The following is a 144,179-nucleotide window of genomic DNA, read 5'->3' on the forward strand; positions in this document are numbered from 1 at the left end:
ACTTTCGCATTTTTCGCATACTTGTTGGCCTATCCTGGGCGTTTTCTTGTTTGGATCACGTAGTAATGTGGTACCACACTGAAACAGTGAGTTAAACCTGGATTCAATCTATGCTTTAGAGGATAACACCGGTTAGGTCAGGGTTAGGTGTGGTATTTGCCATCATCTGGCTCATGCTTTCGCAATTTTCGCATACTTGTTAGCCAGATCCTGGGCGTTTTCTGGTTTGGATCACGTAGTAATGTGGTACCACACCGAAACATTGAGTTAAACCTGTATTCGATATACATTTTAGAGGATAACACCGGTTAGGTCAGGGTTAGCTCTGGTATTTGCCATCATCTGGCTCATACTTTCTCATTTTTCGGGTACTTGATGGCTGGATCCTGGGTTTTTTCTGGTTTAGATCATGTAGTAATGTGGTACAACACTGAACCAGTGAGTTAAACCTGCATTCGATCTACATTTTATAGGATAATACCGGTTAGGTCAGGGTTAGGTCTGGTATTTGCCATCATCTGGCACCTCCTTTCTCATTTTTCGGGTACTTGTTGGCCAGATCCTGGGCGTTTTCTGCTTTCGAGCAAGTTGTAATTTGGTACCACACTGAAACAGTGAATTAAACCGGGATTCGATCTATATTTTTGAGGATAACGCCTGTTAGGTCGGGGTTATGTCTGGTATTTGCCAACATCCAGCTCATACTTTCGCATATTTCGGATACTTGTTGGCCAGATACTGGGTTTCTTCTGGTATGGATCACGTTGTAATGTGGTACCACACCGAAACAGTGTGTTAAACCTGCATTCGATCTACATTTTAGAGGATAACACCGGTTAGGTCAGGGTTAGTTCTGGTATATGCCATCATCTGGCTCATACTTTCGCATTTTTCGCATACTTGTTGGCCTATCCTGGGCGTTTTCTTGTTTGGATCACGTAGTAATGTGGTACCACACTGAAACATTGAGTTAAACCTGTATTCGATATACATTTTAGAGGATAACACCGGTTAGGTCAGGGTTAGCTCTGGTATTTGCCATCATCTGGCTCATACTTTCTCATTTTTCGGGTACTTGATGGCTTGATCCTGGGTTTTTTCTGGTTTAGATCATGTAGTAATGTGGTACAACACTGAACCAGTGAGTTAAACCTGCATTCGATCTACATTTTATAGGATAACACCGGTTAGGTCAGGGTTAGGTCTGGTATTTGCCATCATCTGGCACCTCCTTTCTCATTTTTCGGGTACTTGTTGGCTTGATCCCGGGTTTTTTTCTGGTTTAGATCATGTAGTAATGTGGTACCACACTGAAACAGAGAGTTAAACCTGGATACGACCAATTTTTTAGAGGACAACTCCGTTTAGGTCAGGGTCAGGTCTGATCTTTGCCATCATCTGGCTCATACTTTCGCAATTTTCACGTACATGTTGGCCAGATCCTTGGCTTTTTCTGCCTTCGAGCACATTGTAATGTGGTACCACCCTGAAACAGTGAATTAAACCATGATTCGATCTACATTTTAGAGGATAACACCTGTAAGATCTGTGTTAGGTCTGGTATTTGCCATCATCTGGCTCATACATTCGCATTTTTCGAATACTTGTTGGTCAGATCCTGGGCTTCTTCTGGTTTGGATCACGTAGTAATGTGTACCACACTGAAACAGTGAGTTATGCCTGGTCCGATCAATATTTTAGAGGATAACACCGGTTAGGTCAGGGTTAGGCCTGGTATTTGCCATCATCTGGCTCATACTTTCGCATTTATCGCATACTTGTTGGCCAGATCCTGGGCGTTTTCTGGTTTGTATCACGTAGTAGTGTGGTACCAAACTGAAACAGTGAATTAAACCTGTATTCGACCTATATTTTAGAGGATAACACCTGTTAGGTCAGGGTTAGGTCTGGTATTTGCCATCATCTGGCTCATACTTTCACATTTTTCGCATACTTGATTGCAAGATCCTGGGCTTTTTCTGCTTTCGAGCACGTTGTAATTTGGTACCACACTGAAACAGTGGATTAAACTGGGATTCGATCTATATTTTAGAGGACAACGCCTGTTAGGTCTGGGTTAGGTCTGGTACTTGCCATCATCTGGCTCATACTTTCGCATTTATCGCATACTTGTTGGCCAGATCCTGGGCGTTTTCTGGTTTGTATCACGTAGTAGTGTGGTACCACACCGAAACAGTGAGTTAAACCTGCATTCGATCTACATTTTAGAGGATAACACCGGTTAGGTCAGGGTTAGGTCTGGTATTTGCCATCATCTGGCTCATACCTTCTCATTTTTCGGGTACATGTTGGCTTGATCCTGGGTTTTTTTCTGGTTTAGATCATGTAGTAATGTGGTACCACACTGAAACAGTGAGTTATGCCTGGGTCCGATCAATACTTTAGAGGATAACACCGGTTAGATCAGGGATAGGTCTGGTATTTGCCATCATCTGGCTCATACTTTCACATTTTTCGCATACTTGTTGGCCAGTTCCTGGGCGTTTTCTGGTTTGTATCACGTAGTAGTGTGGTACCAAACTGAAACAGTGAATTAAACCTGTATTCGATATACATTTTAGAGGATAACACCGGTTAGGTCAGGGTTAGCTCTGGTATTTGCCATCATCTGGCTCATAGTTTCTCATTTTTCGGGTACTTGATGGCTTGATCCTGGGTTTTTTCTGGTTAGGTCATGTAGTAATGTGGTAGAACACTGAAACAGTGAGTTAAACTTGCATTCGATCTACATTTTATAGGATAACACCGGTTAGGTCAGGGTTAGGTCTGGTATTTGCCATCATCTGGCTCATACTTTCGCATTTATCGCATACTTGTTGGGCAGATCCTGGGCGTTTTCTGGTTTGTATCACGTAGTAGTGTCGTACCACACCGAAACAGTGAGTTAAACCTGCATTCGATCTACATTTTAGAGGATAACACCGGTTAGGTCAGGGTTAGGTCTGGTATGTTCCATCATCTGGTTCATACTTTCACATTTTTCGCATACTTGATCGCAAGATCCTGGGCTTTTTCTGCTTTCGAGCACGTTGTAATTTGGTACCCCACTGATACAGTGGATTAAACGGGATTCGATCTATATTTTAGAGGACAACGCCTGTTAGGTCAGGGTTAGGTCTGGTATTTGCCATCATCTGGCTCATACTTTCGCAATTTTCACATACATGTTGGCCAGATGCTGGGCTTTTTCTGCTTTGAAGCACGTTGTAATATGGTACCACACTGAAACAGTGAGTTAATCCGGGGTCCAATCAATACTTTAGAGGATAACACCGGTTAGGTAAGGGTAAGATCTGGTATTGGCCATCATCTGGCTCATACTTTCGCATTCTTCGCATACTTGTTAGCCAGATCCTGGTCTTTTCCTGGTTTGGATCACGTAGTAATGTGGTACCACACCGAAACAGGCAATTAAACCTGCATTCGATCTACATTTTAGAGGATAACACCGGTTAGGTCATGGTTAGGTCTGGTATTTTCCGTCATCTGGCTCTTACTGTCGCATTTGTCGCAATACATGTTGGCTTGATCCTGGGCTTTTTCTGGTTTAGATCATGTAGTAATGTGGTACCACACTGAAACAGAGAGTTAAACCTGGATACGACCAATGTTTTAGAGGATAACACTGTTAAGGTCAGAGTCAGGTCTGGTCTTTGCCATCATCTGGCTCATACTTCCGCAATTTTCACATACTTGTTGGGCAGATCCTCGGCGTTTTCTGGTTTGTATCACGTAGTAGTGTGGTACCACACCGAAACAGTGAGTTAAACCTGCATTCCATCTACATTTTAGAGGATAACACCGGTTAGGTCAGGATTAGGTCTGGTATTTTCCATCATCTGGTTCAAACTTTCTCATTTTTCGCGTACTTGTTTGCTTGATCCTGGGTTTTTTCTGGTTTAGATCACGTAGTAATGTGGTACCACACTGAAACAGTGAATTAAACCTGTATTCGACCTATAGTTTAGAGGATAACACCGGTCAGGTCAGGGTTAGGTCTGGTATTTGCCATCATCTGGCTCATACCTTCACATTTTTCGCATGCTTGATCGCAAGATCCTGGGCTTTTTCTGCTTTCGAGCACGTTGTAATTTGGTACCACACTGATACAGTGGATTAAACCGGGATTCGATCTATATTTTAGAGGACAACGCCTGTTAGGTCCGGGTTAGGTCTGGTATTTGCCATCATCTGGGTCATACTTTCGCATTTTTCGCATACTTGTTGGCCAGATCCTGGGCGTTTTCTGCTTTCGAGCAAGTTGTAATTTGGTACCACTCTGAAACAGTGAATTAAACCGGGATTCGATCTATATTTTTGAGGATAACGCCTGTTAGGTCTGGGTTATGTCTGGTATTTGCCATCATCCAGCTCATACTTTCGCATATTTCGGATACTTGTTGGCCAGATACTGGGTTTCTTCTGGTATGGATCACGTTGTAATGTGGTACCACATTGAAACAGTGAGTTAAACCTGGATTCGATCTATATTTTGGAGGATAACACCGGTTAGATCAGGGTTAGGTCTGGTATTTGCCATCATCTGGGTCATACTTTCGCATTTTTCGCATACTTGTTGGCCAGATCCGGGGCGTTTTCTGGTTTGGATCACGTTGTAATGTGGTACCACACTGAAACAGTGAGTTATGCCTGGGTCCGCTCAATATTTTAGAGGATAACACCGGTCAGGTCAGGGTTAGGTCTGGTATTTGCCATCATCTGGCTCATACCTTCACATTTTTCGCATACTTGATCGCAAGATCCTGGGCTTTTTCTGCTTTCGAGCACGTTGTAATTTGGTACCACACTGATACAGTGGATTAAACCGGGATTCGATCTATATTTTAGAGGACAACGCCTGTTAGGTCTGGGTTAGGTCTGGAATTTGCCATCATCTGGGTCATACTTTCGCATTTTTCGCATACTTGTTGGCCAGATCCTGGGCGTTTTCTGCTTTCGAGCAAGTTGTAATTTGGTACCACACTGAAACAGTGAATTAAACCGGGATTCGATCTATATTTTTGAGGATAACGCCTGTTAGGTCGGGGTTATGTCTGGTATTTGCCAACATCCAGCTCATACTTTCGCATATTTCGGATACTTGTTGGCCAGATACTGGGTTTCTTCTGGTATGGATCACGTTGTAATGTGGTACCACACCGAAACAGTGTGTTAAACCTGCATTCGATCTACATTTTAGAGGATAACACCGGTTAGGTCAGGGTTAGTTCTGGTATATGCCATCATCTGGCTCATACTTTCGCATTTTTCGCATACTTGTTGGCCTATCCTGGGCGTTTTCTTGTTTGGATCACGTAGTAATGTGGTACCACACTGAAACAGTGAGTTAAACCTGGATTCAATCTATGCTTTAGAGGATAACACCGGTTAGGTCAGGGTTAGGTGTGGTATTTGCCATCATCTGGCTCATGCTTTCGCAATTTTCGCATACTTGTTAGCCAGATCCTGGGCGTTTTCTGGTTTGGATCACGTAGTAATGTGGTACCACACCGAAACATTGAGTTAAACCTGTATTCGATATACATTTTAGAGGATAACACCGGTTAGGTCAGGGTTAGCTCTGGTATTTGCCATCATCTGGCTCATACTTTCTCATTTTTCGGGTACTTGATGGCTGGATCCTGGGTTTTTTCTGGTTTAGATCATGTAGTAATGTGGTACAACACTGAACCAGTGAGTTAAACCTGCATTCGATCTACATTTTATAGGATAATACCGGTTAGGTCAGGGTTAGGTCTGGTATTTGCCATCATCTGGCACCTCCTTTCTCATTTTTCGGGTACTTGTTGGCTTGATCCCGGGTTTTTTTCTGGTTTAGATCATGTAGTAATGTGTTACCACACTGAAACAGAGAGTTAAACCTGGATACGACCAATTTTTTAGAGGACAACTCCGTTTAGGTCAGGGTCAGGTCTGATCTTTGCCATCATCTGGCTCATACTTTCGCAATTTTCACGTACATGTTGGCCAGATCCTTGGCTTTTTCTGCCTTCGAGCACATTGTAATGTGGTACCACCCTGAAACAGTGAATTAAACCATGATTCGATCTACATTTTAGAGGATAACACCTCTAAGATCTGGGTTAGGTCTGGTATTTGCCATCATCTGGCTCATACATTCGCATTTTTCGAATACTTGTTGGTCAGATCCTGGGCTTCTTCTGGTTTGGCTCACGTAGTAATGTGTACCACACTGAAACAGTGAGTTATGCCTGGTCCGATCAATATTTTAGAGGATAACACCGGTTAGGTCAGGGTTAGGTCTGGTATTTGCCATCATCTGGCTCATACTTTCGCATTTATCGCATACTTGTTGGCCAGATCCTGGGCGTTTTCTGGTTTGTATCACGTAGTAGTGTGGTACCAAACTGAAACAGTGAATTAAACCTGTATTCGACCTATATTTTAGAGGATAACACCTGTTAGGTCAGGGTTAGGTCTGGTATTTGCCATCATCTGGCTCATACTTTCACATTTTTCGCATACTTGATTGCAAGATCCTGGGCTTTTTCTGCTTTCGAGCACGTTGTAATTTGGTACCACACTGAAACAGTGGATTAAACTGGGATTCGATCTATATTTTAGAGGACAACGCCTGTTAGGTCTGGGTTAGGTCTGGTACTTGCCATCATCTGGCTCATACTTTCGCATTTATCGCATACTTGTTGGCCAGATCCTGGGCGTTTTCTGGTTTGTATCACAAAGTAGTGTGGTACCACACCGAAACAGTGAGTTAAACCTGCATTCGATCTACATTTTAGAGGATAACACCGGTTAGGTCAGGGTTAGGTCTGGTATTTGCCATCATCTGGCTCATACCTTCTCATTTTTCGGGTACATGTTGGCTTGATCCTGGGTTTTTTTCTGGTTTAGATCATGTAGTAATGTGGTACCACACTGAAACAGTGAGTTATGCCTGGGTCCGATCAATACTTTAGAGGATAACACCGGTTAGATCAGGGATAGGTCTGGTATTTGCCATCATCTGGCTCATACTTTCACATTTTTCGCATACTTGATTGCAAGATCCTGGGCTTTTTCTGCTTTCGAGCACGTTGTAATTTGGTACCACACTGAAACAGTGGATTAAACCGGGATTCGATCTATATTTTAGAGGACAACGCCTGTTAGGTCTGGGTTATGTCTGGTATTTGCCACCATCCAGCTCATACTTTCGCATATTTGGGATACTTGTTGGCCAGGTACTGGGTTTCTCCTGGTATGGATCACGTTGTAATGTGGTACCACATTGATACAGTGAGTTAAACCTGGATTCGATCTATATTTTGGAGGATAACACCGGTTAGATCAGGGTTAGGTCTGGTATTTGCCATCATCTGGGTCATACTTTCGCATTTTTCGCATACTTGTTGGCAGATCCTGGGCGTTTTCTGGTTTGGATCACGTAGTCATGTGGTACCACACCGAAACAGAGAGTTAAACCTGCATTCGATCTACATTTTAGAGGATAACACCGGTTAGGTCAGGGTTAGTTCTGGTATTTGCCATCATCTGGCTCATACTGTCGCATTTCTCGCAATACTTGTTGGTTTGATCCTGGGCTTTTTCTGCTTTCGAGCACGTTGTAATGTGGTACCACATTGAAACAGTGAGTTAAACCTGGATTCGATCTATATTTGGGAGGATAACACCGGTTAGATCAGGGTTAGGTCTGGTATTTGCCATCATGTGGCTCATACTTTCGCATTTTTCGCATACTTGTTGGCCAGATCCTGGGCGTTTTCTTGTTTGGATCACGTAGTAATGTGGTACCACACTGAAACAGTGAGTTAAACCTGGATTCAATCTATGCTTTAGAGGATAACTCCGTTTAGGTCAGGGTCAGGTCTGATCTTTGCCATCATCTGGCTCATACTTTCGCAATCTTCACGTACATGTTGGCCAGATCCTTGGCTTTTTCTGCCTTCGAGCACATTGTAATGTGGTACCACCCTGAAACGGTGAATTAAACCTTGATTTGCTCTACATTTTAGAGGATAACACCAGTTAGATCAGGGTTAGGTCTGGTATTTGCCATCATCTGGCTCATACTTTCACATTTTTTGCATTCTTCATTGCAGGATCCTGGGCGTTTTCTTGTTTGGATCACGTAGTAATGTGGTACCACACTGAAACAGTGAGTTATGCCTGGATTCAATCTATATTTTAGAGGATAACACCGGTTAGGTCTGGGTTAGGTCTGGTATTTGCCATCATGTGGCTCATACTTTCGCATTTTTCGCATACTTGTTGGCCAGATCCTGGGCGTTTTCTTGCTTGGATCACGTAGTAATGTGGTACCACACTGAAACAGTGAGTTAAACCTGGATTCAATCTATATTTTAGAGGATAACACCGGTTAGGTCTGGGTTAGGTCTGGTATTTGCCATCGTGTGGCTCATACTTTCGCATTTTTCGCATACTTGTTGGCCAGATCCTGGGCGTTTTCTTGCTTGGATCACGTAGTAATGTGGTACCACACTGAAACAGTGAGTTAAACCTGGATTCAATCTATGCTTTAGAGGATAACACCGGTTAGGTCAGGGTTAGGTGTGGTATTTGCCATCATTTGGCTCATGCTTTCGCATTTTTCGCATACTTGTTAGCCAGATCCTGGGCGTTTTCTGGTTTGGATCACGTAGTAATGTGGTACCACACCGAAACATTGAGTTAAACCTGTATTCGATATACATTTTAGAGGATAACACCGGTTAGGTCAGGGTTAGCTCTGGTATTTGCCATCATCTGGCGCATAGTTTCTCATTTTTTGGGTACTTGTTGGCTTGATCCTGGGTTTTTTCTGGTTAGGTCATGTAGTAATGTGGTACAACACTGAAACAGTGAGTTAAACCTGCATTCGATCTACATTTTATAGGATAACACCGGTTAGGTCAGGGTTAGGTCTGGTATTTGCCATCACCTGGCTCATACTTTCGCATTTATCGCATACTTGTTGGGCAGATCCTGGGTGTTTTCTGGTTTGTATCACGTAGTAGTGTCGTACCACACCGAAACAGTGAGTTAAACCTGCATTCGATCTACATTTTAGAGGATAACACCGGTTAGGTCAGGGTTAGGTCTGGTATGTTCCATCATCTGGTTCATACTTTCACATTTTTCGCATACTTGATCGCAAGATCCTGGGCTTTTTCTGCTTTCGAGCACGTTGTAATTTGGTACCACACTGATACAGTGGATTAAACCGGGATTCGATCTATATTTTAGAGGACAACGCCTGTTAGGTCAGGGTTAGGTCTGGTATTTGCCATCATCTGGCTCATACTTTCGCAATTTTCGCATACTTGTTAGCCAGATCCTGGTCTTGTCCTGGTTTGGATCACGTAGTAATGTGGTACCACACCGAAACAGGCAATTAAACCTGCACTCGATCTACATTTTAGAGGATAACACCGGTTAGGTCAGGGTTAGGTCTGGTATTTTCCGTCATCTGGCTCTTACTGTCGCATTTGTCGCAATACATGTTGGCTTGATCCTGGGCTTTTTCTGGTTTAGATCATGTAGTAATGTGGTACCACACTGAAACAGGGAGTTAAACCTGGATACGACCAATGTTTTAGAGGATAACACTGTTAAGGTCAGAGTCAGGTCTGGTCTTTGCCATCATCTGGCTCATACTTCCGCAATTTTCACATACATGTTGGCCAGATCCTGGGATTTTTCTGCTTTGGAGAACTTGGTAATGTGGTACCACACTGAAACAGTGAATTAAACCTGGATTCGATCTATATTTTAGAGGATAACACCGGTAAGATCAGGGATAGGTCTGGTATTTGCCATCATCTGGCTCATACTTTCGCATTTTTCGCATACTTGTTGGGCAGATCCTGGGCGTTTTCCGGGTTGGATCACCTAGTAGTATGGTACCAAACTGAAACAGTGAATTAATCCTGGATTCGATCTATATTTTAGAGAATAACACCTGTAAGATCTGGGTTAGGTCTGGTATTTGCCATCATCTGGCTCATACTTTCGCATTTTTCGAATACTTGTTGGCCAGATCCTGGGCTTCTTCTGGTTTTGATCACGTAGTAATATGGTACCACACTGAAACAGTGCGTTAAACCTGGATACGATCAATATTTTAAAGGATAACAACGGTTAGGTCAGGGTTAGGTCTGGTATTTGCCATCATCTGGCTCATACTTTCGCATTTATCGCATACTTGTTGGGCAGATCCTGGGCGTTTTCTGGTTTGTATCACGTAGTAGTGTGGTACCACACCGAAACAGTGAGTTAAACCTGCATTCGATCTAGATTTTAGAGGATAACACCGGTTAGGTCAGGGTTAGGTCTGGTATTTTCCATCATCTGGTTCAAACTTTCTCATTTTTCGCGTACTTGTTTGCTTGATCCTGGGTTTTTTCTGGTTTAGATCACGTAGTAATGTGGTACCACACTGAAACAGTGAATTAAACCTGTATTCGACCTATAGTTTAGAGGATAACACCGGTCAGGTCAGGGTTAGGTCTGGTATTTGCCATCATCTGGCTCATACCTTCACATTTTTCGCATGCTTGATCGCAAGATCCTGGGCTTTTTCTGCTTTCGAGCACGTTGTAATTTGGTACCACACTGATACAGTGGATTAAACCGGGATTCGATCTATATTTTAGAGGACAACGCCTGTTAGGTCCGGGTTAGGTCTGGTATTTGCCATCATCTGGGTCATACTTTCGCATTTTTCGCATACTTGTTGGCCAGATCCTGGGCGTTTTCTGCTTCCGAGCAAGTTGTAATTTGGTACCACTCTGAAACAGTGAATTAAACCGGGATTCGATCTATATTTTTGAGGATAACGCCTGTTAGGTCTGGGTTATGTCTGGTATTTGCCATCATCCAGCTCATACTTTCGCATATTTCGGATACTTGTTGGCCAGATACTGGGTTTCTTCTGGTATGGATCACGTTGTAATGTGGTACCACATTGAAACAGTGAGTTAAACCTGGATTCGATCTATATTTTGGAGGATAACACCGGTTAGATCAGGGTTAGGTCTGGTATTTGCCATCATCTGGGTCATACTTTCGCATTTTTCGCATACTTGTTGGCCAGATCCTGGGCGTTTTCTGGTTTGGATCACGTTGTAATGTGGTACCACACTGAAACAGTGAGTTATGCCTGGGTCCGCTCAATATTTTAGAGGATAACACCGGTCAGGTCAGGGTTAGGTCTGGTATTTGCCATCATCTGGCTCATACCTTCACATTTTTCGCATACTTGATCGCAAGATCCTGGGCTTTTTCTGCTTTCGAGCACGTTGTAATTTGGTACCACACTGATACAGTGAGTTAAACCTGGATTCAATCTATGCTTTAGAGGATAACACCGGTTAGGTCAGGGTTAGGTGTGGTATTTGCCATCATCTGGCTCATGCTTTCGCAATTTTCGCATACTTGTTAGCCAGATCCTGGGCGTTTTCTGGTTTGGATCACGTAGTAATGTGGTACCACACCGAAACATTGAGTTAAACCTGTATTCGATATACATTTTAGAGGATAACACCGGTCAGGTCAGGGTTAGCTCTGGTATTTGCCATCATCTGGCTCATACTTTCTCATTTTTCGGGTACTTGATGGCTTGATCCTGGGTTTTTTCTGGTTTAGATCATGTAGTAATGTGGTACAACACTGAACCAGTGAGTTAAACCTGCATTCGATCTACATTTTATAGGATAATACCGGTTAGGTCAGGGTTAGGTCTGGTATTTGCCATCATCTGGCACCTCCTTTCTCATTTTTCGGGTACTTGTTGGCTTGATCCCGGGTTTTTTTCTGGTTTAGATCATGTAGTAATGTGGTACCACACTGAAACAGAGAGTTAAACCTGGATACGACCAATTTTTTAGAGGACAACTTCGTTTAGGTCAGGGTCAGGTCTGATCTTTGCCATCATCTGGCTCATACTTTCGCAATTTTCACGTACATGTTGGCCAGATCCTTGGCTTTTTCTGCCTTCGAGCACATTGTAATGTGGTACCACCCTGAAACAGTGAATTAAACCATGATTCGATCTACATTTTAGAGGATAACACCTGTAAGATCTGGGTTAGGTCTGGTATTTGCCATCATCTGGCTCATACATTCGCATTTTTCGAATACTTGTTGGTCAGATCCTGGGCTTCTTCTGGTTTGGATCACGTAGTAATGTGTACCACACTGAAACAGTGAGTTATGCCTGGTCCGATCAATATTTTAGAGGATAACACCGGTTAGGTCAGGGTTAGGTCTGGTATTTGCCATCATCTGGCTCATACTTTCGCAATTATCGCATACTTGTTGGGCAGATCCTGGGCGTTTTCTGGTTTGTATCACGTAGTAGTGTCGTACCACACCGAAACAGTGAGTTAAACCTGCATTCGATCTACATTTTAGAGGATAACACCGCTTAGGTCAGGGTTAGGTCTGATATGTTCCATCATCTGGTTCATACTTTCACATTTTTCGCATACTTGATCGCAAGATCCTGGGCTTTTTCTGCTTTCGAGCACGTTGTAATTTGGTACCACACTGATACAGTGGATTAAACCGGGATTCGATCTATATTTTAGAGGACAACGCCTGTTAGGTCAGGGTTAGGTCTGGTATTTGCCATCATCTGGCTCATACTTTCGCAATTTTCACATACATGTTGGCCAGATGCTGGGCTTTTTCTGCTTTGAAGCACGTTGTAATATGGTACCACACTGAAACAGTGAGTTAATCCGGGGTCCAATCAATACTTTAGAGGATAACACCGGTTAGGTAAGGGTAAGATCTGGTATTGGCCATCATCTGGCTCATACTTTCGCATTCTTCGCATACTTGTTAGCCAGATCCTGGTCTTTTCCTGGTTTGGATCACGTAGTAATGTGGTACCACACCGAAACAGGCAATTAAACCTGCATTCGATCTACATTTTAGAGGATAACACCGGTTAGGTCAGGGTTAGGTCTGGTATTTTCCGTCATCTGGCTCTTACTGTCGCATTTGTCGCAATACTTGTTGGCTTGATCCTGGGCTTTTTCTGGTTTAGATCATGTAGTAATGTGGTACCACACTGAAACAGAGAGTTAAACCTGGATACGACCAATGTTTTAGAGGATAACACTGTTAAGGTCAGAGTCAGGTCTGGTCTTTGCCATCATCTGGCTCATACTTCCGCAATTTTCACATACATGTTGGCCAGATCCTGGGATTTTTCTGCTTTGGAGAACTTGGTAATGTGGTACCACACTGAAACAGTGAATTAAACCTGGATTCGATCTATATTTTAGAGGATAACACCGGTAAGATCAGGGATAGGTCTGGTATTTGCCATCATCTGGCTCATACTTTCGCATTTTTCGCATACTTGTTGGGCAGATCCTGGGCGTTTTCCGGGTTGGATCACCTAGTAGTATGGTACCAAACTGAAACAGTGAATTAATCCTGGATTCGATCTATATTTTAGAGAATAACATCTGTAAGATCTGGGTTAGGTCTGGTATTTGCCATCATCTGGCTCATACTTTCGCATTTTTCGAATACTTGTTGGCCAGATCCTGGGCTTCTTCTGGTTTGGATCACGTAGTAATATGGTACCACACTGAAACAGTGCGTTAAACCTGGATACGATCAATATTTTAAAGGATAACAACGGTTAGGTCAGGGTTAGGTCTGGTATTTGCCATCATCTGGCTCATACTTTCGCATTTATCGCATACTTGTTGGGCAGATCCTGGGCGTTTTCTGGTTTGTATCACGTAGTAGTGTGGTACCACACCGAAACAGTGAGTTAAACCTGCATTCGATCTACATTTTAGAGGATAACACCGGTTAGGTCAGGGTTAGGTCTGGTATTTTCCATCATCTGGTTCAAACTTTCTCATTTTTCGCGTACTTGTTTGCTTGATCCTGGGTTTTTTCTGGTTTAGATCACGTAGTAATGTGGTACCACACTGAAACAGTGAATTAAACCTGTAGTCGACCTATAGTTTAGAGGATAACACCGGTCAGGTCAGGGTTAGGTCTGGTATTTGCCATCATCTGGCTCATACCTTCACATTTTTCGCATGCTTGATCGCAAGATCCTGGGCTTTTTCTGCTTTCGAGCACGTTGTAATTTGGTACCACACTGATACAGTGGATTAAACCGGGATTCGATCTATATTTTAGAGGACAACGCCTGTTAGGTCCGGGTTAGGTCTGGTATTTGCCATCATCTGGGTCATACTTTCGCATTTTTCGCATACTTGTTGGCCAGATCCTGGGCGTTTTCTGCTTTCGAGCAAGTTGTAATTTGGTCCCACTCTGAAACAGTGAATTAAACCGGGATTCGATCTATATTTTTGAGGATAACGCCTGTTAGGTCTGGGTTCTGTCTGGTATTTGCCATCATCCAGCTCATACTTTCGCATATTTCGGATACTTGTTGGCCAGATACTGGGTTTCTTCTGGTATGGATCACGTTGTAATGTGGTACCACATTAAAACAGTGAGTTAAACCTGCATTCGATCTACATTTTAGAGGATAACACCGGTTAGGTCAGGGTTAGGTCTGGTATTTTCCATCATCTGGTTCAAACTTTCTCATTTTTCGCGTAGTTGTTTGCTTGATCCTGGGTTTTTTCTGGTTTAGATCACGTAGTAATGTGGTACCACACTGAAACAGTGAATTAAACCTGTAGTCGACCTATAGTTTAGAGGATAACACCGGTCAGGTCAGGGTTAGGTCTGGTATTTGCCATCATCTGGCTCATACCTTCACATTTTTCGCATGCTTGATCGCAAGATCCTGGGCTTTTTCTGCTTTCGAGCACGTTGTAATTTGGTACCACACTGATACAGTGGATTAAACCGGGATTCGATCTATATTTTAGAGGACAACGCCTGTTAGGTCCGGGTTAGGTCTGGTATTTGCCATCATCTGGGTCATACTTTCGCATTTTTCGCATACTTGTTGGCCAGATCCTGGGCGTTTTCTGCTTTCGAGCAAGTTGTAATTTGGTCCCACTCTGAAACAGTGAATTAAACCGGGATTCGATCTATATTTTTGAGGATAACGCCTGTTAGGTCTGGGTTATGTCTGGTATTTGCCATCATCCAGCTCATACTTTCGCATATTTCGGATACTTGTTGGCCAGATACTGGGTTTCTTCTGGTATGGATCACGTTGTAATGTGGTACCACATTAAAACAGTGAGTTAAACCTGCATTCGATCTACATTTTAGAGGATAACACCGGTTAGGTCAGGGTTAGGTCTGGTATTTTCCATCATCTGGTTCAAACTTTCTCATTTTTCGCGTAATTGTTTGCTTGATCCTGGGTTTTTTCTGGTTTAGATCACGTAGTAATGTGGTACCACACTGAAACAGTGAATTAAACCTGTAGTCGACCTATAGTTTAGAGGATAACACCGGTCAGGTCAGGGTTAGGTCTGGTATTTGCCATCATCTGGGTCATACTTTCGCATTTTTCGCATACTTGTTGGCCAGATCCTGGGCGTTTTCTGGTTTGGATCACGTTGTAATGTGGTACCACACTGAAACAGTGAGTTATGCCTGGGTCCGCTCAATATTTTAGAGGATAACACCGGTCATGTCAGGGTTAGGTCTTTTATTTGCCATCATCTGGCTCATACCTTCACATTTTTCGCATACTTGATCGCAAGATCCTGGGCTTTTTCTGCTTTCGAGCACGTTGTAATTTGGTACCACACTGATACAGTGGATTAAACCGGGATTCGATCTATATTTTAGAGGACAACGCCTGTTAGGTCCGGGTTAGGTCTGGTATTTGCCATCATCTGGGTCATACTTTCGCATTTTTCGCATACTTGTTGGCCAGATCCTGGGCGTTTTCTGCTTTCGAGCAAGTTGTAATTTGGTCCCACTCTGAAACAGTGAATTAAACCGGGATTCGATCGTTATTTTTGAGGATAACGCCTGTTAGGTCTGGGTTATGTCTGGTATTTGCCATCATCCAGCTCATACTTTCGCATATTTCGGATACTTGTTGGCCAGATACTGGGTTTCTTCTGGTATGGATCACGTTGTAATGTGGTACCACATTAAAACAGTGAGTTAAACCTGCATTCGATCTACATTTTAGAGGATAACACCGGTTAGGTCAGGGTTAGGTCTGGTATTTTCCATCATCTGGTTCAAACTTTCTCATTTTTCGCGTAGTTGTTTGCTTGATCCTGGGTTTTTTCTGGTTTAGATCACGTAGTAATGTGGTACCACACTGAAACAGTGAATTAAACCTGTAGTCGACCTATAGTTTAGAGGATAACACCGGTCAGGTCAGGGTTAGGTCTGGTATTTGCCATCATCTGGGTCATACTTTCGCATTTTTCGCATACTTGTTGGCCAGATCCTGGGCGTTTTCTGGTTTGGATCACGTTGTAATGTGGTACCACACTGAAACAGTGAGTTATGCCTGGGTCCGCTCAATATTTTAGAGGATAACACCGGTCATGTCAGGGTTAGGTCTTTTATTTGCCATCATCTGGCTCATACCTTCACATTTTTCGCATACTTGATCGCAAGATCCTGGGCTTTTTCTGCTTTCGAGCACGTTGTAATTTGGTACCACACTGATACAGTGGATTAAACCGGGATTCGATCTATATTTTAGAGGACAACGCCTGTTAGGTCTGGGTTAGGTCTGGAATTTGCCATCATCTGTGTCATACTTTCGCATTTTTCGCATACTTGTTGGCCAGATCCTGGGCGTTTTCTGCTTTCGAGCAAGTTGTAATTTGGTACCACACTGAAACAGTGAATTAAACCGGGATTCGATCCATATTTTTGAGGATAACGCCTGTTAGGTCTGGGTTATGTCTGGTATTTGCCAACATCCAGCTCATACTTTCGCATATTTCGGATACTTGTTGGCCAGATACTGGGTTTCTTTTGGTATGGATCACGTTGTAATGTGGTACCACACCGAAACAGTGAGTTAAACCTGCATTCGATCTACATTTTAGAGGATAACACCGGTTAGGTCAGGGTTAGTTCTGGTATATGCCATCATCTGGCTCATATTGTCGCATTTCTCGCAATACTTGTTGGTTTGATCCTGGGCTTTATCTGCTTTCGAGCACTTGGTAATGTGGTACCACACTGAAACAGTGAATTAAACCTTGATTCGATCTACATTTTAGAGGATAGCACCGGTTAGATCAGGGTTAGGTCTGGTATTTGCCATCATCTGGCTCATACTTTCACATTTTTTGCATTCTTCATTGCAGGATCCTGGGCGTTTTCTTGTTTGGATCACGTAGTAATGTGGTACCACACTGAAACAGTGAATTAATCCTGGATTCGATCTATATTTTAGAGGATAACACCGGTAAGATCTGGGTTAGGTCCGGTATTTGCCATCATCTGGCTCATACTTTCGCATATTTGGGATACTTGTTGGCCAGATACTGGGTTTCTCCTGGTATGGATCACGTTGTAATGTGGTACCACATTGATACAGTGAGTTAAACCTGGATTCGATCTATATTTTGGAGGATAACACCGGTTAGATCAGGGTTAGGTCTGGTATTTGCCATCATCTGGGTCATACTTTCGCATTTTTCGCATACTTGTTGGCAGATCCTGGGCGTTTTCTGGTTTGGATCACGTAGTCATGTGGTACCACACCGAAACAGAGAGTTAAACCTGCATTCGATCTACATTTTAGAGGATAACACCGGTTAGGTCAGGGTTAGTTCTGGTATTTGCCATCATCTGGCTCATACTGTCGCATTTCTCGCAATACTTGTTGGTTTGATCCTGGGCTTTTTCTGCTTTCGAGCACGTTGTAATGTGGTACCACATTGAAACAGTGAGTTAAACCTGGATTCGATCTATATTTTGGAGGATAACACCGGTTAGATCAGGGTTAGGTCTGGTATTTGCCATCATGTGGCTCATACTTTCGCATTTTTCGCATACTTGTTGGCCAGATCCTGGGCGTTTTCTTGTTTGGATCACGTAGTAATGTGGTACCACACTGAAACAGTGAGTTAAACCTGGATTCAATCTATGCTTTAGAGGATAACTCCGTTTAGGTCAGGGTGAGGTCTGATCTTTGCCATCATCTGGCTCATACTTTCGCAATTTTCACGTACATGTTGGCCAGATCCTTGGCTTTTTCTGCCTTCGAGCACATTGTAATGTGGTACCACCCTGAAACAGTGAATTAAACCTTGATTTGCTCTACATTTTAGAGGATAACACCAGTTAGATCAGGGTTAGGTCTGGTATTTGCCATCATCTGGCTCATACTTTCACATTTTTTGCATTCTTCATTGCAGGATCCTGGGCGTTTTCTTGTTTGGATCACGTAGTAATGTGGTACCACACTGAAACAGTGAGTTATGCCTGGATTCAATCTATATTTTAGAGGATAACACCGGTTAGGTCTGGGTTAGGTCTGGTATTTGCCATCATGTGGCTCATACTTTCGCATTTTTCGCATACTTGTTGGCCAGATCCTGGGCGTTTTCTTGCTTGGATCACGTAGTAATGTGGTACCACACTGAAACAGTGAGTTAAACCTGGATTCAATCTATATTTTAGAGGATAACACCGGTTAGGTCTGGGTTAGGTCTGGTATTTGCCATCATGTGGCTCATACTGTCGCATTTGTCGCAATACATGTTGGCTTGATCCTGGGCTTTTTCTGGTTTAGATCATGTAGTAATGTGGTACCACACTGAAACAGAGAGTTAAACCTGGATACGACCAATGTTTTAGAGGATAACACTGTTAAGGTCAGAGTCAGGTCTGGTCTTTGCCATCATCTGGCTCATACTTCCGCAATTTTCACATACTTGTTGGGCAGATCCTCGGCGTTTTCTGGTTTGTATCACGTAGTAGTGTGGTACCACACCGAAACAGTGAGTTAAACCTGCATTCGATCTACATTTTAGAGGATAACACCGGTTAGGTCAGGATTAGGTCTGGTATTTTCCATCATCTGGTTCAAACTTTCTCATTTTTCGCGTACTTGTTTGCTTGATCCTGGGTTTTTTCTGGTTTAGATCACGTAGTAATGTGGTACCACACTGAAACAGTGAATTAAACCTGTATTCGACCTATAGTTTAGAGGATAACACCGGTCAGGTCAGGGTTAGGTCTGGTATTTGCCATCATCTGGCTCATACCTTCACATTTTTCGCATGCTTGATCGCAAGATCCTGGGCTTTTTCTGCTTTCGAGCACGTTGTAATTTGGTACCACACTGATACAGTGGATTAAACCGGGATTCGATCTATATTTTAGAGGACAACGCCTGTTAGGTCCGGGTTAGGTCTGGTATTTGCCATCATCTGGGTCATACTTTCGCATTTTTCGCATACTTGTTGGCCAGATCCTGGGCGTTTTCTGTTTTCGAGCAAGTTGTAATTTGGTACCACTCTGAAACAGTGAATTAAACCGGGATTCGATCTATATTTTTGAGGATAACGCCTGTTAGGTCTGGGTTATGTCTGGTATTTGCCATCATCCAGCTCATACTTTCGCATATTTCGGATACTTGTTGGCCAGATACTGGGTTTCTTCTGGTATGGATCACGTTGTAATGTGGTACCACATTGAAACAGTGAGTTAAACCTGGATTCGATCTATATTTTGGAGGATAACACCGGTTAGATCAGGGTTAGGACTGGTATTTGCCATCATCTGGGTCATACTTTCGCATTTTTCGCATACTTGTTGGCCAGATCCTGGGCGTTTTCTGGTTTGGATCACGTTGTAATGTGGTACCACACTGAAACAGTGAGTTATGCCTGGGTCCGCTCAATATTTTAGAGGATAACACCGGTCAGGTCAGGGTTAGGTCTGGTATTTGCCATCATCTGGCTCATACCTTCACATTTTTCGCATACTTGATCGCAAGATCCTGGGCTTTTTCTGCTTTCGAGCACGTTGTAATTTGGTACCACACTGATACAGTGGATTAAACCGGGATTCGATCTATATTTTAGAGGACAACGCCTGTTAGGTCTGGGTTAGGTCTGGAATTTGCCATCATCTGGGTCATACTTTCGCATTTTTCGCATACTTGTTGGCCAGATCCTGGGCGTTTTCTGCTTTCGAGCAAGTTGTAATTTGGTACCACACTGAAACAGTGAATTAAACCGGGATTCGATCTATATTTTTGAGGATAACGCCTGTTAGGTCGGGGTTATGTCTGGTATTTGCCAACATCCAGCTCATACTTTCGCATATTTCGGATACTTGTTGGCCAGATACTGGGTTTCTTCTGGTATGGATCACGTTGTAATGTGGTACCACACCGAAACAGTGTGTTAAACCTGCATTCGATCTACATTTTAGAGGATAACACCGGTTAGGTCAGGGTTAGTTCTGGTATATGCCATCATCTGGCTCATACTTTCGCATTTTTCGCATACTTGTTGGCCTATCCTGGGCGTTTTCTTGTTTGGATCACGTAGTAATGTGGTACCACACTGAAACATTGAGTTAAACCTGTATTCGATATACATTTTAGAGGATAACACCGGTTAGGTCAGGGTTACCTCTGGTATTTGCCATCATCTGGCTCATACTTTCTCATTTTTCGGGTACTTGATGGCTTGATCCTGGGTTTTTTCTGGTTTAGATCATGTAGTAATGTGGTACAACACTGAACCAGTGAGTTAAACCTGCATTCGATCTACATTTTATAGGATAATACCGGTTAGGTCAGGGTTAGGTCTGGTATTTGCCATCATCTGGCACCTCCTTTCTCATTTTTCGGGTACTTGTTGGCTTGATCCCGGGTTTTTTTCTGGTTTAGATCATGTAGTAATGTGGTACCACACTGAAACAGAGAGTTAAACCTGGATACGACCAATTTTTTAGAGGACAACTCCGTTTAGGTCAGGGTCAGGTCTGATCTTTGCCATCATCTGGCTCATACTTTCGCAATTTTCACGTACATGTTGGCCAGATCCTTGGCTTTTTCTGCCTTCGAGCACATTGTAATGTGGTACCACCCTGAAACAGTGAATTAAACCATGATTCGATCTACATTTTAGAGGATAACACCTGTAAGATCTGTGTTAGGTCTGGTATTTGCCATCATCTGGCTCATACATTCGCATTTTTCGAATACTTGTTGGTCAGATCCTGGGCTTCTTCTGGTTTGGATCACGTAGTAATGTGTACCACACTGAAACAGTGAGTTATGCCTGGTCCGATCAATATTTTAGAGGATAACACCGGTTAGGTCAGGGTTAGGCCTGGTATTTGCCATCATCTGGCTCATACTTTCGCATTTATCGCATACTTGTTGGCCAGATCCTGGGCGTTTTCTGGTTTGTATCACGTAGTAGTGTGGTACCAAACTGAAACAGTGAATTAAACCTGTATTCGACCTATATTTTAGAGGATAACACCTGTTAGGTCAGGGTTAGGTCTGGTATTTGCCATCATCTGGCTCATACTTTCACATTTTTCGCATACTTGATTGCAAGATCCTGGGCTTTTTCTGCTTTCGAGCACGTTGTAATTTGGTACCACACTGAAACAGTGGATTAAACTGGGATTCGATCTATATTTTAGAGGACAACGCCTGTTAGGTCTGGGTTAGGTCTGGTACTTGCCATCATCTGGCTCATACTTTCGCATTTATCGCATACTTGTTGGCCAGATCCTGGGCGTTTTCTGGTTTGTATCACGTAGTAGTGTGGTACCACACCGAAACAGTGAGTTAAACCTGCATTCGATCTACATTTTAGAGGATAACACCGGTTAGGTCAGGGTTAGGTCTGGTATTTGCCATCATCTGGCTCATACCTTCTCATTTTTCGGGTACATGTTGGCTTGATCCTGGGTTTTTTTCTGGTTTGTATCACGTAGTAGTGTGGTACCAAACTGAAACAGTGAATTAAACCTGTATTCGATATACATTTTAGAGGATAACACCGGTTAGGTCAGGGTTAGCTCTGGTATTTGCCATCATCTGGCTCATAGTTTCTCATTTTTCGGGTACTTGATTGCAAGATCCTGGGCTTTTTCTGCTTTCGAGCACGTTGTAATTTGGTACCACACTGAAACAGTGGATTAAACCGGGATTCGATCTATATTTTAGAGGACAACGCCTGTTAGGTCTGGGTTATGTCTGGTATTTGCCACCATCCAGCTCATACTTTCGCATATTTGGGATACTTGTTGGGCAGATCCTGGGCGTTTTCTGGTTTGTATCACGTAGTAGTGTCGTACCACACCGAAACAGTGAGTTAAACCTGCATTCGATCTACATTTTAGAGGATAACACCGGTTAGGTCAGGTTTAGGTCTGGTATGTTCCATCATCTGGTTCATACTTTCACATTTTTCGCATACTTGATCGCAAGATCCTGGGCTTTTTCTGCTTTCGAGCACGTTGTAATTTGGTACCCCACTGATACAGTGGATTAAACGGGATTCGATCTATATTTTAGAGGACAACGCCTGTTAGGTCAGGGTTAGGTCTGGTATTTGCCATCATCTGGCTCATACTTTCGCAATTTTCACATACATGTTGGCCAGATGCTGGGCTTTTTCTGCTTTGAAGCACGTTGTAATATGGTACCACACTGAAACAGTGAGTTAATCCGGGGTCCAATCAATACTTTAGAGGATAACACCGGTTAGGTAAGGGTAAGATCTGGTATTGGCCATCATCTGGCTCATACTTTCGCATTCTTCGCATACTTGTTAGCCAGATCCTGGTCTTTTCCTGGTTTGGATCACGTAGTAATGTGGTACCACACCGAAACAGGCAATTAAACCTGCATTCGATCTACATTTTAGAGGATAACACCGGTTAGGTCAGGGTTAGGTCTGGTATTTTCCGTCATCTGGCTCTTACTGTCGCATTTGTCGCAATACATGTTGGCTTGATCCTGGGCTTTTTCTGGTTTAGATCATGTAGTAATGTGGTACCACACTGAAACAGAGAGTTAAACCTTGGTACGACCAATGTTTTAGAGGATAACACTGTTAAGGTCAGAGTCAGGTCTGGTCTTTGCCATCATCTGGCTCATACTTCCGCAATTTTCACATACTTGTTGGGCAGATCATCGGCGTTTTCTGGTTTGTATCACGTAGTAGTGTGGTACCACACCGAAACAGTGAGTTAAACCTGCATTCGATCTACATTTTAGAGGATAACACCGGTTAGGTCAGGATTAGGTCTGGTATTTTCCATCATCTGGTTCAAACTTTCTCATTTTTCGCGTACTTGTTTGCTTGATCCTGGGTTTTTTCTGGTTTAGATCACGTAGTAATGTGGTACCACACTGAAACAGTGAATTAAACCTGTATTCGACCTATAGTTTAGAGGATAACACCGGTCAGGTCAGGGTTAGGTCTGGTATTTGCCATCATCTGGCTCATACCTTCACATTTTTCGCATGCTTCATCGCAAGATCCTGGGCTTTTTCTGCTTTCGAGCACGTTGTAATTTGGTACCACACTGATACAGTGGATTAAACCGGGATTCGATCTATATTTTAGAGGACAACGCCTGTTAGGTCCGGGTTAGGTCTGGTATTTGCCATCATCTGGGTCATACTTTCGCATTTTTCGCATACTTGTTGGCCAGATCCTGGGCGTTTTCTGCTTTCGAGCAAGTTGTAATTTGGTACCACTCTGAAACAGTGAATTAAACCGGGATTCGATCTATATTTTTGAGGATAACGCCTGTTAGGTCTGGGTTATGTCTGGTATTTGCCATCATCCAGCTCATACTTTCGCATATTTCGGATACTTGTTGGCCAGATACTGGGTTTCTTCTGGTATGGATCACGTTGTAATGTGGTACCACATTGAAACAGTGAGTTAAACCTGGATTCGATCTATATTTTGGAGGATAACACCGGTTAGATCAGGGTTAGGTCTGGTATTTGCCATCATCTGGGTCATACTTTCGCATTTTTCGCATACTTGTTGGCCAGATCCTGGGCGTTTTCTGGTTTGGATCACGTTGTAATGTGGTACCACACTGAAACAGTGAGTTATGCCTGGGTCCGCTCAATATTTTAGAGGATAACACCGGTCAGGTCAGGGTTAGGTCTGGTATTTGCCATCATCTGGCTCATACCTTCACATTTTTCGCATACTTGATCGCAAGATCCTGGGCTTTTTCTGCTTTCGAGCACGTTGTAATTTGGTACCACACTGATACAGTGGATTAAACCGGGATTCGATCTATATTTTAGAGGACAACGCCTGTTAGGTCTGGGTTAGGTCTGGAATTTGCCATCATCTGGGTCATACTTTCGCATTTTTCGCATACTTGTTGGCCAGATCCTGGGCGTTTTCTGCTTTCGAGCAAGTTGTAATTTGGTACCACACTGAAACAGTGAATTAAACCGGGATTCGATCTATATTTTTGAGGATAACGCCTGTTAGGTCGGGGTTATGTCTGGTATTTGCCAACATCCAGCTCATACTTTCGCATATTTCGGATACTTGTTGGCCAGATACTGGGTTTCTTCTGGTATGGATCACGTTGTAATGTGGCACCACACCGAAACAGTGTGTTAAACCTGCATTCGATCTACATTTTAGAGGATAACACCGGTTAGGTCAGGGTTAGTTCTGGTATATGCCATCATCTGGCTCATACTTTCGCATTTTTCGCATACTTGTTGGCCTATCCTGGGCGTTTTCTTGTTTGGATCACGTAGTAATGTGGTACCACACTGAAACAGAGAGTTAAACCTGGATACGACCAATTTTTTAGAGGACAACTCCGTTTAGGTCAGGGTCAGGTCTGATCTTTGCCATCATCTGGCTCATACTTTCGCAATTTTCACGTACATGTTGGCCAGATCCTTGGCTTTTTCTGCCTTCGAGCACATTGTAATGTGGTACCACCCTGAAACAGTGAATTAAACCATGATTCGATCTACATTTTAGAGGATAACACCTGTAAGATCTGGGTTAGGTCTGGTATTTGCCATCATCTGGCTCATACATTCGCATTTTTCGAATACTTGTTGGTCAGATCCTGGGCTTCTTCTGGTTTGGATCACGTAGTAATGTGTACCACACTGAAACAGTGAGTTATGCCTGGTCCGATCAATATTTTAGAGGATAACACCGGTTAGGTCAGGGTTAGGTCTGGTATTTGCCATCATCTGGCTCATACTTTCGCATTTATCGCATACTTGTTGGCCAGATCCTGGGCGTTTTCTGGTTTGTATCACGTAGTAGTGTGGTACCAAACTGAAACAGTGAATTAAACCTGTATTCGACCTATATTTTAGAGGATAACACCTGTTAGGTCAGGGTTAGGTCTGGTATTTGCCATCATCTGGCTCATACTTTCACATTTTTCGCATACTTGATTGCAAGATCCTGGGCTTTTTCTGCTTTCGAGCACGTTGTAATTTGGTACCACACTGAAACAGTGGATTAAACTGGGATTCGATCTATATTTTAGAGGACAACGCCTGTTAGGTCTGGGTTAGGTCTGGTACTTGCCATCATCTGGCTCATACTTTCGCATTTATCGCATACTTGTTGGCCAGATCCTGGGCGTTTTCTGGTTTGTATCACGTAGTAGTGTGGTACCACACCGAAACAGTGAGTTAAACCTGCATTCGATCTACATTTTAGAGGATAACACCGGTTAGGTCAGGGTTAGGTCTGGTATTTGCCATCATCTGGCTCATACCTTCTCATTTTTCGGGTACATGTTGGCTTGATCCTGGGTTTTTTTCTGGTTTAGATCATGTAGTAATGTGGTACCACACTGAAACAGTGAGTTATGCCTGGGTCCGATCAATACTTTAGAGGATAACACCGGTTAGATCAGGGATAGGTCTGGTATTTGCCATCATCTGGCTCATACTTTCACATTTTTCGCATACTTGATTGCAAGATCCTGGGCTTTTTCTGCTTTCGAGCACGTTGTAATTTGGTACCACACTGAAACAGTGGATTAAACCGGGATTCGATCTATATTTTAGAGGACAACGCCTGTTAGGTCTGGGTTATGTCTGGTATTTGCCACCATCCAGCTCATACTTTCGCATATTTGGGATACTTGTTGGCCAGATACTGGGTTTCTCCTGGTATGGATCACGTTGTAATGTGGTACCACATTGATACAGTGAGTTAAACCTGGATTCGATCTATATTTTGGAGGATAACACCGGTTAGATCAGGGTTAGGTCTGGTATTTGCCATCATCTGGGTCATACTTTCGCATTTTTCGCATACTTGTTGGCAGATCCTGGGCGTTTTCTGGTTTGGATCACGTAGTCATGTGGTACCACACCGAAACAGAGAGTTAAACCTGCATTCGATCTACATTTTAGAGGATAACACCGGTTAGGTCAGGGTTAGTTCTGGTATTTGCCATCATCTGGCTCATACTGTCGCATTTCTCGCAATACTTGTTGGTTTGATCCTGGGCTTTTTCTGCTTTCGAGCACGTTGTAATGTGGTACCACATTGAAACAGTGAGTTATACCTGGATTCGATCTATATTTGGGAGGATAACACCGGTTAGATCAGGGTTAGGTCTGGTATTTGCCATCATGTGGCTCATACTTTCGCATTTTTCGCATACTTGTTGGCCAGATCCTGGGCGTTTTCTTGTTTGGATCACGTAGTAATGTGGTACCACACTGAAACAGTGAGTTAAACCTGGATTCAATCTATGTTTTAGAGGATAACTCCGTTTAGGTCAGGGTCAGGTCTGATCTTTGCCATCATCTGGCTCATACTTTCGCAATTTTCACGTACATGTTGGCCAGATCCTTGGCTTTTTCTGCCTTCGAGCACATTGTAATGTGGTACCACCCTGAAACGGTGAATTAAACCTTGATTTGCTCTACATTTTAGAGGATAACACCAGTTAGATCAGGGTTAGGTCTGGTATTTGCCATCATCTGGCTCATACTTTCACATTTTTTGCATTCTTCATTGCAGGATCCTGGGCGTTTTCTTGTTTGGATCACGTAGTAATGTGGTACCACACTGAAACAGTGAGTTATGCCTGGATTCAATCTATATTTTAGAGGATAACACCGGTTAGGTCTGGGTTAGGTCTGGTATTTGCCATCATGTGGCTCATACTTTCGCATTTTTCGCATACTTGTTGGCCAGATCCTGGGCGTTTTCTTGCTTGGATCACGTAGTAATGTGGTACCACACTGAAACAGTGAGTTAAACCTGGATTCAATCTATATTTTAGAGGATAACACCGGTTAGGTCTGGGTTAGGTCTGGTATTTGCCATCATGTGGCTCATACTTTCGCATTTTTCGCATACTTGTTGGCCAGATCCTGGGCGTTTTCTTGCTTGGATCACGTAGTAATGTGGTACCACACTGAAACAGTGAGTTAAACCTGGATTCAATCTATGCTTTAGAGGATAACACCGGTTAGGTCAGGGTTAGGTGTGGTATTTGCCATCATTTGGCTCATGCTTTCGCATTTTTCGCATACTTGTTAGCCAGATCCTGGGCGTTTTCTGGTTTGGATCACGTAGCAATGTGGTACCACACCGAAACATTGAGTTAAACCTGTATTCGATATACATTTTAGAGGATAACACCGGTTAGGTCAGGGTTAGCTCTGGTATTTGCCATCATCTGGCGCATAGTTTCTCATTTTTTGGGTACTTGTTGGCTTGATCCTGGGTTTTTTCTGGTTAGGTCATGTAGTAATGTGGTACAACACTGAAACAGTGAGTTAAACCTGCATTCGATCTACATTTTATAGGATAACACCGGTTAGGTCAGGGTTAGGTCTGGTATTTGCCATCACCTGGCTCATACTTTCGCATTTATCGCATACTTGTTGGGCAGATCCTGGGCGTTTTCTGGTTTGTATCACGTAGTAGTGTCGTACCACACCGAAACAGTGAGTTAAACCTGCATTCGATCTACATTTTAGAGGATAACACCGGTTAGGTCAGGGTTAGGTCTGGTATGTTCCATCATCTGGTTCATACTTTCACATTTTTCGCATACTTGATCGCAAGATCCTGGGCTTTTTCTGCTTTCGAGCACGTTGTAATTTGGTACCACACTGATACAGTGGATTAAACCGGGATTCGATCTATATTTTAGAGGACAACGCCTGTTAGGTCAGGGTTAGGTCTGGTATTTGCCATCATCTGGCTCATACTTTCGCAATTTTCGCATACTTGTTAGCCAGATCCTGGTCTTGTCCTGGTTTGGATCACGTAGTAATGTGGTACCACACCGAAACAGGCAATTAAACCTGCACTCGATCTACATTTTAGAGGATAACACCGGTTAGGTCAGGGTTAGGTCTGGTATTTTCCGTCATCTGGCTCTTACTGTCGCATTTGTCGCAATACATGTTGGCTTGATCCTGGGCTTTTTCTGGTTTAGATCATGTAGTAATGTGGTACCACACTGAAACAGGGAGTTAAACCTGGATACGACCAATGTTTTAGAGGATAACACTGTTAAGGTCAGAGTCAGGTCTGGTCTTTGCCATCATCTGGCTCATACTTCCGCAATTTTCACATACATGTTGGCCAGATCCTGGGCTTTTTCTGCTTTGGAGAACTTGGTAATGTGGTACCACACTGAAACAGTGAATTAAACCTGGATTCGATCTATATTTTAGAGGATAACACCGGTAAGATCAGGGATAGGTCTGGTATTTGCCATCATCTGGCTCATACTTTCGCATTTTTCGCATACTTGTTGGGCAGATCCTGGGCGTTTTCCGGGTTGGATCACCTAGTAGTATGGTACCAAACTGAAACAGTGAATTAATCCTGGATTCGATCTATATTTTAGAGAATAACACCTGTAAGATCTGGGTTAGGTCTGGTATTTGCCATCATCTGGCTCATACTTTCGCATTTTTCGAATACTTGTTGGCCAGATCCTGGGCTTCTTCTGGTTTGGATCACGTAGTAATATGGTACCACACTGAAACAGTGCGTTAAACCTGGATACGATCAATATTTTAAAGGATAACAACGGTTAGGTCAGGGTTAGGTCTGGTATTTGCCATCATCTGGCTCATACTTTCGCATTTATCGCATACTTGTTGGGCAGATCCTGGGCGTTTTCTGGTTTGTATCACGTAGTAGTGTGGTACCACACCGAAACAGTGAGTTAAACCTGCATTCGATCTAGATTTTAGAGGATAACACCGGTTAGGTCAGGGTTAGGTCTGGTATTTTCCATCATCTGGTTCAAACTTTCTCATTTTTCGCGTACTTGTTTGCTTGATCCTGGGTTTTTTCTGGTTTAGATCACGTAGTAATGTGGTACCACACTGAAACAGTGAATTAAACCTGTATTCGACCTATAGTTTAGAGGATAACACCGGTCACGTCAGGGTTAGGTCTGGTATTTGCCATCATCTGGCTCATACCTTCACATTTTTCGCATGCTTGATCGCAAGATCCTGGGCTTTTTCTGCTTTCGTGCACGTTGTAATTTGGTACCACACTGATACAGTGGATTAAACCGGGATTCGATCCATATTTTAGAGGACAACGCCTGTTAGGTCCGGGTTAGGTCTGGTACTTGCCATCATCTGGCTCATACTTTCGCATTTATCGCATACTTGTTGGCCAGATCCTGGGCGTTTTCTGGTTTGTATCACGTAGTAGTGTGGTACCACACCGAAACAGTGAGTTAAACCTGCATTCGATCTACATTTTAGAGGATAACACCGGTTAGGTCAGGGTTAGGTCTGGTATTTGCCATCATCTGGCTCATACCTTCTCATTTTTCGGGTACATGTTGGCTTGATCCTGGGTTTTTTTCTGGTTTGTATCACGTAGTAGTGTGGTACCAAACTGAAACAGTGAATTAAACCTGTATTCGATATACATTTTAGAGGATAACACCGGTTAGGTCAGGGTTAGCTCTGGTATTTGCCATCATCTGGCTCATAGTTTCTCATTTTTCGGGTACTTGATTGCAAGATCCTGGGCTTTTTCTGCTTTCGAGCACGTTGTAATTTGGTACCACACTGAAACAGTGGATTAAACCGGGATTCGATCTATATTTTAGAGGACAACGCCTGTTAGGTCTGGGTTATGTCTGGTATTTGCCACCATCCAGCTCATACTTTCGCATATTTGGGATACTTGTTGGGCAGATCCTGGGCGTTTTCTGGTTTGTATCACGTAGTAGTGTCGTACCACACCGAAACAGTGAGTTAAACCTGCATTCGATCTACATTTTAGAGGATAACACCGGTTAGGTCAGGTTTAGGTCTGGTATGTTCCATCATCTGGTTCATACTTTCACATTTTTCGCATACTTGATCGCAAGATCCTGGGCTTTTTCTGCTTTCGAGCACGTTGTAATTTGGTACCCCACTGATACAGTGGATTAAACGGGATTCGATCTATATTTTAGAGGACAACGCCTGTTAGGTCAGGGTTAGGTCTGGTATTTGCCATCATCTGGCTCATACTTTCGCAATTTTCACATACATGTTGGCCAGATGCTGGGCTTTTTCTGCTTTGAAGCACGTTGTAATATGGTACCACACTGAAACAGTGAGTTAATCCGGGGTCCAATCAATACTTTAGAGGATAACACCGGTTAGGTAAGGGTAAGATCTGGTATTGGCCATCATCTGGCTCATACTTTCGCATTCTTCGCATACTTGTTAGCCAGATCCTGGTCTTTTCCTGGTTTGGATCACGTAGTAATGTGGTACCACACCGAAACAGGCAATTAAACCTGCATTCGATCTACATTTTAGAGGATAACACCGGTTAGGTCAGGGTTAGGTCTGGTATTTTCCGTCATCTGGCTCTTACTGTCGCATTTGTCGCAATACATGTTGGCTTGATCCTGGGCTTTTTCTGGTTTAGATCATGTAGTAATGTGGTACCACACTGAAACAGAGAGTTAAACCTTGGTACGACCAATGTTTTAGAGGATAACACTGTTAAGGTCAGAGTCAGGTCTGGTCTTTGCCATCATCTGGCTCATACTTCCGCAATTTTCACATACTTGTTGGGCAGATCATCGGCGTTTTCTGGTTTGTATCACGTAGTAGTGTGGTACCACACCGAAACAGTGAGTTAAACCTGCATTCGATCTACATTTTAGAGGATAACACCGGTTAGGTCAGGATTAGGTCTGGTATTTTCCATCATCTGGTTCAAACTTTCTCATTTTTCGCGTACTTGTTTGCTTGATCCTGGGTTTTTTCTGGTTTAGATCACGTAGTAATGTGGTACCACACTGAAACAGTGAATTAAACCTGTATTCGACCTATAGTTTAGAGGATAACACCGGTCAGGTCAGGGTTAGGTCTGGTATTTGCCATCATCTGGCTCATACCTTCACATTTTTCGCATGCTTCATCGCAAGATCCTGGGCTTTTTCTGCTTTCGAGCACGTTGTAATTTGGTACCACACTGATACAGTGGATTAAACCGGGATTCGATCTATATTTTAGAGGACAACGCCTGTTAGGTCCGGGTTAGGTCTGGTATTTGCCATCATCTGGGTCATACTTTCGCATTTTTCGCATACTTGTTGGCCAGATCCTGGGCGTTTTCTGCTTTCGAGCAAGTTGTAATTTGGTACCACTCTGAAACAGTGAATTAAACCGGGATTCGATCTATATTTTTGAGGATAACGCCTGTTAGGTCTGGGTTATGTCTGGTATTTGCCATCATCCAGCTCATACTTTCGCATATTTCGGATACTTGTTGGCCAGATACTGGGTTTCTTCTGGTATGGATCACGTTGTAATGTGGTACCACATTGAAACAGTGAGTTAAACCTGGATTCGATCTATATTTTGGAGGATAACACCGGTTAGATCAGGGTTAGGTCTGGTATTTGCCATCATCTGGGTCATACTTTCGCATTTTTCGCATACTTGTTGGCCAGATCCTGGGCGTTTTCTGGTTTGGATCACGTTGTAATGTGGTACCACACTGAAACAGTGAGTTATGCCTGGGTCCGCTCAATATTTTAGAGGATAACACCGGTCAGGTCAGGGTTAGGTCTGGTATTTGCCATCATCTGGCTCATACCTTCACATTTTTCGCATACTTGATCGCAAGATCCTGGGCTTTTTCTGCTTTCGAGCACGTTGTAATTTGGTACCACACTGATACAGTGGATTAAACCGGGATTCGATCTATATTTTAGAGGACAACGCCTGTTAGGTCTGGGTTAGGTCTGGAATTTGCCATCATCTGGGTCATACTTTCGCATTTTTCGCATACTTGTTGGCCAGATCCTGGGCGTTTTCTGCTTTCGAGCAAGTTGTAATTTGGTACCACACTGAAACAGTGAATTAAACCGGGATTCGATCTATATTTTTGAGGATAACGCCTGTTAGGTCGGGGTTATGTCTGGTATTTGCCAACATCCAGCTCATACTTTCGCATATTTCGGATACTTGTTGGCCAGATACTGGGTTTCTTCTGGTATGGATCACGTTGTAATGTGGCACCACACCGAAACAGTGTGTTAAACCTGCATTCGATCTACATTTTAGAGGATAACACCGGTTAGGTCAGGGTTAGTTCTGGTATATGCCATCATCTGGCTCATACTTTCGCATTTTTCGCATACTTGTTGGCCTATCCTGGGCGTTTTCTTGTTTGGATCACGTAGTAATGTGGTACCACACTGAAACAGAGAGTTAAACCTGGATACGACCAATTTTTTAGAGGACAACTCCGTTTAGGTCAGGGTCAGGTCTGATCTTTGCCATCATCTGGCTCATACTTTCGCAATTTTCACGTACATGTTGGCCAGATCCTTGGCTTTTTCTGCCTTCGAGCACATTGTAATGTGGTACCACCCTGAAACAGTGAATTAAACCATGATTCGATCTACATTTTAGAGGATAACACCTGTAAGATCTGGGTTAGGTCTGGTATTTGCCATCATCTGGCTCATACATTCGCATTTTTCGAATACTTGTTGGTCAGATCCTGGGCTTCTTCTGGTTTGGATCACGTAGTAATGTGTACCACACTGAAACAGTGAGTTATGCCTGGTCCGATCAATATTTTAGAGGATAACACCGGTTAGGTCAGGGTTAGGTCTGGTATTTGCCATCATCTGGCTCATACTTTCGCATTTATCGCATACTTGTTGGCCAGATCCTGGGCGTTTTCTGGTTTGTATCACGTAGTAGTGTGGTACCAAACTGAAACAGTGAATTAAACCTGTATTCGACCTATATTTTAGAGGATAACACCTGTTAGGTCAGGGTTAGGTCTGGTATTTGCCATCATCTGGCTCATACTTTCACATTTTTCGCATACTTGATTGCAAGATCCTGGGCTTTTTCTGCTTTCGAGCACGTTGTAATTTGGTACCACACTGAAACAGTGGATTAAACTGGGATTCGATCTATATTTTAGAGGACAACGCCTGTTAGGTCTGGGTTAGGTCTGGTACTTGCCATCATCTGGCTCATACTTTCGCATTTATCGCATACTTGTTGGCCAGATCCTGGGCGTTTTCTGGTTTGTATCACGTAGTAGTGTGGTACCACACCGAAACAGTGAGTTAAACCTGCATTCGATCTACATTTTAGAGGATAACACCGGTTAGGTCAGGGTTAGGTCTGGTATTTGCCATCATCTGGCTCATACCTTCTCATTTTTCGGGTACATGTTGGCTTGATCCTGGGTTTTTTTCTGGTTTAGATCATGTAGTAATGTGGTACCACACTGAAACAGTGAGTTATGCCTGGGTCCGATCAATACTTTAGAGGATAACACCGGTTAGATCAGGGATAGGTCTGGTATTTGCCATCATCTGGCTCATACTTTCACATTTTTCGCATACTTGATTGCAAGATCCTGGGCTTTTTCTGCTTTCGAGCACGTTGTAATTTGGTACCACACTGAAACAGTGGATTAAACCGGGATTCGATCTATATTTTAGAGGACAACGCCTGTTAGGTCTGGGTTATGTCTGGTATTTGCCACCATCCAGCTCATACTTTCGCATATTTGGGATACTTGTTGGCCAGATACTGGGTTTCTCCTGGTATGGATCACGTTGTAATGTGGTACCACATTGATACAGTGAGTTAAACCTGGATTCGATCTATATTTTGGAGGATAACACCGGTTAGATCAGGGTTAGGTCTGGTATTTGCCATCATCTGGGTCATACTTTCGCATTTTTCGCATACTTGTTGGCAGATCCTGGGCGTTTTCTGGTTTGGATCACGTAGTCATGTGGTACCACACCGAAACAGAGAGTTAAACCTGCATTCGATCTACATTTTAGAGGATAACACCGGTTAGGTCAGGGTTAGTTCTGGTATTTGCCATCATCTGGCTCATACTGTCGCATTTCTCGCAATACTTGTTGGTTTGATCCTGGGCTTTTTCTGCTTTCGAGCACGTTGTAATGTGGTACCACATTGAAACAGTGAGTTATACCTGGATTCGATCTATATTTGGGAGGATAACACCGGTTAGATCAGGGTTAGGTCTGGTATTTGCCATCATGTGGCTCATACTTTCGCATTTTTCGCATACTTGTTGGCCAGATCCTGGGCGTTTTCTTGTTTGGATCACGTAGTAATGTGGTACCACACTGAAACAGTGAGTTAAACCTGGATTCAATCTATGTTTTAGAGGATAACTCCGTTTAGGTCAGGGTCAGGTCTGATCTTTGCCATCATCTGGCTCATACTTTCGCAATTTTCACGTACATGTTGGCCAGATCCTTGGCTTTTTCTGCCTTCGAGCACATTGTAATGTGGTACCACCCTGAAACGGTGAATTAAACCTTGATTTGCTCTACATTTTAGAGGATAACACCAGTTAGATCAGGGTTAGGTCTGGTATTTGCCATCATCTGGCTCATACTTTCACATTTTTTGCATTCTTCATTGCAGGATCCTGGGCGTTTTCTTGTTTGGATCACGTAGTAATGTGGTACCACACTGAAACAGTGAGTTATGCCTGGATTCAATCTATATTTTAGAGGATAACACCGGTTAGGTCTGGGTTAGGTCTGGTATTTGCCATCATGTGGCTCATACTTTCGCATTTTTCGCATACTTGTTGGCCAGATCCTGGGCGTTTTCTTGCTTGGATCACGTAGTAATGTGGTACCACACTGAAACAGTGAGTTAAACCTGGATTCAATCTATATTTTAGAGGATAACACCGGTTAGGTCTGGGTTAGGTCTGGTATTTGCCATCATGTGGCTCATACTTTCGCATTTTTCGCATACTTGTTGGCCAGATCCTGGGCGTTTTCTTGCTTGGATCACGTAGTAATGTGGTACCACACTGAAACAGTGAGTTAAACCTGGATTCAATCTATGCTTTAGAGGATAACACCGGTTAGGTCAGGGTTAGGTGTGGTATTTGCCATCATTTGGCTCATGCTTTCGCATTTTTCGCATACTTGTTAGCCAGATCCTGGGCGTTTTCTGGTTTGGATCACGTAGCAATGTGGTACCACACCGAAACATTGAGTTAAACCTGTATTCGATATACATTTTAGAGGATAACACCGGTTAGGTCAGGGTTAGCTCTGGTATTTGCCATCATCTGGCGCATAGTTTCTCATTTTTTGGGTACTTGTTGGCTTGATCCTGGGTTTTTTCTGGTTAGGTCATGTAGTAATGTGGTACAACACTGAAACAGTGAGTTAAACCTGCATTCGATCTACATTTTATAGGATAACACCGGTTAGGTCAGGGTTAGGTCTGGTATTTGCCATCACCTGGCTCATACTTTCGCATTTATCGCATACTTGTTGGGCAGATCCTGGGCGTTTTCTGGTTTGTATCACGTAGTAGTGTCGTACCACACCGAAACAGTGAGTTAAACCTGCATTCGATCTACATTTTAGAGGATAACACCGGTTAGGTCAGGGTTAGGTCTGGTATGTTCCATCATCTGGTTCATACTTTCACATTTTTCGCATACTTGATCGCAAGATCCTGGGCTTTTTCTGCTTTCGAGCACGTTGTAATTTGGTACCACACTGATACAGTGGATTAAACCGGGATTCGATCTATATTTTAGAGGACAACGCCTGTTAGGTCAGGGTTAGGTCTGGTATTTGCCATCATCTGGCTCATACTTTCGCAATTTTCGCATACTTGTTAGCCAGATCCTGGTCTTGTCCTGGTTTGGATCACGTAGTAATGTGGTACCACACCGAAACAGGCAATTAAACCTGCACTCGATCTACATTTTAGAGGATAACACCGGTTAGGTCAGGGTTAGGTCTGGTATTTTCCGTCATCTGGCTCTTACTGTCGCATTTGTCGCAATACATGTTGGCTTGATCCTGGGCTTTTTCTGGTTTAGATCATGTAGTAATGTGGTACCACACTGAAACAGGGAGTTAAACCTGGATACGACCAATGTTTTAGAGGATAACACTGTTAAGGTCAGAGTCAGGTCTGGTCTTTGCCATCATCTGGCTCATACTTCCGCAATTTTCACATACATGTTGGCCAGATCCTGGGCTTTTTCTGCTTTGGAGAACTTGGTAATGTGGTACCACACTGAAACAGTGAATTAAACCTGGATTCGATCTATATTTTAGAGGATAACACCGGTAAGATCAGGGATAGGTCTGGTATTTGCCATCATCTGGCTCATACTTTCGCATTTTTCGCATACTTGTTGGGCAGATCCTGGGCGTTTTCCGGGTTGGATCACCTAGTAGTATGGTACCAAACTGAAACAGTGAATTAATCCTGGATTCGATCTATATTTTAGAGAATAACACCTGTAAGATCTGGGTTAGGTCTGGTATTTGCCATCATCTGGCTCATACTTTCGCATTTTTCGAATACTTGTTGGCCAGATCCTGGGCTTCTTCTGGTTTGGATCACGTAGTAATATGGTACCACACTGAAACAGTGCGTTAAACCTGGATACGATCAATATTTTAAAGGATAACAACGGTTAGGTCAGGGTTAGGTCTGGTATTTGCCATCATCTGGCTCATACTTTCGCATTTATCGCATACTTGTTGGGCAGATCCTGGGCGTTTTCTGGTTTGTATCACGTAGTAGTGTGGTACCACACCGAAACAGTGAGTTAAACCTGCATTCGATCTAGATTTTAGAGGATAACACCGGTTAGGTCAGGGTTAGGTCTGGTATTTTCCATCATCTGGTTCAAACTTTCTCATTTTTCGCGTACTTGTTTGCTTGATCCTGGGTTTTTTCTGGTTTAGATCACGTAGTAATGTGGTACCACACTGAAACAGTGAATTAAACCTGTATTCGACCTATAGTTTAGAGGATAACACCGGTCACGTCAGGGTTAGGTCTGGTATTTGCCATCATCTGGCTCATACCTTCACATTTTTCGCATGCTTGATCGCAAGATCCTGGGCTTTTTCTGCTTTCGTGCACGTTGTAATTTGGTACCACACTGATACAGTGGATTAAACCGGGATTCGATCCATATTTTAGAGGACAACGCCTGTTAGGTCCGGGTTAGGTCTGGTATTTGCCATCATCTGGGTCATACTTTCGCATTTTTCGCATACTTGTTGGCCAGATCCTGGGCGTTTTCTGCTTCCGAGCAAGTTGTAATTTGGTACCACTCTGAAACAGTGAATTAAACCGGGATTCGATCTATATTTTTGAGGATAACGCCTGTTAGGTCTGGGTTATGTCTGGTATTTGCCATCATCCAGCTCATACTTTCGCATATTTCGGATACTTGTTGGCCAGATACTGGGTTTCTTCTGGTATGGATCACGTTGTAATGTGGTACCACATTGAAACAGTGAGTTAAACCTGGATTCGATCTATATTTAGGAGGATAACACCGGTTAGATCAGGGTTAGGTCTGGTATTTGCCATCATCTGGGTCATACTTTCGCATTTTTCGCATACTTGTTGGCCAGATCCTGGGCGTTTTCTGGTTTGGATCACGTTGTAATGTGGTACCACACTGAAACAGTGAGTTATGCCTGGGTCCGCTCAATATTTTAGAGGATAACACCGGTCAGGTCAGGGTTAGGTCTGGTATTTGCCATCATCTGGCTCATACCTTCACATTTTTCGCATACTTGATCGCAAGATCCTGGGCTTTTTCTGCTTTCGAGCACGTTGTAATTTGGTACCACACTGATACAGTGAGTTAAACCTGGATTCAATCTATGCTTTAGAGGATAACACCGGTTAGGTCAGGGTTAGGTGTGGTATTTGCCATCATCTGGCTCATGCTTTCGCAATTTTCGCATACTTGTTAGCCAGATCCTGGGCGTTTTCTGGTTTGGATCACGTAGTAATGTGGTACCACACCGAAACATTGAGTTAAACCTGTATTCGATATACATTTTAGAGGATAACACCGGTCAGGTCAGGGTTAGCTCTGGTATTTGCCATCATCTGGCTCATACTTTCTCATTTTTCGGGTACTTGATGGCTTGATCCTGGGTTTTTTCTGGTTTAGATCATGTAGTAATGTGGTACAACACCGAACCAGTGAGTTAAACCTGCATTCGATCTACATTTTATAGGATAATACCGGTTAGGTCAGGGTTAGGTCTGGTATTTGCCATCATCTGGCACCTCCTTTCTCATTTTTCGGGTACTTGTTGGCTTGATCCCGGGTTTTTTTCTGGTTTAGATCATGTAGTAATGTGGTACCACACTGAAACAGAGAGTTAAACCTGGATACGACCAATTTTTTAGAGGACAACTTCGTTTAGGTCAGGGTCAGGTCTGATCTTTGCCATCATCTGGCTCATACTTTCGCAATTTTCACGTACATGTTGGCCAGATCCTTGGCTTTTTCTGCCTTCGAGCACATTGTAATGTGGTACCACCCTGAAACAGTGAATTAAACCATGATTCGATCTACATTTTAGAGGATAACACCTGTAAGATCTGGGTTAGGTCTGGTATTTGCCATCATCTGGCTCATACATTCGCATTCTTCGCATACTTGTTAGCCAGATCCTGGTCTTTTCCTGGTTTGGATCACGTAGTAATGTGGTACCACACCGAAACAGGCAATTAAACCTGCATTCGATCTACATTTTAGAGGATAACACCGGTTAGGTCAGGGTTAGGTCTGGTATTTTCCGTCATCTGGCTCTTACTGTCGCATTTGTCGCAATACTTGTTGGCTTGATCCTGGGCTTTTTCTGGTTTAGATCATGTAGTAATGTGGTACCACACTGAAACAGAGAGTTAAACCTGGATACGACCAATGTTTTAGAGGATAACACTGTTAAGGTCAGAGTCAGGTCTGGTCTTTGCCATCATCTGGCTCATACTTCCGCAATTTTCACATACATGTTGGCAAGATCCTGGGATTTTTCTGCTTTGGAGAACTTGGTAATGTGGTACCACACTGAAACAGTGAATTAAACCTGGATTCGATCTATATTTTAGAGGATAACACCGGTAAGATCAGGGATAGGTCTGGTATTTGCCATCATCTGGCTCATACTTTCGCATTTTTCGCATACTTGTTGGGCAGATCCTGGGCGTTTTCCGGGTTGGATCACCTAGTAGTATGGTACCAAACTGAAACAGTGAATTAATCCTGGATTCGATCTATATTTTAGAGAATAACATCTGTAAGATCTGGGTTAGGTCTGGTATTTGCCATCATCTGGCTCATACTTTCGCATTTTTCGAATACTTGTTGGCCAGATCCTGGGCTTCTTCTGGTTTGGATCACGTAGTAATATGGTACCACACTGAAACAGTGCGTTAAACCTGGATACGATCAATATTTTAAAGGATAACAACGGTTAGGTCAGGGTTAGGTCTGGTATTTGCCATCATCTGGCTCATACTTTCGCATATTTCGGATACTTGTTGGCCAGATACTGGGTTTCTTTTGGTATGGATCACGTTGTAATGTGGTACCACATTAAAACAGTGAGTTAAACCTGCATTCGATCTACATTTTAGAGGATAACACCGGTTAGGTCAGGGTTAGGTCTGGTATTTTCCATCATCTGGTTCAAACTTTCTCATTTTTCGCGTAGTTGTTTGCTTGATCCTGGGTTTTTTCTGGTTTAGATCACGTAGTAATGTGGTACCACACTGAAACAGTGAATTAAACCTGTAGTCGACCTATAGTTTAGAGGATAACACCGGTCAGGTCAGGGTTAGGTCTGGTATTTGCCATCATCTGGCTCATACCTTCACATTTTTCGCATGCTTGATCGCAAGATCCTGGGCTTTTTCTGCTTTCGAGCACGTTGTAATTTGGTACCACACTGATACAGTGGATTAAACCGGGATTCGATCTATATTTTAGAGGACAACGCCTGTTAGGTCCGGGTTAGGTCTGGTATTTGCCATCATCTGGGTCATACTTTCGCATTTTTCGCATACTTGTTGGCCAGATCCTGGGCGTTTTCTGCTTTCGAGCAAGTTGTAATTTGGTCCCACTCTGAAACAGTGAATTAAACCGGGATTCGATCTATATTTTTGAGGATAACGCCTGTTAGGTCTGGGTTATGTCTGGTATTTGCCATCATCCAGCTCATACTTTCGCATATTTCGGATACTTGTTGGCCAGATACTGGGTTTCTTCTGGTATGGATCACGTTGTAATGTGGTACCACATTAAAACAATGAGTTAAACCTGCATTCGATCTACATTTTAGAGGATAACACCGGTTAGGTCAGGGTTAGGTCTGGTATTTTCCATCATCTGGTTCAAACTTTCTCATTTTTCGCGTAGTTGTTTGCTTGATCCTGGGTTTTTTCTGGTTTAGATCACGTAGTAATGTGGTACCATACTGAAACAGTGAATTAAACCTGTAGTCGACCTATAGTTTAGAGGATAACACCGGTCAGGTCAGGGTTAGGTCTGGTATTTGCCATCATCTGGGTCATACTTTCGCATTTTTCGCATACTTGTTGGCCAGATCCTGGGCGTTTTCTGGTTTGGATCACGTTGTAATGTGGTACCACACTGAAACAGTGAGTTATGCCTGGGTCCGCTCAATATTTTAGAGGATAACACCGGTCATGTCAGGGTTAGGTGTTTTATTTGCCATCATCTGGCTCATACCTTCACATTTTTCGCATACTTGATCGCAAGATCCTGGGCTTTTTCTGCTTTCGAGCACGTTGTAATTTGGTACCACACTGATACAGTGGATTAAACCGGGATTCGATCTATATTTTAGAGGACAACGCCTGTTAGGTCTGGGTTAGGTCTGGAATTTGCCATCATCTGTGTCATACTTTCGCATTTTTCGCATACTTGTTGGCCAGATCCTGGGCGTTTTCTGCTTTCGAGCAAGTTGTAATTTGGTACCACACTGAAACAGTGAATTAAACCGGGATTCGATCCATATTTTTGAGGATAACGCCTGTTAGGTCTGGGTTATGTCTGGTATTTGCCAACATCCAGCTCATACTTTCGCATATTTCGGATACTTGTTGGCCAGATACTGGGTTTCTTTTGGTATGGATCACGTTGTAATGTGGTACCACACCGAAACAGTGAGTTAAACCTGCATTCGATCTACATTTTAGAGGATAACACCGGTTAGGTCAGGGTTAGTTCTGGTATATGCCATCATCTGGCTCATATTGTCGCATTTCTCGCAATACTTGTTGGTTTGATCCTGGGCTTTATCTGCTTTCGAGCACTTGGTAATGTGGTACCACACTGAAACAGTGAGTTATGCCTGGGTCCGCTCAATATTTTAGAGGATAACACCGGTTAGATCAGGGTTAGGTCTGGTATTTGTCATCATCTGGCCCATACTTTCACATTTTTCGCATACCTGATTGCAAGATCCTGGGCGTTTTCTTGTTTGGATCACGTAGTAAAGTGGTACCACACTGAAACAGTGAACTAAAACTGGATTCGATCTACATTTTAGAGGATAACACCGGTTAGGTCAGGGTTAGGTGTGGTATTTGCCATCATCTGGCTCATGCTTTCGCAATTTTCGCATACTTGTTAGCCAGATCCTGGGCGTTTTCTGGTTTGGATCACGTAGTAATGTGGTACCACACCGAAACATTGAGTTAAACCTGTATTCGATATACATTTTAGAGGATAACACCGGTTAGGTCAGGGTTAGCTCTGGTATTTGCCATCATCTGGCTCATACTTTCTCATTTTTCGGGTACTTGTTGGCTTGATCCTGGGTTTTTTCTGGTTTAGATCATGTAGTAATGTGGTACAGCACTGAAACAGTGAGTTAAACCTGCATTCGATCTACATTTTATAGGATAATACCGGTTAGGTCAGGGTTAGGTCTGGTATTTGCCATCATCTGCCACCTCCTTTCTCATTTTTCGGGTACTTGTTGGCTTGATCCCGGGTTTTTTTCTGGTTTAGATCATGTAGTAATGTGGTACCACACTGAAACAGAGAGTTAAACCTGGATACGACCAATTTTTTAGAGGACAATTCCGTTTAGGTCAGGGTCAGGTCTGATCTTTGCCATCATCTGGCTCATACTTTCGCAATTTTCACGTACATGTTGGCCAGATCCTTGGCTTTTTCTGCCTTCGAGCACATTGTAATGTGATACCACCCTGAAACAGTGAATTAAACCTTGATTCGATCTACATTTTAGAGGATAACACCGGTTAGATCAGGGTTAGGTCTGGTATTTGCCATCATCTGGCTCATACTTTCACATTTTTTGCATTCTTCATTGCAGGATCCTGGGCGTTTTCTTGTTTGGATCACGTAGTAATGTGGTACCACACTGAAACAGTGAATTAATCCTGGATTCGATCTATATTTTAGAGGATAACACCGGTTAGGTCAGGGTTAGGTCTGGTATTTGCCATCATCTGGCTCATACTTTCGCATTTATCGCATACTTGTTGGGCAGATCCTGGGCGTTTTCTGGTTTGTATCACGTAGTAGTGTGGTACCACACCGAAACAGTGAGTTAAACCTGCATTCGATCTACATTTTAGAGGATAACACCGGTTAGGTCAGGGTTAGGTCTGGTATTTTCCATCATCTGGCTCATACTGTCGCATTTTTCGCATACTTGTTGGCTTGATCCTGGGCTTTTTCTGGTTTAGATCATATAGTAATGTGGTACCACACTGAAACAGAGAGTTAAACCTGGATACGACCAATGTTTTAGAGGATAACACTGTTAAGGTCAGAGTCAGGTCTGGTCTTTGCCATCATCTGGCTCATACTTTCGCAATTTTCACATACATGTTGGCCAGATCCTGGGATTTTTCTGCTTTGGAGCACTTTGTAATGTGGTACCACACTGAAACAGTGAATTAAACCTGGATTCGATCTATACTTTAGAGGACAACACCGGTAAGATCAGGGATAGGTCTGGTATTTGCCATCATCTGGCTCATACTTTCGCATTTTTCGCATACTTGTTGGCCAGATCCTGGGCCTCTTCTGGTTTGGATAACGTAGTAATGTGGTACCACACTGAAACAGTGCGTTAAACCTGGATACGATCAATATTTTAAAGGATAACAACGGTTAGGTCAGGGTTAGGTCTGGTATTAGCCATCATCTGGCTCATAGTTTCGCATTTATCGCATACTTGTTGGCCAGATCCTGGGCGTTTTCTGGTTTAGATCAAGTAGTAATGTGGTACCACACTGAAACAGTGAATTAAACCTGTATTCGACCTATATTTTAGAGGATAACACCGGTCAGGTCAGGGTTAGGTCTGGTATTTGCCATCATCTGCCTCATACCTTCACATTTTTCGCATACTTGATCGCAAGATCCTGGGCTTTTTCTGCTTTCGAGCACGTTGTAATTTGGTACCACACTGATACAGTGGATTAAACCGGGATTCGATCTATATTTTAGAGGACAACGCCTGTTAGGTCTGGGTTAGTTCTGGTATTTGCCATCATCTGGGTCATACTTTCGCATTTTTCGCATACTTGTTGGCCAGATACTGGGTTTCTTCTGGTATGGATCACGTTGTAATATGGTACCACATTGAAACAGTGAGTTAAACCTGGATTCGATCTATACTTTGGAGGATAACACCGGTTAGATCAGGGTTAGGTCTGGTATTTGCCATCATCTGGGTCATACTTTCGCATTTTTCGCATACTTGTTGGCCAGATCCTGGGCGTTTTCTGGTTTGGAACACGTTGTAATGTGGTACCACACTGAAACAGTGAGTTATGCCTGGGTCCGCTCAATATTTTAGAGGATAACACCGGTCAGGTCAGGGTTAGGTCTGGTATTTGCCATCATCTGGCTCATACCTTCACATTTTTCGCAAACTTGATTGCAAGATCCTGGGCTTTTTCTGCTTTCGAGCATGTTGTAATTTGGTACCACACTGATACAGTGGTTTAAACCGGGATTCGATCTATATTTTAGAGGACAACGCTTGTTAGGTCTGGGTTTGGTCTGGTATTTGCCATCATCTGGGTCATACTTTCGCATTTTTCGCATACTTGTTGGCCAGATCCTGGGCGTTTTCTGCTTTCGAGCAAGTTGTAATTTGGTACCACACTGAAACAGTGAATTAACCCGGGATTCAATCTATATTTTAGAGGATAACACCGGTTAGGTCTGGGTTAGGTCTGGTATTTGCCATCATGTGGCTCACACTTTCGCATTTTTCGCATACTTGTTGGCCAGATCCTGGGCGTTTTCTTGTTTGGATCACGTAGTAATGTGGTACCACACTGAAACAGTGAGTTAAACCTGGAGTCAATCTATGCTTTAGAGGATAACACCGGTTAGGTCAGGGTTAGGTGTGGTACTTGCCATCATCTGGCACATGCTTTCGCATTTTTCGCATATTTGTTAGCCAGATCCTGGGCGTTTTCTGGTTTGGATCACGTAGTAATGTGGTAACACACTGAAACAGTGAGTTATGCCTGGTCCGATCAATATTTTAGAGGATAACACCGGTTAGATCAGGAATAGGTCTGGTATTTGCCATCATCTGGCTCATACTTTCACATTTTTGGCATACTTCAGTGCAAGGTCCTGGGCGTTTTCTTGTTTGGATCACGTTGTAATGTGGTACCACACTGAAACTGTGAGTTAATCCTGGATTCGATCTATATTTTAGAGGATAACACCGGTTAGGTCAGGGTTAGGTCTGGTATTTGCCATCATCTGGCTCATACTTTCGCATTTATCGCATACTTGTTGGGCAGATCCTGGGCGTTTTCTGGTTTGTATCACGTAGTAGTGTGGTACCACACCGAAACAGTGAGTTAAACCTGCATTCGATCTACATTTTAGAGGATAACACCGGTTAGGTCAGGGTTAGGTCTGGTATTTTCCATCATCTGGCTCATACTGTCGCATTTTTCGCATACTTGTTGGCTTGATCCTGGGCTTGTTCTGGTTTAGATCATGTAGTAATGTGGTACCACACTGAAACAGAGAGTTAAACCTGTATTCGATCAATGTTTTAGAGCATAACTCCGTTTAAGTCAGGGTCAGGTGTGGTCTTTGCCACCATCTGGCTCATACTTTCTCATTTTTCGGGTACTTGTTGGCATGATCCTGGTTTTTTTCTGGTTTAGATCACGTAGTAATGTGGTACCACACTGAAACAGTGAGTTAAACCCGGATTCGATGAATGTTTTAGAGGATAACTCCGTTTAAGTCAGGGTCAGGTCTGGTCTTTGCCATCATCTGGCTCATACTTTCACATTTTTCGCATACTTGATTGCAGGATACTGGGCGTTTTCTTGTTTGGATCACGTAGTAATGTGGTACCACACTGAAGCAGTGAGATAAACCTGGATTCAATCTATATTTTAGAGGATAACACCGGTTAGGTCAGGGTTAGGTCTGGTATTTGCCATCATCTGGCTCATACTGTCGCATTTTTCGCATACTTGATTGGAAGATCCTGGGCGTTTTCTTGTTTGGATCACGTAGTAATGTGGTACCACACTGAAACAGTGAGTTAAACCTGGATTCGATCTATATTTTAGAGGACAACATTGGTTAGGTCAGGGTTAGGTCTGGAATTTGCCATCATCTGGCTCATACTTTCGCATTCTTCGCGTACTTGTTCGCCAGATCCTGGGCTTTTTCTGGTTTGGATCACGTAGTAATGTTGTACCACACTGAAACAGTGAGTTATGCCTGGGTCCGATCAATATTTTAGAGGATAACACCGGTTAGATCAGGGATAGGTCTGGTATTTGCCATCATCTGGCTCATACTTTCACATTTTTCGCATACTTCAGTGCAAGGTCCTGGGCGTTTTCATGTTTGGATCACGTTGTAATGTGGTACCACACTGAAACAGTGAGTTAATCCTGGATTCGATCTATATTTTAGAGGATAACACCGTTTAAGTCAGGGTCAGGTCTGGTCTTTGCCACCATCTGGCTCATACTTTCGCATTTCTCGCAATACTTGTTGGCTTGATCCTGGGCTTTTTCTGGTTTAGATCATGTAGTAATGTGGTACCACACTGAAACAGAGAGTTAAACCTGTATTCGATCAATGTTTTAGAGCATAACTCCGTTTAAGTCAGGGTCAGGTGTGGTCTTTGCCACCATCTGGCTCATACTTTCTCATTTTTCGGGTACTTGTTGGCATGATCCTGGTTTTTTTCTGGTTTAGATCACGTAGTAATGTGGTACCACACTGAAACAGTGAGTTAAACCCGGATTCGATCAATGTTTTAGAGGATAACTCCGTTTAAGTCAGGGTCAGGTCTGGTCTTTGCCATCATCTGGCTCATACTTTCACATTTTTCGCATACTTGATTGCAGGATCCTGGGCGTTTTCTTGTTTGGATCACGTAGTAATGTGGTACCACACTGAAGCAGCGAGATAAACCTGGATTCAATCTATATTTTAGAGTATAACACCGGTTAGGTCAGGGTTAGGTCTGGCATTTGCCATCATCTGGCTCATACTGTCGCATTTTTCGCATATTTGATTGCAAGATCCTGGGCGTTTTCTTGTTTGGATCACGTAGTAATGTGGTACCACACTGAAACAGTGAGTTAAACCTGGATTCGATCTATATTTTAGAGGACAACATTGGTTAGGTCAGCGTTAGGTGTGGTATTTGCCATCATCTGGCTCATACTTTCGCATTTTTCGGGTATTCGTTGGCTTGATCCTGAGTTTTTTCTGGTTTAGGTCATGTAGTAATGTGGTACAACACTGAAACAGTGAGTTATGCCTGGGTCCGATCAATATTTTAGAGGATAACACCGGTTAGGTCTGGGTTAGTTCTGGTATTTGCCATCATCTGGCTCATACTTTCGCATTTTTGGCATACTTGTTGGCCAGATCCTGGGCGTTTTCTTGTTTGGATCACGTAGTAATGTGGTACCACACTGAAACAGTGAGTTAAACCTGGATTCAATCTATGTTTTAGAGGATAACACCGGTTAGGTCAGCGTTAGGTGTGGTATTTGCCATCATCTGGCTCATACTTTCGCATTTTTCGGGTATTCGTTGGCTTGATCCTGAGTTTTTTCTGGTTTAGGTCATGTAGTAATGTGGTACAACACTGAAACAGTGAGTGAAACCTGCATTCGATCTACATTTTATAGGATAACACCGGTTAGGTCAGGGTTAGGTCTGGTATTTGCCATCATCTGGCTCATACTTTCGCATTCTTCGCGTACTTGTTCGCCAGATCCTGGGCTTTTTCTGGTTTGGATCACGTAGTAATGTGGTACCACACTGAAGCAGTGAGTTAAATCTGGATATGACCAACATTTTAAAGGATAACTCCGGTTAGGTCAGGGTTAGGTCTGGAATTTGCCATCATCTGGCTCATACCTTCTCATTTTTCGGGTACATGTTGGCTTGATCCTAGGTTTTTTTCTGGTTTAGATCATGTAGTAATGTGGTACCACACTGAAACAGTGAGTTAAACCTGGATTTGATCTATATTTTAGAGGATAACGCCTGTTAGATCTGGGTTAGGTCTGGTATTTGCCATCATCTGGCTCATACTTTCGCATTTTTCGCATACTTGATTGCAAGATCCTGGGCTTTTTCTGGTTTGGATCACGTAGTAATGTTGTACCACCCTGAAACAGTGAGTTATGCCTGGGTCCGATCAATATTTTAGAGGATAACACCGGTTAGATCAGGGATAGGTCTGGTATTTGCCATCATCTGGCTCATACTTTCAGATTTTTCACATACTTCAGTGCAAGGTCCTGGGCGTTTTCATGTTTGGATCACGTTGTAATGTGGTACCACACTGAAACAGTGAGTTAATCCTGGATTCGATCTATATTTTCGAGGATAACACCGTTTAAGCCAGGGTCAGGTGTGGTCTCTGCCATCACCTGGCTCATACTTTCGTAATTTTCACATACATGTGGGCCAGATCCTGGGTTCTTTCAGCTTTGGAGCACTTTGCAATGTGGTACCACATTGAAACAGTGAATTAATCCAGGATTCGTTCTATACTTTAGAGGATAACAGCGGTTAGGTCAGGGTTAGGTCTGGTATTTGCCATCATCTGGCTCATGCATTCACATTTTTCGCATACTTGTTGGCTTGATCCTGGGTTTTTTCTGGTTTAGATCTTGTAGTAATGTGGTACCACAACGAAACAGTGTGTTAAACCTGGATTCGGACTATATTTTAGAGGATAACATCGTTGAGGTTTGGGTTAGGTCTGGTATTTGCCATCATCTGGCTCATAATTTCGCATTCTTCGCGTACTTGTTCGCCAGATCCTGGGCTTTTTCTGGTTTGGATCACGTAGTAATGTTGTACCACACTGAAACAGTGAGTTATGCCTGGGTCCGATCAATATTTTAGAGGATAACACCGGTTAGATCAGGGATAGGTCTGGTATTTGCCATCATCTGGCTCATACTTTCACATTTTTCGCATACTTCAGTGCAAGGTCCTGGGCGTTTTCATGTTTGGATCACGTTGTAATGTGGTACCACACTGAAACAGTGAGTTAATCCTGGATTCGATCTATATTTTAGAGGATAACACCGTTTAAGTTAGGGTCAGGTCTGGTCTTTGCCACCATCTGGCTCATACTTTCGCATTTCTCGCAATACTTGTTGGCTTGATCCTGGGCTTTTTCTGGTTTAGATCATGTAGTAATGTGGTACCACACTGAAACAGAGAGTTAAACCTGTATTCGATCAATGTTTTAGAGGATAACACCGGTTAGGTCTGGGTTAGGTCTGGTATTTGCCATCATGTGGCTCACACTTTCGCATTTTTCGCATACTTGTTGGCCAGATCCTGGGCGTTTTCTTGTTTGGATCACGTAGTAATGTGGTACCACACTGAAACAGTGAGTTAAACCTGGAGTCAATCTATGCTTTAGAGGATAACACCGGTTAGGTCAGGGTTAGGTGTGGTACTTGCCATCATCTGGCACATGCTTTCGCATTTTTCGCATATTTGTTAGCCAGATCCTGGGCGTTTTCTGGTTTGGATCACGTAGTAATGTGGTAACACACTGAAACAGTGAGTTATGCCTGGTCCGATCAATATTTTAGAGGATAACACCGGTTAGATCAGGAATAGGTCTGGTATTTGCCATCATCTGGCTCATACTTTCACATTTTTGGCATACTTCAGTGCAAGGTCCTGGGCGTTTTCTTGTTTGGATCACGTTGTAATGTGGTACCACACTGAAACTGTGAGTTAATCCTGGATTCGATCTATATTTTAGAGGATAACACCGGTTAGGTCAGGGTTAGGTCTGGTATTTGCCATCATCTGGCTCATACTTTCGCATTTATCGCATACTTGTTGGGCAGATCCTGGGCGTTTTCTGGTTTGTATCACGTAGTAGTGTGGTACCACACCGAAACAGTGAGTTAAACCTGCATTCGATCTACATTTTAGAGGATAACACCGGTTAGGTCAGGGTTAGGTCTGGTATTTTCCATCATCTGGCTCATACTGTCGCATTTTTCGCATACTTGTTGGCTTGATCCTGGGCTTGTTCTGGTTTAGATCATGTAGTAATGTGGTACCACACTGAAACAGAGAGTTAAACCTGTATTCGATCAATGTTTTAGAGCATAACTCCGTTTAAGTCAGGGTCAGGTGTGGTCTTTGCCACCATCTGGCTCATACTTTCTCATTTTTCGGGTACTTGTTGGCATGATCCTGGTTTTTTTCTGGTTTAGATCACGTAGTAATGTGGTACCACACTGAAACAGTGAGTTAAACCCGGATTCGATGAATGTTTTAGAGGATAACTCCGTTTAAGTCAGGGTCAGGTCTGGTCTTTGCCATCATCTGGCTCATACTTTCACATTTTTCGCATACTTGATTGCAGGATCCTGGGCGTTTTCTTGTTTGGATCACGTAGTAATGTGGTACCACACTGAAGCAGTGAGATAAACCTGGATTCAATCTATATTTTAGAGGATAACACCGGTTAGGTCAGGGTTAGGTCTGGTATTTGCCATCATCTGGCTCATACTGTCGCATTTTTCGCATACTTGATTGGAAGATCCTGGGCGTTTTCTTGTTTGGATCACGTAGTAATGTGGTACCACACTGAAACAGTGAGTTAAACCTGGATTCGATCTATATTTTAGAGGACAACATTGGTTAGGTCAGGGTTAGGTCTGGAATTTGCCATCATCTGGCTCATACTTTCGCATTCTTCGCGTACTTGTTCGCCAGATCCTGGGCTTTTTCTGGTTTGGATCACGTAGTAATGTTGTACCACACTGAAACAGTGAGTTATGCCTGGGTCCGATCAATATTTTAGAGGATAACACCGGTTAGATCAGGGATAGGTCTGGTATTTGCCATCATCTGGCTCATACTTTCACATTTTTCGCATACTTCAGTGCAAGGTCCTGGGCGTTTTCATGTTTGGATCACGTTGTAATGTGGTACCACACTGAAACAGTGAGTTAATCCTGGATTCGATCTATATTTTAGAGGATAACACCGTTTAAGTCAGGGTCAGGTCTGGTCTTTGCCACCATCTGGCTCATACTTTCGCATTTCTCGCAATACTTGTTGGCTTGATCCTGGGCTTTTTCTGGTTTAGATCATGTAGTAATGTGGTACCACACTGAAACAGAGAGTTAAACCTGTATTCGATCAATGTTTTAGAGCATAACTCCGTTTAAGTCAGGGTCAGGTGTGGTCTTTGCCACCATCTGGCTCATACTTTCTCATTTTTCGGGTACTTGTTGGCATGATCCTGGTTTTTTTCTGGTTTAGATCACGTAGTAATGTGGTACCACACTGAAACAGTGAGTTAAACCCGGATTCGATCAATGTTTTAGAGGATAACTCCGTTTAAGTCAGGGTCAGGTCTGGTCTTTGCCATCATCTGGCTCATACTTTCACATTTTTCGCATACTTGATTGCAGGATCCTGGGCGTTTTCTTGTTTGGATCACGTAGTAATGTGGTACCACACTGAAGCAGCGAGATAAACCTGGATTCAATCTATATTTTAGAGTATAACACCGGTTAGGTCAGGGTTAGGTCTGGCATTTGCCATCATCTGGCTCATACTGTCGCATTTTTCGCATATTTGATTGCAAGATCCTGGGCGTTTTCTTGTTTGGATCACGTAGTAATGTGGTACCACACTGAAACAGTGAGTTAAACCTGGATTCGATCTATATTTTAGAGGACAACATTGGTTAGGTCAGCGTTAGGTGTGGTATTTGCCATCATCTGGCTCATACTTTCGCATTTTTCGGGTATTCGTTGGCTTGATCCTGAGTTTTTTCTGGTTTAGGTCATGTAGTAATGTGGTACAACACTGAAACAGTGAGTTATGCCTGGGTCCGATCAATATTTTAGAGGATAACACCGGTTAGGTCTGGGTTAGTTCTGGTATTTGCCATCATCTGGCTCATACTTTCGCATTTTTGGCATACTTGTTGGCCAGATCCTGGGCGTTTTCTTGTTTGGATCACGTAGTAATGTGGTACCACACTGAAACAGTGAGTTAAACCTGGATTCAATCTATGTTTTAGAGGATAACACCGGTTAGGTCAGCGTTAGGTGTGGTATTTGCCATCATCTGGCTCATACTTTCGCATTTTTCGGGTATTCGTTGGCTTGATCCTGAGTTTTTTCTGGTTTAGGTCATGTAGTAATGTGGTACAACACTGAAACAGTGAGTGAAACCTGCATTCGATCTACATTTTATAGGATAACACCGGTTAGGTCAGGGTTAGGTCTGGTATTTGCCATCATCTGGCTCATACTTTCGCATTCTTCGCGTACTTGTTCGCCAGATCCTGGGCTTTTTCTGGTTTGGATCACGTAGTAATGTGGTACCACACTGAAGCAGTGAGTTAAATCTGGATATGACCAACATTTTAAAGGATAACTCCGGTTAGGTCAGGGTTAGGTCTGGAATTTGCCATCATCTGGCTCATACCTTCTCATTTTTCGGGTACATGTTGGCTTGATCCTAGGTTTTTTTCTGGTTTAGATCATGTAGTAATGTGGTACCACACTGAAACAGTGAGTTAAACCTGGATTTGATCTATATTTTAGAGGATAACGCCTGTTAGATCTGGGTTAGGTCTGGTATTTGCCATCATCTGGCTCATACTTTCGCATTTTTCGCATACTTGATTGCAAGATCCTGGGCTTTTTCTGGTTTGGATCACGTAGTAATGTTGTACCACCCTGAAACAGTGAGTTATGCCTGGGTCCGATCAATATTTTAGAGGATAACACCGGTTAGATCAGGGATAGGTCTGGTATTTGCCATCATCTGGCTCATACTTTCAGATTTTTCACATACTTCAGTGCAAGGTCCTGGGCGTTTTCATGTTTGGATCACGTTGTAATGTGGTACCACACTGAAACAGTGAGTTAATCCTGGATTCGATCTATATTTTCGAGGATAACACCGTTTAAGCCAGGGTCAGGTGTGGTCTCTGCCATCACCTGGCTCATACTTTCGTAATTTTCACATACATGTGGGCCAGATCCTGGGTTCTTTCAGCTTTGGAGCACTTTGCAATGTGGTACCACATTGAAACAGTGAATTAATCCAGGATTCGTTCTATACTTTAGAGGATAACAGCGGTTAGGTCAGGGTTAGGTCTGGTATTTGCCATCATCTGGCTCATGCATTCACATTTTTCGCATACTTGTTGGCTTGATCCTGGGTTTTTTCTGGTTTAGATCTTGTAGTAATGTGGTACCACAACGAAACAGTGTGTTAAACCTGGATTCGGACTATATTTTAGAGGATAACATCGTTGAGGTTTGGGTTAGGTCTGGTATTTGCCATCATCTGGCTCATAATTTCGCATTCTTCGCGTACTTGTTCGCCAGATCCTGGGCTTTTTCTGGTTTGGATCACGTAGTAATGTTGTACCACACTGAAACAGTGAGTTATGCCTGGGTCCGATCAATATTTTAGAGGATAACACCGGTTAGATCAGGGATAGGTCTGGTATTTGCCATCATCTGGCTCATACTTTCACATTTTTCGCATACTTCAGTGCAAGGTCCTGGGCGTTTTCATGTTTGGATCACGTTGTAATGTGGTACCACACTGAAACAGTGAGTTAATCCTGGATTCGATCTATATTTTAGAGGATAACACCGTTTAAGTTAGGGTCAGGTCTGGTCTTTGCCACCATCTGGCTCATACTTTCGCATTTCTCGCAATACTTGTTGGCTTGATCCTGGGCTTTTTCTGGTTTAGATCATGTAGTAATGTGGTACCACACTGAAACAGAGAGTTAAACCTGTATTCGATCAATGTTTTAGAGGATAACACCGGTTAGGTCTGGGTTAGGTCTGGTATTTGCCATCATGTGGCTCACACTTTCGCATTTTTCGCATACTTGTTGGCCAGATCCTGGGCGTTTTCTTGTTTGGATCACGTAGTAATGTGGTACCACACTGAAACAGTGAGTTAAACCTGGAGTCAATCTATGCTTTAGAGGATAACACCGGTTAGGTCAGGGTTAGGTGTGGTACTTGCCATCATCTGGCACATGCTTTCGCATTTTTCGCATATTTGTTAGCCAGATCCTGGGCGTTTTCTGGTTTGGATCACGTAGTAATGTGGTAACACACTGAAACAGTGAGTTATGCCTGGTCCGATCAATATTTTAGAGGATAACACCGGTTAGATCAGGAATAGGTCTGGTATTTGCCATCATCTGGCTCATACTTTCACATTTTTGGCATACTTCAGTGCAAGGTCCTGGGCGTTTTCTTGTTTGGATCACGTTGTAATGTGGTACCACACTGAAACTGTGAGTTAATCCTGGATTCGATCTATATTTTAGAGGATAACACCGGTTAGGTCAGGGTTAGGTCTGGTATTTGCCATCATCTGGCTCATACTTTCGCATTTATCGCATACTTGTTGGGCAGATCCTGGGCGTTTTCTGGTTTGTATCACGTAGTAGTGTGGTACCACACCGAAACAGTGAGTTAAACCTGCATTCGATCTACATTTTAGAGGATAACACCGGTTAGGTCAGGGTTAGGTCTGGTATTTTCCATCATCTGGCTCATACTGTCGCATTTTTCGCATACTTGTTGGCTTGATCCTGGGCTTGTTCTGGTTTAGATCATGTAGTAATGTGGTACCACACTGAAACAGAGAGTTAAACCTGTATTCGATCAATGTTTTAGAGCATAACTCCGTTTAAGTCAGGGTCAGGTGTGGTCTTTGCCACCATCTGGCTCATACTTTCTCATTTTTCGGGTACTTGTTGGCATGATCCTGGTTTTTTTCTGGTTTAGATCACGTAGTAATGTGGTACCACACTGAAACAGTGAGTTAAACCCGGATTCGATGAATGTTTTAGAGGATAACTCCGTTTAAGTCAGGGTCAGGTCTGGTCTTTGCCATCATCTGGCTCATACTTTCACATTTTTCGCATACTTGATTGCAGGATCCTGGGCGTTTTCTTGTTTGGATCACGTAGTAATGTGGTACCACACTGAAGCAGTGAGATAAACCTGGATTCAATCTATATTTTAGAGGATAACACCGGTTAGGTCAGGGTTAGGTCTGGTATTTGCCATCATCTGGCTCATACTGTCGCATTTTTCGCATACTTGATTGGAAGATCCTGGGCGTTTTCTTGTTTGGATCACGTAGTAATGTGGTACCACACTGAAACAGTGAGTTAAACCTGGATTCGATCTATATTTTAGAGGACAACATTGGTTAGGTCAGGGTTAGGTCTGGAATTTGCCATCATCTGGCTCATACTTTCGCATTCTTCGCGTACTTGTTCGCCAGATCCTGGGCTTTTTCTGGTTTGGATCACGTAGTAATGTTGTACCACACTGAAACAGTGAGTTATGCCTGGGTCCGATCAATATTTTAGAGGATAACACCGGTTAGATCAGGGATAGGTCTGGTATTTGCCATCAACTGGCTCATACTTTCACATTTTTCGCATACTTCAGTGCAAGGTCCTGGGCGTTTTCATGTTTGGATCACGTTGTAATGTGGTACCACACTGAAACAGTGAGTTAATCCTGGATTCGATCTATATTTTAGAGGATAACACCGTTTAAGTCAGGGTCAGGTCTGGTCTTTGCCACCATCTGGCTCATACTTTCGCATTTCTCGCAATACTTGTTGGCTTGATCCTGGGCTTTTTCTGGTTTAGATCATGTAGTAATGTGGTACCACACTGAAACAGAGAGTTAAACCTGTATTCGATCAATGTTTTAGAGCATAACTCCGTTTAAGTCAGGGTGAGGTGTGGTCTTTGCCACCATCTGGCTCATACTTTCTCATTTTTCGGGTACTTGTTGGCATGATCCTGGTTTTTTTCTGGTTTAGATCACGTAGTAATGTGGTACCACACTGAAGCAGCGAGATAAACCTGGATTCAATCTATATTTTAGAGTATAACACCGGTTAGGTCAGGGTTAGGTCTCGTATTTGCCATCATCTGGCTCATACTGTCGCATTTTTCGCATATTTGATTGCAAGATCCTGGGCGTTTTCTTGTTTGGATCACGTAGTAATGTGGTACCACACTGAAACAGTGAGTTAAACCTGTATTCGATCAATGTTTTAGAGCATAACTCCGTTTAAGTCAGGGTCAGGTCTGGTCTTTGCCATCATCTGGCTCATACTTTCACATTTTTCGCATACTTGATTGCAGGATCCTGGGCGTTTTCTTGTTTGGATCACGTAGTAATGTGGTACCACACTGAAGCAGCGAGATAAACCTGGATTCAATCTATATTTTAGAGTATAACACCGGTTAGGTCAGGGTTAGGTCTGGTATTTGCCATCATCTGGCTCATACTGTCGCATTTTTCGCATATTTGATTGCAAGATCCTGGGCGTTTTCTTGTTTGGATCACGTAGTAATGTGGTACCACACTGAAACAGTGAGTTAAACCTGGATTCGATCTATATTTTAGAGGACAACATTGGTTAGGTCAGGGTTAGTTCTGGTATTTGCCATCATCTGGCTCTTACTGTCGCATTTGTCGCAATACTTGTTGGCTTGATCCTGGGCTTTTTCTGGTTTAGATCATGTAGTAATGTGGTACCACACTGAAACAGAGTGTTAAACCTGGATACGACCAATGTTTTAGAGGATAACACTGTTAAGGTCAGAGTCAGGTCTGGTATTTGCCATCATCTGGGTCATACTTTCGCATTTTTCGCATACTTGTTGGCCAGATCCTGGGCGTTTTCTTGTTTGGATCACGTAGTAATGCCGTACCACACTGAAGCAGTGAGATAAACCTGGATTCAATCTATATTTTAGAGGATAACACCGGTTAGGTCAGGGTTAGGTCTGGAATTTGCCATCATCTGGCTCATACCTTCTCATTTTTCGGGTACATGTTGGCTTGATCGTGGGGTTTTTTCTGGTTTAGATCATGTAGTAATGTGGTACCACACTGAAACAGTGAGTTATGCCTGGGTCCGATCAATATTTTAGAGGATAACACCGGTTAGGTCTGGGTTAGTTCTGGTATTTGCCATCATCTGGCTCATACTTTCGCATTTTTGGCATACTTGTTGGCCAGATCCTGGGCGTTTTCTTGTTTGGATCACGTAGTAATGTGGTACCACACTGAAACAGTGAGTTAAACCTGGATTCAATGTATGTTTTAGAGGATAACACCGGTTAGGTCAGCGTTAGGTGTGGTATTTGCCATCATCTGGCTCATACTTTCGCATTTTTCGGGTATTCGTTGGCTTGATCCTGAGTTTTTTCTGGTTTAGGTCATGTAGTAATGTGGTACAACACTGAAACAGTGAGTGAAACCTGCATTCGATCTACATTTTATAGGATAACACCGGTTAGGTCAGGGTTAGGTCTGGTATTTGCCATCATCTGGCTCATACTTTCGCATTCTTCGCGTACTTGTTCGCCAGATCCTGGGCTTTTTCTGGTTTGGATCACGTAGTAATGTGGTACCACACTGAAGCAGTGAGTTAAATCTGGATATGACCAACATTTTAAAGGATAACTCCGGTTAGGTCAGGGTTAGGTCTGGAATTTGCCATCATCTGGCTCATACCTTCTCATTTTTCGGGTACATGTTGGCTTGATCCTAGGTTTTTTTCTGGTTTAGATCATGTAGTAATGTGGTACCACACTGAAACAGTGAGTTAAACCTGGATTTGATCTATATTTTAGAGGATAACGCCTGTTAGATCTGGGTTAGGTCTGGTATTTGCCATCATCTGGCTCATACTTTCGCATTTTTCGCATACTTGATTGCAAGATCCTGAGCTTTTTCTGGTTTGGATCACGTAGTAATGTTGTACCACCCTGAAACAGTGAGTTATGCCTGGGTCCGATCAATATTTTAGAGGATAACACCGGTTAGATCAGGGATAGGTCTGGTATTTGCCATCATCTGGCTCATACTTTCAGATTTTTCACATACTTCAGTGCAAGGTCCTGGGCGTTTTCATGTTTGGATCACGTTGTAATGTGGTACCACACTGAAACAGTGAGTTAATCCTGGATTCGATCTATATTTTCGAGGATAACACCGTTTAAGCCAGGGTCAGGTGTGGTCTCTGCCATCACCTGGCTCATACTTTCGTAATTTTCACATACATGTGGGCCAGATCCTGGGTTCTTTCAGCTTTGGAGCACTTTGCAATGTGGTACCACATTGAAACAGTGAATTAATCCAGGATTCGTTCTATACTTTAGAGGATAACAGCGGTTAGGTCAGGGTTAGGTCTGGTATTTGCCATCATCTGGCTCATGCATTCACATTTTTCGCATACTTGTTGGCTTGATCCTGGGTTTTTTCTGGTTTAGATCTTGTAGTAATGTGGTACCACAACGAAACAGTGTGTTAAACCTGGATTCGGACTATATTTTAGAGGATAACATCGTTGAGGTTTGGGTTAGGTCTGGTATTTGCCATCATCTGGCTCATAATTTCGCATTCTTCGCGTACTTGTTCGCCAGATCCTGGGCTTTTTCTGGTTTGGATCACGTAGTAATGTTGTACCACACTGAAACAGTGAGTTATGCCTGGGTCCGATCAATATTTTAGAGGATAACACCGGTTAGATCAGGGATAGGTCTGGTATTTGCCATCATCTGGCTCATACTTTCACATTTTTCGCATACTTCAGTGCAAGGTCCTGGGCGTTTTCATGTTTGGATCACGTTGTAATGTGGTACCACACTGAAACAGTGAGTTAATCCTGGATTCGATCTATATTTTAGAGGATAACACCGTTTAAGTTAGGGTCAGGTCTGGTCTTTGCCACCATCTGGCTCATACTTTCGCATTTCTCGCAATACTTGTTGGCTTGATCCTGGGCTTTTTCTGGTTTAGATCATGTAGTAATGTGGTACCACACTGAAACAGAGAGTTAAACCTGTATTCGATCAATGTTTTAGAGCATAACTCCGTTTAAGTCAGGGTCAGGTGTGGTCTTTGCCACCATCTGGCTCATACTTTCTCATTTTTCGGGTACTTGTTGGCATGATCCTGGTTTTTTTCTGGTTTAGATCACGTAGTAATGTGGTACCACACTGAAACAGTGAGTTAAACCCGGATTCGATCAATGTTTTAGAGGATAACTCCGTTTAAGTCAGGGTCAGGTCTGGTCTTTGCCATCATCTGGCTCATACTTTCACATTTTTCGCATACTTGATTGCAGGATCCTGGGCGTTTTCTTGTTTGGATCACGTAGTAATGTGGTACCACACTGAAGCAGCGAGATAAACCTGGATTCAATCTATATTTTAGAGTATAACACCGGTTAGGTCAGGGTTAGGTCTGGAATTTGCCATCATCTGGCTCATACCTTCTCATTTTTCGGGTACATGTTGGCTTGATCGTGGGGTTTTTTCTGGTTTAGGTCATGTAGTAATGTGGTACAACACTGAAACAGTGAGTGAAACCTGCATTCGATCTACATTTTATAGGATAACACCGGTTAGGTCAGGGTTAGGTCTGGTATTTGCCATCATCTGGCTCATACTTTCGCATTCTTCGCGTACTTGTTCGCCAGATCCTGGGCTTTTTCTGGTTTGGATCACGTAGTAATGTGGTACCACACTGAAGCAGTGAGTTAAATCTGGATATGACCAACATTTTAAAGGATAACTCCGGTTAGGTCAGGGTTAGGTCTGGAATTTGCCATCATCTGGCTCATACCTTCTCATTTTTCGGGTACATGTTGGCTTGATCCTAGGTTTTTTTCTGGTTTAGATCATGTAGTAATGTGGTACCACACTGAAACAGTGAGTTAAACCTGGATTTGATCTATATTTTAGAGGATAACGCCTGTTAGATCTGGGTTAGGTCTGGTATTTGCCATCATCTGGCTCATACTTTCGCATTTTTCGCATACTTGATTGCAAGATCCTGGGCTTTTTCTGGTTTGGATCACGTAGTAATGTTGTACCACCCTGAAACAGTGAGTTATGCCTGGGTCCGATCAATATTTTAGAGGATAACACCGGTTAGATCAGGGATAGGTCTGGTATTTGCCATCATCTGGCTCATACTTTCAGATTTTTCACATACTTCAGTGCAAGGTCCTGGGCGTTTTCATGTTTGGATCACGTTGTAATGTGGTACCACACTGAAACAGTGAGTTAATCCTGAATTCGATCTATATTTTCGAGGATAACACCGTTTAAGCCAGGGTCAGGTGTGGTCTCTGCCATCACCTGGCTCATACTTTCGTAATTTTCACATACATGTGGGCCAGATCCTGGGTTCTTTCTGCTTTGGAGCACTTTGCAATGTGGTACCACATTGAAACAGTGAATTAATCCAGGATTCGTTCTATACTTTAGAGGATAACAGCGGTTAGGTCAGGGTTAGGTCTGGTATTTGCCATCATCTGGCTCATGCATTCACATTTTTCGCATACTTGTTGGCTTGATCCTGGGTTTTTTCTGGTTTAGATCTTGTAGTAATGTGGTACCACAAAGAAACAGTGTGTTAAACCTGGATTCGGACTATATTTTAGAGGATAACATCGTTGAGGTTTGGGTTAGGTCTGGTATTTGCCATCATCTGGCTCATAATTTCGCATTCTTCGCGTACTTGTTCGCCAGATCCTGGGCTTTTTCTGGTTTGGATCACGTAGTAATGTTGTACCACACTGAAACAGTGAGTTATGCCTGGGTCCGATCAATATTTTAGAGGATAACACCGGTTAGATCAGGGATAGGTCTGGTATTTGCCATCATCTGGCTCATACTTTCACATTTTTCGCATACTTCAGTGCAAGGTCCTGGGCGTTTTCATGTTTGGATCACGTTGTAATGTGGTACCACACTGAAACAGTGTGTTAAACCTGGATTCGATCCATATTTTAGACGATAACAGCGGTTAGCTTTGGGTTAGGTCTGGTTTTTGCCATCACCTGGCTCATACTTTCGCATTTTTTGCATACTTGTTGGCCAGATCCTGGGCGTTTTCTAGTTTGGATCACGTAGTAATGTGGTACCACACAGAAACAGTGAATAAATCCTGGATTCGATCTATATTTTAGAGGATAACACCGGTTAGGTCAGGGTTAGGTCTGGTATTTGCGATCATCTGGCTCATACTTTCGCATTTCTCGCAATACTAGTTGTCTTGATCCTAGGCTTTTTCTGATTTAGATCATGTAGTAATGTGGTAACACACTGAAACAGAGAGTTAAACCTGGATACGACCAATGTTTTAGAGGATAACACCGTTTAGGTCAGGGACCGGTCTGGTCTTTGCCATCATCTGGCTCATACTTTCGTAATTTTCACATACTTGATTGCAAGGTCCATGGCTTTTTCTGCTTTCGAGCACGTAGTAATGTGGTACCACACAGAAACAGTGAATTAATCCTGGATTCGATCTATATTTTAGAGGCTAACACCGGTTAGGTCTGGTATTTGCGATCATCTGGCTCATACTTTCGCATTTTTCGCATACTTGTTGGCTCGATCCTGGGCTTTTTCTGGTTTAGATCATGTAGTAATGTGGTGCCACACTGAAACAGTGAGTTAATACTGGATTCGATCTATACTTTAGAGGATAACACCGGTTAGGTCAGGGTTAGGTCTGGTATTTGCCATCATCTGGCTCATACTTTCGCATTTTTCGCATACATGTTGGCCAGATCCTTGGCGTTTTCTGGGTTGGATCACGTAGTAATGTGGTACCACACTGAAACAGTGAACTAAACCTGGATTCGATCTACATTTTAGAGGATAACACCGGTTAGATCAGGGTTAGGTGTGGTATTTGCCATCATCTGGCTCATACTTTCACATTTTTCGCATACTTCATAGCAGGATCCTGGGCGTTTTCTTGTTTGGATCAAGTAGTAATGTGGTACCACACTGAAACAGTGAATTAATCCTGGATTCGATATATATTTTAGAGGATAACACCGGTTAGGTCAGGGTTAGGTCTGATATTTGCCATCATCTGGCTCATACTTTCGCATTTTTCGCATACATGTTGGCCAGATCCTGGGCGTTTTCTTGTTTGGATCACGTAGTAATGTAGTACCACACAGAAACAGTGAGTTAAACCTGGATTCAATCTATGTTTTAGAGGATAACACCAGTTAGGTCAGGGTTAGGTGTGGTATTTGCCATCATCTGGCTCTTACTTTCGCATTTTTCGCATGCTTGTTGGCCAGATCCTGGGCGTTTCCTGGTTTGGATCACGTTGTAATGTGGTACCACACTGAAACAGTGAGTTATGCCTGGGTCCGATCAATATTTTAGAGGATAACACCGGTTAGGTCAGGGTTAGGTCTGGTATTTGCCATCATCTGGCTCATAATTTCGCATTTTTCGCCTACTTGTTGGCCAGATCCTGGGCGTTTTCTGGGTTGGATCACGTAGTAATGTGGTACCACACTGAAACAGTGAATTAATCCTGGATTCGATATATATTTTTGAGGATAACACCGGTTAGGTCAGGGTTAGGTCTGGTATTTGCCATCATCTGGCTCATAGTTTCGCATTTTTCGCATACATGTTGGCCAGATCCTGGGCGTTTTCTTGTTTGGATCACGTAGTAATGTGGTACCACACAGAAACAGTGAGTTAAACCAGGATTCAATCTATGTTTTAGAGGATAACACCGGTTAGATCAGGGTTAGGTGTGGTATTTGACATCATCTGGCTCATACTTTCACATTTTTCGCATACTTGAATGCAAGGTCCTGGGCGTTTTCTTGTTTGGATCACGTAGTAATGTGGTACCGCACTGAAACAGTGAATTAATCCTGGATTCGATCTATATTTTAGAGGATAACACCGGTTAGGTCAGGGTTAGGTCTGGTATTTGCGATCATCTGGCTCATACTTTCGCATTTCTCGCAATACTTGTTGTCTTGATCCTGGGCTTTTTCTGGTTTAGATCATGTAGTAATGCGGTAACACGCTGAAACATAGAGTTAAACCTGGATACGACCAATGTTTTAGAGGATAGCACCGTTTAGGTCAGGGTCCGGTCTGGTCTTTGCCAACATCTGGCTCATACTTTCGCATTTATCACATACATGTTGGCCAGGTCCATGGCTTTTCCTGCTTTCGTGCACGTAGTAATGTGGTACCACGCAGAAACAGTGAATTAATCCTGGATTCGATCTATATTTTAGAGGATAACACCGGTTAGGTCAGGGTTAGGTCTGGTATTTGCGATCATCTGGCTCATACTTTCGCATTTCTCGCAATACTTGTTGGCTCGATCCTGGGCTTTTTCTGGTTTAGATCATGTAGTAATGTGGTGCCACACTGAAACAGTGAGTTAAACCTGGATAGGACCAATCTTTTAGGGGCATAACACCGTTTAGGTCTGGGTTAGGTCTGGTATTTGGCATCATGTGGCTCATACTTTCACATTTTTCGCATACTTGATTGCAAGATCCTGGGCTTTTTCTGCTTACGAGCACGTTGTAGTTTGGCACCACTCTGAAACAGTGGATTAAACCGGGATGCGATCAACATTTTAGAGGATAACACCGGTTAGATCAGGGTTAGGTCTGGTATTTGCCATCATCTCGCTCATACTTTCACATTTTACGCATACTTCATTGCAGGATCCCGGGCGTTTTCTTGTTTGGATCACGTAGTAATGTGGTACCACACTGAAACAGTGAGTTAAACCTGGATTCAATCTATATATTAGAGGATAACACCGGTTAGGTCTGGGTTAGGTCTGGCATTTGCCATAGTCTAGCTCCTACTTTCGCATATTTCAGATACTTGTTGGCCAGATGCTGGGCTTTTTCTGGTATGGATCACGTAGTAATGTCGTACCGCACTGAAACAGTGTGTTAAACCTGGATTCGATCTATATTTTAGAGGATAACAGCGGTTAGGTTTGGGTTAGGTCTGGTATTTGCCATCATCTGGCTCATAATTTCGCATTTTTCGCCTACTTGTTGGCCATATCCTTGGCGTTTTCTAGGTTGGATCGCGTCGTAATGTGGTACCACACTGAAACAGTGAAATAAACCTGGTTTCGATCTACATTTTAGATGACAACACCGGTTAGATCAGAGTTTGGTCTGGTATTTCCCATCATCTGGCTCATACTTTCACATTTTACGCATACTTCATTGCAGGATCCTGGGCGTTTTCTTGTTTGGATCACGTAGTAATGTGGTACCACACTGAAACAGTGAGTTAAACCTGGATTCAATCTATATTTTAGAGGATAACACCGGTTAGGTCAGTGTTAGGTCTGATATTTGCCATCATCTGGCTCATACTGTCGCATTTCTCGAAATACTTGTTCGCATGATCCTGGTTTTTTTCTGGTTTAGACCTCCTAGTAATGTGGTACCACACTGAAACAGTGTGTTAAACCTGGATTCGATCTATATTTTAGACGATAACAGCGGTTAGCTTTGGGTTAGGTCTGGTTTTTGCCATCACCTGGCTCATACTTTCGCATTTTTCGCATACTTGTTGGCCAGATCCTGGGCGTTTTCTTGTTTGGATCACGTAGTAATATGGTACCACACTGAATCAGTGAGTTCAACCTGGGTTCGATTAATATTTTAGAGGATAACAGCGTTGAGGTTTGGGTTAGGTCTGGTATTTGCCATCATCTGGCTCATACTTTCACATTTTTCGCATACATGTTGGCCAGATCCTGGGCGTTTTCTTGTTTGGATCACGTAGTAATGTGGTACCACACTGAAACAGTGAACTAAACCTGGATTCGATCTACATTTTAGAGGATAACACCGGTTAGATCAGGGTTAGGTGTGGTATTTGCCATCATCTGGCTCATACTTTCACATTTTTCGCATACTTCATTGCAGGATCCTGGGCGTTTTCTTGTTTGGATCACGTAGTAATGTGGTACCACATTGAAACTGTGAATTAATCCAGGATTCGATCTATACTTTAGACGATAACAGCGGTTAGGTCAGGGTTAGGTCTGGTATTTGCCATCATCTGGCTCATACTTTCACATTTTTCGCATACATGTTGGCCAGATCCTGGGCGTTTTCTTGTTTGGATCACGTAGTAATGTGGTACCACACTGAAACAGTGAACTAAACCTGGATTCGATCTACATTTTAGAGGATAACACCGGTTAGATCAGGGTTAGGTGTGGTATTTGCCATCATCTGGCTCATACTTTCACATTTTTCGCATACTTCATTGCAGGATCCTGGGCGTTTTCTTGTTTGGATCACGTAGTAATGTGGTACCACATTGAAACTGTGAATTAATCCAGGATTCGATCTATACTTTAGACGATAACAGCGGTTAGGTCAGGGTTAGGTCTGGTATTTGCCATCATCTGGCTCATACTTTCTCATTTTTCGCATACATGTTGGCCAGATCCTGGGCGTTTTCTTGTTTGGATCACGTAGTAATGTGGTACCACACTGAAACAGTGAACTAAACCTGGATTCGATCTACATTTTAGAGGATAACACCGGTTAGATCAGGGTTAGGTCTGGTATTTGCCATCATCTGGCTCATACTTTCACATTTTACGCATACTTCATTGCAGGATCCTTGGCGTCTTCTTGCTTGGATCACGTAGTAATGTGGTACCACACTGAAACAGTGAGTTAAACCTGGATTCAATCTATATTTTAGAGGATAACACCGGTTAGGTCTGGGTTAGGTCTGGTCTTTGCCATCATCTGGCTCATACTTTCGCAATTTTCACATACATGTTTGCCAGATCCTGGGCTTTTTCTGCTTTCGAGGGCGTTGTAATGTGGTACCACACTGAATCAGTGAATTAAACCGGGATTCGATCTATATTCTACAGAATAACGCCTGTTAGGTCTGGGTTAGGTCTGGCATTTGCCATAATCTAGCTCATACTTTCGCATATTTCGGATACTTGTTGGCCAGATGCTGGGCTTTTTCTGGTATGGATCACGTAGTAATGTCGTACCACACTGAAACAGTGTGCTAAACCTGGATTCGATCTATATTTTAGAGGATAACAGCGGTTAGGTCTGGGTTAGGTCTGGCATTTACCATAATCTAGCTCATACTTTCGCATATTTCGGATACTTGTTGGCCAGATGCTGGGCTTTTTCTGGTGTGGATCACGTAGTAATGTCGTACCACACTGAAACATTGTATTAAACCTGGATTCGATCTATATTTTAGAGGATAACAGCGGTTAGGTTTGGGTTAGGTCTGGTATTTGCCATCATCTGGCTCATAATTTCGCATTCTCCGCCTACTTGTTGGCCATATCCTTGGCGTTTCCTGGGTTGGATCACGTAGTAATATGGTACCACACTGAAACAGTGAAATAAACATGGATTCGATCTACATTTTAGATGATAACACCGGTTAGATCAGGGTTTGGTCTGGATTTTGCCATCATCTGGCTCATACTTACACATTTTACGCATACTTCATTGCAGGATCCTGGGCGTTTTCTTGTTTGGATCACGTGGTAATGTGGCACCACACTGAAACAGTGAGTTGAACCTGGATTCAGTCTATATTTTAGAGGATAACACCGGTTAGGTCTGGGTTATGTCTGGTATTTGCTATCATCTGGCTCATACTTTCGCATTTTTCGCATACTTGTTGGCCAGATCCTGGGCGTTTTCTTGTTTGGCTCACGTAGTAATGTGGTACCACACTGAAACAGTGAGTTAATCCTGGATTCGATCTATATTTTAGAGGATAACACCGTTTAAGTCAAGGTCAGGTCTGGTCTTTGCCATCATCTGGCTCATACTTTCGCATTTTTCGCATACTTGATTGCAAGATCCTGGGGTTTTTCTGGTTTGGATCACGTAGTAATGTGGTACCGCACTGAAATAGTGAATTAATCCTGGATTCGTTCTATACTTTAGAGGATAACAGCGGCTAGGTTTGGGTTAGGTCTGGTATTTGCCATCATCTGGCTCATAATTTCGCATTTTTCGCCTACTTGTTGGCCATATCCTTGGCGTTTTCTGGGTTGGATCACGTAGTAATGTGGTACCACACTGAAACAGTGAACTAAACCTGGATTCGATCTACATTTTAGACGATAACTCCGGTTAGATCAGGGTTAGGTCTGGTATTTGCCATCATCTGGCTCATACTTTCACATTTTTCGCATACTTCATTGCAGGATCCTGGGCGTTTTCTTGTTTGGATCACGTAGTAATGTGGTACCACACTGAAACTGTGAATTGATCCTGGATTCGATATATATTTTAGAGGATAACACCGGTTATGTCAGGGTTAGGTCTGGTATTTGCCATTATCTGGCTCATACTTTCGCATTTTTCGCATACGTGTTGGCCAGATCCTGGGCGTTTTCTTGTTTGGATCACGTAGTAATGTGGTACCACACTGAAACAGTGAGTTATGCCTGGGTCCGATCAATATTTTAGAGGATAACAGCGGTTAGATCAGGGATAGGTCTGGTATTTGCCATCATCTGGCTCATGCTTTCGCAATTTTCACATACATGTTGGCCAGATCCTGGGTTTTTTCTGCTTTGGAGCACTTTGTAATGTGGTACCACATTGAAACAGTGAACTAATCCAGGATTCGATCTATACTTTAGAGGATAAGAGCGGTTAGGTCAGGGTTAGGTCTGGTATTTGCCATCATCTGGCTCATACTTTCTCATTTTCCGGGTACTTGTTGGCTTGATCCTGGGTTTTATTCCGGTTTAGAGCATGTAGTAATGTGGTACCACACTGAAACAGAGAGTTAATCCTGGATTCGATCTATATTTTAGAGGATAACTCCGTTTAGGTCAGGGTCAGGTCTGGTCTTTGCCATCACACTGGCTCATAGTTTCGCATTTTTCGCATACATGTTGGCCAGATCCTGGGCGTTTTCTTGTTTGGATCACGTAGTAATGTGGTACCACACAGAAACAGTGAGTTAAACCAGGATTCAATCTATGTTTTAGAGGATAACACCGGTTAGATCAGGGTTAGGTGTGGTATTTGACATCATCTGGCACATACTTTCACATTTTTCGCATACTTGAAAGCAAGGTCCTGGGCGTTTTCTTGTTTGGATCACGTAGTAATGTGGTACCGCACTGAAACAGTGAGTTATGCCTGGGTCCGATCAATATTTTAGAGGATAACACCGGTTAGGTCAGGGTTAGGTCTGGTATTTGCCATCATCTGGCTCATAATTTCGCATTTTTCGCCTACTTGTTGGCCAGATCCTGCGCATTTTCTGGGTTGGATCACGTTGTAATGTGGTACCACACTGAAACAGTGAGTTATGCCTGGGTCCGACCAATATTTTAGAGGATAACACCGGTTAGGTCTGGGTTAGGTCTGGTCTTTGCCATCATCTGGCTCATACTTTCGCAATTTTCACATACATGTTTGCCAGATCCTTGGCTTTTTCTGCTTTCGAGGGCGTTGTAATGTCGTACCACACAGAATCAGTGAATTAAACCGGGATTCGATCTATATTTTAGAGGATAACGCCTATTAGGTCTGGGTTAGGTCTGGCATTTGCCATAGTCTAGCTCCTACTTTCGCATATTTCGGATACTTGTTGGCCAGATGCTGGGCTTTTTCTGGTATGGATCACGTAGTAATGTCGTACCACACTGAAACAGTGTGTTAAACCTGGATTCGATCTATATTTTAGAGGATAACACCGGTTAGGTCAGTGTTAGGTCTGATATTTGCCATCATCTGGCTCATACTGTCGCATTTCTCGAAATACTTGTTGGCATGATCCTGGGTTTTTTCTGGTTTAGACCTCGTAGTAATGTGGTACCACACTGAAACAGTGTGTTAAACCTGGATTCGATCTATATTTTAGACGATAACAGCGGTTAGCTTTGGGTTAGGTCTGGTTTTTGCCATCACCTGGCTCATACTTTCGCATTTTTCGCATACTTGTTGGCCAGATCCTGGGCGTTTTCTAGTTTGGATCACGTAGTAATGTGGTACCACACAGAAACAGTGAATTAATCCAGGATTCGATCTATATTTTAGAGGATAACAGCGTTGAGGCTTGGGTTAGGTCTGGTATTTGCCATCATCTGGCTCATACTTTCACATTTTTCGCATACTTCATTGCAGGATCCTGGGCGTTTTCTTGTTTGGATCACGTAGTAATGTGGTACCACATTGAAACTGTGAATTAATCCAGGATTCGATCTATACTTTAGACGATAACAGCGGTTAGGTCAGGGTTAGGTCTGGTATTTGCCATCATCTGGCCCATACTTTCACATTTTTCGCATACATGTTGGCCAGATCCTGGGCGTTTCCTGGGTTGGATCACGTAGTAATGTGGTACCACACTGAAACAGTGAAATAAACATGGATTCGATCTACATTTTAGATGATAACACCCGTTAGATCAGGGTTTGGTCTGGTATTTGCCATCATCTGGCTCATACTTTCACATTTTACGCATACTTCATTGCAGGATCCTGGGCGTTTTCTTGTTTGGATCACGTAGTAATGTGGCACCACACTGAAACAGTGAGTTAAACCTGGATTCGGTCTATATTTTAGAGGATAACACCGGTTAGGTCTGGGTTAGGTGTGGTATTTGCTATCATCTGGCTCATACTTTCGCATTTTTCGCATACTTGTTGGCCAGATCCTGGGCGTTTTCTTGTTTGGCTCACGTAGTAATGTGGTACCACACTGAAATAGTGAATTAATCCTGGATTCGTTCTATACTTTAGAGGATAACAGCGGCTAGGTTTGGGTTAGGTCTGGTATTTGCCATCATCTGGCTCATACTTTCGCATTTTTCGCATACTTGTTGGCCAGATCCTGGGCGTTTTCTAGTTTGGATCACGTAGTAATGTGGTACCACACAGAAACAGTGAATTAGTCCTGGATTCGATCTATATTTTAGAGGATAACACCGGTTAGATCAGGGTTAGGTCTGGTATTTGCCATCATCTGGCTCATACTTTCACATTTTTCGCATACTTGATTGCAAGATCCTGGGCGTTTTCTTGTTTGGATCACGTAGTAATATGGTACCACACTGAAACAGTGAGTTAAACCTGGATTCAATCTATACTTTAGAGGATAACTCCGTTTAGGTCAGGGTCAGGTCTGGTCTTTGCCATCATCTGGCTCATACTTTCACATTTTTCGCATACTTCATTGCAGGATCCTGGGCGTTTTCTTGTTTGGATCACGTAGTAATGTGGTACCACACTGAAACAGTGAGTTATGCCTGGGTCCGATCAATATTTTAGAGGATAACACCGGTAAGATCAGGGATAGGTCCGGTATTTCCCATCATCTGGCTCATACTTTCACATTTTTCGCATACTTCAGTGCAAGATCCTGGGCGTTTTCTTGTTTGGATCACGTAGTAATGTGGTACCACACTGAAACAGTGAGTTATGCCTGGGTCCGATCAATATTTTAGAGGATAAGAGCGGTTATGTCAGGGTTAGGTCTGGTATTTGCCATCATCTGGCTCATACTTTCGCATTTTTCGCATACATGTTGGCCAGATCCTGGGCGTTTTCTTGTTTGGATCACGTAGTAATGTGGTACCACACAGAAACAGTGAGTTAAAGCTGGATTCAATCTATGTTTTAGAGGATAACACCAGTTAGGTCAGGGTTAGGTGTGGTATTTGCCATCATCTGGCTCATACTTTCGCATTTTTCGCATACATGTTGGCCAGATTCTGGGCGTTTTCTTGTTTGGATCACGTAGTAATGTGGTACCACACTGAAACAGTGAGTTATGCCTGGGTCCGATCAATATTTTAGAGGATAACACCGGTAAGATCAGGGATAGGTCCGGTATTTCCCATCATCTGGCTCATACTTTCACATTTTTCGCATACTTCAGTGCAAGATCCTGGGCGTTTTCTTGTTTGGATCACGTAGTAATGTGGTACCACACTGAAACAGTGAGTTATGCCTGGGTCCGATCAATATTTTAGAGGATAACACCGGTAAGATCAGGGATAGGTCCGGTATTTCCCATCATCTGGCTCATACTTTCACATTTTTCGCATACTTCAGTGCAAGATCCTGGGCGTTTTCTTGTTTGGATCACGTAGTAATGTGGTACCACACTGAAACACTGAACTAAACCTGGATTCGATCTATATTTTAGAGGATAACACCGGTTAGGTCAGGGTTAGGTGTGGTATTTGCCATCATCTGGCTCATACTTCCGCATTTTTCGCATACATGTTGGCCAGATCCTGGGCGTTTTCTTGTTTGGATCACGTAGTAATGTGGTACCACACAGAAACAGTGAGTTAAACCTGGATTCAATCTATGTTTTAGAGGATAACAGCAGTTAGGTCAGGGTTAGGTGTGGTATTTGCCATCATCTGGCTCATACTTTCACATTTTTCGCATACATGTAGGCCAGATCCTGGGCGTTTTCTTGTTTGGATCACGTAGCAATGTGGTTCCACACAGAAACAGTGAGTTAAACCTGGATTCAATCTATGTTTTAGAGGATAACACCAGTTAGGTCAGGGTTAGGTGTGGTATTTGCCATCATCTGGCTCATACTTTCGCATTTTTCGCATACATGTTGGCCAGATCCTGGGCGTTTTCTTGTTTGGATCACGTAGTAATGTGGCACCACACTGAAACAGTGAGTTAATCCTAGATTCGATCTATATTTTAGAGGATAACACCGTTTAAGTCAGGGTCAGGTCTGGTCTTTGCCATCATCTGGCTCATACTTTCGCAATTTTCACATACATGTTGGCCAGGTCCATGGCTTTTTCTGCTTTCGAGCACGTAGTAATGTGGTACCACACAGAAACAGTGAATTAATCCTGGATTCGATCTATATTTTAGATGCTAACACCGGTTAGATCAAGGTTAGGTCTGGTATTTGCCATCATCTGGCTCATACTTTCCCATTTTACGCATACTTCATTGCTGGATCCTGGGCGTTTTCTTGTTTGGATCACGTAGTAATGTGGTACCACACTGAAACAGCGAATTGATCCTGGATTCGATATATATTTTAGAGGATAAGACCGGTTATGTCAGGGTTAGGTCTGGTATTTGACATCATCTGGCTCATACTTTCGCATTTTTCGCATACTTCATTGCAGGATCCTGGGCGTTCTCTTGTTTGGATCACGTAGTAATGTGGTACCACACTGAAACAGTGAATTGATCCTGGATTCGATATATATTTTAGAGGATAACACCGGCTATGTCAGGGTTAGGTCCGGTATTTGCCATCATCTGGTTCATACTTTCGCATTTTTCGCATACATGTTGGCCAGATCCTGGGCGTTTTCTTGTTTGGACCACGTAGTAATGTGGTACCACACAGAAACAGTGAGTTAAACCTGGATTCAATCTATGCTTTAGAGGATAACACCAGTTAGGTCAGGGTTAGGTGTGGTATTTGCCATCATCTGGCTCATACTTTCGCATTTTTCGCATACATGTTGGCCAGATCCTGGGCGTTTTCTTGTTTGGATCACGTAGTAATGTGGTACCACACTGAAAGAGTGAGTTATGCCTGGGTCCGATCAATATTTTAGAGGATAACAGCGGTTAGGTCTGGGTTAGGTCTGGCATTTGCCATAATCTAGCTCATACTTTCGCATATTTCGGATACTTGTTGGCCAGATGCTGGGCGTTTTCTGGGTTTGATCACGTAGTAATGTGGTACCACACTGAAACAGTGAAATAAACCGGGATTCGATCTACATTTTAGATGATAACACCGGTTAGATCAGGGTTTGGTCTGGTATTTGCCATCATCTGGCTCATACTTTCACATTTTTCGCATACATGTTGGCCAGATCCTGGGCGTTTTCTTGTTTGGATCACGTAGTAATGTGGTACCACACTGAAACAGTGAGTTATGCCTGGGTCCGATCAATATTTTAGAGGATAACAGCGGTTAGGTCTGGGTTAGGTCTGGCATTTGCCATAATCTAGCTCATACTTTCGCATATTTCGCCTACATGTTGGCCAGATCCTGGGCGTTTTCTTGTTTGGATCACGTAGTAATGTGGTACCACACAGAAACAGTGAGTTAAACCTGGATTCAATCTATGTTATAGAGGATAACACCAGTTAGGTCAGGGTTAGGTGTGGTATTAGCCATCATCTGACTCATACTTTCACATTTTTCGCATACTTGTTAGCCAGATCCTGGGCGTTTTCTGGTTTGGATCACGTAGTAATGTGGTACCACATCGAAACATTGAGTTAAACCAGTATTCGGTATACATTTTAGAGGATAACACCGGTTATGTCAGGGTTAGGTCTGGAATTTGCCATCATCTGGCTCATACTTTCACATTTTTCGCATACTTCATTGCAGGATCCTGGGCGTTTTCTTGTTTGGATCACGTAGTAATGTGGCACCACACTGAAACAGTGAGTTAATCCTGGATTCGATCTATATTTTAGAGGATAACAACGTTTAAGTCAGGGTCAGGTCTGGTCTTTGCCATCATCTGGCTCATACTTTCGCAATTTTCACATACATGTTGGCCAGATCCTGGGTTTTTTCTGCTTTAGAGCACATTGTAATGTGGTACCACGTTGAAACAGTGAATTAATCCAGGATTCGATCTATACTTTAGAGGATAAGAGCGGTTAGGTCAGGGTTAGGTCTGGTATTTGCCATCATCTGGCTCATACTTTCTCATTTTCCGGGTACTTGTTGGCTTGATCCTGGGTTTTATTCTGGTTTAGAGCATGTAGTAATGTGGTACCACACTGAAACAGAGAGTTAATCCTGGATTCGATCTATATTTTAAAGGATAACACCGTTTAAGTCAGGGTCAGGTCTGGTCTTTGCCATCATCTGGCTCATACTTTCGCAATTTTCACATACATGTTGGCCAGATCCTGGGTTTTCTCTGCTTTGGAGCACTTTGTAATGTGGTACCACATTGAAACAGTGAATTAATCCAGGATTCGATCTATACTTTAGAGGATAAGAGCGGTTAGGTCAGGGTTAGGTCTGGTATTTGCCATCATCTGGCTCATAATTTCGTTTTTTTCGCATACATGTTGGCCAGATCCTGGGCGTTTTCTTGTTTGGATCACGTAGTAATGTGGTACCACACAGAAACAGTGAGTTAAACCTGGATTCTATCTATGACTTAGAGGATAACACCGTTTAAGTCAGGGTCAGGTCTGGTCTTTGCCATCATCTGGCTCATACGTTCGCAATTTTCACATACATGTTGGCCAGATCCTGGGTTTTTTCTGCTTTAGAGCACATTGTAATGTGGTACCACGTTGAAACAGTGAATTAATCCAGGATTCGATCTATACTTTAGAGGATAAGAGCGGTTAGGTCAGGGTTAGGTCTGGTATTTGCCATCATCTGGCACATACTTTCTCATTTTCCGGGTACTTGTTGGCTTGATCCTGGGTTTTATTCTGGTTTAGAGCATATAGTAATGTGGTACCACACTGAAACAGAGAGTTAATCCTGGATTCGATCTATATTTTAGAGGATAACTCCGTTTAGCTCAGGGTCAGGTCTGGTCTTTGCCATCATCTGGCACATACTTTCACATTTTTCGCATACTTGTTAGCCAGATCCTGGGCGTTTTCTTGATTGGATCACGTAGTAATGTGGTACCACACAGAAACAGTGAGTTAAACCTGGATTCAATCTATGTTTTAGAGGATAACACCAGTTAGGTCAGGGTTAGGTGTGGTATTAGCCATCATCTGGCTCATACTTTCACATTTTTCGCATACTTGTTAGCCAGATCCTGGGCGTTTTCTGGTTTGGATCACGTAGTAATGTGGTACCACATCGAAACATTGAGTTAAACCAGTATTCGATATACATTTTAGAGGATAACACCGGTTAGGTCAGGGTTAGGTCTGGAACTTGCCATCATCTGGCTCATACTTTCACATTTTTCGCATACTTCATTGCAGGATCCTGGGCGTTTTCTTGTTTGGATCACGTTGTAATGTGGCACCACACTGAAACAGTGAGTTAATCCTGGATTCGATCTATATTTTAGAGGATAACACCGTTTAAGTCAGGGTCAGGTCTGGTCTTTGCCATCATCTGGCTCATACTTTCGCAATTTTCACATACATGTTGGCCAGATCCTGGGTTTTCTCTGCTTTGGAGCACTTTGTAATGTGGTACCACATTGAAACAGTGAATTAATCCAGGATTCGATCTATACTTTAGAGGATAAGAGTGGTTAGGTCAGGGTTAGGTGTGGTATTTGCCATCAACTGGCTCATACTTTCGCATTTTTCGCATACATGTTGGCCAGATCCTGGGCGTTTTCTTGTTTGGATCACGTAGTAATGTGGTACCACACTGAAACAGTGAGTTATGCCTGGGTCCGATCAATATTTTAGAGGATAACAGCGATTAGGTCTGGGTTAGGTCTGGCATTTGCCATAATCTAGCTCATACTTTCGCATATTTCGGATACTTGTTGGCCAGATGCTGGGCGTTTTCTGGGTTTGATCACGTAGTAATGTGGTACCACACTGAAACAGTGAGTTAAACCTGGATTCAATCTATGGCTTAGAGGATAACAGCAGTTAGGTCAGGGTTAGGTCTGAAATTTGCCATCATCTGGCTCATACTTTCACATTTTTCGCATACTTCATTGCAGGATCCTGGGCGTTTTCTTGTTTGGATCACGTTGTAATGTGGTACCACACTGAAACAGTGAGTTATGCCTGGGTCCGATCAATATTTTAGAGGATAACACCGGTTAGATCAGGGATAGGTCTGGTATTTCCCATCATCTGGCTCATACTTTCACATTTTTCGCATTCTTCAGTGCAAGATCCTGGGCGTTTTCTTGTTTGGATCACGTTGTAATGTGGCACCACACTGAAACAGTGAGTTAACCCTGGGTTCGATCTATATTTTAGAGGATAACACCGTTTAAGTCAGGGTCAGGTCTGGTCTTTGCCATCATCTGCTCATACTTTCGCAATTTTCACATACATGTTGGCCAGATCCTGGGTTTCTTCTGCTTTGTAGCACTTTGTAATGTGGTACCACATTGAAACAGTGAATTAATCCAGGATTCGACCTATACTTTAGAGGATAAGAGCGGTTAGGTCAGGGTTAGGTCTGGTATTTGCCATCATCTGGCTCATACTTTCTCATTTTCCAGGTACTTGTTGGCTTGATCCTGGGTTTTATTCTGGTTTAGAGCATGTAGTAATGTGGTACCACACTGAAACAGAGAGTTAATCCTGGATTCGATCTATATTTTAGAGGATAACTCCGTCCAGGTCAGGGTCAGGTCTGGACTTTGCCATCATCTGGCTCATACTTTCGCAATTTTCACATACATGTTGGCCAGATCCTGGGTTTTTTCTGCTTTGTAGCACTTTGTAATGTGGTACCACATTGAAACAGTGAATTAATCCAGGATTCGATCAACATTTTAGAGGATAACACCGGTTAGATCTGGGTTAGGTCTTGTATTCGCCATCATCTGGCTCATAATTTCGCATTTTTTGCCTACTTGTTGGCCATCTCCTGGGCGTTTTCTGGGTTGGATCACTTAGTAATGTGGTACCACACTGAAACTGTGAATTAAACCTGTATTCGATCTATATTTTAGAGGATAACACCGGTTAGGTCAGGGTTAGGTCTGGTATTTGCCATCATCTGGCTCATACACTCACACTTTTCGCATACTTCATTGCGGGATCCTGGGCGTTTTCTTGTTTGGATCACGTAGTAATGTGGTACCACACTGAAACAGTGAGTTAAACCTGCATTCGATCTACATTTTATAGGATAACACCGGTTAGGTCAGGGTTAGGTGTGGTATTTGTCATCATCTGGCTCATACTTTCGCATTTTTCGCATACTTGTTTTCTTGATCCTGGGTTTTTTTCTGGTTTAGATCATTTAGTAATGTGGCACCACACTGAAACAGTGTGTTAAACCTGGATTCAATCTATGCTTTAGGGGATAACACCAGTTAGGTCAGGGTTAGGTCTGGAATTTGCCATCATCTGGCTCATACTTTCTCATTTTCCGGGTACTTGTTGGCTTCATCCTGGGTTTTTTTCTGGTTTAGGTCATGTAGTAATGTGGTACCACACTGAAACAGAGAGTTAAACCTGTAATCGATATACATTTTAGAGGATAACACCGGTTAGGTCAGGGTTAGGTCTGGAATTTGCCATCATCTGGCTCATACTTTCGCAATTTTCACATACATGTTGGCCAGATCCTTGGCTTTTTCTGCCTCCGAGCACGTTGTAATGTGGTACCACCCTGAAACAGTGAATTAAACCTAAATTCGATCTACATTTTAGAGGATAACACCGGTTAGATCAGGGTTAGGTCTGGTATTTGCCATCGTCTGGCTCATAATTTCGCATTTTTCGCCTACTTGTTGGCCATCTCCTGGGCGTTTTCTGGGTTGGATCACTTAGTAATGTGGTACCACACTGAAACAGTGAACTAAACCTGGATTCGGTCTATATTTTAAAGGATAACAGCGTTGAGGTTTGGGTTAGGTCTGGTATTTGCCATCATCTGGCTCATAATTTCGCATTTTTCGCCTACTTCTTGGCCATATCCTTGGCGTTTTCTGGGTTGGATCACGTAGTAATGTGGTACCACACTGAAACAGTGAGTTAAACCTGCATTCGATCTACATTCTATAGGATAACACCGGTTAGGTCAGGGTTAGGTCTGGTATTTGCCATCATCTGGCTCATACTTTCGCATTTTTCGCATACTTGTTGGCCAGATCCTGGGCGTTTTCTGGTTTGGATCACGTAGTAATGTGGTACCACACTGAAACATTGAGTTATGCCTGGGTCCGATCAATATTTTAGAGGATAACACCGGTTAGATCAAGGTTAGGTCTGGTATTTACCATCATGTGGCTCATACTTTCGCATTTTTCGCATACTCGATAGCAAGATCGTGGGCTTTTTCTGGTTTGGATCACGTAGTAATGCGGTACCACACTGAAACAGTGAGTTAAACCTGGATTCGACCTATATTTTGGAGGATAACACCGGTTAGTTCAGGGTTAGGTCTGGTATTTGCCATCATCTGGGTCATACTTTCGCATTTTTCGCATACTTGTTGGCCAGATTCTGGGCGTTTTCTGGTTTGCATCATGTCGCAATGTGGTACAACACTGAAACAGTGAGTTAAACCTGCATTCGATCTACATTTTATAGGATAACACCGGTTAGGTCAGGGTTAGGTCTGGTATTTCCCATCATCTGGCTCACACTTTCGCATTTTTCACATACATGTTGGCCAGATCCTTGGCTTTTTCTGCCGTCGAGCACGTTGTAATGTGGTACCACCATGAAACAGTGAATTAAACCTGGACTCGATCTACATTTTAGAGGATAACACCGGTTAGATCTGGGTTAGGTCTGGTATTCGCCATCATCTGGCTCATAATTTCGCATTTTTCGCCTACTGGTTGGCCATCTCCTGGGCGTTTTCTGGGTTGGATCACTTAGTAATGTGGTACCACACTGAAACAGTGAACTAAACCTGGATTCGGTCTATATTTTAGAGGATTTCACCGGTTAGATCAGGGATAGGTCTGGTATTTGCCATCATCTGGCACATACTTTCGCATTTTTCGCATACTTGTTGGCCAGATCCTGGGCGTTTTCTGGTTTGGATTACGTAGTAATATGGTACCACACTGAAACAGTGAGTTATGCCTGGGTCCGATCAATATTTTAGAGGATAACACCGGTTAGATCAGGGTTAGGTCTGGTATTTGCCATCATCTGGGTCATACTTTCGCATTTTTCGCATACTTGTTGGCCAGATTCAGGGCGTTTTCTGGTTTGGATCATGTAGTAATGTTGTACAACACTGAAACAGTGAGTTAAACCAGCATTCGATCTAGATTTTATAGGATAACACCGGTTAGGTCAGGGTTAGGTCTGGTATTTGCCATCATCTGGCTCATACTTTCACACGTTTCGCATACTTGATTGCAAGATCCTGGGGTTTTTCTGGTTTGGATCACGTAGTAATGTGGTACCGCACTGAAATAGTGAATTAATCCTGGATTCGTTCTATACTTTAGAGGATAACAGCGGCTAAGATAGGGTTAGGTCTGGTATTTGCCATCATCTGGCTCATACTTTCGCATTTTTCGCATACTTGTTGGCCAGATCCTGGGCGTTTGCCGGTTTGCATCACGTAGTAATGTGGTACCACACTGAAACAGTGAGTTATGCCTGGGTCCGATCAATATTTTAGAGGATAACACCGGTTAGATCAGGGTTAGGTCTGGTATTTGCCATCATCTGGCTCATACTTTCGCATTTTTCGCATACTCCATTGCAAGATCCTGGGCTTTTTCTGGTTTGGATCACGTAGTAATATGGTACCACACTGAAACAGTGAATTAATCCTGGATTCGATATATATTTTAGAGGATAACACCGGTGAGGTCAGGGTTAGGTCTGGTATTTGCCATCATCTGGCTCATACTTTCACATTTTTCGCATACTTGATTGCAAGATCCTGGGCGTTTTCTTGTTTGGATCACGTTGTAATATGGTACCACACTGAAACAGTGAGTTCAACCTGGGTTCGATTAATATTCTAGAGGATAACAGCGTTGAGGTTTGGGTTAGGTCTGGTATTTGCCATTATCTGGCTCATACTTTCGCATTTTTCGCATACTTCTTTTCTTGATCCTGGGTTTTTTCTGGTTTAGATCATGTAGTAATGTGGTACCACACTGAAACAAGTGTGTTAAACCTGGATTCGGTCTATATTTTAGAGGATAACAGCGTTGAGGTTTAGGTTAGGTCTGGTATTTGCCATCATCTGGCTCATAATTTCGCATTTTTCGCCTACTTGTTGGCCATATCCTTGACGTTTTCTGGGTTGGATCACGTAGTAATGTGGTACCACACAGAAACAGTGAGTTAAACCTGTAATCAATATACATTTTAGAGGATAACACCGGTTAGGTCAGGTTTAGGTCTGGAATTTGCCATCATCTGGCTCATACTTTCGCATTTTTCGCATACTTGTTGGCCAGATCCTGGGCGTTTTCTGGTTTAGATCATGTAGTAATGTGGTACCACACTGAAACAGAGAGTTAAACCTGGATACGACCAATGTTTTAGAGGATAACTCCGTTTAGGTCAGGGTCATGTCTGGTCTTTGCCATCATCTGGCTCATACTTTCGCAATTTTCACATACATGTTGGCCAGATCCTTGGCTTTTTCTGCCGCTCGAGCACGTTGTAATGTGGTACCACCCTGAAACAGTGAATTAAACCTAAATTCGATCTACATTTTAGAGGATAACACCGGTTAGATCAGGGTTAGGTCTGGTATTTGCCATCATCTGGCACATACTTTCACATTTTTCGCATTCTTCAGTGCAAGATCCTGGGCGTTTTCTGGTTTGGATTACGTAGTAATATGGTACCACACTGAAACAGTGAGATATGCCTGGGTCCGATCAATATTTTAGAGGATAACACCGGTTAGATCAGGGTTAGGACTGGTATTTGCCATCATGTGGCTCATACTTTCCCATTTCTCGCAATACTTGATGGCTTGATCCTAGGCGTCTCCTGGTTTGGATCACGTAGTAATGTGGTACCGCACTGAAACAGTGAATTAATCCTGGATTCGTTCTATACTTTAGAGGATAACACCGCTTAAGTCAGGGCCACGTCTGGTCTTTGCCATCATCTGGCTCACACTTTCGCAATTTTCACATACATGTTGGCCAGATCCTGGGTTTTTTCTGCTTTGGAGCACTTTGTAATGTGGTACCACACTGAAACAGTGAATTACACCTGGATTCGATCTAGATTGTAGAGGATACCACCGGTTAGATCAGGGTTTGGTCTGGTATTTGCCATCATCTGGCTCATACTTTCGCATTCTTCGCATACTCGATTGCAAGATCCTGGGCTTTTTCTGGTTTGGATCACGTAGTAATGTGGTACCACACTGAAACAGTGAATTAAACCTGTATTCGATCTATGTTTTAGAGGATAACACCGGTTAGGTCAGGGTTAGGTCTGGTATTTGCCATCATCTGGCTCATACTTTCACACGTTTCGCATACTTGATTGCAAGATCCTGGGGTTTTTCTGGTTTGGATCACGTAGTAATGTGGTACCGCACTGAAATAGTGAATTAATCCTGGATTCGTTCTATACTTTAGAGGATAACAGCGGCTAAGATAGGGTTAGGTCTGGTATTTGCCATCATCTGGCTCATACTTTCGCATTTTTCGCATACTTGTTGGCCAGATCCTGGGCGTTTGCCGGTTTGCATCACGTAGTAATGTGGTACCACACTGAAACAGTGAGTTATGCCTGGGTCCGATCAATATTTTAGAGGATAACACCGGTTGGATCAGGGTTAGGTCTGGTATTTGCCATCATCTGGCTCATACTTTCGCATTTTTCGCATACTCGATTGCAAGATCCTGGGCTTTTTCTGGTTTGGATCACGTAGTAATATGGTACCACACTGAAACAGTGAATTAATCCTGGATTCGATATATATTTTAGAGGATAACACCGGTGAGGTCAGGGTTAGGTCTGGTATTTGCCATCATCTGGCTCATACTTTCACATTTTTCGCTTACTTGATTGCAAGATCCTGGGCGTTTTCTTGTTTGGATCACGTTGTAATATGGTACCACACTGAAACAGTGAGTTCAACCTGGGTTCGATTAATATTCTAGAGGATAACAGCGTTGAGGTTTGGGTTAGGTCTGGTATTTGCCATCATCTGGCTCATAATTTCGCATTTTTCGCCTACTTGTTGGCCAGATCCTGGGCGTTTTCTGGGTTGGATCACGTAGTAATGTGGTACCACACTGAAACAGTGAATTAATCCTGGATTCGATATATATTTTAGAGGATAACACCGGTTAGGTCAGGGTTAGGTCTGGTATTTGCCATCATCTGGCTCATACTTTCACATTTTTCGCTTACTTGATTGCAAGATCCTGGGCGTTTTCTTGTTTGGATCACGTTGTAATATGGTACCACACTGAAACAGTGAGTTCAACCTGGGTTCGATTAATATTCTAGAGGATAACACCGGTTAGGTCTGGGTTAGGTCTGGTATTTGCCATTATCTGGCTCATACTTTCGCATTTTTCGCATACTTCTTTTCTTGATCCTGGGTTTTTTCTGGTTTAGATCATGTAGTAATGTGGTACCACACTGAAACAAGTGTGTTAAACCTGGATACGACCAATGTTTTAGAGGATAACTCCGTTTAGGTCAGGGTCATGTCTGGTCTTTGCCATCATCTGGCTCATACTTTCGCAATTTTCACATACATGTTGGCCAGATCCTTGGCTTTTTCTGCCGCTCGAGCACGTTGTAATGTGGTACCACCCTGAAACAGTGAATTAAACCTAAATTCGATCTACATTTTAGAGGATAACACCGGTTAGATCAGGGTTAGGTCTGGTATTTGCCATCGTCTAGCTCATACTTTCACATTTTTCGCATACTTCATTGCGGAATCCTGGGCGTTTTCTTGTTTGGATCACGTAGTAATGTGGTACCACACTGAAACAGTGAGTTATGCCTGGGTCCGATCAATATTTTAGAGGATTTCACCGGTTAGATCAGGGATAGGTCTGGTATTTGCCATCATCTGGCACATACTTTCGCATTTTTCGCATACTTGTTGGCCAGATCCTGGGCGTTTTCTGGTTTGGATTACGTAGTAATATGGTACCACACTGAAACAGTGAGATATGCCTGGGTCCGATCAATATTTTAGAGGATAACACCGGTTAGATCAGGGTTAGGACTGGTATTTGCCATCATGTGGCTCATACTTTCCCATTTCTCGCAATACTTGATGGCTTGATCCTAGGCGTCTCCTGGTTTGGATCACGTAGTAATGTGGTACCGCACTGAAACAGTGAATTAATCCTGGATTCGTTCTATACTTTAGAGGATAACACCGCTTAAGTCAGGGCCACGTCTGGTCTTTGCCATCATCTGGCTCACACTTTCGCAATTTTCACATACATGTTGGCCAGATCCTGGGTTTTTTCTGCTTTGGAGCACTTTGTAATGTGGTACCACACTGAAACAGTGAATTAAACCTGGATTCGATCTAGATTGTAGAGGATACCACCGGTTAGATCAGGGTTTGGTCTGGTATTTGCCATCATCTGGCTCATACTTTCGCATTCTTCGTATACTCGATTGCAAGATCCTGGGCTTTTTCTGGTTTGGATCACGTAGTAATGTGGTACCACACTGAAACAGTGAATTAAACCTGTATTCGATCTATGTTTTAGAGGATAACACCGGTTAGGTCAGGGTTAGGTCTGGTAATTGCCATCATCTGGCTCATACTTTCACACGTTTCGCATACTTGATTGCAAGATCCTGGGGTTTTTCTGGTTTGGATCACGTAGTAATGTGGTACCGCACTGAAGTAGTGAATTAATCCTGGATTCGATCTATACTTTAGAGGATAACAGCGGCTGGCTTTGGGTTAGGTCTGGTATTTGCCATCATCTGGCTCATACTTTCGCATTTTTCGCATACTTCTTGGCCAGATCCTGGGCGTTTTCTGGTTTGGATTACGTAGTAATATGGTACCACACTGAAACAGTGAGTTATGCCTGGGTCCGATCACTATTTTAGAGGATAAAACCGGTTAGATCAGGATTAGGTCTGGTATTTGCCATCATCTGGCTCTTACTTTCACATTTCTCGCAATACTTGATGGCTTGATCCTGGGCTTTTTCTGCTTTCGAGCACGTTGTAATTTGGTACCACACTGAAACAGTGAATTAAACCGGGATTCGATCTATATTTTAGAAGGTAACGCCTGTTAGGTCTGGTATTAGCCATTATCTGGCTCATACTTTCGCATTTTTCGCATACTTGTTTTCTTGATCCTGGGTTTTTTCTGGTTTGGAGCACTTTGTAATGTGGTACCACACTGAAACAGTGAATTAAACCTGGATTCGATCTAGATTGTAGAGGATACCACCGGTTAGATCAGGGTTTCGTCTGGTATTTGCCATCATCTGGCTCATACTTTCGCATTCTTCGCATACTCGATTGCAAGATCCTGGGCTTTTTCTGGTTTGGATCACGTAGTAATGTGGTACCACACTGAAACAGTGAATTAAACCTGTATTCGATCTATATTTTAGAGGATAACACCGGTTAGGTCAGGGTTAGGTCTGGTATTTGCCATCATCTGCTCATACTTTCACACGTTCCGCATACTTGATTGCAAGATCCTGGGGTTTTTCGGGTTTGGATCACGTAGTAATGTGGTACCGCACTGAAATAGTGAATTAATCCTGGATTCGATCTATACTTTAGAGGATAACAGCAGCTAGGTTTGGGTTAGGTCTGGTATTTGCCATCATCTGGCTCATACTTTCACATTTTTCGCATACGTGTTGGCCAGATCCTGGGCGTTTTCTGGATTGGATCACGTAGTAATGTGGTACCACACTGAAACAGTGAGTTATGCCTGGGTCCGATCAATATTTTAGAGGATAACACCGGTTAGATAAGGGTTAGGTCCGGTATTTGCCATCATCTGGCTCATACTTTCGCATTTTTCGCATACTCGATTGCAAGATCCTGGGCTTTTTCTGGTTTAGATCACGTAGTAATGTGGTACCACACTGAAACAGTGAGTTAAACCTAGATTCGACCTATATTTTGGAGGATAACACCGGTTAGGTCAGGGTTAGGTCTGGTATTTGCCATCATCTGGGTCATACTTTCGCATTTTTCGCATACTTGTTGGCCAGATTCTGGGCGTTGTCTGGTTTGGATCACGTAGTAATGTGGTACCACACTGAAACAGTGAACTAAACCTGGATTCGGTCTATATTTTAGAGGATAACAGCGTTGAGGTTTGGGTTAGGTCTGGTATTTGCAATCATCTGGCTCATAATTTCGCATTTTTCGCATACTCGATTGCAAGATCCTGGGCTTTTTCTGGTTTGGGTCACGTAGTAATGTGGTGCCACACTGAAACTGTGAGTTAAACCTGGATTCGACCAATATTTTAGAGGATAACACCGGTTAGGTCAGGGTTAGTTCTGGTATTTGCCATCATCTGGGTCATACTTTCGCATTTTTCGCATACTTGTTGGCCAGATTCTGGGCGTTTTCTGGTTTGGATCATGTAGTAATGTGGTACAACACTGAAACAATCCGTTAAACCTGCATTCGATCTACATTTTATAGGATAACACCGGTTAGGTCAGGGTTAGGTCTGGGATTTGCCATCATCTGGCTCATACTTTCACATTTTTCGCATATTTCATTGCAAGATCCTGGGCGTTTTCTTGTTTGGATCACGTTGTAATGTGGTACCACACTGAAACAGTGAGTTAAACCTGGATTTGATCTATATTTTAGAGGAAAACGCCTGTTAGGTCTGGGTTAGGTTTGGTAATTGCCATCATCTGGCTCATACTTTCTCATTTTTCGGGTACTTGTTGGCTTGATCCTGGGTTTTTTCTGGTTTAGATCATGTAGTAATGTGGTACCACACTGAAACAGTGAGTTATGCCTGGGTCCGATCAATATTTTAGAGGATAACACCGGTTAGATCAGGGTTAGGTCTGGTATTTGCCATCATCTGGCTCATACTTTCACATTTTTCGCATACTTGATTGCAAGATCCTGGGCGTTTTCTTGTTTGGATCACGTAGTAATGTCGTACCGCACTGAAATAGTGAATTAATCCTGGATTCGATCTATACTTTAGAGGATAACAGCGGCTAGGTTTGGGTTAGGTCTGGTATTTGCCATCATCTGGCTCATACTTTCGCATTTTTCGCATACTTGTTGGCCAGATCCTGGGCGTTTTCTGGTTTGCATCACGTAGTAATGTGGTACCACACTGAAACATTGAGTTATGCCTGGGTCCGATCAATATATTAGAGGATAACACCGGTTAGATCAGGGTTAGGTCTGGTATTGGCCATCATCTGGCTCATGCTTTCGCATTTTTCGCATACTTGTTGGCCAGAATCTGGCCTTTTCTGGTTTGGATCATGTAGTAATGTGGTACAACACTGAAACAGTGAGTTAAACCGGCATTCGATCTACATTTTATAGGATAACACCGGTTATGTCAGGGTTAGGTCTGGTATTTCCCATCATCTGGCTCATACTTTCGCAATTTTCACATACATGTTGACCAGATCCTTGGCTTTTTCTGCCGTCGAGCACGTTGTAATGTGGTACCACCATGAAACAGTGAATTAAACCTGGATTCGATCTACATTTTAGAGGATAACACCGGTTAGGTCAGGGTTAGGTCTGGTATTTGCCATAATCTGGCTCATAATTTCGCATTTTTCGCCTACTGGTTGGCCATCTCCTGGGCGTTTTCTGGGTTGGATCACTTAGTAATGTGGTACCACACTGAAACAGTGAACTAAACCTGGATTCGGTCTATATTTTAGAGGATAACAGCGTTGAGGTTTGGGTTAGGTCTGGTATTTGCCATCATCTGGCTCATAATTTCGCATTTTTCGCATACTCGATTGCAAGATCCTGGGCTTTTTCTGGTTTGGATCACGTTGTAATGTGGTACCACCCTGAAACAGTGAATTAAACCTGGATTCGATCTACATTTTAGAGGATAACACCGGTTAGATCTGGGTTAGGTCTGGTATTCGCCATCACCTGGCTCATAATTTCGAACTTTCGCCTACTTGTTGGCCATCTCCTGGGCGTTTTCTGGGTTGGATCACTTAGTAATGTGGTACCACACTGAAACAGTGAACTAAACCTGGATTCGGTCTATATTTTAGAGGATAACAGCGTTGAGGTTTGGGTTAGGTCTGGTATTTGCCATCATCTGGCTCATAATTTCGCATTTTTCGCATACTCGATTGCATGATCCTGGGCTTTTTCTGGTTTGGATCACGTAGTAATGTGGTACCACACTGAAACAGTGAGTTAAACGTGGATTCGACCAATATTTTAGAGGTTAACAACGGTTAGGTCAGGGTTAGTTCTGGTATTTGCCATCATCTGGGTCATACTTTCGCATTTTTCGCATACTTGTTGGCCAGATTCTGGGCGTTTTCTGGGTTGGATCACTTAGTAATGTGGTACCACACTGAAACAGTGAATTAAACCTGGATTCGATCTACATTTTGGAGGATAACACCGGTTAGATCTGGGTTAGGTCTGGTATTCGCCATCATCAGGCTCATAATTTCGCATTTTTCGCCTACTTGTTGGCCATCTCCTGGGCATTTTCTGGGTTGGATCACTTAGTAATGTGGTACCACCCTGAAACAGTGAATTAAACCTGGATTCGATCTACATTTTAGAGGATAACACCGGTTAGATCTGGGTTAGGTCTGGTATTCGCCATCATCTGGCTCATAATTTCGCATTTTTCGCCTACTTGTTGGCCATCTCCTGGGCGTTTTCTGGTTTGGATCACGTAGTAATGTGGTACCACACCGAAACAGTGAGTTAAACGTGGATTCGACCAATATTTTAGAGGATAACACCGGTTAGGTCAGGGTTAGTTCTGGTATTTGCCATCATCTGAGTCATACTTTCGCATTTTTCGCATACTTGTTGGACTGATTCTGGGCGTTTTCTGGTTTGGATCATGTACTAGTGTGGTACAACACTGAAACAATCCGTTAAACCTGCATTCGATCTACATTTTATAGGATAACACCGGTTAGGTCAGGGTTAGGTCTGGTATTTGCCATCATCTGGCTCATACTTTCACATTTTTCGCATATTTCATTGCAAGATCCTGGGCGCTTTCTTGTTTGGATCACGTTGTAATGTGGTACCACACTGAAACAGTGAGTTAAACCTGGATTTGATCTATATTTTAGAGGATAACGCCTGTTAGGTCTGGGTTAGGTTTGGTAACTGCCATCATCTGGCTCATAGTTTCTCATTTTTCGGGTACTTGTTGGCTTGATCCTGGGTTTTTTCTGGTTTAGATCATGTAGTAATGTGGTACCACACTGAAACAGTGAGTTATGCCTGGGTCCGATCAATATTTTAGAGGATAACACCGGTTAGATCAGGGTTAGGTCTGGTATTTGCCATCATCTGGCTCATACTTTCACATTTTTCGCATACTTGATTGCAAGATCCTGGGCGTTTTCTTGTTTGGATCACGTAGTAATGTGATACCGCTCTGAAATAGTGAATTAATCCTGGATTCGATCTATACTTTAGAGGATAACAGCGGCTAGGTTTGAGTTAGGTCTGGTATTTGCCATCATCTGGCTCATACTTTCGCATTTTTCGCATACTTGTTGGCCAGATCCTGGATTTTTTCTGGTTTAGATCATGTAGTAATGTGGTACCTCACTAAAACATTGAGTTATGCCTGGGTCCGATCAATATTTTAGAGGATAACACCGGTTAGATCAAGGTTAGGTCTGGTATTTGCCATCATCTGGCTCATACTTTCGCAATTTTCACATACATGTTGGCCAGATCCTTGGTTTTTTCTGCCGTCGAGCACGTTGTAATGTGGTACCACCATGAAACAGTGAATAAAACCTGGATTCGATCTACAATTTAGCGGATAACACCGGCTAGATCTGGGTTAGGTCTGGTATTCGCCATCATCTGGCTCATAATTTCGCATTTTTCGCCTACTTGTTGGCCATCTCCTGGGCGTTTTCTGGGTTGGATCACTTAGTAATGTGGTACCACACTGAAACAGTGAACTAAACCTGGATTCGGTCTATATTTTAGAGGATAAGAGCGTTGAGGTTTGGGTATGTCTGGTATTTGCCATCATCTGGCTCATAATTTCGCATTTTTCGCCTACTTCTTGGCCATATCCTTGGCGTTTTCTGGGTTGGATCACGTAGTAATGTGGTACCACACTGAAACAGTGAATTAAACCTGTATTCGATCTATATTTTAGAGGATAACACCGGTTAGGTCAGGGTTAGGTCTGGTATTTGCCATCATCTGGCTCATACTCTCACACTTTTCGCATACTTGATTGCAAGATCCTGGGGTTTTTCTGGTTTGGATCACGTACTAATGTGGTACCACACTGAAATAGTGAATTAATCCTGGATTCGATCTATACTTTAGAGGATAACAGCGGCTAGGTTTGGGTTAGGTCTGGTATTTGCCATCATTGGGCTCATACTTTCGCATTTTTCGCATACTCGATTGCAAGATGCTGGGCTTTTTCTGCTTTCGAGCACGTTGTAATATGGTACGACACTGAAACAGTGAATTAAACCTGGATTCGATCTACATTTTATAGGATAACACCGGTTAGATCAGAGTTAGGTCTGGTATTTGCCATCATCTGGTTCATACTTTCACATTTTTCGCATACTTGATTGCAAGGTCCTGGGCGTTTTTTTGTTTGGATCACGTAGTAATGTGGTACCACACAGAAACAGTGAATTAATCCTGGATTCGATCTATATTTTAGAGGATAACACCGGTTAGGTCAGGGTTAGGTCTGGTATTTGCGATCACCTTGCTCATACTTTCGCATTTCTTGGCAATACATGTTGGCTCGATCCTGGGCTTTTTCTGGTTTAGATCATGTAGTAATGTGGTGCCACACTGAAACAGTGTGTTAAACCTGGATAGGAACAATCTTTTAGTGGCATAACACCGTTTAGGTCAGGGTCAGGTCTGGTGTTTGCCATCATCTGGCTCATACTTTCGCCATTTTCACATACATGTTTGCCAGATCCTGGGCTCTTTCTGCTTTCGAGGGCGTTGTAATGTGGCACCTCACTGAATCAGTGAATTAAACCGGGATTCGATCTATATTTTAGAGGATAACGCCTGTTAGGTCTGGGTTATGTCTGGCATTTCCCATCATCCAGCTAATACTTTCGCATATTTCGGATACTTGGTGGCCAGATCCTGGGCGTTTTCTGGGTTGGATCACGTAGTAATGTGGTACCACACTGAAACAGTGAATTAATCCAGGATTCGATATATATTTTAGAGGATAACACCGGTTAGGTCAGGGTTAGGACTGGTATTTGCCATCATCTGGCTCATAATTTCGCATTTTTCGCCTACTTGTTGGCCAGATCCTGGGCGTTTTCTGGGTTGTATCACGTAGTAATGTGGTACCACACAGAAACAGTGAATTAAACCTGGATTCGATCTATATTTTAGAGGATAACGCCTGTTAGGTCTGGGTTAGGTCTGGCATTTCACATCATCTAGCTCATACTTTTGCATATTTCGGATACTTGGTGGCCAGATCCTGGGCGTTTTCTGGGTTGGATCACGTAGTAATGTGGTACCACACTGAAACAGTGAGTTATGCCTGGGTCCGATCAATATTTTAGAGGATAACACCGGTTAGATCAGGGATAGGTCTGGTATTTGCCATCATCTGGCTCATACTTTCTCATTTTTCGCATACTTCATTGCAGGATCCTGGGCGTTTTCTTGTTTGGATCACATAGTAATGTGGCACCACACTGAAACAGTGAGTTATGCCTGGGTCCGATCAATATTTTAGAGGATAACACCGGTTAGATCAGGGATAGGTCTGGTATTTGCCATCATCTGGCTCATACTTTCTCATTTTTCGCATACTTCATTGCAAGATCCTAGGCGTTTTCTTACTTGGATCACGTTGTAATGTGGTACCACATTGAAACAGTGAATTAATCCAGGATTCGATCTATACTTCAGATGATAACAGCGGTTAGGTCAGGGTTAGGTCTGGTATTTGCCATCATCTGGCTTATACATTCGCATTTTTCGCATACTTGTTAGCCAGATCCTGGGCGTCTTCTGGTTTGGATCACGTAGTAATGTGGTACCACACCGAAACATTGAGCTATACCTGTATTCGAAATATATTTTAGAGTATAACACCGGTTAGGTCAGGGTTAGCTCTGGTATTTGCCATCATCTGGCTCATACTTTCACATTTTTCGCATATTTCATTGCAAGATCCTGGGCGTTTTCTTGTTTGGATCACGTTGTAATGTGGTACCACACTGAAACAGTGAGTTAAGCCTGGATTTGATCTATATTTTAGAGGATAACGCCTGTTAGGTCTGGGTTAGGTTTGGTAATTGCCATCATCTGCCTCATACTTTCTCATTTTTCGGGTACTTGTTGGCTTGATCCCGGGTTTTTTCTGGTTTAGATCATGTTGTACCGTGGTACCACACTGAAACAGTGAGTTATGCCTGGGTCCGATCAATATTTTAGAGGATAGCACCGGTTAGGTCAGGGTTAGGTCTGGTATTTGCCATCATCTGGGTCATACTTTCGCATTTTTCGCATACTTGTTGGCCAGATTCTGGGCGTTTTCTGGTTTGGATCACGTAGTAATGTGGTAACACACCGAAACATTGAGCTATACCTGTATTCGAAATACATTTTAGAGGATAACACCGGTTAGGTCAGGGTTAGCTCTGGTATTTGCCATCATCTGGCTCATACTTTCACATTTTTCGCATATTTCATTGCAAGATCCTGGGCGTTTTCTTGTTTGGATCACGTTGTAACGTGGTACCACACTGAAACAGTGAGTTAAACCTGGATTTGATCTATATTTTAGAGGATAACGCCTGTTAGGTCTGGGTTAGGTTTGGTAATTGCCATCATCTGGCTCATACTTTCCCATTTTTCGGGTACTTGTTGGCTTGATCCTGGGTTTTTTCTGGTTTACATCATGTAGTAATGTGGTACCACACTGAAACAGTGAGTTATGCCTGGATCCGATCAATATTTTAAAGGATAACACCGGTTAGATCAGGGTTATGTCTGGTATTTGCCATCATCTGGCTCATACTTTCACATTTTTCGCATACTTGATTGCAAGATCCTGGGCGTTTTCTTGTTTGGATCACGTAGTAATGTGGTACCGCACTGAAATAGTGAATTAATCCTGGATTCGATCTATACTTTAGAGGATAACTGCGGCTAGGTTTGGTTTAGGTCTGGTATTTGCCATCATCTGGCTCATACTTTCGCATTTTTCGCATACTTGTTAGCCAGATCCCGGGCGTTTTCTGGTTTGGATCATGTAGCAATGTGGTACAACACTGAAACAGTGAGTTAAACCTGCATTCGATCTACATTTTATAGGATAACACCGGTTAGGTCAGGGTTAGGTCTGGTATTTGCCATCATCTGGCTCATACTTCCGCAATATTCACATACATGTTGACCAGATCCTTGGCTTTTTCTGCCGTCGAGCACGTTGTAATGTGGTACCACCCTGAAACAGTGAATTAAACCTGGATTCGATCTACATTTTAAAGGATAACACCGGTTAGATCTGGGTTAGATCTGGTATTCGCCATCATCTGGCTCATAATTTCGCATTTTTCGCCTACTTGTTGGCCATCTCCTGGGCGTTTTCTGGGTTGGATCACTTAGTAATGTGGTACCACACTGAAACAGTGAACTAAACCTGGATTCGGTCTATATTTTAGAGGATAACAGCGTTGAGGTTTGGGTTAGGTCTGGTATTTGCCATCATTTGGCTCATAATTTCGCATTTTTCGCCTACTTCTTGGCCATATCCTTGGCGTTTTCTGGGTTGGATCACGTAGTAATGTGGTACCACACTGAAACAGTGAATTAAACCTGTATTCGATCTATATTTTAGAGGATAACACCGGTTAGGTCAGGGTTAGGTCTGGTATTTACCATCATCTGGGTCATACTTTCGCATTTTTCGCATACTTGTTGGCCAGATTCTGGGCGGTTTCTGGTTTGGATCATGTAGTAATGTAGTACAACACTGAAACAGTGAGTTAAACCTGCATTCGATCTACATTTTATAGGATAACACCGGCTAGGTCAGGGTTAGGTCTGGTATTTGCCATCATCTGGCTCATACTTTCGCAATTTTCACATACATGTTGACCAGATCCTTGGCTTTTTCTGCCGTCGAGCACGTTGTAATGTGGTACCACCCTGAAACAGTGAATTAAACCTGGATTCGATCTACATTTTAGAGGATAACACCGGTTAGATATGGGTTAGGTCTGGTATTCGCCATCATCTGGCTCATAATTTCGCATTTCTCGCCTACTTGTTGGCCATCTCCTGGGCGTTTTCTGGGTTGGATCACTTAGTAATGTGGTACCACACTGAAACAGTGAACTAAACCTGGATTCGGTCTATATTTTAGAGGATAACAGCGTTGAGGTTTGGGTTAGGTCTGGTATTTGCCATCATCTGGCTCATCATTTCGCATTTTTCGCCTACTTCTTGGCCATATCCTTGGCGTTTTCTGGGTTGGATCACGTAGTAATGTGGTACCACACTGAAACAGTGAATTAAACCTGTATTCGATCTATATTTTAGAGGATAACACCGGTTAGGTCAGGGTTAGGTCTGGTATTTGCCATCATCTGGCTCATAATTTCGCATTTTTCGCCTACTTGTTGGCCATCTCCTTGGCGTTTTCTGGGTTGGATCACTTAGTAATGTGGTACCACACTGAAACAGTGAATTAAACCTGGATTCGATCTACATTTTGGAGGATAACACCGGTTAGATCTGGGTTAGGTCTGGTATTCGCCATCATCTGGCTCATAATTTCGCATTTTTCGCCTACTTGTTGGCCATCTCCTGGGCGTTTTCTGGGTTGGATCACGTCGTAATGTGGTACCACACTGAAACAGTGAACTAAACCTGGATTCGATCTATATTATAGAGGTTAACAGCGTTGAGGTTTCGGTTAGGTCTGGTATTTGCCATCATCTGGCTCATACTTTCGCAATTTTCACATACATGTTGACCAGATCCTTGGCTTTTTCTGCCGTCGAGCACGTTGTAATGTGGTACCACCCTGAAACAGTGAACTAAACCTGGATTCGATCTACATTTTAGAGGATAACACCGGTTAGGTCAGGGTTAGGTCTGGTATTTGCCATCATCTGGGTCATACTTTCGCATTTTTCGCATACTTGTTGGCCAGATTCTGGGCGTTTTCTGGTTTGGATCATGTAGTAATGTGGTACAACACTGAAACAATCCGTTAAACCTGCATTCGATCTACATTTTATAGGATAACACCGGTTAGGTCAGGGTTAGGTCTGATATTTGCCATCATCTGGCTCATACTTTAGCATTTCTCGCAAGACTTGTTGGCTTGATCCAGGGCTTTTTCTGGTTTAGATCATGTAGTAATGTGGTACCACACTGAAACAGAGAGTTAAACCTGGATACGACCAGTGTTTTAGAGGATAACACTGTTTAGGTCAGGGTCCGGTCTGGTCTTTGCCATCATCTGGCTCATACTGTCGCAATTATCACATACATGTTGGCCAGATCCATGGCTTTTTCTGCTTTCGAGCACGTTGTAATGTGGTACCACACTGAAACAGTGAACTAAACCTGGATTCGATCTACATTTTATAGGATAACACAGGTTAGATCAGAGTTAGGTCTGGTATTTGCCATCATCTGGTTCATACTTTCACATTTTTCGAATACTTGATTGCAAGGTCCTGGGCGTTTTTTTGTTTGGATCACGTAGTAATGTGGTACCACACAGAAACAGTGAATTAATCCTGGATTCGATCTATATTTTAGAGGATAACACCGGTTAGGTCAGGGTTAGGTCTGGTATTTGCGATCATCTTGCTCATACTTTCGCATTTCTCGCAATACTTGTTGGCTCGATCCTGGGCTTTTTCTGGTTTAGATCATGTAGTAATGTGGTGCCACACTGAAACAGTGTGTTAAACCTGGATAGGACCAATCTTTTATGGGCATAACACCGTTTAGGTCAGGGTCAGGTCTGGTCTTTGCCATCATCTGGCTCATACTTTCGCAATTTTCACATACATGTTTGCCAGATCCTGGGCTTTTTCTGCTTTCGAGGGCGTTGTAATGTGGCACCTCACTGAATCAGTGAATTAAACCGGGATTCGATCTATATTTTAGAGGATAACGCCTGTTAGGTCTGGCTTATGTCTGGCATTTCCCATCATCTAGCTAATACTTTCGCACATTTCGGATACTTGGTGGCCAGATCCTGGGCGTTTTCTGGGTTGGATCACGTAGTAATGTGGTACCACACTGAAACAGTGAATTAATCCTGGATTCGATATATATTTTAGAGGATAACACCGGTTAGGTCAGGGTTAGGACTGGTATTTGCCATCATCTGGCTCATAATTTCGCATTTTTCGCCTACTTGTTGGCCAGATCCTGGGCGTTTTCTGGGTTGTATCACGTAGTAATGTGGTACCACACTGAAACAGTGAATTAACCCTGGATTCGATATATAGTTTAGAGGATAACACCGGTTAGGTCAGGGTTAGGTCTGGTATTTGCCATCATCTGGCTCATACTTTCACATTTTTCGCATACTTGATTGCAAGATCCTGGGCGTTCTCTTGTTTGGATCACGTAGTTATATGGTACCACACTGAAACAGTGAGTTATACCTGGATTCGATCTATATTTTAGAGGATAACGTCTGTTAGGTCTGGGTTAGGTCTGGTATTTGCCATCATCTGGCTCATACTGTCGCATTTCTCGCAATACTTGTTGGCTTGATCCTGGGCTATTTCTGCTTTCGAGCACGTTGTAATGTGGTACCACACTGAAACAGTGAATTAAACCGGGATTCGATCTATATTTTAGATAATAACACCTGTTAGGTCAGGGTTAGGTCTGGTATTTGCCATCATCTGGCTCATACTTTCACATTTTTCGCATACCTGATTGCAAGATCCTGGGCGTTCTCTTGTTTGGATCGCGTAGTAATATGGTACCACACTGAAACAGTGAGTTAAACCTGGATTCGATCTATATTTTAGCGGATATCGCCTGTTAGGTCTGGGTTAGGTCTGGCATTTCCCATCATCTAGCTCATACTTTCGCATATTTCGGATACTTGGTGGCCAGATCCTGGGCGTTTTCTGGGTTGGATCACGTAGTAATGTGGTACCACACTGAAACAGTGAGTTATGCCTGGGTCCGATCAATATTTTAGAGGATAACACCGGTTAGATCAGGGATAGGTCTGGTACTTCCCATCATCTGGCTCATACTTTCTCATTTTTCGCATACTTCATTGCAGGATCCTGGGCGTTTTCTTGTTTGGATCACATACAAATGTGGCACCACACTGAAACAGTGAGTTATGCCTGGGTCCGATCAATATTTTAGAGGATAACACCGGTTAGATCAGGGATAGGTCTGGTATTTGCCATCATCTGGCTCATACTTTCTCATTTTTCGCATACTTGATTGCAAGATCCTGGGCGTTCTCTTGTTTGGATCGCGTAGTAATATGGTACCACACTGAAACAGTGAGTTAAACCTGGATTCGACCTATATTTTGGAGGATAACACCGGTTAGGTCAGGGTTAGGTCTGGTATTTGCCATCATCTGGGTCATACTTTCGCATTTTTCGCATACTTGTTGGCCAGATTCTGGGCGTTTTCTGGTTTGGATCATGTAGCAATGTGGTACAACACTGAAACAGTGAGTTAAACCTGCATTCGATCTACATTTTATAGGATAACACCGGTTAGGTCAGGGTTAGGTCTGGTATTTCCCATCATCTGGCTCATACTTTCGCAATTTTCACATACATGTTGGCCAGATCCTTGGCTTTTTCTGCCGTCGAGCACGTTGTAATGTGGTACCACCATGAAACAGTGAATTAAACCTGGATTCGGTCTATATTTTAGAGGATAACAGCGTTGAGGTTTGGGTTAGGTCTGGTATTTGCCATCATCTGGCTCATAATTTCGCATTTTTCGCCTACTTCTTGGCCATATCCTTGGCGTTTTCTGGGTTGGATCACGTAGTAATGTGGTACCACACTGAAACAGTGAATTAAACCTGTATTCGATCTATATTTTAGAGGATAACACCGGTTAGGTCAGGGTTAGGTCTGGTATTTGCCATCATCTGGGTCATACTTTCGCATTTTTCGCATACTTGTTGGCCAGATTCTGGGCGTTTTCTGGATTGGATCATGTAGTTATGTGGTACAACACTGAAACAGTGAGTTAAACCTGCATTCGATCTACATATTAGAGGATAACACCGGTTCGATCTGGGTTAGGTCTGGTATTCGCCATCATCTGGCTCATAATTTCGCATTTTTCGCCTACTTGTTGGCCATCTCCTCGGCGTTTTCTGGGTTGGATCACTTAGAAATGTGGAACCACACTGAAACAGTGAATTAAACCTGGATTCGGTCTATATTTTAGAGGATAACAGCGTTGAGGTTTGGGTTAGGTCTGGTATTTGCCATCATCTGGCACATAATTTCGCATTTTTCGCCTACTTCTTGGCCATATCCTTGGCGTTTTGTGGGTTGGATCACGTAGTAATGTGGTACCACACTGAAACAGTGAATTAAACCTGTATTAGATCTACATTTTAGAGGATAACACCTGTTAGGTCAGGGTTAGGTCTGGTATTTGCCATCATATGGGTCATACTTTCGCATTTTTCGCATACTTGTTGGCCTGATTCTGGGCGTTTTCTCGTTTGGATCATGTAGTAATGTGGTACAACACTGAAACAGTGAGTTAAACCTGCATGCGATCTACATTTTATAGGATAACACCGGTTAGATCTGGGTTAGGTCTGGTATTCGTCATCATCTGGCTCATAATTTCGCATTTTTCGCCTACTTGTTGGCCATCTCCTGGGCGTTTTCTGGTTTGGATCACGTAGTAATGTGGTACCACACTGAAACAGTGAACTAAACCTGGATTCGGTCTATATTTTAGAGGATAACAGCGTTGAGGTTTGGGTTAGGTCTGGTATTTGCCATCATCTGGCTCATACTTTCGCATTTTTCGCCTACTTCTTGGCCATATCCTTGGCGTTTTCTGGGTTGGATCACGTAGTAATGTGGTACCACACTGAAGCAGTGAATTAAACCTGTATTCGATCTATATTTTAGAGGATAACACCGGTTAGGTCAGGGTTAGGTCTGGTATTTGCCATCATCTGGGTCATACTTTCGCATTTTTCGCATACTTGTTGGCCTGATTCTGGGCGTTTTCTGGTTTGGATCATGTAGTAATGTGGTACAACACTGAAACAGTGAGTTAAACCTGCATTCGATCTACATTTTATAGGATAACACCGGTTAGGTCAGCGTTAGGTCTGGTATTTGCCATCATCTGGCTCATACTTTCGCAATTTTCACATACATGTTGACCAGATCCTTGGCTTTTTCTGCCGTCGAGCACGTTGTAATGTGGTACAACCCTGAAACAGTGAATTAAACCTGGATTCGATCTACATTTTAGAGGATAACACCGGTTAGATCTGGGTTAGGTCTGGTATTCGCCATCATCTGGCTCATAATTTCGCATTTTTCGCCTACATGTTGGCCATCTCCTGGGCGTTTTCTGGGTTGGATCACGTCGTAATGTGGTACCACACTGAAACAGTGAACTAAACCTGGATTCGATCTATATTATAGAGGTTAACAGCGTTGAGGTTTGGGTTAGGTCTGGTATTTGCCATCATCTGGCTCATACTTTCGCAATTTTCACATACATGTTGACCAGATCCTTGGCTTTTTCTGCCGTCGAGCACGTTGTAATGTGGTACCACCCTGAAACAGTGAATTAAACCTGGATTCGATCTACATTTTAGAGGATAACTCCGGTTAGATCTGGGTTAGGTCTGGTATTCGCCATCATCTGGCTCATAATTTCGCATTTTTCGCCTACATGTTGGCCATCTCCTGGGCGTTTTCTGGGTTGGATCACGTCGTAATGTGGTACCACACTGAAACAGTGAACTAAACCTGGATTCGATCTATATTATAGAGGTTAACAGCGTTGTGGTTTGGGTTAGGTCTGGTATTTGCCATCATCTGGCTCATACTTTCGCATTTTTCGCCTACTTCTTGGCCATATCCTTGGCGTTTTCTGGGTTGGATCACGTAGTAATGTGGTACCACACTGAAGCAGTGAATTAAACCTGTATTCGATCTATATTTTAGAGGATAACACCGGTTAGGTCAGGGTTAGGTCTGGTATTTGCCATCATCTGGGTCATACTTTCGCATTTTTCGCATACTTGTTGGCCTGATTCTGGGCGTTTTCTGGTTTGGATCATGTAGTAATGTGGTACAACACTGAAACAGTGAGTTAAACCTGCATTCGATCTACATTTTATAGGATAACACCGGTTAGGTCAGCGTTAGGTCTGGTATTTGCCATCATCTGGCTCATACTTTCGCAATTTTCACATACATGTTGACCAGATCCTTGGCTTTTTCTGCCGTCGAGCACGTTGTAATGTGGTACAACCCTGAAACAGTGAATTAAACCTGGATTCGATCTACATTTTAGAGGATAACACCGGTTAGATCTGGGTTAGGTCTGGTATTCGCCATCATCTGGCTCATAATTTCGCATTTTTCGCCTACATGTTGGCCATCTCCTGGGCGTTTTCTGGGTTGGATCACGTCGTAATGTGGTACCACACTGAAACAGTGAACTAAACCTGGATTCGATCTATATTATAGAGGTTAACAGCGTTGAGGTTTGGGTTAGGTCTGGTATTTGCCATCATCTGGCTCATACTTTCGCAATTTTCACATACATGTTGACCAGATCCTTGGCTTTTTCTGCCGTCGAGCACGTTGTAATGTGGTACCACCCTGAAACAGTGAATTAAACCTGGATTCGATCTACATTTTAGAGGATAACACCGGTTAGGTCAGGGTTAGGTCTGGTATTTGCCATCATCTGGGTCATACTTTCGCATTTTTCGCATACTTGTTGGCCAGATTCTGGGCGTTTTCTGGTTTGGATCATGTAGTAATGTGGTACAACACTGAAACAATCCGTTAAACCTGCATTCGATCTACATTTTATAGGATAACACCGGTTAGGTCAGGGTTAGGTCTGATATTTGCCATCATCTGGCTCATACTTTAGCATTTCTCGCAAGACTTGTTGGCTTGATCCAGGGCTTTTTCTGGTTTAGATCATGTAGTAATGTGGTACCACACTGAAACAGAGAGTTAAACCTGGATACGACCAGTGTTTTAGAGGATAACACTGTTTAGGTCAGGGTCCGGTCTGGTCTTTGCCATCATCTGGCTCATACTGTCGCAATTATCACATACATGTTGGCCAGATCCATGGCTTTTTCTGCTTTCGAGCACGTTGTAATGTGGTACCACACTGAAACAGTGAACTAAACCTGGATTCGATCTACATTTTATAGGATAACACAGGTTAGATCAGAGTTAGGTCTGGTATTTGCCATCATCTGGTTCATACTTTCACATTTTTCGCATACTTGATTGCAAGGTCCTGGGCGTTTTTTTGTTTGGATCACGTAGTAATGTGGTACCACCCTGAAACAGTGAATTAAACCTGGATTCGATCTACATTTTAGAGGATAACACCGGTTAGGTCAGGGTTAGGTCTGGTATTTGCCATCATCTGGGTCATACTTTCGCATTTTTCGCATACTTGTTGGCCAGATTCTGGGCGTTTTCTGGTTTGGATCATGTAGTAATGTGGTACAACACTGAAACAATCCGTTAAACCTGCATTCGATCTACATTTTATAGGATAACACCGGTTAGGTCAGGGTTAGGTCTGATATTTGCCATCATCTGGCTCATACTTTAGCATTTCTCGCAAGACTTGTTGGCTTGATCCTGGGCTTTTTCTGGTTTAGATCATGTAGTAATGTGGTGCCACACTGAAACAGTGTGTTAAACATGGATAGGACCAATCTTTTATGGGCATAACACCGTTTAGGTCAGGGTCAGGTCTGGTCTTTGCCATCATCTGGCTCATACTTTCGCAATTTTCACATACATGTTTGCCAGATCCTGGGCTTTTTCTGCTTTCGAGGGCGTTGTAATGTGGCACCTCACTGAATCAGTGAATTAAACCGGGATTCGATCTATATTTTAGAGGATAACGCCTGTTAGGTCTGGCTTTTGTCTGGCATTTCCCATCATCTAGCTAATACTTTCGCACATTTCGGATACTTGGTGGCCAGATCCTGGGCGTTTTCTGGGTTGGATCACGTAGTAATGTGGTACCACACTGAAACAGTGAATTAATCCTGGATTCGATATATATTTTAGAGGATAACACCGGTTAGGTCAGGGTTAGGACTGGTATTTGCCATCATCTGGCTCATAATTTCGCATTTTTCGCCTACTTGTTGGCCAGATCCTGGGCGTTTTCTGGGTTGTATCACGTAGTAATGTGGTACCACACTGAAACAGTGAATTAACCCTGGATTCGATATATAGTTTAGAGGATAACACCGGTTAGGTCAGGGTTAGGTCTGGTATTTGCCATCATCTGGCTCATACTTTCACATTTTTCGCATACTTGATTGCAAGATCCTGGGCGTTCTCTTGTTTGGATCACGTAGTTATATGGTACCACACTGAAACAGTGAGTTATACCTGGATTCGATCTATATTTTAGAGGATAACGTCTGTTAGGTCTGGGTTAGGTCTGGTATTTGCCATCATCTGGCTCATACTGTCGCATTTCTCGCAATACTTGTTGGCTTGATCCTGGGCTATTTCTGCTTTCGAGCACGTTGTAATGTGGTACCACACTGAAACAGTGAATTAAACCGGGATTCGATCTATATTTTAGATAATAACACCTGTTAGGTCAGGGTTAGGTCTGGTATTTGCCATCATCTGGCTCATACTTTCACATTTTTCGCATACCTGATTGCAAGATCCTGGGCGTTCTCTTGTTTGGATCGCGTAGTAATATGGTACCACACTGAAACAGTGAGTTAAACCTGGATTCGATCTATATATTAGCGGATATCGCCTGTTAGGTCTGGGTTAGGTCTGGCATTTCCCATCATCTAGCTCATACTTTCGCATATTTCGGATACTTGGTGGCCAGATCCTGGGCGTTTTCTGGGTTGGATCACGTAGTAATGTGGTACCACACTGAAACAGTGAGTTATGCCTGGGTCCGATCAATATTTTAGAGGATAACACCGGTTAGATCAGGGATAGGTCTGGTACTTCCCATCATCTGGCTCATACTTTCTCATTTTTCGCATACTTCATTGCAGGATCCTGGGCGTTTTCTTGTTTGGATCACATACAAATGTGGCACCACACTGAAACAGTGAGTTATGCCTGGGTCCGATCAATATTTTAGAGGATAACACCGGTTAGATCAGGGATAGGTCTGGTATTTGCCATCATCTGGCTCATACTTTCTCATTTTTCGCATACTTGATTGCAAGATCCTGGGCGTTCTCTTGTTTGGATCGCGTAGTAATATGGTACCACACTGAAACAGTGAGTTAAACCTGGATTCGACCTATATTTTGGAGGATAACACCGGTTAGGTCAGGGTTAGGTCTGGTATTTGCCATCATCTGGGTCATACTTTCGCATTTTTCGCATACTTGTTGGCCAGATTCTGGGCGTTTTCTGGTTTGGATCATGTAGCAATGTGGTACAACACTGAAACAGTGAGTTAAACCTGCATTCGATCTACATTTTATAGGATAACACCGGTTAGGTCAGGGTTAGGTCTGGTATTTCCCATCATCTGGCTCATACTTTCGCAATTTTCACATACATGTTGGCCAGATCCTTGGCTTTTTCTGCCGTCGAGCACGTTGTAATGTGGTACCACCATGAAACAGTGAATTAAACCTGGATTCGGTCTATATTTTAGAGGATAACAGCGTTGAGGTTTGGGTTAGGTCTGGTATTTGCCATCATCTGGCTCATAATTTCGCATTTTTCGCCTACTTCTTGGCCATATCCTTGGCGTTTTCTGGGTTGGATCACGTAGTAATGTGGTACCACACTGAAACAGTGAATTAAACCTGTATTCGATCTATATTTTAGAGGATAACACCGGTTAGGTCAGGGTTAGGTCTGGTATTTGCCATCATCTGGCTGATACCCTCACACTTTTCGCATACTTGTTGGCCAGATTCTGGGCGTTTTCTGGTTTGGATCATGTAGTTATGTGGTACAACACTGAAACAGTGAGTTAAACCTGCATTCGATCTACATTTTATAGGACAACACCGGTTAGGTCAGGGTTAGGTCTGGTATTTGCCATCATCTGGCTCATACTTTCGCAATTTTCACGTACATGTTGGCCAGATCCTTGGCTTTTTCTGCCGTCGAGCACGTTGTAATTTGGTACCACCCTGAAACAGTGAATTAATCCTGGATTCGATCTACATTTTAGAGGATAACACCGGTTTGATCTGGGTTAGGTCTGGTATTCGCAATCATCTGGCTCATAATTTCGCATTTTTCGCCTACTTGTTGACCATCTCCTGGGCGTTTTCTGGGCTGGATCACGTAGTAATGTGGTACCACACTGAAACAGTGAACTAAACCTGGATGCGGTCTATCTTTTAGAGGATAACAGCGTTGAGGTTTGGGTTAGGTCTGGTATTTGCCATCATCTGGCTCATACTTTCGCATTTTTCGCATACTTGTTGGCTTGATTCTGGGCGTTTTCTGGTTTGGATCATGTAGTAATGTGGTACCACACTGAAACAGTGAACTAAACCTGGATTCGGTCTATATTTTAGAGGATAACAGCGTTGAGGTTTGGGTTAGGTCTAGTATTTGCCATCATCTGGCTCATAATTTCGCATTTTTCGCCTACTTCTTGGGCATATCCTTGGCGTTTTCTGGGTTGGATCACGTAGTAATGTGGTACCACACTGAAACAGTGAATTAAACCTGCATTCGATCTACATTTTATAGGATAACAACGGTTAGGTCAGCGTTAGGTCTGGTATTTGCCATCATCTGGCTCATACTTTCGCAATTTTCACATACATGTTGACCAGATCCTTGGCTTTTTCTGCCGTCGAGCACGTTGTAATGAGGTACCACCCTGAAACAGTGAATTAAACCTGGATTCGATCTACATTTTAGAGGATAACACCGGTTAGATATGGGTTAGGTCTGGTATTCGCCATCATCTGGCTCATAATTTCGCATTTTTCGCCTACTTGTTGGCCATCTCCTGGGCGTCTTCTGGGTTGGATCACTTAGTAATGTGGTACCACACTGAAACAGTGAACTAAACCTGGATTCGGTCTATATTTTAGAGGATAACAGCGTTGAGGTTTGGGTTAGGTCTGGTATTTGCCATCACCTGGCTCATCATTTCGCATTTTTCGCCTACTTCTTGGCCATATCCTTGGCGTTTTCTGGGTTGGATCACGTAGTAATGTGGTACCACACTGAAACAGTGAATTAAACCTGTATTCGATCTATATTTTAGAGGATAACACCGGTTAGGTCAGGGTTAGGTCTGGTATTTGCCATCATCTGGGTCATACTTTCGCATTTTTCGCATACTTGTTGGCCAGATTCTGGGCGTTTTCTGGTTTGGATCATGTAGTAATGTGGTACAACACTGAAACAGTGAGTTAAACCTGCATTCGATCTACATTTTAGAGGATAACACCGGTTCGATCTGGGTTAGGTCTGGTATTCGCCATCATCTGGCTCATAATTTCGCATTTTTCGCCTACTTGTTGGCCATCTCCTCGGCGTTTTCTGGGTTGGATCACTTAGAAATGTGGAACCACACTGAAACAGTGAATTAAACCTGGATTCGGTCTATATTTTAGAGGATAACAGCGTTGAGGTTTGGGTTAGGTCTGGTATTTGCCATCATCTGGCACATAATTTCGCATTTTTCGCCTACTTCTTGGCCATATCCTTGGCGTTTTGTGGGTTGGATCACGTAGTAATGTGGTACCACACTGAAACAGTGAATTAAACCTGTATTAGATCTACATTTTAGAGGATAACACCTGTTAGGTCAGGGTTAGGTCTGGTATTTGCCATCATCTGGGTCATACTTTCGCATTTTTCGCATACTTGTTGGCCTGATTCTGGGCGTTTTCTCGTTTGGATCATGTAGTAATGTGGTACAACACTGAAACAGTGAGTTAAACCTGCATGCGATCTACATTTTATAGGATAACACCGGTTAGATCTGGGTTAGGTCTGGTATTCGTCATCATCTGGCTCATAATTTCGCATTTTTCGCCTACTTGTTGGCCATCTCCTGGGCGTTTTCTGGTTTGGATCACGTAGTAATGTGGTACCACACTGAAACAGTGAACTAAACCTGGATTCGGTCTATATTTTAGAGGATAACAGCGTTGAGGTTTGGGTTAGGTCTGGTATTTGCCATCATCTGGCTCATACTTTCGCATGTTTCGCCTACTTCTTGGCCATATCCTTGGCGTTTTCTGGGTTGGATCACGTAGTAATGTGGTACCACACTGAAACAGTGAATTAAACCTGTATTCGATCTATATTTTAGAGGATAACACCGGTTAGGTCAGGGTTAGGTCTGGTATTTGCCATCATCTGGGTCATACTTTCGCATTTTTCGCATACTTGTTGGCCTGATTCTGGGCGTTTTCTGGTTTGGATCATGTAGTAATGTGGTACAACACTGAAACAGTGAGTTAAACCTGCATTCGATCTACATTTTATAGGATAACACCGGTTAGGTCAGCGTTAGGTCTGGTATTTGCCATCATCTGGCTCATACTTTCGCAATTTTCACATACATGTTGACCAGATCCTTGGCTTTTTCTGCCGTCGAGCACGTTGTAATGTGGTACAACCCTGAAACAGTGAATTAAACCTGGATTCGATCTACATTTTAGAGGATAACACCGGTTAGATCTGGGTTAGGTCTGGTATTCGCCATCATCTGGCTCATAATTTCGCATTTTTCACCTACTTGTTGGCCATCTCCTGCGCGTCTTCTGGGTTGGATCACTTAGTAATGTGGTACCACACTGAAACAGTGAACTAAACCTGGATTCGGTCTATATTTTAGAGGATAACAGCGTTGAGGTTTGGGTTAGGTCTGGTATTTGCCACCATCTGGCACATAATTTCGCATTTTTCGCCTACTTCTTGGCCATATCCTTGGCGTTTTGTGGGTTGGATCACGTAGTAATGTGGTACCACACTGAAACAGTGAATTAAACCTGTATTAGATCTACATTTTAGAGGATAACACCTGTTAGGTCAGGGTTAGGTCTGGTATTTGCCATCATCTGGGTCATACTTTCGCATTTTTCGCATACTTGTTGGCCTGATTCTGGGCGTTTTCTCGTTTGGATCATGTAGTAATGTGGTACAACACTGAAACAGTGAGTTAAACCTGCATGCGATCTACATTTTATAGGATAACACCGGTTAGATCTGGGTTAGGTCTGGTATTCGTCATCATCTGGCTCATAATTTCGCATTTTTCGCCTACTTGTTGGCCATCTCCTGGGCGTTTTCTGGTTTGGATCACGTAGTAATGTGGTACCACACTGAAACAGTGAACTAAACCTGGATTCGGTCTATATTTTAGAGGATAACAGCGTTGAGGTTTGGGTTAGGTCTGGTATTTGCCATCATCTGGCTCATACTTTCGCATTTTTCGCCTACTTCTTGGCCATATCCTTGGCGTTTTCTGGGTTGGATCACGTAGTAATGTGGTACCACACTGAAACAGTGAATTAAACCTGTATTCGATCTATATTTTAGAGGATAACACCGGTTAGGTCAGGGTTAGGTCTGGTATTTGCCATCATCTGGGTCATACTTTCGCATTTTTCGCATACTTGTTGGCCTGATTCTGGGCGTTTTCTGGTTTGGATCATGTAGTAATGTGGTACAACACTGAAACAGTGAGTTAAACCTGCATTCGATCTACATTTTATAGGATAACACCGGTTAGGTCAGCGTTAGGTCTGGTATTTGCCATCATCTGGCTCATACTTTCGCAATTTTCACATACATGTTGACCAGATCCTTGGCTTTTTCTGCCGTCGAGCACGTTGTAATGTGGTACAACCCTGAAACAGTGAATTAAACCTGGATTCGATCTACATTTTAGAGGATAACACCGGTTAGATCTGGGTTAGGTCTGGTATTCGCCATCATCTGGCTCATAATTTCGCATTTTTCACCTACTTGTTGGCCATCTCCTGCGCGTCTTCTGGGTTGGATCACTTAGTAATGTGGTACCACACTGAAACAGTGAACTAAACCTGGATTCGGTCTATATTTTAGAGGATAACAGCGTTGAGGTTTGGGTTAGGTCTGGTATTTGCCACCATCTGGCTCATCATTTCGCATTTTTCGCCTACTTCTTGGCCATATCCTTGGCGTTTTCTGGGTTGGATCACGTAGTAATGTGGTACCACACTGAAACAGTGAATTAAACCTGTATTCGATCTATATTTTAGAGGATAACACCGGTTAGGTCAGGGTCAGGTCTGGTATTTGCCATCATCTGGGTCATACTTTCGCATTTTTCGCATACTTGTTGGCCAGATTGTGGGCGTTTTGTGGTTTGGATCATATAGTAATGTGGTACAACACTGAAACAGTGAGTTAAACCTGCATTCGATCTACATTTTATAGGATAACACCGGTGAGGTCAGGGTTAGGTCTGGTATTTGCCATCATCTGGCTCATACTTCCGCAATTTTCACATACATGTTAACCAGATCCTTGGCTTTTTCTGCCGTCGAGCACGTTGTAATGTGGTACCACCCTGAAACAGTGAATTAAACCTGGATTCGATCTACATTTTAGAGGATAACACCGGTTAGATCTGGGTTAGGTCTGGTATTCGCCATCATCTGGCTCATAATTTCGCATTTTTCGCCTACTTGTTAGCCATCTCCTGGGCGCTTTCTGGGTTGGATCACTTAGTAATGTGGTACCACACTGAAACAGTGAACTAAACCTGGATTCGGTCTATATTTTAGAGGATAACAGCGTTGAGGTTTGGGTTAGGTCTGGTATTTGCCATCATCTGGCTCATAATTTCGCATTTTTCGCCTACTTCTTGGCCATATCCTTCGCGTTTTCTGGGTTCGATCACGTGGTAATGTGGTACCACACTGAAACAGTGAATTAAACCTGTATTCGATCTATATTTTAGAGGATAACACCGGTTAGGTCAGGGTTAGGTCTGGTATTTGCCATCATCTAGGTCATACTTTCGCATTTTTCGCATACTTGTTGGCCAGATTCTGGGCGTTTTCTGGTTTGGATCATGTAGTAATGTGGTACAACACTGAAACAGTGAGTTAAACCTGCATTCGATCTACATTTTATAGGATAACACCGGTTAGGTCAGGGTTAGGTCTGGTATTTGCCATCATCTGGCTCATACTTTCGCAATTTTCACATACATGTTGACCAGATCCTTGGCTTTTTCTGCCGTCGAGCACGTTGTTATGTGGTACCACCCTGAAACAGTGAATTAAACCTGGATTCGATCTACATTTTAGAGGATAACACCGGTTAGATCTGGGTTAGGTCTGGTATTCGCCATCATCTGGCTCATAATTTCGCATTTTTCGCCTACTTGTTGGCCATCTCCTGGGCGTTTTCTGGGTTGGATCACTTAGTAATGTGGTACCACACTGAAACAGTGAACTAAACCTGGATTCGGTCTATATTTTAGAGGATAACAGCGTTGAGGTTTGGGTTAGGTCTGGTATTTGCCATCATCTGGCTCATAATTACGCATTTTTCGCCTACTTCTTGGCCATATCCTTCGCGTTTTCTGGGTTGGATCACGTGGTAATGTGGTACCACACTGAAACAGTGAATTAAACCTGTATTCGATCTATATTTTAGAGGATAACACCGGTTAGGTCAGGGTTAGGTCTGGTATTTGCCATCATCTGGGTCATACTTTCGCATTTTTCGCATACTTGTTGGCCAGATTCTGGGCGATTTCTGGTTTGGATCATGTAGTAATGTGGTACAACACTGAAACAGTGAGTTAAACCTGCATTCGATCTACATTTTAGAGGATAACACCGGTTAGATCTGGGTTAGGTCTGGTATTCGCCATCATCTGGCTCATAATTTCGCATTTTTCGCCTACTTGTTGGCCATCTCCTCGGCGTTTTCTGGGTTGGATCACTTAGAAATATGTGGAACCACACTGAAACAGTGAACTAAACCTGGATTCGGTCTATATTTTAGAGGATAACAGCGTTGAGGTTTGGGTTAGGTCTGGTATTTGCCATCATCTGGCTCATAATTTCGCATTTTTCGCCTACTTCTTGGCCATATCCTTGGCGTTTTCTGGGTTGGATCACGTAGTAATGTGGTACCACACTGAAACAGTGAATTAAACCTGTATTCGATCTATATTTTAGAGGATAACACCGGTTAGGTCAGGGTTAGGTCTGGTATTTGCCATCATCTGGGTCATACTTTCGCATTTTTCGCATACTTGTTGGCCTGATTCTGGGCGTTTTCTGGTTTGGATCATGTAGTAATGTGGTACAACACTGAAACAGTGAGTTAAACCTGCATTCGATCTACATTTTATAGGATAACACCGGTTAGGTCAGCGTTAGGTCTGGTATTTGCCATCATCTGGCTCATACTTTCGCAATTTTCACATACATGTTGACCAGATCCTTGGCTTTTTCTGCCGTCGAGCACGTTGTAATGTGGTACCACCCTGAAACAGTGAATTAAACCTGGATTCGATCTACATTTTAGAGGATAACACCGGTTAGATCTGGGTTAGGTCTGGTATTCGCCATCATCTGGCTCATAATTTCGCATTTTTCACCTACTTGTTGGCCATCTCCTGCGCGTCTTCTGGGTTGGATCACTTAGTAATGTGGTACCACACTGAAACAGTGAACTAAACCTGGATTCGGTCTATATTTTAGAGGATAACAGCGTTGAGGTTTGGGTTAGGTCTGGTATTTGCCATCATCTGGCTCATAATTACGCATTTTTCGCCTACTTCTTGGCCATATCCTTCGCGTTTTCTGGGTTGGATCACGTGGTAATGTGGTACCACACTGAAACAGTGAATTAAACCTGTATTCGATCTATATTTTAGAGGATAACACCGGTTAGGTCAGGGTTAGGTCTGGTATTTGCCATCATCTGGGTCATACTTTCGCATTTTTCGCATACTTGTTGGCCAGATTCTGGGCGATTTCTGGTTTGGATCATGTAGTAATGTGGTACAACACTGAAACAGTGAGTTAAACCTGCATTCGATCTACATTTTAGAGGATAACACCGGTTAGATCTGGGTTAGGTCTGGTATTCGCCATCATCTGGCTCATAATTTCGCATTTTTCGCCTACTTGTTGGCCATCTCCTCGGCGTTTTCTGGGTTGGATCACTTAGAAATATGTGGAACCACACTGAAACAGTGAACTAAACCTGGATTCGGTCTATATTTTAGAGGATAACAGCGTTGAGGTTTGGGTTAGGTCTGGTATTTGCCATCATCTGGCTCATAATTTCGCATTTTTCGCCTACTTCTTGGCCATATCCTTGGCGTTTTCTGGGTTGGATCACGTAGTAATGTGGTACCACACTGAAACAGTGAATTAAACCTGTATTCGATCTATATTTTAGAGGATAACACCGGTTAGGTCAGGGTTAGGTCTGGTATTTGCCATCATCTGGGTCATACTTTCGCATTTTTCGCATACTTGTTGGCCTGATTCTGGGCGTTTTCTGGTTTGGATCATGTAGTAATGTGGTACAACACTGAAACAGTGAGTTAAACCTGCATTCGATCTACATTTTATAGGATAACACCGGTTAGGTCAGCGTTAGGTCTGGTATTTGCCATCATCTGGCTCATACTTTCGCAATTTTCACATACATGTTGACCAGATCCTTGGCTTTTTCTGCCGTCGAGCACGTTGTAATGTGGTACCACCCTGAAACAGTGAATTAAACCTGGATTCGATCTACATTTTAGAGGATAACACCGGTTAGATCTGGGTTAGGTCTGGTATTCGCCATCATCTGGCTCATAATTTCGCATTTTTCGCCTACTTGTTGGCCATCTCCTCGGCGTTTTCTGGGTTGGATCACTTAGAAATATGTGGAACCACACTGAAACAGTGAACTAAACCTGGATTCGGTCTATATTTTAGAGGAGAACAGCGTTGAGGTTTGGGTTAGGTCTGGTATTTGCCATCATCTGGCTCATAATTTCGCATTTTTCGCCTACTTCTTGGCCATATCCTTGGCGTTTTCTGGGTTGGATCACGTAGTAATGTGGTACCACACTGAAACAGTGAATTAAACCTGTATTCGATCTATATTTTAGAGGATAACACCGGTTAGGTCAGGGTTAGGTCTGGTATTTGCCATCATCTGGGTCATACTTTCGCATTTTTCGCATACTTGTTGGCCTGATTCTGGGCGTTTTCTGGTTTGGATCATGTAGTAATGTGGTACAACACTGAAACAGTGAGTTAAACCTGCATTCGATCTACATTTTATAGGATAACACCGGTTAGGTCAGCGTTAGGTCTGGTATTTGCCATCATCTGGCTCATACTTTCGCAATTTTCACATACATGTTGACCAGATCCTTGGCTTTTTCTGCCGTCGAGCACGTTGTAATGTGGTACCACCCTGAAACAGTGAATTAAACCTGGATTCGATCTACATTTTAGAGGATAACACCGGTTAGATCTGGGTTAGGTCTGGTATTCGCCATCATCTGGCTCATAATTTCGCATTTTTCGCCTACTTGTTGGCCATCTCCTGGGCGTCTTCTGGGTTGGATCACTTAGTAATGTGGTACCACACTGAAACAGTGAACTAAACCTGGATTCGGTCTATATTTTAGAGGATAACAGCGTTGAGGTTTGGGTTAGGTCTGGTATTTGCCATCATCTGGCTCATCATTTCGCATTTTTCGCCTACTTCTTGGCCATATCCTTGGCGTTTTCTGGGTTGGATCACGTAGTAATGTGGTACCACACTGCAACAGTGAATTAAACCTGTATTCGATCTATATTTTAGAGGATAACACCGGTTAGGTCAGGGTTAGGTCTGGTATTTGCCATCATCTGGGTCATACTTTCGCATTTTTCGCATACTTGTTGGCCAGATTGTGGGCGTTTTGTGGTTTGGATCATGTAGTAATGTGGTACAACACTGAAACAGTGAGTTAAACCTGCATTCGATCTACATTTTATAGGATAACACCGGTGAGGTCAGGGTTAGGTCTGGTATTTGCCATCATCTGGCTCATACTTCCGCAATTTTCACATACATGTTAACCAGATCCTTGGCGTTTTCTGCCGTCGAGCACGTTGTAATGTGGTACCACCCTGAAACAGCGAATTAAACCTGGATTCGATCTACATTTTAGAGGATAACACCGGTTAGATCTGGGTTAGGTCTGGTATTCGCCATCATCTGGCTCATAATTTCGCATTTTTCGCCTACTTGTTGGCCATCTCCTGGGCGCTTTCTGGGTTGGATCACTTAGTAATGTGGTACCACACTGAAACAGTGAACTAAACCTGGATTCGGTCTATATTTTAGAGGATAACAGCGTTGAGGTTTGGGTTAGGTCTGGTATTTGCCATCATCTGGCTCATAATTTCGCATTTTTCGCCTACTTCTTGGCCATATCCTTCGCGTTTTCTGGGTTGGATCACGTGGTAATGTGGTACCACACTGAAACAGTGAATTAAACCTGTATTCGATCTATATTTTAGAGGATAACACCGGTTAGGTCAGGGTTAGGTCTGGTATTTGCCATCATCTAGGTCATACTTTCGCATTTTTCGCATACTTGTTGGCCAGATTCTGGGCGTTTTCTGGTTTGGATCATGTAGTAATGTGGTACAACACTGAAACAGTGAGTTAAACCTGCATTCGATCTACATTTTATAGGATAACACCGGTTAGGTCAGGGTTAGGTCTGGTATTTGCCATCATCTGGCTCATACTTTCGCAATTTTCACATACATGTTGACCAGATCCTTGGCTTTTTCTGCCGTCGAGCACGTTGTTATGTGGTACCACCCTGAAACAGTGAATTAAACCTGGATTCGATCTACATTTTAGAGGATAACACCGGTTAAATCTGGGTTAGGTCTGGTATTCGCCATCATCTGGCTCATAATTTCGCATTTTTCGCCTACTTGTTGGTCATCTCCTGGGCGTTTTCAGGGTTGGATCACTTAGTAATGTGGTACCACACTGAAACAGTGAACTAAACCTGGATTCGGTCTATATTTTAGAGGATAACAGCGTTGAGGTTTGGGTTAGGTCTGGTATTTGCCATCATCTGGCTCATAATTACGCATTTTTCGCCTACTTCTTGGCCATATCCTTCGCGTTTTCTGGGTTGGATCACGTGGTAATGTGGTACCACACTGAAACAGTGAATTAAACCTGTATTCGATCTATATTTTAGAGGATAACACCGGTTAGGTCAGGGTTAGGTCTGGTATTTGCCATCATCTGGGTCATACTTTCGCATTTTTCGCATACTTGTTGGCCAGATTCTGGGCGTTTTCTGGTTTGGATCATGTAGTAATGTGGTACAACACTGAAACAGTGAGTTAAACCTGCATTCGATCTACATTTTAGAGGATAACACCGGTTCGATCTGGGTTAGGTCTGGTATCCGCCATCATCTGGCTCATAATTTCGCATTTTTCGCCTACTTGTTGGCCATCTCCACGGCGTTTTCTGGGTTGGATCACTTAGTAATGTGGTACCACACTGAAACAGTGAATTAAACCTGTATTCGATCTATATTTTAGAGGATAACAGCGATGAGGTTTGGGTTAGGTCTGGTATTTGCCATCATCTGGCTCATCATTTCGCATTTTTCGCCTACTTCTTGGCCATATCCTTGGCGTTTTCTGGGTTGGATCACGTAGTAATGTGGTACCACACTGAAACAGTGAATTAAACCTGTATTCGATCTATATTTTAGAGGATAACACCGGTTAGGTCAGGGTTAGGTCTGGTATTTGCCATCATCTGGGTCATACTTTCGCATTTTTCGCATACTTGTTGGCCAGATTCTGGGCGATTTCTGGTTTGGATCATGTAGTAATGTGGTACAACACTGAAACAGTGAGTTAAACCTGCATTCGATCTACATTTTAGAGGATAACACCGGTTAGATCTGGGTTAGGTCTGGTATTCGCCATCATCTGGCTCATAATTTCGCATTTTTCGCCTACTTGTTGGCCATCTCCTCGGCGTTTTCTGGGTTGGATCACTTAGAAATATGTGGAACCACACTGAAACAGTGAACTAAACCTGGATTCGGTCTATATTTTAGAGGATAACAGCGTTGAGGTTTGGGTTAGGTCTGGTATTTGCCATCATCTGGCTCATCATTTCGCATTTTTCGCCTACTTCTTGGCCATATCCTTGGCGTTTTCTGGGTTGGATCACGTAGTAATGTGGTACCACACTGCAACAGTGAATTAAACCTGTATTCGATCTATATTTTAGAGGATAACACCGGTTAGGTCAGGGTTAGGTCTGGTATTTGCCATCATCTGGGTCATACTTTCGCATTTTTCGCATACTTGTTGGCCAGATTGTGGGCGTTTTGTGGTTTGGATCATGTAGTAATGTGGTACAACACTGAAACAGTGAGTTAAACCTGCATTCGATCTACATTTTATAGGATAACACCGGTGAGGTCAGGGTTAGGTCTGGTATTTGCCATCATCTGGCTCATACTTCCGCAATTTTCACATACATGCTAACCAGATCCTTGGCTTTTTCTGCTGTCGAGCACGTTGTAATGTGGTACCACCCTGAAACAGTGAATTAAACCTGGATTCGATCTACATTTTAGAGGATAACACCGGTTAGATCTGGGTTAGGTCTGGTATTCGCCATCATCTGGCTCATAATTTCGCATTTTTCGCCTACTTGTTGGCCATCTCCTGGGCGTTTTCTGGGTTGGATCACTTAGTAATGTGGTACCACACTGAAACAGTGAACTAAACCTGTATTCGATCTATATTTTAGAGGATAACACCGGTTAGGTCAGGGTTAGGTCTGGTATTTGCCATCATCTGGGTCATACTTTCGCATTTTTCGCATACTTGTTGGCCAGATTCTGGGCGTTTTCTGGTTTGGATCATGTAGTAATGTGGTACAACACTGAAACAGTGAGTTAAACCTGCATTCGATCTACATTTTAGAGGATAACACCGGTTCGATCTGGGTTAGGTCTGGTATTCGCCATCATCTGGCTCATAATTTCGCATTTTTCGCCTACTTGTTGGCCATCTCCTCCGCGTTTTCTGGGTTGGATCACGTGGTAATGTGGTACCACACTGAAACAGTGAACTAAACCTGTAGTCGATCTATATTTTAGAGGATAACAGCGTTGAGGTTTGGGATAGGTCTGGTATTTGCCATCATCTGGCTCATAATTTCGCATTTTTCGCCTACTTCTTGGCCATATCCTTGACGTTTTGTGGGTTGGATCACGTAGTAATGTGGTACCACACTGAAACAGTGAATTAAACCTGTATTAGATCTATATTTTAGAGGATAACACCTGTTAGGTCAGGGTTAGGTCTGGTATTTGCCATCATCTGGGTCATACTTTCGCATTTTTCGCATACTTGTTGGCCTGATTCTGGGCGTTTTCTGGTTTGGATCATGTAGTAATGTGGTACAACACTGAAACAGTGAGTTAAACCTGCATTCGATCTACATTTTATAGGATAACACCGGTTAGGTCAGGGTTAGGTCTGGTATTTGCCATCATCTGGCTCATACTTTCGCAATTTTCACATACATGTTGACCAGATCCTTGGCTTTTTCTGCCGTCGAGCACGTTGTTATGTGGTACCACCCTGAAACAGTGAATTAAACCTGGATTCGATCTACATTTTAGAGGATAACACCGGTTAGATCTGGGTTAGGTCTGGTATTCGCCATCATCTGGCTCATAATTTCGCATTTTTCGCCTACTTGTTGGCCATCTCCTGGGCGTTTTCTGGGTTGGATCACTTAGTAATGTGGTACCACACTGAAACAGTGAACTAAACCTGGATTCGGTCTATATTTTAGAGGATAACAGCGTTGAGGTTTGGGTTAGGTCTGGTATTTGCCATCATCTGGCTCATAATTACGCATTTTTCGCCTACTTCTTGGCCATATCCTTCGCGTTTTCTGGGTTGGATCGCGTGGTAATGTGGTACCACACTGAAACAGTGAATTAAACCTGTATTCGATCTATATTTTAGAGGATAACACCGGTTAGGTCAGGGTTAGGTCTGGTATTTGCCATCATCTTGGTCATACTTTCGCATTTTTCGCATACTTGTTGGCCAGATTCTGGGCGTTTTCTGGTTTGGATCATGTAGTAATGTGGTACAACACTGAAACAGTGAGTTAAACCTGCATTCGATCTACATTTTAGAGGATAACACCGGTTCGATCTGGGTTAGGTCTGGTATTCGCCATCATCTGGCTCATAATTTCGCATTTTTCGCCTACTTGTTGGCCATCTCCTCGGCGTTTTCTGGGTTGGATCACTTAGTAATGTGGTACCACACTGAAACAGTGAATTAAACCTGTATTCGATCTATATTTTAGAGGATAACAGCGATGAGGTTTGGGTTAGGTCTGGTATTTGCCATCATCTGGCTCATCATTTCGCATTTTTCGCCTACTTCTTGGCCATATCCTTGGCGTTTTCTGGGTTGGATCACGTAGTAATGTGGTACCACACTGAAACAGTGAATTAAACCTGTATTCGATCTATATTTTAGAGGATAACACCGGTTAGGTCAGGGTTAGGTCTGGTATTTGCCATCATCTGGGTCATACTTTCGCATTTTTCGCATACTTGTTGGCCAGATTCTGGGCGATTTCTGGTTTGGATCATGTAGTAATGTGGTACAACACTGAAACAGTGAGTTAAACCTGCATTCGATCTACATTTTAGAGGATAACACCGGTTAGATCTGGGTTAGGTCTGGTATTCGCCATCATCTGGCTCATAATTTCGCATTTTTCGCCTACTTGTTGGCCATCTCCTCGGCGTTTTCTGGGTTGGATCACTTAGAAATATGTGGAACCACACTGAAACAGTGAACTAAACCTGGATTCGGTCTATATTTTAGAGGATAACAGCGTTGAGGTTTGGGTTAGGTCTGGTATTTGCCATCATCTGGCTCATAATTTCGCATTTTTCGCCTACTTCTTGGCCATATCCTTGGCGTTTTCTGGGTTGGATCACGTAGTAATGTGGTACCACACTGAAACAGTGAATTAAACCTGAATTCGGTCTATATTTTAGAGGATAACACCGGTTAGGTCAGGGTTAGGTCTGGTATTTGCCATCATCTGGGTCATACTTTCGCATTTTTCGCATACTTGTTGGCCTGATTCTGGGCGTTTTCTGGTTTGGATCATGTAGTAATGTGGTACAACACTGAAACAGTGAGTTAAACCTGCATTCGATCTACATTTTATAGGATAACACCGGTTAGGTCAGCGTTAGGTCTGGTATTTGCCATCATCTGGCTCATACTTTCGCAATTTTCACATACATGTTGACCAGATCCTTGGCTTTTTCTGCCGTCGAGCACGTTGTAATGTGGTACCACCCTGAAACAGTGAATTAAACCTGGATTCGATCTACATTTTAGAGGATAACACCGGTTAGATCTGGGTTAGGTCTGGTATTCGCCATCATCTGGCTCATAATTTCGCATTTTTCGCCTACTTGTTGGCCATCTCCTGGGCGTCTTCTGGGTTGGATCACTTAGTAATGTGGTACCACACTGAAACAGTGAACTAAACCTGGATTCGGTCTATATTTTAGAGGATAACAGCGTTGAGGTTTGGGTTAGGTCTGGTATTTGCCATCATCTGGCTCATCATTTCGCATTTTTCGCCTACTTCTTGGCCATATCCTTGGCGTTTTCTGGGTTGGATCACGTAGTAATGTGGTACCACACTGCAACAGTGAATTAAACCTGTATTCGATCTATATTTTAGAGGATAACACCGGTTAGGTCAGGGTTAGGTCTGGTATTTGCCATCATCTGGGTCATACTTTCGCATTTTTCGCATACTTGTTGGCCAGATTGTGGGCGTTTTGTGGTTTGGATCATGTAGTAATGTGGTACAACACTGAAACAGTGAGTTAAACCTGCATTCCATCTACATTTTATAGGATAACACCGGTGAGGTCAGGGTTAGGTCTGGTATTTGCCATCATCTGGCTCATACTTCCGCAATTTTCACATACATGCTAACCAGATCCTTGGCTTTTTCTGCTGTCGAGCACGTTGTAATGTGGTACCACCCTGAAACAGTGAATTAAACCTGGATTCGATCTACATTTTAGAGGATAACACCGGTTAGATCTGGGTTAGGTCTGGTATTCGCCATCATCTGGCTCATAATTTCGCATTTTTCGCCTACTTGTTGGCCATCTCCTGGGCGTTTTCTGGGTTGGATCACTTAGTAATGTGGTACCACACTGAAACAGTGAACTAAACCTGGATTCGGTCTATATTTTAGAGGATAACAGCGTTGAGGCTTGGGTTAGGTCTGGTATTTGCCATCATCTGGCTCATAATTTCGCATTTTTCGCCTACTTCTTGGCCATATCCTTCGCGTTTTCTGGGTTGGATCACGTGGTAATGTGGTACCACACTGAAACAGTGAATTAAACCTGTATTCGATCTATATTTTAGAGGATAACACCGGTTAGGTCAGGGTTAGGTCTGGTATTTGCCATCATCTGGGTCATACTTTCGCATTTTTCGCATACTTGTTGGCCAGATTCTGGGCGTTTTCTGGTTTGGATCATGTAGTAATGTGGTACAACACTGAAACAGTGAGTTAAACCTGCATTCGATCTACATTTTAGAGGATAACACCGGTTCGATCTGGGTTAGGTCTGGTATTCGCCATCATCTGGCTCATAATTTCGCATTTTTCGCCTACTTGTTGGCCCTCTCCTCGGCGTTTTCTGGGTTGGATCACGTGGTAATGTGGTACCACACTGAAACAGTGAATTAAACCTGTAGTCGATCTATATTTTAGAGGATAACAGCGATGAGGTTTGGGTTAGGTCTGGTATTTGCCATCATCTGTCTCATCATTTCGCATTTTTCGCCTACTTCTTGGCCATATCCTTGGCGTTTTCTGGGTTGGATCACGTAGTAATGTGGTACCACACTGAAACAGTGAATTAAACCTGTATTCGATCTATATTTTAGAGGATAACACCGGTTAGGTCAGGGTTAGGTCTGGTATTTGCCATCATCTGGGTCATACTTTCGCATTTTTCGCATACTTGTTGGCCAGATTCTGGGCGTTTTCTGGTTTGGATCATGTAGTAATGTGGTACAACACTGAAACAGTGAGTTAAACCTGCATTCGATCTACATTTTAGAGGATAACACCGGTTAGATCTGGGTTAGGTCTGGTATTCGCCATCATCTGGCTCATAATTTCGCATTTTTCGCCTACTTGTTGGCCATCTCCTCGGCGTTTTCTGGGTTGGATCACTTAGAAATATGTGGAACCACACTGAAACAGTGAACTAAACCTGGATTCGGTCTATATTTTAGAGGATAACAGCGTTGAGGTTTGGGATAGGTCTGGTATTTGCCATCATCTGGCTCATAATTTCGCATTTTTCGCCTACTTCTTGGCCATATCCTTGACGTTTTGTGGGTTGGATCACGTAGTAATGTGGTACCACACTGAAACAGTGAATTAAACCTGTATTAGATCTATATTTTAGAGGATAACACCTGTTAGGTCAGGGTTAGGTCTGGTATTTGCCATCATCTGGGTCATACTTTCGCATTTTTCGCATACTTGTTGGCCTGATTCTGGGCGTTTTCTGGTTTGGATCATGTAGTAATGTGGTACAACACTGAAACAGTGAGTTAAACCTGCATTCGATCTACATTTTATAGGATAACACCGGTTAGGTCAGCGTTAGGTCTGGTATTTGCCATCATCAGGCTCATACTTTCGCAATTTTCACATACATGCTGACCAGATCCTTGGCTTTTTCTGCCGTCGAGCACGTTGTAATGTGGTACCACCCTGAAACAGTGAATTAAACCTGGATTCGATCTACATTTTAGAGGATAACACCGGTTAGATCTGGGTTAGGTCTGGTATTCGCCATCATCTGGCTCACAATTTCGCATTTTTCGCCTACTTGTTGGCCAGATTCTGGGCGTTTTCTGGTTTGGATCATGTACTAATGTGGTACAACACTGAAACAATCCGTTAAACCTGCATTCGATCTACATTTTATAGGATAACACCGGTTAGGTCAGGGTTAGGTCTGGTATTTGCCATCATCTGGCTCATACCTTCGCATTTCTCGCAATACTTGTTGGCTTGATCCAGGGCTTTTTCTGGTTTAGATCATGTAGTAATGTGGTACCACACTGAAACAGAGAGTTAAACCTGGATTCGATCTACATTTTATAGGATAACACCGGTTAGATCACAGTTAGGTCTGGTATTTGCCATCATCTGGTTCATACTTTCACATTTTTCGCATACTTGATTGCAAGGTCCTGGGCGTTTTCTTGTTTGGATCACGTAGTAATATGGTACCACACAGAAACAGTGAATTAATCCTGGATTCGATCTATATTTTAGAGGATAACACCGGTTAGGTCAGGGTTAGGTCTGGTATTTGCCATCATCTGGCTCATACTTTCACATTTTTCGCATACTTCATTGCAAGATCCTGGGCGTTCTCTTGTTTGGATCACGTAGTAATTTGGTACCACACTGAAACAGTGAGTTAAACCTGGATTCAATCTATATTTTAGAGGATAACGCCTGTTAGGTCTGGGTTAGGTCTGGTATTTGCCATCATCTGGCTCATACTGTCGCATTTCGCGCAATACTTGTTGGCTTGATCCTGGGCTATTTCTGCTTTCGAGCACGTTGTAATGTGGTACCACACTGAAACAGTGAATTAAACCGGGATTCGATCTATATTTTAGATGATAACACCTGTTAGGTCAGGGTTAGGTCTGGCATTTCCCACCATCTAGCTCATACTTTCGCATATTTCGGATACTTGGTGGCCAGATCCTGGGCGTTTTCTGGGTTGGAACACGTAGTAATGTGGTACCACACTGAAACAGTGAGTTATGCCTGGGTCCGATCAATATTTTAGAGGATAACACCGGTTAGATCAGGGATAGGTCTGGTATTTGCCATCATCTGGCTCATACTTTCGCATATTTCGCATACTCGATTGCAAGATCCGGGGCTTTTTCTGGTTTGGATCACGTAGTAATGTGGTACCACCCTGAAACAGTGAATTAAACCTGGAATCGATCTACATTTTAGAGGATAACACCTGTTAGATCAGGGTTAGGTCTGGTATTTGCCATCATCTGGCTCATACTTTCACATTTTTCGCATACTTCATTGCAGGATCCTGGGCGTTTTCTTGTTTGGATCACATAGTAATGTGGCACCACACTGAAACAGTGAGTTATGCCTGGGTCCGATCAATATTTTAGAGGATAAAACCGGTTAGATCAGGGATAGGTCTGGTATTTGCCATCATCTGGCTCATACTTTCACATTTTTCGCATACTTCATTGCAAGATCCTAGGCGTTCTCTTATTTGGATCACGTTGTAATGTGGTACCACACTGAAACAGTGAGTTAATCCTGGATTCTATCTATATTTTAGACGATAACACCGTTTAAGTCAGGGTCAGATCTGGTATTTGCCATCATCTGGCTCATACTTTCGCAATTTTCACATACATGTTGGCCAGATCCTGGGTTTTTTTCTGCTTTGGAGCATTTTGTAATGTGGTACCACATTGAAACAGTGAACTAATCCAGGATTCGATCTATACTTCAGAGGATAACAGCGGTTTGGTCAAGGTTAGGTCTGGTATTTGCCATCATCTGGCTTATACATTCGCATTCTTCGCATACTTGTTAGCCAGATCCTGGGCGTCTTCTGGTTTGGATCACGTAGTAATGTGGTACCACACCGAAACATTGAGTTATACCTGTATTCGAAATACATTTTAGAGGATAACACCGGTAAGGTCAGGGTTAGCTCTGGTATTTGCCATCATCTGGCTCATACTTTCACATTTTTCGCATATTTCATTGCAAGATCCTGGGCGTTTTCTGGGTCGGATCACGTAGTAATGTGGTACCACACTGAAACAGTGAGTTATGCCTGGGTCCGATCAATATTTTAGATGATAACACCGGTTAGACCAGGGATAGGTCTGGTATTTGCCATCATCTGGCTCATACTTTCGCATATTTCGCATACTCGATTGCAAGATCCGGGGCTTTTTCTGGTTTGGATCACGTACTAATGTGGTACCACCCTGAAACAGTGAATTAAACCTGGATTCGATCTACATTTTAGAGGATAACACCGGTTAGATCAGGGTCAGATCTGGTATTTGCCATCATCTGGCTCATACTTTCGCAATTTTCACATACATGTTGGCCAGATCCTGGGTTTTTTGCTGCTTTGGAGCATTTTGTAATGTGGTACCACATTGAAACAGTGAATTAATCCAGGATTCGATCTATACTTCAGAGGATAACAGCGGTTAGGTCAGGGTTGGGTCTGGTATTTGCCATCATCTGGCTTATACATTCGCATTTTTCGCCTACTTGTTGGCCATCTCCTGGGCGTTTTCTGGGTTGGATCACGTAGTAATGTGGTACCACACCGAAACATTGAGTTATACCTGTATTCGAAATACATTTTAGAGGATAACACCGGTAAGGTCAGGGTTAGCTCTGGTACTTGCCATCATCTGGCTCATACTTTCACATTTTTCGCATACTTCATTGCAGGATCCTGGGCGTTTTCTTGTTTGGATCACATAGTAATGTGGCACCACACTGAAACAGTGAGTTATGCCTGGGTCCGATCAATATTTTAGAGGATAACACCGGTTAGATCAGGGATAGGTCTGGTATTTGCCATCATCTGGCTCATACTTTCGCATATTTCGCATACTCGATTGCAAGATCCCGGGCTTTTTCTGGTTTGGATCACGTAGTAATGTGGTACCACCCTGAAACAGTGAATTAAACCTGGATTCGATCTACATTTTAGAGGATAACACCGGTTAGGTCAGGGTTAGGTCTGGTATTTGCCATCATCTGGCTCATACTTTCACACTTTTCGCATACTTGATTGCAAGATCCTGGGGTTTTTCTGGTTTGGATCACGTACTAATGTGGTACCACACTGAAATAGAGAATTAATCCTGGATTCGATCTATACTTTAGAGGATAACAGCGGCTAGGTTTGGGTTAGATCTGGTATTTGCCATCACGTGGCTCATACTTTCGCATTTTTCGCATACTCGATTGCAAGATCCTGGGCCTTTTCTGGTTTGGATCACGTAGTAATGTGGTACCACACTGAAACAGTGAGTTAAACCTGGATTCGACCTATATTTTAGAGGATAAAACCGGTTAGGTCAGGGTTAAATCTGGTATTTGCCGTCATCTGGGTCATACTTTCGCATTTTTCGCATACTCGATTGCAAGATCCTGGGCTTTTTCTGGTTTGGATCACGTAGTAATGTGGTACCACACTGAAACAGTGAGTTAAACCTGGATTCGACCTATATTTTAGAGGATGACACCGGTTAGGTCAGGGTTAAATCTGGTATTTGCCATCATCTGGGTCATACTTTCGCATTTTTCGCATACTTGATTGCAAGGTCCTGGGCGTTTTCTTGCTTGGATCACGTAGTAATGTGGTACCACACAGCAACAGTGAATTAATCCTGGATTCGATCTATATTTTAGAGGACAACACCGGTTAGGTCAGGGTTAGGTCTAGTATTTGCGATCAACTGGTTCATACTTTCACATTTTTCGCATACTTGATTACAAGGTCCTGGGCGATTTCTTGTTTGGATCACGTAGTAATGTGGTACCACACTGAAACAGTGAATTAATCCTGGATTCGATGTATATTTTAGAGGATAACACCGGTTAGGTCACGGTTAGGTCTGGTATTTGCCATCATCTGGCTCATAATTTCGCATTTTTCGCCTACTTGTTGACCAGATCCTGGGCGTTTTCTGGTTTGAATCAGGTAGTAATGTGGAACCACACTGAAACAGTGAATTAATCCTGGATTCGATATATATTTTAGAGGATAACACCGGTTAGGTCAGGGTTAGGTCTGGTATTTGCCATCATATGGCTCATACTTTCACATTTTTCGCATACTTGATTGCAAGATCCTGGGCGTTCTCTTGTTTGGATCACGTAGTAATATGGTACCACACTGAAACAGTGAGTTAATCCTGGTTTCGATCTATATTTTAGAGGATAACGCCTGTTAGGTCTGGGTTAGGTCTGGTATTTGTCATCATCTGGCTCATACTATCGCATTTCTCGCAATACTTGTTGGCTTGATCCTGGGCTATTTCTGCTTTCGAGCACGTTGTAATGTGGTACGACACTGAAACAGTGAATTAAACCGGGATTCGATCTATATTTTAGAGGATAACACCGGTTAGGTCAGGGTTAGGTCTGGTATTTGCCATCATCTGGCTCATACTTTCACATTTTTCGCATACTTGATTGCAAGATCCTGGGCGTTCTCTTGTTTGGATCGCGTAGCAATATGGTACCACACTGAAACAGTGAGTTAAACCTGGATTCGATCTATATTTTAGAGGATAACGCCTGTTAGGTCTGGGTTAGGTCTGGCATTTCCCATCATCTGCCTCATACTTTCTCATTTTTCGGGTACTTGTTGGCTTGATCCCGGGTTTTTTCTGGTTTAGATCATGTAGTACTGTGGTACCACACTGAAACAGTGAATTAAACCTGGATTCGATCTACATTTTATAGGATAACACCGGTTAGATCAGGGTGAGGTCTGGTATTCGCCATCATCTGGTTCATACTTTCACATTTTTCGCATACTTGATTACAAGGTCCTGGGCGATTTCTTGTTTGGATCACGTACTAATGTGGTACGACACTGAAACAGTGAATTAAACCGGGATTCGATCTATATTTTAGAGGATAACACCGGTTTGGGTCAGGGTTAGGTCTGGTATTTGCCATCATCTGGCTCATACTTTCGCATTTTTCGCATACTCGATTGCAAGATGCTGGGCTTTTTCTGGTTTGGATCACGTAGTAATATGGTACCACACTGAAACAGTGAGTTAAACCTGGATTCGATCTATATTTTAGAGAATAACAGCGGTTAGGTCAGGGTTAGGTCTGGTATTTGCCATCATCTGGCTTATACTTTCACATTTTTCGCATACTTGATTGCAAGATCCTGGGCGTTTTCTTGTTTGGATCACGTAGTAATGTGGTACCGCACTGAAATAGTGAATTAATCCTGGATTCGGTCTATACTTTAGAGGATAACAGCGGCTAGGTTTGGGTTAGGTCTGGTATTTGCCATCATCTGGCTCATACTTTCGCATTTTTCGCATACTTGTTGGCCAGATTCTGGGCGTTTTCTGGTTTGGATCATGTAGCAATGTGCTACAACACTGAAACAGTGAGTTAAACCTGGATTTGATCTATATTTTAGAGGATAACGCCTGTTAGGTCTGGGTTAGGTTTGGTAATTGCCATCATCTGGCTCATACATGCTCATTTTTCGGGTACTTGTTGGCTTGATCCCGGGTTTTTTCTGGTTTAGATCATGTAGTAATGTGGTACCACACTGAAACAGTGAGTTATGCCTGGGACCGATCAATATTTTAGAGGATAACACCGGTTAGATCAGGGTTAGGTCTGGTATTTGCCATCATCTGGCTCATACTTTCACATTTTTCGCATACTTGGTTGCAAGATCCTGGGCGTTTTCTTGTTTGGATCACGTAGTAATGTGGTACCGCACTGAAATAGTGAATTAATCCTGGATTCGGTCTATACTTTAGAGGATAACAGCGGCTAGGTTTGGGTTAGGTCTGGTATTTGCCATCATCTGGCTCATACTTTCGCATTTTTCGCATACTTGTTGGCCAGATTCTGGGCGTTTTCTGGTTTGGATCATGTAGCAATGTGCTACAACACTGAAACAGTGAGTTAAACCTGCATTCGATCTACATTTTATAGGATAACACCGGTTATGTGAGGGTTAGGTCTGGTATTTCCCATCATCTGGCTCATACTTTCGCAATTTTCACATACATGTTGGCCAGATCCTTGGCTTTTTCTGCCGTCGAGCACGTTGTAATGTGGTACCACCAGGAAACAGTGAATTAAACCTGGATTCGATCTACATTTTAGAGGATAACACCGGTTAGATCTGGGTTAGGTCTGGTATTCGCCATCATCTGGCTCACAATTTCGCATTTTTCGCATACTTGATTGCAAGATCCTGGGCGTTCTCTTGTTTGGATCGGGTAGTAATATGGTACCACACTGAAGCAGTGAGTTAAACCTGGATTCGATCTATATTTTAGAGGATAACGCCTGTCAGGTCTGGGTTAGGTCTGGCATTTCCCATCATCTAGCTCATACTTTCGCATATTTCGGACACTTGGTGGCCAGATCCTGGGCGTTTTCTGGGTTGGATCACGTAGTAATGTGGTACCACACTGAAACAGTGAGTTATGCCTGGGTCCGATCAATATTTTAGAGGATAACACCGGTTAGATCAGGGTTAGTTCTGATATTTGTAATCATCGGGCTCAGACTTTCACATTTTCCAGATACTTGTTGGCCTGATCCTCTGTTTTTTCTCGTGTGCATCACGTTGCAATGCAGTACCACACTGAAGCAGTGAGTTAAACCTGGATTCGATCTATATTTTAGAGGATAACGCCTGTTAGGTCTGGGTTAGGTCTGGCATTTCCCATCATCTAGCTCATACTTTCGCATATTTCGGACACTTGTTGGCCAGATCCTGGACTTTTTCTGGGCTGGATCACTTAGTATTCTGGTACCGCACTGTAACAGTGAGTTAAATCTGCATTCGATCAATATTTGAGAAGATAACTCCGGTTAGGTCAGGGTTAGGTCTGGTATTTGCCCCCATCTGGCTCATACATTCGCATTTTTCGCATACTTGTTGGCCAGATTCTGTGTTTTTTCTGCATTGGAGCACGTTGAATTGTGGAACCTGACTGAAACAGTGGGTTAAACCTGGTTCCGATCTATATTTTAGAGGATAACACCGGTTAGGTCAGGGTTAGGTCAGGTATTTGCCAATGTCCGGCTCATACTTGCGCATGTTTCTCATACCTGTTGGCCAGATGATGGGCATTTTCTGGTTTGGATCACGTAGTCATGTGGTACCACACTGAAACAGTGAGTTAAACCTGGATTTGATCTATATTTTAGAGGATAACGCCTGTTAGGTCTGGGTTAGGTTTGGTAATTGCCATCATCTGGCTCATACATGCTCATTTTTCGGGTACTTGTTGGCTTGATCCCGGGTTTTTTCTGGTTTAGATCATGTAGTAATGTGGTACCACACTGAAACAGTGAGTTATGCCTGGGACCGATCAATATTTTAGAGGATAACACCGGTTAGATCAGGGTTAGGTCTGGTATTTGCCATCATCTGGCTCATACTTTCACATTTTTCGCATACTTGGTTGCAAGATCCTGGGCGTTTTCTTGTTTGGATCACGTAGTAATGTGGTACCGCACTGAAATAGTGAATTAATCCTGGATTCGGTCTATACTTTAGAGGATAACAGCGGCTAGGTTTGGGTTAGGTCTGGTATTTGCCATCATCTGGCTCATACTTTCGCATTTTTCGCATACTTGTTGGCCAGATTCTGTGCGTTTTCTGGTTTGGATCATGTAGCAATGTGCTACAACACTGAAACAGTGAGTTAAACCTGCATTCGATCTACATTTTATAGGATAACACCGGTTAGGTCAGGGTTAGGTCTGGTATTTCCCATCATCTGGCTCATACTTTCGCAATTTTCACATACATGTTGGCCAGATCCTTGGCTTTTTCTGCCGTCGAGCACGTTGTAATGTGGTACCACCATGAAACAGTGAATTAAACCTGGATTCGATCCACATTTTAGAGGATAACACCGGTTAGATCTGGGTTAGGTCTGGTATTCGCCATCATCTGGCTCATAATTTCGCATTTTTCGCATACTTGATTGCAAGATCCTGGGCGTTCTCTTGTTTGGATCGCGTAGTAATATGGTACCACACTGAAACAGTGAGTTAAACCTGGATTCGATCTATATTTTAGAGGATAACGCCTGTTAGGTTAGGGTTAGGTCTGTCATTTCCCATCATCTGGCTCATACTTTCTCATTTTCCAGATACTTGTTGGCCTGATCCTGTGTTTTTTCTCGTCTGCATCACGTTGCAATGCAGTACCACACTGACACAGTGCATTAAACCTGTATTCGATCTATATTTTAGAAGATAACACCGGTCAGGTTTGCGTTATTTGTGGTATTTGCCATCATCTGGCTCATACTTTCGCATTTTTCGCATACTTGTTGGCCAGATCCTGGGCTTTTTCTGGGTTGGATCACTTAGTATTCTGGTACCGCACTGTAACAGTGAGTTAAATCTGCATTCGATCAATATTTGAGAAAATAACTCCGCTTAGGTCAGCGTTAGGTCTGGTATTTGCCCCCATCTGGCTCATACATTCGCATTTTCGCATACTTTTTGGCCAGATCGTGGGCCTTTTCTGGGTGGCATCACGTAGTAATGTGGTACCACACTGAAACAGTGAGCTAAACCTTGATTCGATCTATATTTTAGAAGATAACACCGGTTATGTTTGTATTAGATCTGGTATTTTCCATCATCTGGCTCATACGTGCGCATTTTTCGCATACTAGTTGGCCAGATCCTGGGCTTTTTCTGGTTTCGATCACTAAGTAGTGTGGTATCTCACAGAAACTGTGGGATAAACCTGGATTCGATCAATATTTTATAGGATAACGCCGGCTAGGTCTAGGTTAGGTCTGGTATTTGCCACTATCTGGCTATTACTTTCGCATTTTTCGCATACCTGTTGGCCAGATGATGGGCATTTTCTGGTTAGGACCACGTAGTCATGTGGTACCACACTGAAGCAGTGAGTTAATCCTTGGTCCAATCAATATTTTACAGGATAACACACGTTAAGTCAGGATTGGTTCTGGTATTTTCCATCATCTAGCTGATACTTTCGCATTTTTCGCATACTTGTTGGCCAGATCCTGGGCTTTTTCTAGTTTGGGTCACGTAGTAATGTGGTACCACACTGAATCAGTGAATTAAACCTGGATTCGATCTATATATTAGAGGATAACACCGGTTAGGTCTGGGTTAGGTCTGGTATTTCCCACCATACAGCTCATACTTTCGCATTTTTCGCATACTTGTTGGTCAGATACTGGGCTCTGTCCTGGTTTGGAACGCGTAGTAATGTGGTACCACACCGATACAGGCAATTAAACATGGTGTCGATTAATACATTAGAGGATAACGCCGGTTAGATCTGGGGATAGTTCTGGCATTTGCCATCACCTAGCCCATACTTTCGCATTTTACGGATACTTGTTGGCCAGATCCTGGGCTTTTTCTGGTTTGGGACACGTAGTAATGTGGTACCACACTGAAGCAGTGAATTAAACCAGGATTCGATCTATATTTTAGAGGATAACAACGGTTAGGTCAGGGTTAGGTCTGGTATTTGCCAATGTCTGACTCATACTTGCTCATGTTTCTCATACCTGTTGGCCAGATCATGGGCAGTTTCTGGTTTGGATCACGTAGTCATGTGGTACCACACTGAAGCAGTGAGTTAAACCTGGATTCGATCTATATTTTAGAGGATATCACCGGATAGGTCTGGGTTAGGTCTGTTATCTGCCATCATCTTGCTGATACTTTCGCATTTTTCGCATACTTGTTGGCCAGATCCTGGGCTTTTTCTGGTTTCGATCACGTTGTAATGTGGTACCACACTGAAACAGTAAGTTAAACCTGGATTCGATCTATATCTTAGAAGATAACACCGGTTACGCTTGTGTTAGTTCTGATATTTGTAATCATCGGGCTCAGACTTTCACATTTTCCAGATACTTGTTGGCCTGATCCTGTGTTTTTTCTCGTGTGCATCACGTTGCAATGCAGTACCACACTGACACAGTGCATTAAACCTGTATTTGATCTATATTTTAGAAGATAACACCGGTTATGTTTGTGTTTGTTCTGGTATTTTCCATCATCTGGCTCATACGTGCGCATTTTTCGCATACCAGTCGGCCTGATCAAGTGTTTTTTCTCGTGTGCATCACGTTCCAACGCACTACCACACTGATACAGTGCATTGAACATGGATTCCATCTATATTTTAGAAGATAACACCGGTAATGTTTGTGTTAGATCTGGTATTTTCCATCATCTGGCTCATACGTGCGCATTTTTCGCATACTAGTTGGCCAGATCCTGGGCTTTTTCTTGTTTCGGTCACTTAGTAATGTGGTATCTCACAGAAACTGTGAGTTAAACCAGGATTCGATCAATATTTTACAGGATAACGCTGGCTAGGTCTGGGTTAGGTCTGGTATTTGCCACTATCTGGCTCTTACTTTCGCATTTTTCGCATACTGGTTGGTCAGATCCTGGACGTTTTGTGGTTTGGATCACGTTGTGATGAGGTACCACAACGGAACAGTGAATTGAATCTGGATTCGATCTATATTTTAGAGGATAACACTGGATAGGTCTGATTTAGGTCTGGGATTTGCCCTCATCTGGCTCATACTTTCGCATTTTTCGCGTACTTCTTGGGCAGATCCTGGGCTTTTTCAGATTTGGATCACGTAGTAATGTGGTACCACACGGAAGCAGTGGGTTAAACCTGGGTCCGATCAATATTTTAGAGGATAGCACACGTTAAGTCAGGATTAGTTCTGGTATTTTCCATCATCTGGCTCATACTTTCGCATTTTTCGCATACTTGTTGGCCAGATCCTGGGCTTTTTCTGGTTTCGATCACGTAGTAATGTGGTACCACACTGAATCAGTGGATTAAACCTGCATTCGATCTATATTTTAGAGGATAACACCGGTTAGGTCTGGGTTAGGTCTGGTATTTGCCACTATCTGGCACTTACTTTCGCATTTTTCGCATACTGGTTGGTCAGATCCTGGAGGTTTTCTGGTTTGAATCACGTTGTGATGAGGTACCACACTGATACAGTGCATTAAACCTGGATTCGATCTATATTTTAGATGATAACACTGGATATGTCTGATATAGGTCTGGGATTTGCCCTCATCTGGCTCATACTTTCGCATACTTCGCATACTTGTTAGCCACATCCTGGGCTTTTTCCTGGTTTTGATAACGTAGTAATGTGGTACCACACTGTTAACATTGAGTCAAACCTGGTTCCGATCGATATTTTAGAGGATAACACCGGTTAGGTCAGGGTCAGGTCTGGTACTTGCCATCATCTGGCTCATACTTTCGCATTTTTCAGATACTTGTTGGCCAGATCCTGGGCATTTTCTGGATTGGATCACGTAGAAATGTGGTACCACTCTGACACAGTGCATTAAACCTGTATTCGATCTATATTTTAGAAGACAACACCGGTTATGTTTGAGTTAGGTCTGGTATTTTACATTATCTGGCTCATACGTGCGCATTTTTCGCATACTTGTTGGCCAGATCCTGGGCATTTTCTGGTCTGGATCACGTAGTAATCTGGTACCACACTGAAACAGTGTTTCTAAACCAGGATACGATCCATATTTTAGAAGATAGCAACGTTTAGGTTTGTGTTAGGTCTGGTATTTGCCATGGTCTGGATCATTCTTTCGCATTTTTTGCATATTTATTGGCCAGATCCTCCGCATTTTGTGGTTTGGATCACGTAGTAATGTGGTACCACACAGAAGCAGTGGGTTAAACCTGGGTCCGATCAATATCTTAGAGGATAGCACACGTTAAGTCTGGATTAGTTCTGGTATTTTCCATCATCTGGCTCATACTTTCGCATTTTTCGCATACTTGTTGGCCAGATCCTGGGCTTTTTCTGGTTTCGATCACGTTGTAATGTGGTACCACACTGAAACAGTGCATTAAACCTGGATTCGATCGATATTTTAGAAGATAACACCGGTTATGTTTGTGTAATATCTGGTATTTTTCATCATCTGGCTCATACGTGCGTATTTTTCACATACTAGTAAGCCAGATCCTGGGCTTTTTCTTGTTTCGGTCACTTAGTAATGTGGTATCTCACAGAAACTGTGAGTTAAACCTGGATACGACCAATATTTTAGAGGATAACGCCGGCTAGGTCTGGGTTAGGTCTGTTATTTGCCACTATCTGTCTCTTACTTTCGCATTTTTCGCATACTGGTTGGTCAGATCCTGGAGGTTATCTGGTATGAATCACGTTGTGATGAGGTACCACAACGGAACAGTGAATTGAACCTGGATTCGATCTATATTTTAGAGGATAACACTGGATAGGTCTGATTTAGGTCAGGGATTTGCCCTCATCTGGCTCATACTTTCGCATTTTTCGCGTACTTGTTGGCCAGATCCTGGGCTTTTTCAGGTTTGGATCACGTAGTAATGTGGTACCACACGGAAGCAGTGGGTTAAACCTGGGTCCGATCAATATTTTAGAGGATAACACACGTTAAGTCTGGATTAGTTCTGGTATTTTCCATCATCTGGCTCATACTTTCTTCTTTTTCGAGTACTTGTTGGCCAGATCCTGGGCTTTTTCTGGTTTGGGTCACGTAGTAATGTGGTACCACACTGAAGCAGTGAATTAAACCTGGCTCCGATCAATATTTTAGAGGTTAGCACCGGTTAGGTTTGCGTTCAGTCTGGTATTTGCCATCATCTGGCTCATACGTGCGCATTTTTCGCATACTAGTTGGCCAGATCCTGGGCTTTTTCTGGTTTCGATCACTTAGTAATGTGGTACCTCGCAGAGACTGTGAGTTAAACTTGGGTTCGATCAATGTTTTAGAGGATAACACCGGCTAGGTCTGGGTTAGGTCTGGTATTTGCCACTATCTGGCTCTTACTTTCGCATTTTTCGCATACTTGTTGGCCAGATCCTGGGCTTTTTCTGGTTTAGATCACGTAGGAATGTGGTACCACACTGAAGCAGTGATTTAAACTTGGATTCGATCTGTATTTTAGAGGACAACGCTGGATAGGTCTTGGTTAGGTCTGATATTTGCCATTATCTGGCTCATACTTTCGCATTATTCGCATCCTTGTTGGCCAGATCTTCGGCTTTTTCTGGTTTGGATCAGATAGTAATGTGGTACCATATTGAAAGAGTGAGTTAAACCTGGGTCCGATCAATATTTTAGAGGATAACACCGGTTAGGTCAGGGTTAGGTCTTGTATTTGCCATCATATGGCTCATACTTTCGCATTCTTCGCATACTCGATGGCCAGATCCTTTGCATTTTCTGGTTTGGATCACATAGTAATGTGGTACCACACTGAAACAGTGAGTTAAACCTGGGTCCGATCAATATTTTGGAGGATAACACCGGTTAGGTCAGGGTTAGGTCTGGTATTTGCAATCATCTGGCTTATACTATTGTAAGCAGATGTTTTTAATGAATGAATGAAGTTATGATGTGTGAGAGTATTGATTGAGTGCATTGCCGACTGTGTGCGAGTGTTTCGTGTGAAGTGTACGTTTTAAAGTTGTTCATGTAATTTGTTAATCTTTTGTTAAAGACAGTTCAATTAGTTACGGTTACGATCAGTTTAGTTTTTGGGATACAAAAATGTACAGAAATATTTTACAATTATTAGCACAAAAATATCTTACAGTTATTATCAGCAGTGGGATAAAGAGGCTACGTGTGCGCTTTATCATTTAGAGGAACTACGTGTTTAAGCCAGTTATTTTTTTTTTAAAAAAATTTTCCGCCCGTTGAGTGAATTTTATGTAGTTCGGTTCATCGTTTAAAAGTACCGGTGCACGAGTCATTAATTCATTTATTGGAATTTAGTTATTTGCTTATTTGTATTTTGTGAAAAATGTGCCAAAACAACATTACTGTGACGCAATTAAGAAATGTCGCAAGGCATGTGGGCATTTCTGTCTGAGGCAACAAGGGTGAATTGTTGTCGAGATTAGAAGCTGCTTTTCCTAATAACGCATAGAAAGAGATGATGCCGGAAGCTGTTCCTGAGGTGCAAAATCTGAGGCTGGAGGAAAGTCTGCCAGAATCGGGTGATGCACTGAATGAGGCTGAAGGACACTCGCCGGCCAGGGAAATGTAATTTATGCGGCGAGAAGCAGATTTGATGAGGAGGGAGCTTGCACTTGCCCATCGAGAAAACGAGATATTAAGGAGTTCTTCCCGGACTGTATCGCACGTTTCTGATAGGCCAAATGTGGGCATCAAAGCAATGAGTGACTTGTTGAGTAACTTCGATGGCTTAGAATACACATTTCCTTCCTGGGAAAAACAGGTGAGGCTATTACGCACTACTTATGATTTAGATGATAATACTACCAGGGTGTTGATTGGGACCAAATTACGGGGCAAAGCGTTGCAATGGTTCCATTCGAAAGCGGAACACATTCAAATGGATATTGAAACGCTGTAGTTATACACCCGCATTCGGGAAAAATGTGGAACTAATTATGGAGGGTTAAATAAGTCGCCGCTAGTAGTACATGGATACATTATTTTAGGAATTCGCATCAAATTAATACCTGATCATATTTTTACAGTAAAATTTGCTGTTGCGCCTGATTCGACTACGACATATGCTCTTTTGTTGGGCCGAGAGTTTCTATTCCAGTCAGGGTTGACGATTACTTTTAATGAGACAGATTCTTTGAAATTAGAATATGATGAATCCGTTGCTAATATTTTAAATATAGAGATTACCGAATACAATAACGAATTAGATCTAATTGCAGATAGTTTGGATTCTTCACTCTCCTATGAAACCAAAGATGAACTGTTGAGGTTATTAGATGCTTATATGCACGTTAAGGGTGGCACTGGTAATGTCGATTATGAATTTAATGTCAATCTTGTAGATACAGGTAAGCCATTTTATTTCACTCCTAGGCGTCTGTCGTGGCATGAGAGAAGTAAGGTTAAGAAAATTATTGACGGGTTATTAAAAAAGGGAATAATCAGGCCAAGTAACTCTAATTTTAGCAGTCCAATAGTGTTAGTTAAGAAAAAAGATAATAGTTACCGATTGTGCGTCGATTATCGCACTTTGAATAAAATAACACTCAAAGATAGGTTTCCCCTCCCGTTGATTGAGGACCAAATTGCTCGTCTAGCCAATAGTTCCTATTATACTAGTCTCGATCTTAAAGATGGATTTCATCAGGTAACTATGGCTAAGGATTCTGTCAAATTTACTTCGTTTGTTACTCCGGATGGACAGTTTGAATATCTTAAGATGCCATTTGGATTGGCTAATGCGCCAGCCGCTTTTCAAAGATTCATTAGTTTAGTATTCAGACCTTTGCTTGATGTAGGCAAAATTCTTTTCTACATGGATGATATTTTAATTGCCACTGGCACTGTTGAGGAGAACTTAGATATTCTTCGCGATGTTTTAAAATTGTTATCGGAATACGACTTGAAACTCAATTTTCGGAAATGTCACTTCTTGAAACAAAATATCGAATATTTAGGCTACAATATTTCAAAAAATGGGGTGACACCGAATAAGGCCAACGTTGAAGCTATTCAATCTTTTCAGCAACCTACTACTGTTAGACAAGTACAACGTTTTCTTGGCTTAACTAGCTATTTTCGTAAATTCGTGCCAGGTTTTGCTTTAATTGCTAGACCTCTTTATAACCTAATTAAGACGAATGTACCTTTTAAATTTGGTGCGGCAGAGTTGAATGCGTTTGAAACACTTCGCAATCGATTAGTGAGTACACCGGTATTAGCCTTCTACAATCCAACGGCAAAAACTGAGTTGCATTCTGACGCGAGTTCTTGTGGCTACGGTGCCATTCTATTCCAACAACAGAAAGATTCACAAATGCATCCTATTATGTATTTTAGTCGACGAACAACGGAGACAGAAAGCCGGTACCATAGTTATGAGCTTGAGATGATGTCAATTGTCTATGCGTTAGAGAGATTTCGGGTTTATTTACAAGGAATAAACTTCACTATTGTGACCGATTGTAGTGCTGTTAAATTAGCGCTTAGCAAAAAAGATATTAATCCACGTATCAGTCGTTGGGCGATGATTTTGCAAAACTATTCCTTCGAAATTGTACATCGAGCATCAGATCGTATGCGTCACGTGGATGCGCTGAGTAGAAATATATTATTTATTGAACCTTTGTCATTTGATCAAATTTTAGTCTATAAGCAACTACAAGACCCTGTAATAAAAACTATTCATAGAGAGTTAGAGATTCGGGAAGATGATAAATTTGAGTTGAGAAACGGCGTTGTATATAGAAAGTATGATAAAAATCTTTTATTTTATGTCCCCGAGTCAATGACTCGTCAGGTTATACAAAGATGTCATGATGATGTTGGACATGTAGGTTTGGAAAAGACCATCTGTTTAATTATTAAAAGCTATTGGTTTCCAGGCATGCGTGTGCAGGTGAAGGAACACATCGATAATTGTTTCAAATGTTTAACATATTCTGCTCCTACTGGAAAGCTTGAAGGACAATTGCATATCTATGACAAAGGTATTCGACCTTTTGATACCATTCATGTAGACCATTACGGCCCACTGCAAAAAACAAGTCGAGGCTTTAAGTATATTTTCATTCTCATAGATGCCTTCACCAAATTTGTAATAATGTACCCGGTTAAGTCCACTGCGGTTAAAGAACTTATCTCTTCTTTGAACCAGTATTTTCATCATTTTGGCTCTTGTAAACGAATTATCTCTGACAGAGGCAGCTCGTTCACATCCAGTGAATTTTCGGATTTGTTGACGGAATTAAGAATTGAGCATGTTAAAGTAGCTAGCGCGACACCCAGAGCCAATGACCAAGTTGAGAGAGTCAACCGATTTCTACGATCGATATTAGCTAAAATGAGTGCGAACGAGACCTGGGATCAGGCTTTGATTAAGGCTCAGTTTTCTATAAATAATACGTACCACAAAGCTATTGATACTGGTATGATTTGCCATCATACCAGATGATGGCAAATACCAGACCTAACCGGTGTTATCCTCTACTATATAGATCGAATCCAGGTTTAATTCACTGTTTGAGTGTGGTACCACATTACAACGTGATCCAAACCAGAAAAAGCCCAGGATCTGGCCAACAGGTATGGGAAAAATGCCAAAGTATAAGCTAGATAAGGGCAAATGCCAGACCTAACCCACACCTAACCGGTGTTATCCTCTAAAATATAGATCGAGACGACGTTTAATTCACTGTTTCAGTGTGGTTGCACATTACAACGTGATCCAAACCAGAAAAAGCCCAGGACCTGGCCAACAAGTATGCGAAAAATGCGAAAGTATGAGCCAGATAATGGCAACTACCAGACATAACCCAGACCTAACCGGTGTTATCTTCTAAATTGTTGATCGAATCCAGGTTTAACTCACTGTTTCAGTGTGGTACCACATTACTACATGATCCATACCGGGGAAAAACCCAGGATCTGGCCAACAACCATGCGAAGAATGCGAAAGTATGAGCCAGATGATGGCAAATACCAGACCTAACCCAGACATAACCGGTGTTATCCTCTAAATTATTGATCAAATCCAGGTTTAACTCACTGTTTCAGTGTGGTACCACATTACTACGTGATCAAAAACAGAAAAAGCCCAGGATCTGGCCAACAAGTATGTGAAAGATGCGAAAGTCTGAGCCAGGTAATGACATATACCAGACCTAACCCAGACCTAACCGGGGTAATCCCCTAAAATATAGATCGAATCCAGGTTTAATTGACTGTTACAGTGTGGTACCACACTACAACGTGATCCAAACCAGAAAAATCCCAGGATCTGGCCAACAAGTATGCGAAATTTGCGAAAGTATGAGCCAGATGAGGGCAAATACCAGACCCAACCCTGACCTTACCGGTGTTATCCTCTAAAATATTGATCGGACCCAGGTTTAACTCACTGTTTCAGTGTTGTTGCACATTACAACGTGATCCAAACCATAATAAGCCCTGGATCCGTCCATCAAGTATGCGAAAAATGCGATACTATGAACCAGATGATGGCAAATACCAGACCCTAACCCGGACCTAAACGGTGCTACCCTCTAAACTATTGATCGGACCCACGTTTAACTCACAGTTTCAGTGTGGTAACACATTACTACGTGATCCAAACCAGAAAAAGCACAGTATCAGGCCATCAAGTATGCGAAGAATGCGAAAGTATGAGCCAGATGATGGAAAATACCAGACCTAACCCAGACCTAACCGGTGTTATCCTGTAAGATATTGATCAAATCCAGATTTAACTCACTGTTTCAGTGTGGTACCACATTACAACGTGATCCAAACCAGAAAAAGCCCAGGATCTGGCCAACAAGTATGTGGAAGATGCGAAAGTATGAGCCAGATAATGGGAAATACCAGACCTAACCCTGACCTAACATTGGTTATCCTGTAAAATATTGATCGAATCCGGGTTTAACAAACTGTTTGAGTGAGGAATCACATTACTACATGATCCATACCGGGAAAAAGCCCAGGATCTGGCCAACAAGTATGCGAAAAATGCGATACTATGAACCAGATGATGGTAAATACCAGACCTAACCCTGACCTAAACGGTGCTATCCTCTAAAATATTGATCGGACCCAGGTTTAACTCACTGTTTCAGTGTGGTAACACGTTACTACGTGATTCAAACCAGAAGAAGCACAGTATCTGGCCATCAAGTATGCGAAGAATGCGAAAGTATGAGCCAGATGATGGCAAATACCAGACCTAACCCAGACCTAACCGGTGTTATCCTGTAAAATATTAATCAAATCCAGGTTTAATTGACTGTTTCAGTGTGGTACCACACTACAACGTGATCCAAACCAGAAAAATCCCAGGATCTGGCCAACAAGTACGCGAAATTTGCGAAAGTAGGGTCCAGATGATGGGAAATACGAGACCTAACCCAGACCTAACCGGTGTTATCGCCTAAAATATAGATCGAGTCAACGTTTCATTCACTATTTCAGTGCGGTTGCACATTACAACGTGATCCAAACCAGAAAAAGCCCAGGATCTGGCCAACAAGTATGCGAAAAATGCGAAAGTATGAGCCAGATAATGTTAAATACCAGACATAACCCAGACCTAACCGGTGTTATCCTCTAAATTATTGATCGAATCCAGGTTTAACTCACTGTTTCAGTGTGGTACCACATTACTACACGATCAAAAACAGAAAAAGCCCAGGATCTGGTCAACAAGTATGTGAAAGATGCGAAAGTATGAGCCAGATAATGGGAAATACCAGACCTAACCCTGACCTAACATTGGTTATCCTGTAAAATATTGATCGAATCCGGGTTTAACAAACTGTTTGAGTGAGGTATCACATTACTACATGATCCATACCGGGAAAAAGCCCAGGATCTGGCCAACAAGTATGCGAAAAATGCGATACTATGAACCAGATGATGGTAAATACCAGACCTAACCCTGACCTTACCGGTGTTATCCTCTAAAATATTGATCGGACCCAGGTTTAACTCACTGTTTCAGTGTGGTAGCACATTACAACGTGATCCAAACCATAATAAGCCTTGGATCTGGCCAACAAGTATGCGAAAAATGCGAAAGTAGGGGCCAGATGATGGGAAATACCAACCCTAACCCAGACCTAACCGGTGTTATCCTCTAAATTATTGATCGAATCCAGGTTTAACTCACTGTTTCAGTGTGGTACCACATTACTACGCGATCAAAACCAGAAAAAGCCCAGGATCTGGCCAACAAGTATGCGAAATTTGCGAAAGTATGAGCCAGATGATGGGAAATACCAGACCTAACCCAGACCTAACCGGTGTTATCCCCTTAAATATAGATCGAGTCGACATTTAATTCACTGTTTCAGTGTTGTTGCACATTACAACGTGATCCAAACCATAATAAGCCTTGGATCTGTCCATCAAGTATGCGAAAAATGCGAAAGTAGGGGCCAGATGATGGGAAATACCAGACCTAACCCAGACCAAACCGGTGTTATCTCCTTAAATATAGATCGAGTCGACATTTAATTCTCTGTTTCAGTGTTGTTGCACACTACAACGTGATCCAAACCATAATAAGCCTTGGATCTGGCCAACAAGTATGCGAAAAATGCGAAAGTAGGGGCCAGATGATGGGAAATACCAGACCTAACCCAGACCTAACCGGTGTTATCCCCTAAAATATAGATCAAGTCGACGTTTAATTCACTGTTTCAGTGTGGACGCACATAACAACGTGATCCAAACCATAATAAGCCCTGGATCTGGCCAACAAGTATGCGAAAAATGCGAAAGTAGGGTCCAGATGATGGGAAATACGAGACCTAACCCAGACCTAACCGGTGCTATCCCCTAAAATATAGATCGAGTCGACGTTTCATTCACTGTTTCAGTGTGGTTGCACATTACAACGTGATCCAATCCAGAAAAAGCCCAGGATATGGTCAACAAGTATGTGAAAGATGCGAAAGTATGAGCCAGATAATGGGAAATACCAGACCTAACCCTGACCTAGCATTGGTTATCCTGTAAAATATTGATGGAATCCGGGTTTAACAAACTGTTTGAGTGAGGTACCACATTACTACATGATCGTTACAGGGAAAAAGCCCAGGATCTGGCCAACAAGTATGCGAAAAATGCGATACTATGAACCAGATGATGGCAAATACCAGACCTAACCCTGACCTAAACGGTGCTATCCTCTAAAATATTGATCGGAACCAGGTTTAACTCACTGTTTCAGTGTGGTAACACGTTACTACGTGATCCAAAACAGAAAAAGCACAGTATCTGGCCATCAAGTATGCGAAGAATGCGAAAGTATGAGCCAGATGATGGCAAATACCAGACCTAACACAGACCTAACCGGTGTTATCCTGTAAAATATAGATCGAATCCAGATTTAGTTGACTGTTTCAGTGTGGTAGCACATTACAACGTGATCCAAACCATAATAAGCCCTGGATCTGTCCATCAAGTATGCGAAAAATGCGAAAGTAGGGGCCAGATGATGGGAAATACCAGACCTAACCCAGACCTAACCGGTGTTATCCCCTTAAATATAGATCGAGTCGACGTTTAATTCACTGTTTCAGCGTTGTTGCACATTACAACGTGATCCAAACCATAATAAGCCTTGGATCTGGTCAACAAGTATGCGAAAAATGCGAAAGTAGGGGCCAGATGATGGGAAATACCAGACCTAACCCAGACCTAACCGGTGTTATCCCCTTAAATATAGATGGAGTCAACATTTAATTCACTGTTTCAGTGTTGTTGCACATTACAACGTGATCCAAACCATAATAAGCCTTGGATCTGGCCAACAAGTATGCGAAAAATGCGAAAGTAGGGGCCAGATGATGGGAAATACCAACCCTAACCCAGACCTAACCGGTGTTATCCTCTAAATTATTGATCGAATCCAGGTTTAACTCACTGTTTCAGTGTGGTACCACATTACTACGCGATCAAAAACAGAAAAAGCCCAGGATCTGGCCAACAAGTATGCGAAATTTGCGAAAGTATGAGCCAGATGATGGGAAATACCAGACCTAACCCAGACCTAACCGGTGTTATCCCCTAAAATATAGATCGAGTCGACGTTTAATTCACTGTTTCAGTGTGGTTGCACATTACAACGTGATCCAAACCATAATAAGCCCTGGATCTGGCCAACAAGTATGCGAAAAATGCGAAAGTAGGGTCCTGATGATGGGAAATACGAGACCTAACCCAGACCTAACCGGTGTTATCCCCTAAAATATAGATCGAGTCGACGTTTCATTCACTGTTTCAGTGTGGTTGCACATTACAACGTGATCCAAACCAGAAAAAGCCCAGGGTCTCGCCAACAAGTATGTGAAAGATGCGAAAGTCTGAGCCAGGTAATGACATATACCAGACCTAACCCAGACCTAACCGGGGTTATCCTCTAAAATATAGATCGAATCCAGGTTTAATTGACTGTTTCAGTGTGGTACCACATTACTACGCGATCAAAAACAGAAAAAGCCCAGGATCTGTTCAACAAGTATGTGAGAGATGCGAAAGTATGAGCCAGATAATGGGAAATACCAGACCTAACCCTGACCTAACATTGGTTATCCTGTAAAATATTGATCGAATCCGGATTTAACAAACTGTTTGAGTGAGGTATCACATTACTACATGATCCATACCGGGAAAAAGCCCAGGATCTGGCCAACAAGTATGCGAAAAATGCGATACTATGAACCAGATGATGGCAAATACCAGACCTAACCCTGACCTAAACGGTGCTATCCTCTAAACTATTGATCGGACCCACGTTTAACTCACAGTTTCAGTGTGGTAACACATTACTACGTGATCCAAACCAGAAAAAGCCCAGGATCTGGCCGACAAGTATGCGGAAAATGCCAAAGTATGAGCTAGGCGATGGCAAATGTCAGGCCTAACCCAGACCTAACCGGTGTTATCCTCTAAATTATTGATCGAATCCAGGTTTAACTCACTGTTTCAGTGTGGTACCACATTACTACGCGATCAAAAACAGAAAAAGCCCAGGATCTGGCCAACAAGTATGCGAAATTTGCGAAAGTATGAGCCAGATGAGGGCAAATACCAGACCCAACCCTGACCTTACCGGTGTTATCCTCTAAAATATTGATCGGCCCCAGGTTTAACTCACTGTTTCAGTGTGGTAGCACATTACAACGTGATCCAAACTATAATAAGCGCTGGATCTGTCCATCAAGTATGCGAAAAATGCGAAAGTAGGGGCCAGATGATGGGAAATACCAGACCTAACCCAGACCTAACCGGTGTTATCCCCTTAAATATAGATCGAGTCGACATTTAATTCACTGTTTCAGTGTTGTTGCACATTACAACGTGATCCAAACCATAATAAGCCTTGGATCTGGCCAACAAGTATGCGAAAAATGCGAAAGTAGGGGCCAGATGATGGGAAATACCAGACCTAACCCAGACCTAACCGGTGTTATCCCCTTAAATATAGATCGAGTCGACATTTAATTCACTGTTTCAGTGTTGTTGCACATTACAACGTGATCCAAACCATAATAAGCCTTGGATCTGGCCAACATGTATGCGAAAAATGCGAAAGTAGGGGCCAGATGATGGGAAATACCAGCCCTAACCCAGACCTAACCAGTGTTATCCTCTAAATTATTAATCGAATCCAGGTTTAACTCACTGTTTCAGTGTGGTAGCACATTACAACGTGATCCAAACCAGAATAAGCCCTGGATCTGTCCATCAAGTATGCGAAAAATGCGATACTATGAACCAGATGATGGCAAATACCAGACCTAACCCTGACCTAAACGGTGCTATCCTCTAAACTATTGATCGGACCCACGTTTAACTCACAGTTTCAGTGTGGTAACACATTACTACGTGATCCAAACCAGAAAAAGCCCAGGATCTGGCCGACAAGTATGCGGAAAATGCCAAAGTATGAGCTAGATGATGGCAAATACCAACCCTAACCCAGACCTATCCGGTGTTATCCTCTAAATTATTGATCGAATCCAGGTTTAACTCACTGTTTCAGTGTGGTACCACATTACTACGCGATCAAAAACAGAAAAAGCCCAGGATCTGGCCAACAAGTATGCGAAATTTGCGAAAGTATGAGCCAGATGATGGGAAATACCAGACCTAACCCAGACCTAACCGGTGTTATCCCCTAAAATATAGATCGAGTCGACGTTTAATTCACTGTTTCAGTGTGGTTGCACATTACAACGTGATCCAAACCATAATAAGCCCTGGATCTGGCCAACAAGTATGCGAAAAATGCGAAAGTAGGGTCCAGATGATGGGAAATACGAGACCTAACCCAGACCTAACCGGTGTTATCGCCTAAAATATAGATCGAGTCAACGTTTCATTCACTGTTTCAGTGCGGTTGCACATTACAACGTGATCCAAACCAGAAAAAGCCCAGGATCTGGCCAACAAGTATGCGAAAAATGCGAAAGTATGAGACAGATAATGGCAAATACCAGACATAACCCAGACCTAACCGGTGTTATCCTCTAAATTATTGATCGAATCCAGGTTTAGCTCACTGTTTCAGTGTGGTACCACATTACTACGCGATCAAAAACAGAAAAAGCCCAGGATCTGGCCAACAAGTATGCGAAATTTGCGAAAGTATGAGCCAGATGATGGGAAATACCAGACCTAACCCAGACCTAACCGGTGTTATCCCCTAAAATATAGATCGAGTCGACGTTTAATTCACTGTTTCAGTGTGGCTGCACATTACAACGTGATCCAAACCATAATAAGCCCTGGATTTGGCCAACAAGTATGCGAAAAATGCGAAAGTAGGGTCCAGATGATGGGAAATACCAGACCTAACCCAGACCTAACCGGTGTTATCCCCTAAAATATAGATCGAGTCGACGCTTCATTCACTGTTTCAGTGTGGTTGCACATTACAACGTGATCCAAACCAGAAA

The sequence above is a fragment of the Colletes latitarsis genome, chromosome 12 (assembly GCF_051014445.1).
Source record: "Colletes latitarsis isolate SP2378_abdomen chromosome 12, iyColLati1, whole genome shotgun sequence".
Lineage (NCBI taxonomy): Eukaryota > Metazoa > Arthropoda > Insecta > Hymenoptera > Colletidae > Colletes > Colletes latitarsis.